Source organism: Phacochoerus africanus, chromosome 3, assembly GCF_016906955.1.
Source record: "Phacochoerus africanus isolate WHEZ1 chromosome 3, ROS_Pafr_v1, whole genome shotgun sequence".
Lineage (NCBI taxonomy): Eukaryota > Metazoa > Chordata > Mammalia > Artiodactyla > Suidae > Phacochoerus > Phacochoerus africanus.
The window spans coordinates 194,420,880-194,565,058 of NC_062546.1; the positions used below are offsets into that span (position 1 = coordinate 194,420,880).

The following is a 144,179-nucleotide window of genomic DNA, read 5'->3' on the forward strand; positions in this document are numbered from 1 at the left end:
GAGAACAGACACACACCCTGCAAACCTCCCCCCAAATTTTGCCTACAGAAACTTTTCCCTGAAAACCATCAAGAGCTTGGGTCTTTTGAGCATAAGCCACCCATTCTCCTTGTTTGGCTCTTATAATACATCTTTCTTTGCTCTGAACTCTTGGGTTTTGGTTTGTTGGACTCACAATGCATCTAGCACACAAACTTGGCTGTGACCCCAGGGCTTTTGGGTCTCCTAGGGTCTCTTTCATTCTACCAGCAATGGGACATCTCCGAAAGGCTGGCGGGAGGAGACAGAGGATACCTGGATCATATTTATACCTGGAAACATCACTCTGGCTGCAGAGCTAACTTCTCTAAAGATAATTTCTGCCTTGCCAACCCAATAAGGTGGATCAGTATTCAGTCACTGGAAGCAGAAGCTGACACCTTGCAGCCAGATCTGGGTTTGAATCCCAGCTTTATTTCTGGGGTGGCCTTGAGCAAGCCAGCATTTCAGAGCCTCAGGTTCCTCATATATTAAATGGGGATAATAAGACCTCTTTCTGAGTTGGCGTGAGGGTTGAGAAAACTAAGGTAGAGGCGAAGTCTTGCCTGACACATGACAAGCTCTTCTTGGGATTTGAAAAAGTGGAAATGAGTTCCTGTTGTGGTTCAGTGGTAATGAATCTGACTAGTATCCATGAGGACGTGGGTTTGATCCCTGGCCCTTCTTAGTGGGTTAAGGATCTGATGTTGCCGTGAGCTCTGGTGTGGGTGGCAGATATGGCTCAGATCTGATGTTGCGGTGGCTGTGGTGTAGGCTGGCAGCTGCAGCTCCGATTTGACTCCTGGCCTGGGAACTTCCAAATGCCATGGGTGCAGCCCTAAAAAGACAAAAAAAAAAAAAAAAAAAAAAAAAGAAAGAAAAGAGAGAGCGAGAAAGTAGACAGAAACGTATTTTGATATTACACGGGTTATAAAAAAGCCAACATTTGGCAGGTCTGAATGGACTTTCAAGCTTTACTTGGAGAGAATATTTTGGACTCCACTTGAACTTCACCTTCTTACAGAACAATAGTCTGGAAATACCGCTTCTTGACTCTTGAAACAGCAACACGATAATACAACAACCACTTATTAAACTGTTTGTACAGGACACTGAAGTCATGCCTTCTGATTTTGGCATTTACCAGATAACAGACCTTGGAGAGATGAACAACCAGAAAACATACAAACGACAAGTGAGCAATACAAATATAGAAACAAATAAGTAAGCCATTGGCTGTGGGTTGAGTGTATTGGATGGTGATGAATAAGAGACCACAGGGTGTATATTTAGCAAGAGTGGGGTTGCTAAGTAAACCTTCTGTTTTAATCAGTCCAGCATTGAACATTTCCATACTCTTTTCTTCTAAACAGCTAGGGACCTGCTGCAATGGCACTCCAGTTGACCTTAACTCAAGGGTCTTGTCAAAAACACTCAGGAGTTGGAATGCCCTGGTGGCCTGTGGTTAAAAGTTTGGCACTGTCACTGCTGTAGCTCTGGCTGTGGCTTGGGTTCAATCCCTGACCTGGGAACTTCTTTCTGCATGCCGTGGATGTGGCCAAAAACAAAAAGATTCAGGAGTTAACCTTAAGAGGCTCCCCCTAGCCAATGATGAGACAATGTGAGTACCACTTATATGAAATATATCAAATATATTTTAAAATTTTGGAGTTTGTGGAGGTCCCACCGTGGCACAAAGCGTTAAGGATCTGGTATTGCTGCAGATGTGGCATAGGTCTCAGCTGCACTTCTGATTGGCTCCCTGGCCTTCTGCATCCTGCAGGTGCGGCCAAAAAGTAAAAATGAAAAAATAAAATTTTGGAGTTTGTGATGACAGTGGAATATAATGAGCACTACCACAAAGCAAATGGGAACCAATACATGGTTTTAAAAATTGGTGAACAAACAAAAAGGCTCAAATATTTCCCCCAATTTTTTGACATGCACTATGCCAAAGAGCAGCTGAGAGCACGTTTTCCTTTATAGGAAAATTTTCCTTTTAACTGATAAATGAGGAAGGGATGACAGAATACCACCATTCTATTACCATTAATGAATTAATGACTCTAGACATTAATCATCAATGACTGCCAATGTCATTAAAAAAAAAGAACCCCCCCACCTGATGATGGGCCTCCTGATGGAAGAAAACAAAATTGCGCCACCCAAAAACCCCAGAATAACTGGATGCCAGTGAAGTAGGTCCAACAACCATTTTTCTTTTTCTTTTTTAGGGCCTCACCTGAGGCATATAGAAATTCCCAGGTTAAGGGTGGAATTGGAGCTGCGGCTGCCAGTCTATGCAATACCAGATCCAAGTGGTGTCTGCCACCTACATAATACACCACAGCTCATGGCAACACTGGGTCCTTAATTCACTGAGCAGGGCCAGGGATCCAACCCATGGCCTCATGGATACTAGTCGGGTTTGTTACCGCTGAGCCATGATGGGAACTCCCCAACAACAAATTTTTAAGACACAAAGAGGATAGAGAAAAGTGTTAAATGACATAGACTATGGGAAGTGGCATGACCAAGGGTCCAGTTCCTAAAAATTAGTTTCAAGGAAAGAAAGAGAAGGATGGATAACCACAGACTAAAAGAGAATTTATGAGACATATTACCCACTTATAAGGTGAGGATTCAAACAAACTGTAAAAATCTTTTAAAAACATGGATAATTGGAAACCTGAACTCTGATGGGATATTTGATGATTTTAAGGAATTACTGTTAAATTTTCAGGTGTGCTGATGGTATTGCGGTTAAGTTAAAAAAAAAATCCGGGAGTTCCCATCGTGGCGCAGTGGTTAACGAATCCGACTAGGAACCATGAGGTTGCGGGTTCAGTCCCTGCCCTTGCTCAGTGGGTTAACGATCCGGCATTGCCATGAGCTGTGGTGTAGGTTGCAGACGCGGCTCGGATCCTGCGTTGCTGTGGCTCTGGCGTAGGCCGGTGGCTACAGCTCCGATTCAACCCCTAGCCTGGGAACCTCCATATGCCGCGGGAGCGGCCCAAGAAATAGCAACAACAACAACAACAACAACAACAACAACAACAACAACAACAAAATCCGTTGGCCGAGAGTCCCCGTCCTGGCTCAGTGGAAACGAATCTGACTAGCATCCATGAGGACGCAGGTTCGATCCCTGGTCTGGCTCAGTGGGTTAAGGATCTGGCATTGCTGGGAGCTGTGGCGTAGGTCGCAGACGCTGGTCCGATCTGGTGCTGCGGCGGTTGTGGCATAGGCCAGTGGCTTCAGTTCCAATTTGACCCCTAGCCTGGAAACCTCCAGATGCCACAGGTGCAGCCCTAAACAAAGCAAAACAATCCATTGGCCAATCCAAAATCTGTCCATCCTTTCAACATTAAAACAATTAATTACTATTAATAGTATTGTATTGATATGAAGTCTCTTTTGGTGGATTCACCCAATTCCTTTCATAGAACATCTGGAGAATGGTCTTGGCAATTAGGAAACCTGGGTGTTTTTTTGTTTTTGTTTTTTTCTTTTTTTGGCCGCCTTTCCGCTTATGGAGTTCCAGGGGCAGTGATCAGATCTGAGCCCCAGCTGCGGTTGAGGCACAGCCGTGGCAACGCGGGATCCTTAACCCACAGTTAGGGCTGGGCGTGGAACCTGTGTCCCAGCCCTGAAGAGATGCCCTGGATCCTGTTGAGCTACAGCAGGAACTCCAGGGAACCTTCACTTTTCCATTCACTGGTGGAGTGACTTTGGGAAATGAGGGGCAGGGATGATTTTTTGAACATCCTGCTGGCTGCAGATTCTTGGAGTGGTTAAGAGATTTGAGTCCTGCAGTCAGACTATCTGGATGCCCTAAGTATGTCCTAGTATAAACCATGTGTATCCTAGGCTAAATGTACTTAATCCCCCAGAGCTTCCGCTTTGTAAAATGCAAAGAACAATAACGCTTACTTCAAAGGGATCTTTTGATGATTGACTGAGATACTTAATGCATTCATTCCAAAAATACTGAGCACCTAGCCTCCAGCTCTGGGAGGGGCAGAGAGTGGAGTGGTGAAGAAAACTCTGGGATCCAGGCTATCTGGAGCCTAAAGGGAGATCCCAGATAAAACACAGTAAACGCTAAATAAGAAGGATTCAAATCGCTGGAAATATGAAGAAAACGCCACACAGCGACTTCATTGAGAGCAGCTTTCCAGGAACATGGGCTACAGTATTAAGTAGGCTGATCGGGCTGCGGAAAGTTGCCTGCCATGGCTGCATGGACAACCTGGCCTTCCACGTGTAGCTGTGGTTCTCAGCCTGGTTGATTTCTTTCCCTCTACCACAGATCTGCATCTAGCAAGATCGGGGCATTTTCGATGGTCACAAGTGGCGGAGGCGTGGGGAGGTTGTTCTGGCATCTAGTGGGAAAAGGCCGAGGTATCCTACACTGCATAGAACAGACCCTCATAACCAAAAAATTATCTAGTCCAAAATGTCAGTAGTGGCATGGTTGAGAAAACCCGCTGTAGAGAGAACAGCAAGAGCAAGGGTCATGAGTCAGGAGGGAGCTTGCTGAATATGGGGTACAAGTGGAAATCCAGTGTGGCTGAGTAAACCAGGATGAAGTGAGAGAGGGGGGCTGGGATAGAGGATGGAGCGCTATTTAGGACACATGTTGAGGAACTTGGAATCATCCCCAAAGCAGCGGGTAGAGAGCTTTAAGCAAGGGAGGAAGGTAACCTACGTAATGCGCTCAACCCTGTAAGCGCAGCCGCAGTAACTCCTCCTGGCCAGAAGGCGGCGCTGGTCAACACTTGGCCTCGGGCCGCTCGGGGAGGGCTTCCTCTTGCCGTCCCCCTTCCTCGCTTTTTCCCCTCAGGAGAAGTCGGGAAGGTGGCGGCGGCGGCGGCGGCGGCTGCGGCGGCGGTTGTCCCGGCCGGGCCGGTTGGTGTGGTCCGTCAGCCTGCGCTCCGCAGCGTCCGCGCGGCGCCGCGCCCAGCTTAGTCGAGTCGAGCCGCGGCGGCCGGGTCCGGCGCGGGCGGCGCGCGCTGACGGAAGGCGGCGGCCGCGGCCAGGGCGGCCGGTGGGACCGCGGGTCCCCGGCGCAGCGCCGCCCGGCTCCCGGCCCTGCCGGCCTCCTCCCTCGGCGCCGCGGCCATGGCGGCCAGCGCGAAGCGGAAGCAGGAGGAGAAGCACCTGAAGATGCTGCGGGACATGACCGGCCTCCCGCACAACCGAAAGTGCTTCGACTGCGACCAGCGCGGCCCCACCTACGTGAACATGACGGTCGGCTCCTTCGTCTGTACCTCCTGCTCCGGCAGCCTGTGAGTGCGGGGCCGCGGGGCGGGCGGGGGGCCTCTCCCTGGGCGAGGGGAGCGGGCGGCGGGCCGGGGGCCCTGCAGGGGTCTGGCCCCGGGCGGCGGTTGGGGCGCGGGGCTCGCGGTGCCGGGGGGTCGAGGCCGGGGGCCGAGATGCGGTGGGCCCAGGCTGCTGGGCTGGGGATGGGCTTTCGATTTCGGTGGGCCGGGGTCCAGGCCCGGGGCAGCCTTTGTGGGTGGGGCGTGGGCGGGGTTGGGGTCAGGAGGGGGCGCCCCGGGTGAAGGTCTCTGGTCCCTTGGAGCCGGCGCCGCCTCCCTTGGGCCTCGGCTCTTGGCTGCTGACCCCACGAAGCTACAGGGAAAAGACGCGAGGAACCTGGGGAGGGCCGTGCGGGTCCTTTGTGTGCCCCGCCTCCCGGCGGCCGGGGCGCGGCGGTCGAGAGCGAGGCACCTGCCGGGCGCCGGTGGAGGGGGGGGGGGAGATGCTGGGGTGGGAGAGAGCAGGGACGCTTAGTCTGGGCTTTTCCTTCTAGGGTCGAGAGTACCTAGATCACTACGAGAAAGCTGACATTTAGGAGTAGCAGCGAAATTAAAATGTCTTGATGGCAGAGATGTGAATCCCAGGGGAAAAGTTAGAGAGGGTTAATTGGGGGGGGGGGGGAGGCAGAGGAAGCAGACGTGAGGTTGTGGGGCTTTATCTTTATGGTCCAAAAAGAGTCAGGAGTTTGGGGAAAGTTTTAATGGAAATAAGGTATTGACTAGAAGCTGTGTCATTGTAAGTATGGTGGTGATATCTGTAAGATTTCTCTGTCAGTACCAAGTGTCTTGGCTGTATTCAGAAATGGGGAGCGATGGAAAGACAGCATTCAGGAAAACGGAGACTACCGTCTTGAAATACTGGGATGGTTTCTATTTGTGCTTCTTTGCTTCATTAAACTTAGTTTTGATAAGCCTCTTGCTGTGATTGAAGATTCTTTTTTGAGAGTTTCCTTATGATTTTAGAACAGAGTAAGTTGCTTTTATGTACTAATTATTTTGTATCCAAAGTCATTTATTGATGAAGTGGTCATTTATTCTATCAAACTTCTTAAGTTCTTTCACTTGTACCGTCCTTTCAAATAAAGTAGTTTGGTGCCCCTCCCCCCAAAGAAAAATCTTTGTAAGATTAATGCTGACAAAGTATATAGCATATGAGAAAACTCATTCTTGGAAAATGCAAGGACTGCCCAGTAGTGTACGACTTTTTTTTTTTAAAGAGAGGCTTTTGGGGGGGGGCGGGGGCAGAGAGGCATTATTAGTCTTCCATAACTATGATTTCTTCAACAAACATTTATTGGGTAGTTTACTAGTTTCTTTGTGAAGCCTTGGGATGTGTTGATGAACGCAGCAAAAGCCTTTTCTTGGTGCTTGCATTCTATTGGAAGAGATGGTAACACATAATTAGTAATTAAATGAGAAAAATGTCAGGGGTAAGTATGCACTAAAATAGTACGATGGGAGAGACCTTGTCTGAGAGGCTGCTTTTAGATTGTAGAGTCAGAAAATCACTCTGAGAAGTTGATAATTAGTGATGTTATTGAATTACAACAGAATCTTTGAGCTGGGGGTATCTAGGAGATAGAATGGTTCATGCTTTTCATTTAGAAAGACCTAGTTGTCAAGCAGCTTTGCTTCTAAAATTAAGTCACTGGTCCAATTCGTTTTAAGTATATTTGACTTTTATTATGTGCATCATAAGTATTCCCTATTTTTTACTAAACACAAGGTCCTTTGATACATTTAAAGTATTTGGTTTGAAAAAGGCAAGTATGTATTTACTGTTCTGGATTTCTGACATTTCTGTTTAGGGCTTTATAAGTGTAAATTTAATTTATTGCAGCAAATGTATAATATCAGGAAATATTTACAAATTTCTTCCTAGATTCCACGTCAGAAACATTATATATAAAAAGATATCTCAGTATAATGACAACTGTTTACTTTAATGGAATTTAATCTGTAATAGATAGGACTCAATATCTCTGTTTAGTGGTGATTCCACAAATATTTATTGCTCACTTGGCCTGTGTCATACACTGTGGGAGGCACTTGTCCTACTTGGATCTCACTGTCCTTAAGGAATTTGCAGTCTAAGTATGAAAACACAGTTATGATACATTGTAATATTTCATTTCTTTGAATGAGCTATCCTTGGAATATGTAAATAAATAAGGAAAGCTTCCCAGAAGATTTGATGCCTGAGCAAAGACCTTTAAAGACAAGATCCATATGGCAAGGGGCTTCATGTAGTTGAGAAGAACACGTGCTTGTGAGCTAGAGAAGCCTAGTTTTGAATCTTGGCTCCACTTAAAAGCTGTGTGGTATTGAGAATGTTATTCAGTCTCTTTGAGTTTGAATTTTCTCATCATATGAGAGGATAAAGTTTACCGCATATGTATTGCATGTAGATTAGTTTTCAATGTTAGAGATTTTGTATGTTTGACATCTCATATGATGCCTGATATATAACATGGATGGAGGGGCATTATTAGTAAGGGAAGAGGACATTCCTTGTGCAGGGAACACAGCATGAAAGGTGTTGAAGTGAGAAGCACCTTTATAAAAATTTGTGGGTTCAGATTCTTTAGAAGTAACTCAAAACCTGACTCAAGTTGGTTTAAAAATATGAGGGAAATTTATTGTTTGTTTTAAACTAAAACTTTATCCATTGATAAAATGATGTTGCCTAGATTTCCCTCATCCAAAGATGGCAGGCAGTCCCCAGCTCCTGGGGTTACATACTGCCTTAATTTATATCGTTGTTGCAACTTTTCCAGAAGTTCTGTGATTCATTCTGGACTAGCGTAGGTCATATGGCTGCCTTGAACCTGTGCCCTCATTGGACATGTTCTATGATGGTGTTACTGGAAAAGCAAGGACCCGAAAATAGATTCCCAAATAAGAAATCTAGGATCCTTGCGAACAAAAGAATGGATCCCAGAGCAAATGTCTTCTGTAGAAATATTGAAGGAACAGTAATTCCTGAGGATTTTTTCCTTTAAAAAGCAATAATACAGGAAAATAATTTAAGAATAATAACATAGCTATTGAGTTTAACAATTATTATGTCTTTGCTATTTAGATGTCATCGTTTAATTGACGGAATATGAATTTTGAGAAGACTTTGACACTGCTACTAGCTTTGTGACTTAGGGCAAAGTTTTAAGCAAGGCTGCTATGTGTAGGTTGGCCTGGATCCATCCCCTTAGCCTCCGTTTTATTTTTTTGTGATAAGATGATATATAACTTAAGGTTGTTCTGAGGATTAAAGGATAAAATTCACTGAATATTTATTGAACATATATTATTTTTGAGGATGGGGCTAAGCAGTGGATGTACATATGCTAAATAAGGCACGCTAGCTGCCCTTCAGAAACCTTGATGTGCCTAAAAAAATGCTAACACACAGTCAGTGGTATCTACTATCATAAATTCTAAATTTTAGGGTAGTCACATGCCTTTTATTATTTATTTAGCAGTATCTTTGTTTAAATTAATTGAGCATGTATCCTATGTTATTATTATCACTAGGCTCAGAGCTAATCTTTTCTTTCCTGTTTTTCTTTTTCCAAAATGACTATACTCTGTGCCTGTATTATGCTCATGTGAAACTTTAGATTTAGATGCATTAAGCTATTTGTCACTGAGGTAGAACAGGAGGGTGTTCTAACAGATTGATTTGTTACTATTTCTGGTTCTATCTACAGAAATATTTAGAATTACGAATGGCACTCCACTGCAGCCAACAATAAAATATTGCCTTCATGTTAAAGAATTTTCAGTTGATTTACAGACTAAGCTTAGATCAAATTATTTATTTCATGAAGATTAACATTAGGGGAACCAGTAGGTAAGAAAAAAAGAAAAAAAAGTTAAAGAATTGTGCTGTCCTGTAAAACTGAGTCGTAAACTTTTCAGGGAGAGTTTGGATAAAAATAAAAAATAATCTTTGAGCAACAAACACCCTGTACCTTTAAATACCAGCTATTTTATGTGGACAGTGCACTTAAACTTGGAATTTCACAGGTGGATAAATGTAGCTGGATATTAATTTATACTCTGTTAATTTTGTGTGCATTCTGAGTCTTGTGGTGAATCTTTCTTAGAAGAAATTTCACGTTAAAGTTGGGCTAATGGAAAGAAGCATTTTATTTGTTTTAATACAGTTATTAGCATTTGAATGGATTGCCATCACATACCTTTTTGGAGCTCTGTTTGTAATATTCACTACCACGTGAGGTCACAGTAAGAAGTGACATATCGTTAATTCCTTTTCCTCTTTTTTTAGTACTCTAACATGGCTACATTCAGTGACATATTTTGACAATGTAGTATAATTTGAAATTTGTGTAAGTGGCAAAACTATATGATAATTTTTTAATTATGAAAAATGTTTTTTTTTTTTTAAAGCAAATATTTTTTAAGTCCAGGCGGTAGCACATATACTGGGGATACAACAAAGAAAGTATTAGAAATAATATTAGTAACTACCTAGTTAGAATTATTGAGCGCTTGTTGTGTATCAGGTATTATTCTAGTAACAATCATATGAGGAAAGCAGTAACCCCCTACAACTTTAAATTGTAAAATTAGCTTACACTCTTACTGCTTATTTGTAAATTATTGTGAATTCTATATATGGGGGATTTAAATGGGGGATTTTACTTTATTGGATTTTAAAAAGACAATCTATGGATGTATCATGCTTTTTTTTTTTTTTGTAGCTATGTCATGCCTTTTTTTTTTTTTTTTGGCTGTGCCTTTGGCATGTGGAAATTCTTGGAGCAGGGATTGAACCATAGCAGCCACCTGAGCCACTGCAGTGACAAGGTGGGCTCCTTAATCCACTGCACCACAAGAGAAGTCCAAGTCATTTTTTTTTTTTTTTTGTCTTTCTGCTTTTTCTATGGCCGCACCTGCAGCACATGGAGGTTCCCAGGCTAGGGGTCGAATAGCCGCTGGCCTGTGCCAGAGCCACAGCAATGTGGGATCCGGGCCGCATCTGCAACCTACACCACAGCTCATGGCAACGCCGGATCCTTAATCCACTGAGCAAGGCCAGGGATTGCACCTGCAACCTCGTGGTTCCTAGTCAGATTCGTCAACCACTGTGCCATGACGGAAACTCCCCTTTTTTTAAAATCAGAGCTTTATTTAGCTTCAAATGTCTGTTCTTAATTTTGAATTTTAGTTGTAAACTACTGTTGTGTATTGTGACTGTAATGGGATTTGGTTGATGTAGACTTTGGTAAATATATAGTTTAACTTATATACTGGTTCTGATACTGTTTTTTTTTTAATTTGGCACATCTGTATAGCCATGAATTAATCATTTTGTTATTTCCTGTAATTGAACTATAATTGAAACTGCTAATCTTAGGCAGTCCATTCAGAATTGATGGTGGCTAGGCTTATCAAAGGCAGTGGAAGCAAGCAAGTCACGAAAAAGGTACACAAGCGCACACACACACACCACTTAGATTTTTAAATCTTAATATAGAATTGTTAATTTGCCAGAGCTAGGACTTTGAATATATCCGCTGGTTAGATTTTAATATAACTTAGACTCACGTTGTTATGTAAGATTTTTAGAATTTTAAGTTGCTTTTAAAGCAGTTTGAGCAGTGAATTGTTCTAGATCTTTTTTCAGTTTATATCTTTTACAATTCTTTTTTTTTTTCAGTTTAAATCTACAGTTCTTGTCCACAGTTAAGTAACAGCTTTTCATAGTGACTCAATTAAGTCTCTAAAATACTTAGTTTTCACTCATTTATCATTGTTTAAACTATATATTTACCAAAGACTATACAAACTAAAATTTTTTATATAATATATTAGTATTATATCAAACAATTCTTGATAACCATAAAACTCATTTGGAAGGAGCAAGAGAGAGAGCCTTCTGGCATGAAACTTCATTGAGCAATAGGCATTTGCTGTAGATTTTTTAGCAGAAAGGATGAATATGGATTCATCCAACAAATTGATTAAGAGAGACTCTTCTGTTGTGCTGTGAGCACCTTCTGTCCTGGGAAGACTCTTGGACATGACAGGAGGTGATGAGGTCATTTGAACTGAACTTGCCACCAAGGGCATTTTTATATCACGTTTGTCTCTGTTCTTCTCGCATTTGTCTATGATAAATTTGGCTCAATGTGGTTGTAAACAGGTTTTTTTTGACTTGCTTTTTAGGGCTGCACCTGCAGCATATGGAAGTTCCCAGGCTAGGGGGCCAAGTGGAGCTACAGCTGTGTGCCTACACCACAGCCACAGCAACGTGGGATCTGAGCCTCGTCTGCCACCTACACCACAGCTCATGGCAATTCTGGATCCTTAACCCACTGAGCGAGGCCAGGGATCGAACCCACATCCTCATGGATCCTAGTCGGGTTCATTAACCACTGAGGCACGATGGGAACTCCAGTGTGATTATAAACACTTTGACTTTTAGTCATTTTCAAAGCAGTAGTTGTACAATTTATCTAGATTAAATTTATATTAAAATTTAAAATATTAGTGAGTTGTATTACAAATGAAGATAATTGAAACATTCCTTTAAGGAGCTTCCTAACCTCTGGGCCTCAATTTGAAAATTATTATTTAAAAACCTCTGGAGGGCAAGTATTTAAGGCATTATTAGCCTGTTGTGGCCCCCTTTGCCTGGCAAAGCAATAAAGCTATCTTTTTCTCCTACAGCTCCCAACTCCCCACTCCCCCCAAAATAATAAAAACCTCTGGCGTTCTTGGCTGTGGTGCAAGAGGATCTATGGCATCTCTGGAGTGCTGGGATGCAGGTTTGATCCCTGGCCCTGCACAGTGGGTTATGAATCCAATATTGCTACAGTTGCGGTGTAAGTCGCAAAACATACACCTGTATCTAATTTCAGTACACTCTTTGGAAAATAAGTAAATCCCCAGACTGGTAGTTTTTAGAGTTTTCTGTGCAACGTGCATAATGCTCACACGCTTGAGAAGCTCCTGTGGAGATATTCAAGGCGAGTGCCATTATTCTTCCTGTTCCCCCCACCCCCCACTCAGTATGGATTATTTCTCAATCCATATAGTCAGATTGATGATCATTTAGGAATATGCACCTCGGTTTCCTCTTATGTATAAAAAGTAAATGATTCATCCTGGTGTACTTTGTTTAATAGCAGGTTCCTTGTGATACTGTTTCAGTGTGCCACATGAGAGCTTTTGCCCGAAGAAACCTGATTAGACATGATTAGAATGACATTCATTAACTTATAGGAGGGGTGGGAACCTTATTTGAATTACTTGAAATATGGGGAATGAGTTTTTAAGTTAAAACATACTTTTCCAAAAACTCCTGAGTAAGACATAGTCCCTTTTGGATTAGTACCATATCTGTTTGATAGAGGGAAGGAAGTTATAATTGCACTTTGTTTTTATTCTAGTTGCTTATTTTAAGAGATGAATTAACAGAGTGAAGCATGATGTAAAGAATTTGATTAGGATGAAAAGGAGATTTGACTAGAGTGAGCGTAGGGAGCAGTACATGCGATCACTATCTTTGGGTAATTTTAAGGCCTTTATGTGGAAGAGGTAATAGGTTTATTCTGTAGGGGGAGATAGAGGACTAGATATGAAAGTAACAGAGAAACATATAGGTAGTGTCAGATTCTAAAAATTCTTGTTCTTCTGGGTTTTTTTTTTTTTTGGTTAAATTTTGCGAGATTTTTGGTGGGGGAGGTATGAAAATTGGCAGAACTAATGATGTGGGAAGATGTGGAAAGTTCCTCATTTCTTTCCTCAAACCTTTATCTCCTAATTACTCAGTGATATTTGGTGCCTTTAACTTGGAACAGTTGTGTTCAGTAGGTGCTTTTATAAAAAGATTGCTAGTGTCTAGTGAAGAATCTTGATATTTTTGAAATTTTAAAAATTCTTGGTGAGTGTTTTCATCAAAGAAAATAGCCTGTGTGTGTGTGTGTGTGTGTGTGTGTATGTTAAATTTGTGAGGAGGAGGAGCCATTTCTTTTTCTTTTTGGCCACACCCTTGGCCTGTGGAATTTCCAGGGCCAAGGATTGAACCCACACTACCCCACCAACTGGAGCCACAGCAGTGACAATACCAGGTCCTTAACCCTCTGAGCCACAAGGGAACTCCTATTTTCCATTTTTAAAAATGTTTATTTTAAAATTCAGTTTTATCTTTTATCAAAAGAACACATGCTCATGGTTTAAAAAGGCAAAGGCTTAAAATGAGCAAATAGCACTTGCCTATTCCTTTCCTCCATTTCTGATTACTGTGGATGGTGAGGTGACAGAACTCATGTCTGTTTGCTTCTTCTCTATTTGCCTTAATATTTCAAACATGCCTACGGCTATTTTTTTTTTAATCTTTCAGTTTTGGCTTTTATCTATTGAATTTTCTACTGTACAAGAGGGAAGATGAGGCTTTGACTCTCTTTTAACACTCCTCTCACTGTCCACCTATACTCTGTGTCTACTCCTTCAATATCCTATCACAGTTTTTGGTTTAATCACTATTTAGCATTCTCTGTATTGCATTATGTGCATATTGTTTCCAGCTAAGTCATAGTTTAATACTACTACGTTTTCTTTCTTGTACAACCCTTTCTCCCTGAAGCTTTTAATCGTCCAGGTTTCTTCATTTGCTTTGTTTTCTATGGTACGTATCATTAATACATCTCCAGATAAATTACCTCTGGCTGAGTTATAAAACTTTTTCCATTATGATCAGATATATCAGGTACCTTAAAAACAAACAAACAAACAAACACTTCTGGGTACTTCGGTCATCCTCTGATCTGGCTGGATACGCTGCTCTCTAGGCCTGCTATGCAGCAGTCATCCTAAGACTTTCTTCTACTTCATTCTGGAAATTCCCTTTATGCCTGACTTATGTTGAACCCTCTCTTTTCAGGACCCCCACATTTCCATTAGCTTCCTGATTAAATGTTAATAGGAGGTCATTTTTGAGAGCTCCATGGCTGAAAAATGTCTTATTCTGCCCTCATTTTAAAAGTATTGATTTGTCTATATTCACAAAGGTGAAAATAGTTTATTTTACCCTTAGAATCTTTAAGACATTGTTTAATTGTCTTTAAACCTTCAGTATTGCTGTTGAGAAATTTAATGCTATTCTTATTACTCATTCTCTGTGCCCCATTTTCCGTTCCCTCTTTGGGAGTATATATGATCTTTTTATTTTTTGTACCTGCTGTTCTGAACCTTATATTGAAGTATTATTTTCATAAAGGTTTTGCTCAGTGCCTTAGGCTTTTTTTTGGGGGGGGTGTGCTGGTTTGGAAACTCCTGCTTTTCTTTTTTTAATTATTATTAGTTTAGAGATAATTTTCTCTAATCTTCTTGGGAAATAAAAAAAAGCCTTGCTGCCATTCTTCTAGGAGCCAGTTGAGGGAGGGGACTAGGGACATAGAATGTATTGTTCAGATAAGCCTCCGGTTTTTATCATAGGACCCAGTGGCAGTCCTCAGCTATGCCTGAACCCAGAGTCTGTTTGCTATAGTCTCTCCAGATTAAATTTTCCTGCAGACATCTGCCTAGGATTTGGTAGGACTAGTCTTGTTGGATGTAGGGAAACTGAGAATCTGACTATTTTTGACCCTATGAAAATCCTCCCAACCTGTGTTTTGGTTCCCTTTGTAAATCTTTCAGTGGCTCTCCGATGGGACTCACCTGCTAGTTGGCTTCTCTCACCTCTGTAGGAGTTTCTGTTTTGGTTTGCTTTGTTCTGCAGTCAGTTCACTGCCGATATATTCTCTGAATTTTGCTATTAGAGAACAGTAGTATGTATGCCTTTGAGTTCGTTCCTTGTTCCCTGACCCCCTCTTTGTGGGTTAATGCCTTTTTATTCCTTTGCTATCATTTCAGTGCGGTTTAGGGAGGTAGTAAAGACATTTTTGGATTTTGTCCTCTTTTAACTGGTGTACCTTAATTAGATTTAAATTGTTACCTAAGTATTATTTTTTTGGTGCTGTCCTAAATGTTACAAGGACCTTACAGTGTAGTATTTCTCGCTTTTAAAAATAGGAACCCAAAATAACAGTTATGGTTTGCACTATGGGGTGGGTGGAGGTGTGTGTGTGTGTGTGTGTGTGTGTGTGTGTGTGTGTGTGTGTGTGTATTTTCAGTATTTTAAAGTTTGGTTCTGGATAGACTAATATTTTGGACTATCTGATACAGATAGTATCTTGATATTAAAAGTCTGTAGATTTTTTTGATAATCTCTTAAAGGTATTTTCCATTCATTGTAGAACTTAAATGTATAATTTTTATAATATGAAACATTCATACATAGTATTTTTACTAAATAGCTAAGATTGGGATAGATCTATGTGTCAAATTAGCTTTATTACTTTATGCTAACATTAACAACCACCTAAATTTCCACAGCCTAATAAAACATTTTAACCATTTTTTCCCCAGCAGGAGAAAAACAATTAATAAATAAGCTAAATAAGCTCTCTTACGTATTCGTCAGCACATATTGCTATTTGAGTTGAACATTTGACTATTTGCAAGATTGTTTGAGGCATAGTTAAGGGTAGCACACTGGGAGTTCCCATTGTGGCTCAGAGGAAACAAATCTGACTAGTAACCCTGAGGTTGCAGGTTTGATCCCTGGCCTCGCTCAGTGGGTTAAGGATCTGGCATTGTTGTGAGCTGTGGTGTAGGTCACAGACGCAGCTCGGATCCCATGTGCTGTGGCTGTGGTGTAGGCCGGCAGTTGTAGCTCTGATTAGATCCTTAGCCTGGGAACCTCCACATGCCGCAAGTGCAGCCCTAAAAAAAAATAGCACACTGGTGGACATATGGAATGAGTCACACCATCTCCATCTGGTTTGCTGTCATACCTGGGTGGTGGTCGTTACAAGTAAAATTCCTGGGGATCTGCATATGACTTAATTACACTGCAGAAACACTGGGCTCCACCGGTAGATGACTTTGGAACTTCTTGAAACCAATTTACTGGCAAACATGCTTTCAAAATATCAGTGCTACTATTATTAAGTGAGTCATTATTTAATTTTTTTTCACTAGAGACTTAAAATGCGTATTTTAGGATCCAGAGTGAGTAGTACTTCAGTATTGGAACTATAAAAATGTTGTTGTTTACTTGCCTAACACTTTGATCCAATAGTTATGACTAATGTCATTACAGTAAAGTGTTTTATAAACACCGACTTCACATACAGCTAGACTAGACTTGGTAAAAAAAGGGGAAGTGGCTCCAGCTTCCAGAATATGTCTTAAAAATAACTAGATGAGTAAATAATTCAGTATTGATTAATTTGGATTTCATTCATCTAACTGATCAGATTTGGTAGATGGAGAAGATGGTCTGCAAATGAAAATTTAATTTGTGTAAAAGTAGTGGCTGCGATAGGTAGTGACATGGACTCTTAAGTTGACATACATTAAAACCAGCTTTTTTGTTGTGTAGTTCTATGAGTCGTGTGTGTGTGTGTGTGTGTGTGTATGTCTTTTGTCTTTTTAGGGCTGCACCCTTGGCATCTGGAGGTTCCCAGGCTAGGGGTCTAATCGGAACTGTTGCTGCCAGCCTACGTCAGAGCCATAGCAACGCCAGATCTGAGCTGCATCTGCGACTTAGACTGCACCTAACGGTAACGCTGGATTCTCAACCCACTGAGCGAAGCCAGGGATTGAACTCGCAACCTCATGGTTCCTAGTTGGATTTGTTTGCGCTGTGCCATGACGGGAACTCCCTAGGAGTCTTAACATGTGTACAGATTCATGTAACTCCGACCACAGTTAGAATATGGAAAAGGGAGTTCCCGTCGTGGCGCAGTGGTTAACGAATCCGACTAGGAACCATGAGGTTACGGGTTCGGTCCCTGGCCTTGCTCAGTGGGTTAACGATCCGACGTTGCCGTGAGCTGTGGTGTAGGTTGCAGACGTGGCTCGGATCCCGCATTACTGTGGCTCTGGCATAGGCCAGTGGCTACAGCTCCGATTCGACCCCTAGCCTGGGAACCTCCATATGCCATGGGAGTGGCCCAAAGAAATAGCAAAGACAAAAAAAAAAAAAAAAAGAACATGGAAAAGAATAGTTCAGTCACTCCTCGAGACTCTGTAACCCTTGTCTTTGCTTAACTTTTAGCCATTACTAATCTATTCTCCAGTAGTTTTTCTTTCTGAGAATGTCATGTAAATGGAATCATACACTATATAATCTTTTTAGGTTTTAGTGCCTTCTTCACTCAGTATAACTTAAGGATAAATTCCATGTTAATTGTTACATATTTTGATAGTCCATTTCTCCTTATTACTGAGAGTATTTCACTGCTTGTGCATTTACTCATATCTCACTTGAGGGACATTTGGGTTGTTGTCCAGTTTTTGATGCATGTGAACCAACCCAATTGTTTCAAACAGATATTTATATACAGATTTTTATTTCACTGGGGTAAATAGCTAAGAGTAGAATTGTTAGGTCATATGGTAAGTGTATGTTTAATTTAATTAAAAAAACGACAGAGTTCTCCATCATGGCTCAGTGGTTAATGAATCTGACTAGGAACCATGAGGTTGTGGGTTCGATCCCTGGCCTTGCTCAGTGGGTTGAGGATCCAGCATTGCCGTGAGCTGTGGTGTAGGTCACAAATTGCTGTGTCTCTGGTGTAGGCTGGCAGCTACGACTCCAATTCGACCCCTAGCCTGGGAACTTCCATATGCCATGGGTTCGGCCCTAGAAAACACACACACAAAAAAATTGTCAGTGTTTTTGTTTTGATTTGACTTCCCCTTTATACTGGTTTTAAGGCTGTAAATTCCATGTTATTTCGTGGTCACCACTGAAACTTTTATTCTCCATCCTAATATTGTAGAGTTAATCAGTATTTTAACCTTCCCCTAATAATACAAAGTCTTTAAAAATACGAAGTGCTGTTGGTGGCAAAATGTTAAATTTGCTCCCTCCCCTCTACTATAAATAGAACATTTTGAAATCAGATGATATTTGTTTACATTTGCCAGTGTGTTTCACAGTTTCTTTGCTCACCCTTTTGCATCTCAGGACCTTCTTGGGGTTATTTTTCTTCTTAAAGTATATGCAATATACAGTCATCCCTTGTTACACATGGGGGATTGGTTCCAGGATGCCTCGTGTTTACCAAAATCTGGAGAAGCTCAAGTCCTTGATGTAAGATGCGTATAACCTGCACCCATCCTCCTGTATACTTTAAACCATCTCTAATTGCTTGTGATACCTAATACAATGTGAATGCCTTGTAAATACAGTGTGAATGCTGTGGGCATATGGCAAATTCAAATTTTGCTTTTTGGAACTTGCTGGAATTTTTCTCCTCCAGTAGTTTTGATCTGTAGTTGGTTGAATCTCTGGATGTGGAACCCACGGACACAGAGGGCCAACTGTATGTTTATTTAGTGAAGCTCTCCTGGGGGTAAACTCTGATCTTTGCTTATCTTGAAAATATTTTGATTTTACACTTCAAAGTTTTTTTTTTTTGCTGGGGTTTACACTGTTGCTTTTTTCTTCCTACTTGAAGATAATATTCTGCTATTTTCTGTTTTCCATTGAGAAGTCTTTCAGTCAGATTTTGTTTCCTCTGTCTTTTCTTTCATATTGCTTTTAAGATGTTCTCTTCATCTTTGAAGTTTCACCCAAATGTTTCTTAGTATGAATTTCATTTTTGCTGATTTTGTTAAGCTATGTTTCCTATATCTGTAGAGACATGACTTTCATTGACTCTTAAAAATCTCAGCCATTGGCTCTTCTAGTGTTGCCTCTCCTTCTTTTAATTGTCTCTCAAAATCAAAAATGTTGATTACACTTGTTAATAGCCCCCTCCTTTCCTTTTCTGAAAGTCTTTTCTGTCTCCTTTTGCACTTGTGCTGCCTTCTGGGTTATTGCTTCTATCTTCTAGGTCACCAAATCCCTCTTTTGTTATGTCTAATCTGCTCCTTTATTTATTGAATTTATTAATAAATTTTTAATTTCCACATTTATACTTTTTTTAATCTGAAAATTCTGACTTCTAAGTTTACATGTTCTGATAATTACATATTTCCTGTTCACTGTTGTTCCATCTTTTGTTAAACATTTCCCATATGCTGTGTTTATCTTACATTTTGTGTTTGATAATACCAATGGCTAAAATCTTGGGGAGAAGTGGTATAAGAGAGATGTTGTTTCTACTGACTCAGGCTCAGGGATTTGTTGTTGTGTGATGATTTTTTTTTTTTGCTTTTTTTTGGGGGGGGGCATTTGTACCTGGCATATGAAGTTTCCAGGCCAGAGTTGGAATTTGGACCTGCCGGCCTATGCCACAGTCACAGCAACACGGGATCCAAGCTGCGTCTGCAACCTACACCACAGCTCACGGCAACACCAGATCTGTAACACACTGAGTGAGGCCAGGAATCAAACTCACATCCTCATGGGTACTTAGTTGGGTTTGTTACTGCTGAGCCATAACAGGATGATTTTTATTGTATTGAACTTAATGGTTCTAAATCCTGATAGCATAAATTATAAGTTAGAAATGCATTTCTCTTGAGAGGATTTGCATATTCTTTTGCTGGGGTCCATGGGGACTACTAACCTGAAGCTACTTAATTCTACATCCAGGGCCTTAGGTTTAACAGGGATATCTCAGGTCTGTGTCTCTCAATCTTGTCTTAGCTGTTGTGGGTATTTGCCTTCTGAGCGACACTGAATTTTTTTGTGTAACATGGACCACTCTTCTGGTTTCAGCTCAGTTTTTTATTTTTTGTCTTTTCTTTAGCAAAGAGGAGTCCTAAGAGATTCCCCTTACTTTCTAGAAATATTAACAATTAAGTGTTTTTTTATCTTTCCTTTTTGAATAATTTACTATGGAGTGTCAGATTTTAGCAGAGGGATCTTTTCAGAATAAATAATTTTTCATACTCTTGTAAATTGGGATGGATTAATGAGATTGGATATGCAAAGTGTCAGTGTAGTTACTTTATAAATACTTCCTTCTGCCTTACTAACTTATATTTTACCTACCAATTTGTGTAAGTGTGCTTGACATCATATAGTTTATTCTTGGTTATTTTTGGGGGTACACTTTGGTTAGTCTTTTCTAATTTAAATTTTAGCATATACAAATTTAAAACTATATAATTTGTAATTTGATAGTATTTCTAGTTTCTGTTATTCTGGAAATGGTAAAGTTATGGGAAAGTAAAAATCTTTTATTGTAGCAAATTACTGTTGTGGCTCAGTGCGTTAAGAACCTGACTAGTTACCCATGAGAATTTGGGTTCAATCCCTGGCCTTGCTCACTGGGTTAAGGATCCAGTGTTGCCATGAGCTGAGGTGTAGGTCATAGACATGGCTTGGATCTGGTGCGGCTGTGACATAGGCCAGCAGTTGCAGTTGGAATTTGAACCCTGGCCCGGGAACTTCCATGTGCTGCAGGCGTGGCCCTAAAAACCACAGCCATGGCCACACCACATTCAAGCAGCATCTGTGACCTACATTGGAGGTTATATGGAGGTGAATGTGTAGAATCTCTTATAAAGATTGAACCTAGGTACAGTTTATATCTCAATAGTGACCTAAAAGAATTCTGCTTCTTTCTTTCACTTGGTAATTAATATATTTGGTATATTTAGAGCAGTGGTTCTCAACTACGACTCTGCTACCCCACCCTACCCCCAGGGGACATTTGGCAATATCTTGAAACATTTTTCATGATCTTTACTGGGTTGGGGAATGCTACTGGCACTTAGTGGGTAGAGGCCAGGGATGCTGCTCTACATTGTACAATGCACAGGACAGTCCCCTCACAATAAAGAATTCTCTGGCCCCAAATGTCATTAGTGTCTGATTTAAAGAAATGAAGTAAAGGTAAATTGTTGATGCTGGTAGGTGAATTTAGGAGGAAAGTTTTCCAGGATTTTGAGAAAAACTGAAAGAAAGCTTTAGAAAGGAAAACTGTTCTCTCTTTCGTTTTTTTTCTGTAATTTTCAGCATAGACTTTGACATCCATAAAGCCAGGACTACAAGTCCACAGATTTTTTGACTACTATTATTTAGTTGAGTTGTCTATATTTCTTGCTATTTTTTTTATTACAGAATAATAGAAATTCGTTGTAGAAAGCTTGAAGAGAATAGAACATTATAAATAGGAAAAAAAAATCATTCAGTGCCATCATATATAGGCACAGACTGTTAACACTTTGGGGTATTTAGTTTATTTTCTTTGCAGACATTTTTTTCTTTTTATGGCTTCACCTGAGGCACATACAAGTTCTTAGGCTAGGGGTCGAGTTGGAGCTGCAGCTGCCGGCTTATGCCACAGCCATGACCACACCAAATCCGAGCCGCATCTGTGACCTGCGTTGTAGCTTGCAGAAATGCCAGATCCTTAACCCACTGAGCAAGGCCAGGGTTCAAACCCACATCCTCACAGAGACAACGATGAGTCCTTAACCTGCTGAGCCACAACAGGAACTGCTTCTTTGCAGATATTTTTAATGGGGTTTTGAGAATACTATATAATTTTCGTCTTAAAAAATTAAAACATAAGCATAAATATATACAGTCACACAGTTTTATTGTCACTTAACCACTTTTTGATAATGAAGTGTTTATGATTTTTTTATTATGAGTAATGTTTGATGAACATCTTGTACATAGTTAAGTTTCAGATTCCTTCTTTAGAATAGATTCCTAAGAGATTATTACTAGGTCAGCTGGCAGGAATGAGGTTCTTGAATCAGGATGGTGAGTTTGGAGTTCACGTCATGGCTCAGGGGTTAACAAACCCGACTAGCATCCATAAGGACGTGGGTTCGATCCCTGGCCTTGCTCAATGGGTTAAGGATCTGGCATTGCACGTCGTAGACGTGGCTTGGATCCTACGTGGCTGTGGCTGTGGCATAGGCAGGCGGCTACAGCTCCATTTTGACCCATAGCCTGGGAACATCCATATGCTGGGGATGCATCCCTAAAAAGACCAAAAAAAAAAAACATTTTTCACTGCAGACTCATCAGTCTGCATTCTTCCTAAGAGATCAGAGTTGGCCTTCGAATTTTTTTTTTCTTTCCACCAAGCTGTCTGTAATATTCATGTACAAAACCCTTGGAAGCTATAACAGGAAAACTTTTTGCACTGAAAATGTAATCTACCAGAATTAATGGAGTATAAAAGAGCAATTAGACAGACCAACATGAACAAATGTAAAATTTCCTTGGAGTTACTTAGTTTACATATGTAATATGCCCTTGCAAAATTGTGTCTACTACATTTATAAATTGAATCCTATTTTAAGTGGGCTCAGGGAGCTCATTTGAAGATAGTCTGTAATAAATGTTCTTGTTAGGTAGGAAAGTGTCCTTTCATATTTTGGTTGAGAGTATGTTCTGGTTGTGTTTGTTTCATAAGTTCAAAATTTTGTCCACTTATTTAAATAATAAGAATATCTTCTTTATGCATATATGGACCCTAGGAATAAAGCAGGGCCTCAAGAAGGTATGAGCGAATAAGCTGTACACTGCAGTGCTTTTATGAGATTTTATCTGTATAATATAACTTCAGAAGAGTCAGGGGGTTCCCTCATTTAATGATTTGCAAAGTGTAGGGGTATGATTCATTGTTCCAAAGTTTCTTATCCAAAACATATATCCTTCTAGCAGTGTTTGTCATTTGAAAGTTATTCCTTTGCCTTTTCTACATTTTAAAAGCATATTGTAAGGGAAGTGGAAGGGTAGAGGCTGGAACAAGGAGGAGGTATTAGAGACTAAGAAGAGACAAAGTTGCTAGTTATGAGGGAGGGAGCAGAGGAGTTTGAGAGAACAATGAAATTAATTCCTCTTTAAGTTGTTTGGAACAAGCTAGGACAAAATAAATATCATAAATTTATAAGCTTTGTGAAAATGATGAGATTAGTTTTATGCTTATGGTATGGATGAATTAGAAAGCAAAATATCCAGCTTTAAAGGACAATAATGACTTTCCTAAATTTGCACGTTTCAAAATTTATAAGACATCTTTAAAGTCTTAATTTGTGATTGCTAGTTGTAAAGGTACTTGAAAGTAATTCATACTGTAGTTTATGTCTTCATAGTTAAGTTTGAAATTTTTACTGGGGTAAAATTGCTGTGTTCAGTTTCTCCTACTGTGCTATCTTTATTTCTGTGTTTTATGACTTATTAAGAGCTGGAAAGAACATAATTTGTTAGTTTAAACCTTAAGGAAAAACAACAGAACCCAATTTAACGTTTCTCCACTTCAAAATGTGAAACAGATAAGTTGCATCTTGTCATAAATCAAGGCATAATCTGAAAAGTATGCCGTTTATTTCTTACAGCAGGGAGAGAAAGAAGCAGCAACATATGAGAATTGAGGCGCTTTTGTTAATTCTGTATTATTGTTTTGACTTAATATATTTTCTATTTCTAGAATTTCCCATACCATATTTAATTATTCAAAAATGTTTCCAGAATATTTTTTGAAAGATTTTTGGTTTATGTGTTATTTTACATACATTGTTAACTCTCATCAAATTAGCATGGATGATTGCAAGTTAACTATGGCAAATTTTACAGAAGTATAAACTATCTGTCCTAGACCTTCAATTTCAAGTGAGGTCTTTACTGGAGGATATGATGCCAAACTGATTTTATGAATCTTTACATAGATTACTCATTACTTTGCATAGATTATTTAACCCCTACTCTTGTGGGTGGAGTAGGCCATTTAGTGACAGTTGGATAAAATGTAAGTAGTTCTTACTCTCTGAGTGCATTTCTGTTTAGTTTTTCCTGTGTGTGATAAAACATCAAGCAACTTAAAATCCTCTTGAGGCCATATATACAGAAAAGGCTTCAAGGTTGTAAAGCACCTTAAAAGTACTTATTCAGGTATGTCTTGAACCTCTTCATGTCCCTACAATTTCCTCTTGAACACTTTGGCCTTGTGAAGTGATTGAAATTATTCTTTATTAGTAACCCTTTTTTGAATTGAAGTTGAAATGGAACTTTTTTCTTATCAGTTAATAACTTCAAGGTTCCTTGGGTTAATTTTCAGTTTTCAAAACCAGCCTCAAAGATAGTAGGTATTTGATTACAGTATTTGTGTAACTCCATACTTGATACATCACTGTCACTTTCTTGGGAAATACGAAAATATTTAAATAATAACTTTGTGAATTCTTTACCATGAGCCCATCATGTATATATATGTGTGTGTGTATATGTATAAAATTCTCCTTCCATCAGAAATACCGCTAAAGCAGTATACCAGTATTTGTATTTTCTAGAAGCCCTTGTGTTATAGTTACTTTGTGCTCCTAACCTAGGTCATTTCTCAAATTTATCTGTATATTAGTTGGTAAGTCTCACCAAATTTACTTCAACATACCTATTGTGGGGATTCATAGTTTAAAATAATTTTAAAATACTCTTAGTTTATGGAATGAAAACACTGTTCCAGGTTTAAGTGTGTTAATTAAAAATGTTTTGCACTGATATGCAGTTTTTAAAATACTATGGTATGTAATACTAAATCTGTAAAATATTTTGTTTTTTTAGGCGAGGGTTAAATCCACCACACAGGGTGAAATCCATCTCTATGACAACATTCACACAACAGGAAATTGAATTCCTTCAAAAACATGGAAATGAAGTAAGTGGCTTTTTTTGTTTGTTTTTTATAATTTTCAACTTTTTTGTTGGCAGTTATTTTAATAAGTTTAGAATGGTGAATTTTCACTGTCTAAAAAGTTATTTTTTTATTCTGTATTTAGATGTTTTAGAATGTACTCACTTAATAATGTATTCAGAATTAATGTCTGCCACGTAAATACTTTACCTTAAGCCTGAGATGAAACCTGGGTTTAAAATTTGTCAGTATTGAATGTAAAAGGCATTTATGGAGGACATATAGTATTGGCGTAGTTGTTAGTCATTGCTTTAAAAGACAGGAGAGGGAGAAAGAACTAAACTTTGTGGTACTGTAGCAAAGTTTTGTTAGGTTGTTTTGAGGTTAGGCTGACATCAGCTTTCGCTTGAGGTCCCCACCTTCCTTTTTATTATGTGTTTAACTCTGGATGTATTTTATTATGTGTTTAACTCTGGATGTCCAGTGTTGAGCAGGTGCTCACTAGCGAGGAAGTTAGTGTTCTGAGGGGGACAGCCTAGTGTCACAAGGAATCCACTAGAGTAAAGATTTGCAGAGGAACCTTTTCTTTTTACTCTGCTGTAGTGCGCTTCCAAGAATTCCATTCTGTTTGTTTGCTTTCTTGTTGTAGTTTTATGTTTTGGTATTAGTAAAAGTGGTTGGCTGTTATTTTAAAAAGTATATAATAAAATTAACACGGAAAGCTGGCATGTTTTTTAATCTTGGGGCAAGGATGAGCCAATCAACCCAATTGACTTGTAGTAGCTGTTATTATTTAACAGGATGGTTTTATCACGTCCTAGAAAGGAAGTATTTCTTTAGTTGTGCCATGGCAGCTTCATGTTTTTGCAGTGACACAGAAAAGAAGTAAAGTGTTAAGATTTTATTAGTTTTGGGGTTCCTGTTGCGACTCAGCGGTTTAAGAACCCGATCATGGTGTCTGTGAGGATGCAGGTTTGATCCCTGGCCTTGTTCAGTGGGATGAGGATCTGGCATTGCTGCAGGCTGCAGTGTAGGTCACAGATGTGGCAGATGTGGCTTGGATCTGATGTTGTGCCTGTGGTGTAGGCCTGCAGCTGCAACTCTGATTCAGCCCCTAGCCCGGGAACTTCCATACACCACAAGTGTGGCCATAAAAAGAAAAAAAAAAGATTAGTTTCAGTCTTCTTTTTCACCCTCAGAGATGTATGCAAGCATTTTATGCTCTGCCTTTTTCTTCCTAACACTTTAGTAGTAATATCTTAAACTTGCTTGCATACTTATGTTGCATGTGTGTATTTGGTTCTAAAGTAGTAAAGAAGTACAAATTTAGGATTATAAAGTATTTTTTAAAACGTGATTTAGAAAATTGAGCACCTACTTGAAGTTTCCAAATTTTGCCAATAAATTATTTTGAGTAATCAAGTTCCAGACTGATGTAGGTACATTGCAGGAAGATCTAAAGCAAGATGAAGGGAAGGAAGATGTGTAATGCCAGTAATTGTAGAAGTGTATTTTTGGATTAAAAGTCAATGTGAAATATTTGTATAAAGTTTGGGATTAGCCTAACAGTGCAAACTTTAAATTACTTTCTTCCAATTTTGGCCTTGTATGCAAAATTTTGGACATCACAATGGAGCCAGAAATGAAAGAATATCATCTGTTCTTAGATTAAAAATCTAATGATGATAGATAAAGTCAGAGTAATAAAACTGGAAAAGCAGACAATCCATTGGAGAAGTAAGTAAAAAACATTCATACCTGTCAGTAGATAAGGTTAGGTGGAGACTGATGCAATATACAATTGAAGGACCTTTTTTCCTTTAATTTGTGGTAAGTACACTTAACATGAGATATACTCTGTTAACAAAATTTTAAGTGTACAGTATATTATTGTTAACTTAGGTAAAGTGTTGTAAACATTTCTAGAACTTACTCATCTTGCATGACTGAAGTTTATACACACTGAGTAGCAACCACCGTTCTACTTTCTCCTTCTGTGAGTTGACTATTGTAGATACTCATCTAAGTGGAATCATATAGTATTTGTCTTCTGTGACTGGCTTATTTCACTTAGCATAATGTTCTTAGGGTTTATCCATGTTGTTGCATATGACAGGATTTTTGAGGAAACAGCTTTTAAGACTCGTGTCAAAATAAATCTAGAATATTTAAAAAATTTTAGACAACCAATTATTTCAAACAGAAACAAAATGCAAATAACTTGGAGGACTGGAATGGATTTAAGGATACTAAATTCTAAAAAGAGTCGTGAAAATTGATAGGCTGTTTAAGTCCTCACCATGACAGTCACCGTGCTGGGTGCTTGGATGCAGTTATAGACGTGTCGCATAGACTTAGCTGACATAGAGCTCATAGTCTCGTGAGGGTGACAGATAGGTAACAGATAATTATAACTCAGTTAGGTCATTAGTGATAAGAATAAGTTTCACTACAAAAATTGAGTAATTAATAAAAAGTAAGTTTCAGAAGTAATATGGAAGAGGGACTTAACCTGTTGGTGAAAGGAGAGGATTGGGAAGATCTCACAGGGAGGCAAAACATTTGTTGGCTTTTGAGGGTGGCTGGGACTTAGGCTGGAAGGAAAAATATTGAAGGCAAACGTAGTGCACAAAGAAAAAGAAATTTGCAGTGGTTCTTACTGCTAGAAAGTATACCAGCTGTTTAATTACTTGTTACCATACTTTCCTGTGTCCCTAAGAACATCTTAGAATTAAAATATTAAACTGGGTGTATTTGATTCCTTACAATATTAGCAGTATCAGTTTTCTTAAAAATTTAAGAGATGTATAGGTGAGGAGTGTATTATGAAATGTAGGACAATTGGTATAACTTGATAAAAAACTGTATAGACTTCCAGTACAAGTGCTTTTTTAGCAATTTAGTTTATTTAAACATTTAAATCTTAACCATAACATGCATAGAGAAAGAAAAGTACACAGATCTTTATTTTTCATTTCAAATAATGTTGCCATATTTGCACTATGGGTTATCTTGCAGTAGTTTGGAAAGGATCGTCAACATGTAAAGTTTGGATTAAAAGGCACTGTCATACATCTTGTGCATGAATGGGTTAAAGTTAAAAGATCAGAAAGTATATTGACAGGCAGAAGTCCTTTATATTCTACCACTGCAATGGAGTTTTAATATTGTGGGGGGCGTGTTTATTTGTTGTGATTAGGCAGTGCTGCTGGCTTAATTGTGATATTGTGAGTAAATCATTGTCCTCTATTTAGAGGAATTCCACTATTGGGTTAACTTCAGATTATCAAACCTAATGGAAGGCAGGCTGGCAAACAGCGCTATGGATAATTCAGTAAAAGGAAAATGTAAAGTAATTCCATTTTGTACCACACAGTTTTTCTTTTCTAGTCGTAAATTAATCTTCCTAATTATGTTTTAGAACTGAGAGTGAAAGGGTTACTGCTGATGCCTGTGGACAGGCATGCAGTCTACACATGTGGAAATAAAATCATGCCTTGACAGTATTTGATCATCTTTATGCTAGTTTAGAGAAATAACTCCAAACTATAGCTTTAAAAAAAAATTCTTTTTTGGAGTTCTGGCTGTGGTGCAGTGGGTTAAGGATCCAGGCTTGTCTTTGTGATGGGGTGGGTGCATTCCAGCTCAGCTCGGTGGGTTAAGAATCTGGCATTGCCACAGTGTGACATAGGTTGCAGCTGCCACTCAGATTTGGTCCCTGGCCCAGGAACTTCCATATGTTTTTCGTACAGCCAGAAGAAATCCTTAAGATAAAGTGTGCTCTTTTCCCCAGTTAACATTCATGATTTATTCATTCTTCATTCTTGAAGCAGGTATTTATTTATCACCTACTGCGTGCCAGGGATTGTCCTGGGTATAAGGGGTACTGCCCATGATTCCTGCTCTCATGTAAAGCTGATGGTTTGGTGGGGGAGAGCCAATACAGATCATCTTTTTTCAATTCTGTTTTGGTATAAGAGTGAGAAAGGGCTTCACTTTAGAGTTGTAGATGCTTGGGATTATGGAGACAGTATTTTTCAAGAAGTTATGCTTGGATTTAAATAGGTTTTATTTTATGAGACAGCTTTTCTGGCCTTTTGGGCATTTAAATTGCATCTTTGGGAAATATTGGATCTATTTTACAGTCAGAAACAAGCATTGCCACAAAGAAAAGTATTTTTATATCTAAAAAAATTTAAAATTCCAAATTCACATGCTGTGACAGTTTTGCTGGAATATTCAGGTATCATTTTATGATATGTTATACTTAATCTATTCTGATGTGAAGCAGGACACTAGTGGTGATTTCCTAAATTGTCTTATCTTATAAACGGTAAGTGATGGTCATTCTCAGTACAGAATAGTGGGCTCTGTAAAGTGGAAGGCCAGTATCAGAAGAGCCAGTAGGCCATTATCAGAGCAAAGACAATGAGCTTTTTTCTTTTTCCTTTTTTTTTTTTTGCTTGTTAGGGCCACACTTAACAACATATGGAAGTTCCTGGGCTAGGAGTCCAATCGGAGCTGCGGCTGCTGGCCTACGCCATAGGCACAGCAACGCCGATCCAAGCTCTGTCTGCTCATGGCTATGCTGGATCCTTAACCCACTGATCAAGGCCAGGTATTGCACCCACATCCTCATGGTTACTGGTCTGGTTCGTTACTAGTTACAGTTCGTTATGTTACAGTTTGAGCCACAATGGGCACTCCCAAAAAACAATGAGCTTTTGAGTCAGTCTTGAATCAGTGCATAGAACTGTCATGTAGTTTCAGTATTGTATTCATTTCTTTCAATTTTTATTAAAATTAAACAGTCTAACTCAAACTGCAACTTCTGTAGGGGAATTGCTAAAATTTGGGCTTGGCTTGTTAAATATTACTTGCAGTGCAGTGGTCTTTTGCAGAAAGCATCAGATTTGGACTTGGAGGATTGAGAATGTTGGACAGGGTGTATCTGAACCTCAATTTTTACAATTGTAAAAGAGCAGTAGTCTCTTAAGCTAGAATGCTTTGAGCTCCAGCAACCTGTGAAAGTTCCCAGCATATCTCTTGTAGAATAATATGGATATTTACATGTTTATTGATTCAAATCTAAGATAGTAGAAGTTATAGAAGAGTTATCAATACATATTTTTTTCCTCTTGCTCAGAGTGATATGATTGGGGGAATTTTTTGTTTGCTTAGGATACAGTAGCATCATTTACGTTAATATTGAGGTTATTATTTAAACTCTTGGAGTATTTTACTATATGCTATGCTTAAATAATATTGGTAAAATCTGGCAGTTCTTTTAGTAACAGCATACTAAATGTCATTATTAAGTGACACAGTTAAAGTTAGTTGCCTGATGGGTTTACAATTACCTTGTTGTCTGTAGCAGAGATTGGCAAACTGTTCATGTAAAGGGCCAACTTGTAAATATTGTAGGTTTTTTTAGGCCACCTGTATACAGTTACTATTACATATTCTTATTTGAAAAAAACTTAAATAACCCTTTAAACATGTGTAAAACTAATGATCGGGGGAGTACAAAAAAATGCCAGTGGTCCCGTTGGATCTGCAAGTGGTTGATTGAAGACTCCTGGTCTGTGGGATTCCAGAGTTTTCAGTTCTCAGTATAAATCCTTTTATAACCTTGCTTCGTCTCCTAGTTAATCCCTTTCTTCATGTGCAGCAGTAATGTTTAAAACTGCAGTGGTCTTGTCTCTGGTTTGTTTTCTGTATATGCGGTATGTATTTCTTGCCCTTTTGCTCAAGCTATTTGTTTATTATGAATTTTTTTTTTTTTTAAAGCCCTATCAAAGTCGTTACTCTTCTGTCAAGTCTTAGAAGTATTTTAGCCCACAGGGACTAAACCTCCCTACTCATACTTCAAACTTTTAAAAAATATATATATGTAGCATTGGCTGTAAGATTTTATACAATTTTTTTTATCACTTTCATTGCTTCTTCTGTATTGGTTTTATTACCCTCAAAATGTTATAGACATTTCCATGGCATAATCTAACATACTTTTTCATTACACCCAGAGCAGTGAGTGTGTGTTTATTTATTTGTTTTCGGTAAAAATTCCTTTACTCAGAGATTGTGACTCTAGATGTGGGGTGACTCTAGATGTCTGCATTTTCAGCCAGAAGCCCCATGTAATTCTGTTGCTGATGGCTATGGAACCCTTTTGAGAAAACCAGTATCGTAACTAGAGGCTCCATCCAGTCTAGACTCAAAACAGTCTGTGGTCTAGTTTCACTACGACTAATTGATGAGCCTTCTTACCTTGGGGAAGCTCCTTTTCCCAGAGCTTCATTTTCCTTTGTCTTCCATGGGAAGTACCTGTCTTGCCTATTGCATGAGGTTGATTTAAAGGTAGTGTATGTGAAAAGCATCTTGAAAACTGATGTATCATGTAGAAGTAAAATATCTTTTAAGTGCAAAGATATTTTTTCATTGATTCCTAGGCTCAGGGAAGGAAAAAAAGTGTCTTGTAAGAGAATGGTGTCCTTTGAACTGAAATTAGTTCTTTTAGTGCACAGAGAAATTTTGCAGAGTTGCACTCAAAATGATGATAAAAATTAATATGAAAATTTAGTTCAGTAATAGTGTTAACATTTCAAAAAATTTTAACTATAATTACGTAATTATTTGAGAGAGTAGCTTCATCGTGAGATATTTAAGGTGTAAAACCATCTGGCTAAAATATTGAAGCACACCCTATTCAGAGGATATTTGTTCAATGTCTTCATATTTATGAAGAAATACATTTTAAAGTCTGGCCTCTTATTTCGAAAGAAAGGTGGGGTGTCAAGGTTCTTTAAAATTCTTTTAAATCAGTAGTAAAAGTAGTCTTTGAAATATTCAGAGTGCATTATTTGATATTAGTTGTTGGCTTTCAGAGAAATATTTAGTAATCCTAATTAACAGAAAGTAGGAAATGTTACCTTTTTTGTACATACTGTAATGTGGATATTTTTGAATGATGACTCAAAACTCAGACTATTGTAGACGATGTTTAGAGTAGTTACAAACTTTTTGTTGAATTGGTATTCCAGGTCATATTATTTATTTATTTTTTCTAACTATTAGCTTTAGCTATTCTGGCTTCCTGTCATCTTTCAACTTTTCTTGTTTCTTTCTTGCTATTAAATGTGTTATCTTTTTTTAAAAAAACCTCATTTGAATCTAATTAAAAATATAAATTATTACACTTTTGGGTTTTTTTTTTACATTTTTTTGGTTGTAGAGATACATATCTACAGAAGAATAATATAGCAAACTCATATCTTTTTATTATGTGAAGCAGATATGAGACATACAATTTCCTCTGTAAATTCATGAACTACATGTTATCTCTAAAAAAGGACTTTAACAAATATAAACTCCTTGGAGTTCCCGTCGTGGCTTAGCATAAACAAATCTGACTAGCATCCATGAGGATGCAGGTTCGATCCCTGGCCTCACTCGATGGGTTAAGGATCTGGCAATGCTGTGAGCTGTGGTGTTGGTCGCAGACGTGGCTTGGATCCCACGTTGCTATATGGCTGTGGTGTAGGCTAGCAGCTATAGCTCCGATTTGAATCGGAGAATCTCCATATACCACATGTGTGGCCCTAAAAAGATAAATAAATTTGTATAAACTCCATACAATTTTCTCATCCATAAAAATTAGTAGTAATCTAATTACCTAGCCAGTGTTCAAATTTCCTGTTATTTCATAAATTTCTCATCAGTGTTTGTTTAAATTGAGATGCAAGTAAGGCTAACATGAGTGGTTAATACAAGTTTTGAAACTCTAACAAAGGATTGGAGGCCAGGTGATAGGTCAGAGTTTGGCCTACACAGGCCAAACTGGGACCAGGCGACTTCATGGGACCTGTAGCGCTTTAGCTGTGGAAAAGAGCCAGGTTTGTGCCAGGACAGTGTGGGCCCCAGATCAGTTGATTACTCTGAGGATGGATACTTGTAAACTGGGGCCCTGCTAGCTCAAGTCCTTGGGAAACATAGCAGGTGAGGTGAATTCCTTGCATTGCAGTCAGACTCAGAGTACAAATTACCCCTCGTACACCTCCGAGTGGGTCTTTCACCTGTTTCTTTTACTGCTCCAGCATAGCATCAGCTGCTACCAGACTCCTGAAAATGGATGTTGGGCTCTTGGTACAGAGCAGGACTGCTGGTTGGTTGCTAGGACAGTGACTGGTACTCATCTTGGCAACAGCATCTGCCATCTGGATATTGTGTTCTTTATGAGCTGGTAAGAAGAAGCTAGAAACAAGGTCTGGGGCCATAGTGTTTTGGGGAATTAGTGATGACATTGAAGGTTTCATTCTGTTTCATGAAATTCAAGCCATCCTGCACAGACAAGGAGAGCCTTGGGTAGGAGTAGCCAAAGACCAGGTCAGGCAGGAACTAATTGAAGATTTCAGTGTTAGCTTTTGTCAGTTTTCTACTGGACCGTGGGCTCTAGTTCCCTAGGGATGATCTCATACTGGCCCGTGGTGCTGGGAGTTTTCCCATGGATGGAGTGGCTGTGAACAATTATTTCTGGCACCAGAACTTGTCCTGTGTTGTGCCATCTAGCTGCAGCATGGTGCTGTAAGTCTTACTGTGGGTGAGCAGGGTCTCCTGCTAGTCTGAGGGCAGCACCTGCTCTGTTTGAGGGGGGGCCCTGGTTGGGCTACCTGCTGCCTCATCTCTCAGAACTCCCTCTTGTGGATGGCCATAGCAAGATCTTGTCCCTGCCAGAGGCTGCTCAAAGCCACAACACAATGGCTGTATTTGCCTCTTTTCTCCCTCCCACCCCTTCCCAACATTTTATTATGAGAAATTCACATATGCATAAAAGTTTTAAAATACGCAAGTACATTAAACGTTGTACTGTATTTGCACTAGCACATGTCTGTGTGTCTCTCTATGTGTCTCTCCATTTGTCCCTCCATCTTATATTTTTCTTTCTTTTTTTTGCTTTTTAGGGCTGAACCTGCAGCATATGGAGGTTCCCAGGCTAGAGGTCAAATGAGTGTTGTAGCTGCCTGCCTACACCACAGCCACAGCAACGCAGGATCTGAGCCACATCTGCAAACTACACCGCAGCTCATGGTAGCACCATATCACTGAGCAAGGCCAGGGATTGAACCTGCATCCTCGTGGATACTTGTCAGATTTGGTTCTGCTGTGCTGCAGTGGGAACTCCCGAATCTTATATTTTTCTTACATTTCAAAGTAAGTTGCAAACTTTAGTTCCTATCATCCCTAAAATCTTTCATTAATTAGAATTCAATATTTTTTGAGAATTTTTGAGGTATAATTTACATTACGTGAATGTAGAAACCTTAGTGTACCTTTGGTAGAGTTTTGATAAATATAACCAGTTTGGTAACCCAAAGTTCTAAAAAGATATAAAACACGACCATCTTCCCCCAAAGTTCCCTGACAGCTCTTCCTGTGTACGCCCTCCCATTTCCAGAGGTAACCACTGTTTTGATATTTTACTCATACTCATAAATAGAATAATTAGGAATGTGCTTTTATGTGTGTAAAACTCATTTATCTTTTTACTGGTGTGTTTTGGACAAGCAGGTTTTGTCTTTTTGATGAAATGTGTCGATTTTTAGTTTTACCGTTATTGCTTTCTTCTCTTTGTGTTAAGATATCTTTGTCTGTCCCCAAATCATGAGAATGATATCATTTTAGAAGTTTTGAAAAGCTTTAATTTTTTAAAATTATAAACTATTTATTTATTTTGAATTTTTTTTAATTGTTATTTCCCCAACACAACTTTTTTTTCCCACTGTAGAGCATGGGGACCCAGTTACATCTACATATATACATACTTTTTTCTCCCATTGTCATGCTCTGTTGTAAGTATCTAGACAAGTTCTCAGTGCTGCACAGCAGGATCTCATTGTCAGTCCACCCCAAAAGAAGCAATTTGCAGCCGCCAACCCCAAGCTCCCAATTCATCCCACTCCCTCCCCCTGGTAACCACTGGCCTACATCAGTCTGGAACTTGATTACTCAAAATAATTTATTGGCAAAATTTGGAAACTTCAAGTAGGTGCTCAATTTTCTAAATCACGTTTTAAAAAATACTTTATAATCCTAAATTTGTACTTCTTTACTACTTTAGAACCAAATACACACATGCAACATAAGTATGCAAGCAAGTTTAAGATATTACTACTAAAGTGTTAGGAAGAAAAAGGCAGAGCATAAAATGCTTGCATACATCTCTGAGGGTGAAAAAGAAGACTGAAACTAATCTTTTTTTTTTTCTTTTTAGCACATAGTCGTATCATGGTAAATATACCATGTATACCTGAAAATACTGTGTTTTCTGAAGTTGTTGAGTATAGTGTTCTATAAATGTCAATTATAGGTTTGTAGGTTTGTGATTTACAGTGTTGTTCAGATCTTGTGGATCTGCTTTACTGATTTTTGTCTGGGTAGTTTATTTGTTGATAGAGCAGTTAAACAGCTGATTGTGGATTTGTATATTTTCCTCTAAATATGTCTTGGTTTGTTTTGTGTATTTGAAAATATTATTAGGAGCCAACATATTATTATTATTATGTTTTCATGATAAAGAGGTCATTATATCATTATTACAACGTCTCTTTCTCTTTGGTAATGCTCTTTTGGTATTTATGTTGTTGTTTGTTCTGTTATGATAGGTCATCTTGAAGCTCTTTATCTTTGTTTTCCACAGAGTGACTGTGATGTTCTTTGTGTGATTTATGTGTTGTGTGTTTATTTTTCTTGGGGTTTGCTGAGCTTTTTGAATCTATAAATTTGTCTTTCATCAAGTGGGAAAATTTTTGACCATTTATTCCCCCCTCTGGTCTTCCCTCACCTCTCTTGAGATTTGACCTGCATGTTCTCTGGCCTTTTTCATTTTGTCCCATAAGTTGCTGCAGCTCTGTTTAATTTTTTTCCCTTGATCTTTTCACTCTTCAGATGTCTGTTAATTTATAGTCAAGCTTACTAACTTTTTTTTTTTGTGCACCTGTGGCATATGGATGTTCCTGGGCCAGGAATAGAATCTGCGCTGCAGCTATACCTATGCCATAGCTGCGGCAACATGGGATCCTTAGCTCACTGTGCTGGGCTGGGGATCGAACCTCTGCTACTGCAGAGACACTGCCAGATTCTTAATATGCTGCACCATGGTGGGAACTCCTTAACTCCTTTTTTCATCTCTAACCTTCAGTCATCAGATTAAACTTTTGTTTATCCCTGACTGTTCTTTTGTCTCCGAACTCTTAATTTTTTATTTGGAGTTAATTTGATACTATCTTTTCTAGCTCTGGAATCACTTTTAGTTCTTTTTTTTATGGTTTCTGTTTTCCTTCTGAGATTTCATACAGTTTTACTCATTGTGTTTTCTTTTATACTCTTGAATATAGGGATACTAGCTGCTTTAAATCATTATTAGCTAATTCCAAAGTCTTTATCATCTCAGGTCTGTCTCCCTGATGGCCTTTACTTTTTTAAATTTTCTCCTGTTTCTTTGTCTATTCAGTGATTTTTTTTGGATTATATCTAGAGCATTAACCAATGGTAGGTTGTAGAGCCTCTGAATTACGTTTTGTTTGTCCAAAAGGCATCATTGTTTTTTTTTTTAATTAAAACATTTTTTTTATTGTAATTGATGTAGTGTTCTGTCAGTTTCTGTTGTACAGCTAAGTAACCCAGTTACACATACATATACACTCTTTTTTTTCACTTTATCCTCCATCATTTCCATTACAAGTGATCAGAAATAGTTCCTTGGGCAGAATCAATTTTGTTTTTTGCTTTTTGGGTTTTTTTTTTTTCCACTTTTTACTTTAGCAAACAGTGCTTCTCCTAGTGGATGCCAATTGAAATCTCTGCTTAGTTTTTTAGTCCTTAACTGAACTGCTTTGATTTAGCCCTGCATATGCCTCAGCCAAGTGTGAGCTAGAGATTTGGACAAAGTTGTTGTGCACGTTTTGCAGCCCTCCCTTCTTGGATAGACCCTTCATTTTCTAGTTGCTGCGGTCGTGAACCCTATCCTTAAGCTTTAAGATTTGTGGATTTCTCTCTGAGCTTTAGTGACTCTGCTTGCCACAGGCTTACTTTCAAATGATGATCCTTAAAAAAAGACTGGATACCTAGTGCTCTATTTCTTAAAGGTATTGACTCCTTTCCAGTTTGTGTTTACTTGCGGATGCTCTCTCATGTCTTCTTCTAGTTTTTATAATGTGTGCTGAGTTTATAGTTGTTATTTGCTGGGAGTTGGGTTTTAATACAACATTACTGGATGTGGAACCTGCTCTGGCTGCCTTTTAAGTCTTTTTTTTTTTTTTTTTGGCACGCAGGTCAGGGATTGAATCTGAGCCACAGCAGTGACATTGTCGGATCCCTAACTGCTAGGCCGCCAGGGAACTGTTGGTCTTTTTATTCTGTAAATTACAATATGAGTTATATACTCATATTCTTTCTCCCCTCCCTTCTTCCTTCTCCCAGACCGGTCATTCGTTCAGTAGTTTCCCACTGAGAACTTTGCTGATTCATCCATGTAGTGTCATCTCCATTCATTCCACTTATCCCAGTTACCTGTACATTGATAGTTGGGTCTAGTAGCTTCCTAAGATGCACATTTATTTTAGGGAAGGCGGAAGACTCAGTGTTTCATAGGTTGGGTGATACGTTCTTTTGTGGAGAAACACATTTTTGTGTTTGTATGTGTTTTGAGGGGAAGGGGGTCTAATACTCTGTGCAGACAGCCATTAGTAGGGATTGTAAAATGGTAATAACTTAGTGATTTTCCAAGTCTGGGGACCTGTGAGGGGTTCCTTAAGACCTTTACAGGGGTTCTGTAACATTAGACATTTTCAAATAGTAATTTTAAGACTTGATTTGCTGTATTTATTCCCAATCACATGAATGCAGGGTGGAGTTTTTCAGAATCAACATAACATAAAAATGCAGAAGCTGATGAGAAATCAACTGTCTTCTTTTTAAACAGATATTACTGAAATTTGCAAAAAAAATGTACAGCAGTACTACTCTCTTCACTAGTTTTTGTTTGTTTTAGAAAATATAGCTATTTTTACAATTAAAAGTTACTTATATTACATGCAATAATTTTATTTTTAAAAGTGCATTAACACTATTCCTCATAAATACAAGTAAATAAAAGCCATTTGTGGTCCTCAGCATTTAACTGTTTTCAAAATGAGTTCCATAGCATCTTCCAACAATGGCCAGTTAGGCTCTGTCTACACACACACACACACACACACACACACACCATTGTGAAATCATTTGCTTGATTTATTTCAGTGAGTTGCAGTTATTCTTGTTGATGTTCAGATGTTCCCTTTGGACAGTGAAATACTCTGTTTTGGAAACCTACTTAAAACATACCTTTTTTGCAAACATCAATCATTTTTACTTAGAAGAGCTTTGCCTAAATATTCCTTTTTCTCTTTTTATATTAACCTGTGAACCATCTGTATATTTGCAAATACTCAAAGAAAAACTAAATGTTTCTTCTTATGATTGATTTATGTAGAGTATGGTACAGATCAAGTTTACTTCAGAGACTTGTTTTGCATTTGGGCCCCTTAGTCTCTCTATTCCTTTGCCAAGGGCTGCATTCCCAACCTTAGTCAGCTGCCTGGCAAATGCATGCCTTCAGTCACCAGGACAACCAGACAATAGAGTGTCAGTCCAAATCAATCACTATCATTGAGCCTTAGATGGAGCCAAACAATGGATGAGTGGTGTTCATGTTAGAGGTGGTAGGTACCCTGTATTGACGATATCCCTAAACCATCGATAATCCACAAACAGTTCTTTGTATCAAGACAAGTAAATAAAACTCCCCCCCCCCCCGCCCCATTTTTACGGCTGCACTTGCAACATATGGAAGTTCCTGGGCTAGGGGTCAAATTGGAGCTGCAGGTGCAGCCTGTGCCACAGCCACTGCAACACCAGATCTGAGCCACATCTGCAACCTAGCCACAGCTTGTGGCAATGCCAGATCCTTAATCCACTGAACAAGACCAGGGATGGAACCAAAACATTGGTGAGAATTTTCTTCCCTTTTTTTAGAGAATGGTTCCTAAGTTCATCCAAAGATCAAAGAAGTAAAGCTAGCTGGGAAGAATTTGTAAAATAAGGAGTTAAATGAGATCAGCTAGTAGATACTAGGTATATCTCTGTGTTTATACAAGGTAAACTTGAAGTGATTAATTAACACAGTCTTAAACTGGTATAAGAATAGGCCCAGATCTGTAGACTAGATTCTGAGATATACCATAATCTTTATGTATATTAAATATGTACATGAAATTATTATAAAGTAAATGAAGTTCAGCAGTACGTTGTGGAAGGGATTGGTCATTTAGTGACATGGTATGCCAAAATAAATTTTGGAAAAAATTTAAAATTTAGAAGCCATAAAAATATAGAAAATAGTTTCAGAGTATTTCCCTACAAGATACTTATTAATCTTAAAGGGAAAAATAGTGACTTTACTATGGCGAAATATGACCTATGTCATTTTAACATGATTAAAGTTAACATCACCAGGAATGGAACAAATTGCCTTCATGTGCCTCTTGATATGATACACTGAGAAGGATACAGTATCACTTTTATGTGGTATTCCTTCTGAAATGCATAACATTTAATTATGAGGGACCCTAAATTAGGGAACATATTATAAAATAACTAGCCTGTACTCTTCAAAGATGTTAAGGTCATTAAAGACAAAACAGACTAAGAAACTGTTCCCAATTAGAAGAGACTAAGGTGGCAAGACAGTTATGGATGCTGTACCGGGAGAACTTTTTCCATTTGCCTTAAAGGGTACTATTAAGATAATTGGTTAGTCTGTGAATCAGATAATAATAGTATAAAGTGTTAATTTCCTGATTTTGATAATTGTGTTATGGTTATAGAAAAGAATGTCCTTATTTTTTAGAGATACACATTGAGGGGTAAAGGTTCATCTCTCTAAATTAAATGGTTCCAAAATTTTTTTTGGAGGTTGGTAAAGCAAATGTTAATTTTAGAGACTGAGTAAACAGTATGTGGGACATCTGTTCACTACAGTTGCAACTTTTTTGTAAAACAGGTTATTTCATAACTAAAAAACAGGTAAAACTAAATGATAGTGTTTAAAGGATATATGCATTTGGGGGTAAATGTTGAAAAAACACAAAGGAGTGATTACTGTAAAAATTAATAGAAAATAGTTGACCACATATTTAGCATTTAAATGCATGAGGACTTTTTAGGCTAAAAACAATGGGAAAAAATTACGAAAGTGAAAATTGATAAATTTAATTAGCTAAAACATGGACATTTGTTAAAGACATAACATACCTGGGGAGTTCCGGACAGGGCTCAGTGGTTAATGAATCTGACTAGGATCCATGAGGTTGCGGGTTCAATCCCTGGCCTTGCTCAGTGGGTTGAGGATCCGGCGTAGCCATGAGCTGTGGTGTAGGTCGCTGTGGCTGTGGTGTAGGCTGGTCTACAGCTCTGATTAGACCCCTAGCCTAGGAACCTCCATATGCCGCGGGTGTGACCCTAGAAAAGACAAAAAAAAAAAAAAGACAACATACCAAATTAAAAGTCAGATCAGTTGTTTTGTTACACATACAGTGTACAGAATTGTCTTAGGGCAATTGATAATCTTTATCCAAACCACTGTCACTTTTGCTAATATAATGAATCTTACATTTATAAGGGTCTTTATAATATACAAAGCATATTAATGATTAAATGTGTTTAGGAGGTGAGGGGTACTTAACAAGCCGATGTTCTTTACTGAAGGAAGAAAGGGGGAAAGCGCCCTTTCCTGGGAAAACCACAAAATGAACACACACACACACACACAGAAAACAGCTAAATTGGACCAGGAGTTGGATGCCTAACCCCCAGGGGCTAGTAGCTAATCAGACCTTCATCTTTTACAAAAGTGTATTAAGGTTCATGGAGGCTGGACTAAAAAGATGAATAACTTAACCAGAAAGGCGGTATGTAGTTGGGCCATGTGCAATCTTAACAAGTAAACAACCAAAAAATTGTATTAAGATAAGCAGGATTGGGGGATTAGACACAGTATTAGAAGCAAAAGTGATGACCTTTTTGCAGGGGGCAGGGCTTAGGAAATAGGTAATCAGACTGCCTAGGGTCCCAGATGGGTTCCTGTTTGCAACCGAAGTTCCCATGAAGTTTTTAAGTGTTAAGCCATAGTACACACATAAACCTGTTTTATATAATCTAGTGTGGCTGGGTTTTGGTTCTTTACAACCTACCTGGAATGCAGTCCTGTCTGACAGTAGAGACATTAAAGGAAATAAAGCATGGGAGTGTGCTGTGAGTTGTGTAAGTCTTCACCATAGGTGTCTGTATTAGAGCTGGTTTCCTTCACCACCCACAGTTAAGTTTTATTGCTATTTCCACTTCATTTAATTTCTCTCTAGTGTCCTAAATATATGCTTCTTTTATTTTTTCTATTTCTTCATAATTATCAGTTATTTTGGAAAACAAGTGTTAAATACCTATTAACTTTTCCTTAAAACTTAAACTCTGTTACTTTTCTCCTTTATGCTCAAGTGAATGGGTCTTTATAAGAAACTGGGAGTTCCCGTCGTGGCGCAGTGGTTAACGAATCCGACTAGGAACCATGAGGTTGCGGGTTCGGTCCCTGACCTTGCTCAGTGGGTTAAGGATCCGGCGTTGCCATGAGCTGTGGTGTAGGTCGCAGACGCGGCTCGGATCCCGAGTTGCTGTGGCTGTGGCGTAGGCCAGTGGCTACGGCTCCGATTAGACCCCTAGTCTGGGAATCTCCATATGCCTCGGGATCGGCCCAAGAAATGGCAAAAAGACAAAAAAAAAAAAAAGAAACTGGCCCTTAGGTAGTCCTCACTTTGAGAAATTTCGTTCTTTCTCCAGGGAAAAGCTTTCATTTGTGTTCATCTCTTTTCTTTCATTTTATGTTCATTCCACATGCACTTATAACATACCTCTAAAACAGGTTTTTAATTATTATCCTGTTTAAGTCGTTACTGTTCTTAGATTCATCCTATCATAGTAACTCCACTTTGTAGATAAGTCAGGAGTTGGCAAACTTATTCTGTAAAGGGACAGATAGTAATTGTTAGGCTTTTGAATCATTCGTTCTTTGTTGCAATCGCCCAGCAAAGCAGCACTAGACAGTAGATAAACAAATGAACATGGCTGTGTTCCAGTGAAACTTCAGCTATAAACATAGGCCATCAGCCAGATTTAATCTAGAAGGTGTAATTTGCCAACCGCTAGCCTAAATATCATATGAGAATTTGGGTCAGTGAATTTACTACTTTTTCATAAGTTGATGAGCTAAATGTTCTAGGTCAGCATGTGTATTTTAAATAGAACAGAAGGGGGAAAAAAGAAAATTTCTACTGTACGTGTATTTCAGGTCTGTTAGGAAGTGGCTTTTACTCATGCACCAGATAGTTTTTTAGTGTCTACTCCATGTTGGGCAGTCACTGAGAATACAGATATTGGCGAATCAGAAGATTCTTGCCATGTGAAATTTACATTTAAAAGTTTTGCCTTAGAGGGCCACTAAAATAAATAGTATGTTGTGTTAATGTGTACCTGAGTTTTGGTTTTGGGAATGTTGCCCTTTTGGATTGGATGGTCAGGAAGGACTTCATGAAGGGGCCTCTGTGGTTGGAGAGAGTGAAAGTAAGATGAATTTGGAGAGCCCATGGGTCCTCAGGAATTTTAGTGGTGATGTAGAATTTGATTCTTATGCTAAGAAAGCCATTATAAGGTAGTTTGTGCCTAAATTAAAGAAAGACAACAGCAAACCAGAATTCAGTAAATTGAATTTGGTACCATAAGTCTGATATTCCCTCATATACCCATTTATGTGTCTGGTTCACAAAACTGTAGCATGTCATCTCTACCCATATCTGTTTGCCTGATGCAACACTGTTTCCTTCCTATTCCTCTTATATGTGAGTAATTGAGAATTGGTGTGAATGTTCCCTATTTTTGGTATTCATAATTGAGTTTGTTAAATTGCTTGCACTGCCTATATTTATTATTCTGATTAGGTGCAGTTCTGGATAGCTTTCTAGCACTAGATAGCCCTTCTAGCTCTAGTTTTTTACCCTGTTCTTTCTCCAGGCACCTGGTTTGTCTGGATATTCAAATGGACTCCTGCTTCCTGGCTTCTGGTGGGGTTCAGCTGATGGAGAACATTGTTAGCAAAATCAAAGGAAGGAAGGAGGGAAAGGTTAGGATATTTACTTTCTAACTTTTTTTTAGCTGCATTAAATAGAAGTTCCTGGCCCAGAACTCTAACCTGAGCCACAGTAGTGACAGTGCCAAATCCTTAACCAGTTGGTCACCAGGGAACTCCTTAACTTCTTTCATGTGGGATTTCTGTAGCCTGGCAGCCTCCTTTCATTGGAAGTCAAAGCTTCCATCTAATAGCCCTCTTTGTTTTAAGGTTGCTGGCCATTCCCTCTTCCTCCCACCTTTATTGCCATTGGGTGGTGGAAGGCCCTGCTGTTTCTAACTCTGGCACCCCATATTCTCCCTTGCGATTTCCTTATAGCCTGCTGTGAGTTAAACAGTCTCTATTAAACTTCCCAAATTACCCAAGTTGAGTGTGCAATCTGTTTCCTAAGGCAACCCTGACTGATAAATATTCTTTAAAATATTTTAGATTCTGTCAGTGGTTATTGTGGTTGCAATTCTAAAGTGAGTTAACACTAACAAAAGGAAAAAGATTATTCTGTCACTTTCATGAATTTATTGTTGGTTGATATGTTTGTTTTTAATTCCTCTGTAAGGTCTGGTTTTGAGTTCATCAGTCTTTTTACCAAACACGTAATATGGCACAACCCATTATTTTAAGCATTGTTTGGAATTCAAAAGTAAGACACATGCTCAGTAATTCTAATATAAGGCAGTTTTTAGTGAGTTTCATGTGAGAGGTATAATGAGCCATAGAAGCTGAGAGAGAGAGGCTGTTCCCTTAAGACCACTTTGATTCTGTCTGCAGCAGGAATGAAGAGAGACCCACAGTTTTTGTTCATTATGTATACCTATTCTGAGTGAGAAGCATATGTTAACTCATTTAACCCTTCCAACTTCCCATTGAAGCAGGGTCTGTTACTAAACAGTTGAAATTCAAACTAAGGCAGTCTGGTTCCCTAGTCCAGGCTCATGACCGCCATACCTTTATTACTATGTAACTGGTTATTCACCTCCCCAAAGAGATCATCAAAACTAATTCTGTTGTGTGTGCAGCCTTTTCAGATGATGGCTTTTAGGTATCCTTCTTGCTCCTCAGTGATGTTTCTAGACCCCAGCCCCATGTTCCTCTTGTCAGTAGAATTTATGACTTGTTCTGTCATCTTGTTGCAGTTGTACCAGTCTTCACCCCCTCATCCATTATAGAGTTTAGCACTTTTCATAATCAGTCTTTTTTTTTTTCCCATTAGTGTTAATCATTTCTGCCAATCCCAATGTCCGTAGGTAATTCAGCCTCCTGAATTCCTTGACTTCTTATTTCCAGTAATCCTTTATCAATAACTATATACTTCTCAGATTTCAAGTTTAAGCATCCTGTTCTCTGACCTGGTTTGTTCCTCTAATTTCTGCTTTTCCTTTTCCTGCTTCTCTCTTCCCAGTTTGTTCCTCTAATTTCTGCTTTTCCTTTTCCTGCTTCTCTCTTCCCAGTTTGTTCCTCTGATTTCTAACTGCAGCAGTTTTGGAACACCCATTAAGACTCCAGTCTTCTGATGCTAAATTTCTTGGTCTTGCATTATCCTTATCATGTTTTCATTTTTCTTAAACTAGCTTTGATTTCATGGTCTGTTGTTGTAACACTCCTTTTTAAGTCCTATTGTATTTTATCAGATTAAAGCCAACACTCTACTAACTTTGTACCTAAAAACCCAGATGAAACAATTGTTTTGATTAATTTCACTTTATGTATGTATGTATGTATGTATGTATGTATGTCTTTTTAGGGCTGCATCCGGGGCATATGGAAGTTCCCAGGCTAGGGGTCAAGCCGGAGCTATAGCTGTCTGCCTACACCACACCTCACGGCAATGCCAAATCCTTAACCCCCTGAGCAAGGTCAGGGGTCAAACCGAGTCCTCACTGATACTAGTCAGGTTCATTACTGCTAAGCCACAACAGGAGCTCCTTTGATTAGTTTCACTTTATTTTTATTTATTTATTTATTTTTGTCTTTTGTTGTTGTTGTTGTTGTTTGTTGTTGTTGCTATTTCTTGGGCCACTCCCTCGGCATATGGAGGTTCACAGGCTAGGGGTTGAATCGGAGCTGTAGCCACCGGCCTACGCCAGAGCCACAGCAACGCAGGATCCGAGCCGCGTCTGCAACCTACACCACAGCTCATGGCAACGCCGGATCGTTAACCCACTGAGCAAGGGCAGGGACTGAACCCGCAACCTCATGGTTCCTAGTCGGATTCGTTAACCACTGCGCCACGACGGGAACTCCAGTTTCACTTTAAATACTCATGATCATAATACCTTAGTGCTGTTGCATTTTTTGTTGATTCCCATTTTCATCTTTCCATTTTCCTTCAATTCTGGAAAACCATTCTTTTTCAGTTGATGGTGTTTATTATTTTACTAAAGAAACAAAACAAACATGGGAAAAAAGAGAACTTTATACTTTGCTGTCATCATATCTGCAAACCTGAAAGAGCAATTTCAGTACATTGGTGGGAGCAAAAGCCAGCTTTTCAGGGACTAAAATGTGAATGGATCACAAAGAGATTAGAGACCGTGGCATTTTCCCAGATGTATCTTTGGAATACTGTCTTTGTTAAATGTATCTTGCCCAGTAACAGGTTTAGTGGCTAAGTATATTTGAGAAATGCTGAAAACTATATATAGTATTTAAATGGAAAGGCAGTTTCCATCTGCTGGCCTAGATTTTACTAAAGCACTGGTTTTTCAGACTTTAGACTATTTCACAATCACCTGAAGGGCTTGCTAAAACAGATTGCTGGGTACCACCTCCAGAGGTTCTGATTTCACAGGTCTTGGGTAACTCCTAAAAAGTTTGCATTTACACAAGATTTTAGGGGACACTGATTTTGCCAGTCCAGCAGGAGATTGGAGGGATCCACTTGAGTAAGAATTTTACTGCCAAGAACGGAAGGTATACTTAGAATTTTTGAGCAATATAGAAAATAGCATTGCGGGGTAGCATAGCCAGAAGTAAGAGCTGACTAACAACAACCTGGAACTTTGGATAGTGAGATAGCATGAATTTGTAGTGGACCCAAGAACTAGTTTTAATGATTTTCCCTAGCAGTTTGGCCTGTCAGGGAGAAGGAACAGAGCAATCTGTAGACAGTACAGAATTTTGAGTGACTCCTATAGGCTGCTAATGTCAGATATCTATAAAATTTACCATCAAGCACTCCGTCTTTGCTTTGTATTACCCTGAGTATTAAGATAGTAACTTTATGATCCATCTTCTACCCATCACTTTTTTGTTAGTATACTTATTATTTACCTTTCATTAGTTGTTTTTAGTTGAAAAACTATAAATTAATAGGGGTTTTGGAATGCAAAGACTAAGTGTTATAAAGTGACATTCTGTTGATTACAGCTAATAATTCTTTGACTTTGAGCAAATGTCTCTTGTTTTGTCCCTTGGGAATTTTTAAAATAAAGGAATTAGAAACTTCCAGTTCTCCCTTTAAGAAATGCAGTTGTGCAGTTGTAAAGCCACACAATCTTTCAGATTTACATTTTGGGAGAATCAGTAATTTCTGCCTGAATTAGTAGTTTCTGTCTTATGTGGGTTTTTTGTTTGTTTTTTTTTTAAGGTAGCTAAACATTTATTGGAGAAGCTGGCCCTCTACAGGGTTTATATAGTATTTCTGGCAGTAAGTTGCATTGTCATTCCTGAGTGTCTCTACTCCTTGGGCTTTGGCAAGGAGTAGAGACATTATTGTTTTTATAATGAGATTGTGCCTTCACCTAGGCCCAGCTTTTGTCAGCTGTACTGCCTTAATGACTTTATAGTATTTGTACTGAGCCTAGAGTAGGAAGGAACAATAAGAAATGTTATTTTGAACCATATTTGGGTTACATGATGGGTGAAGAAAAGAGTGAATCCTTTATTCCTGTCCTTGTGTTTCCTTATTCAGTTCAGTGAGCGGGTAAGGAGGATGCTGCTTTTTCCTTCTCTGATTTCTCAGATCTTTGTCAGCCTTTTGAAGTTAGATACTGTGTTCTTTTCAGTGTTACACTTGGTTATTCTTTAAAGTAACGTAATTTTGGAAACTTGTGGACTTTTTTTTTTTTAATAGCTTTATTGAGGACTAATTATAGTAACTTGTATATATTTATTTATTTGTCTTTCGACTTGTATATATTTAAAGTGTACAATTTGATAAGTTTTGACATATGTGAAACCATCATCACAGTAACAAGATAACATGCATTTTTGTCACCCCCAAGGGTTTTTTGGTGATCTTTTAAAATATGTCCCCTGCTCTGTTTTCCATCACTATAGATAAGTTTACATTTTCTAAAATTTTAAATTAATGGAATCACGCATAGGTGTACTGTGTATGGGGGGGCAGTCTGACATCTCTCAATCAGTGTAATTAGCTTGAGGTAATTCACATAGTTGCTTGTATCAGTACTTTGTTCCTTTTTATTGCTGAATAGCATCCTACTTGGATATTCCAAATAATCCATTCACCTATTAATGGACATTTGGATTGTTTCCAGTTTGTAGTTATTATCAATAAAGGTGCTGTGAACATTTGTGTACAAATCTGAGTATAGACATGTGCTTTTATTTATTTATTTATTCTTTTTTTTTTGAGTAAATACTTCGAAGTGGTTGGCTAGGTCTTATGGTAGGTATATGTTTAACTTTTAAGAAATTGATGGAGTTCCTTGGTGGCTTAGTGGTTAAGGATCTAGTGTTGTCACTGCTGTGGCTTGTGTCTAATGCCTGGCCTAGGAACTTCCACATGCTGTAGGGTGGCAAAAAAAAAAAAAAAGAATAAGCAGGAGAAAAAAAGAAACTTCCAGCTATTTTCCAAACTGGTTGTACCATTTTACATTAAAATGTATGTGTGTGTGTGTATTCATTTATTTGACCACAGCAGTGACAACACTGAATCCCTCAACCTCAAGGCCCCTGAGAACTCTGCGTTCTACATTATTGGGAGTTGTAGTTGTTTCACATTCTTAACCATCATATGATATGTTCAGTCTTTTTATTTTTGACCATTTTAGTGGTATGTATGGCTGTCTATGTAGTGGGGTCTCAGTGTTTTGATTTGCATTTTCTGCATGACTAATGATGTTCAGGTGCTTATTTGTCATCTGTTTATCTTTGGTGAATATCTGTTTACATTTTCTGCCCACTCTTTAAGAATATATATTACTTTTTAGTCTTTTTTTACAATTGAGTTTTAAGAATTCAAGTTCTTATACATTTTGCAATTATTTTTTTGTCATTTGGTGGCTTGCCTTTTCATTTTTTCATTTAAGTTTTTTGAAGAGCAGCAGGTTTTAATTTCGATGAAACCCACTTTATCAGTTTTTTTATAGTTCTCTTTATGCTTCTTGTCCTACTTGAGTTCCACATCATTTTACTTCTTCGATTTTACTAAAAAGTTAAATATCTCAGGTTCTCATTTTTTTAGCCTTTAGGAGGAAAGGCATAGACAACTATAAAGCTAGAGTTGTAGCTGCCATGTATTTTTGTTATTGTTATACTAGAAAATTGTTTATGATTCTGGTGCTTTTTATTTGTTCTTTTGTTTGATTTTTCTCAATCTGTGAAGGATCCTGGAACTTGCTACTGGTCTAATACCTCTGTTTTACGGGGTGAGGAAACTAAGGTTCATGAAGGTTACATGACTTTGCCAGTGGTTTACAGTTTATGATTATTCCAAGACCAAAGAGTCCCAGGTCCCCACAAATCCTATTTCACTGTTTGTTTCCCTATGAAGTGCTATTCTTTGTGATGCTTTTGATAAGATTTTACTGTATACTATAACATACTAAAATAAACTTAGTTCTTCATGTGTTACCTCTTGCTCATTGTGATAAATGACCTCATTGAAAGCTGTATTATTAAAATTAAGTAGGTCAGCTTTTTAAAAGAATCTTAATTTTCCTTTAACATATCATTAAGATGTTGAATTTAACACTTTTGTTCTTTTAATTCTTTCCAAAGGTCTGTAAACAGATTTGGCTAGGATTATTTGATGATAGATCTTCAGCAATTCCAGACTTCAGGGATCCACAAAAAGTGAAAGAATTCCTACAAGAAAAATATGAAAAGAAAAGATGGTGAGTGAGTAGTTTCTGTTTAGAGCAAAGGCACCCCAAATCACATCCATTATGGTCAAGATTAGTATGACTGGAAGGAAGGGAGGGAGGGAGGAAGGAAGGAAGGAAGGAAGGAAGGAGATAGGCAGATACTCATTACACTTGGGCTTTTTATTAGATTTGTTTTCCAAAAACCTTTACTTCTACTTTATCTTCACTTATCTGTGTCTAGCAACACAGGCCTGTTTCTTATCACCAGGCCATCTACCCTTTTTGAGAAGTTAGGGATTCTTCCTTCTAAACCATGTCTATCCCTATTAGCTTCTCTAGACATTTTAGTCTTAAAAAAAAAAAAACCTCCTTTCTCAAAATCTTCCTTTCTTTAGCAAGTGTGTATTTAGTATCTTTTTTTATGGTATCTTTTATGTAGTAGGCATTACGCGAAAGCGCTTGTATAGCAGTCTATTTAATTCATTGCTCATTGTGGTCAGTCTTTGCTCAAGATATCCCTCACTGCCCACCCAAGAAATCATTTTACTACCTGGTCAAGAAGGAGGTTGTGTTTGTACTTTAATCTGTCCGATGTTATTATTATTATTATTATTTTTTGGTCTTTTTTGTCATTTTAGGGCCACACCCTTAGCTTATGAAGGTTCCCAGGCTAGGGGTCCAGATGGAGCTACAGCTGCTGGCCTACACCAGAGCCACAGCAACTCAGTATCCCAGCCGCATCTGCAGCCTACACCACAGCTCACAGCAACGCCAGATCCTTAACCCACTGGGTGAGGCCAGGGATTGAACCCAAAACCTCATGGTTCCTAGTCAGATTCATTTCTGGTGCGCCACGATGGGAACTCCCAATGTTAAATTTTTAAAAAGAAATTAAAACACATTGGACATATGGCTGATAAGCCTTTTAAAGCAGAGCAGGAGATATTTGTCGAACTACTAGTGTTCACCTGCTTTGAGCTCTTCATTTTTAGCTGTATGAGCACAATTTAAGTCAGTTTACTAAGACTCATTGATGATGAATTTTTGGTTGTTTATCAGTATCCAATTGTATATATTTCCCTCTTAGAGGGTAATGAAGATGAAAAAGTGAATCACAAATAGAATAGATAATAAGGAAGTAAATGGCTTATTTTAACGCAGAGAATAATATCTTCAAGAGCCTGTTTTGTTTGAGGGAATCCTTTCTATGACTTATGAGTGAGAGCTCTACTTTCATTAGGTAAGCATATTAGAAGTGGCTCCGATTTGTGTGTTCCATGAACTTTGTATTCTTACTGTTCCCTAGAGGAAACTACTTTTTGCCAGGGCTGGTATATTCAGTGTTACTAGAAACATGAGGTGTGAATATAGAAGAAAACATACCAGTAAGATTTTAGTTCAAAAAAGAAAAAAAACTTAGAAGGTGGGGGCGATAGTTAAAATTACATGGTGCCATAAATGAGACTCTCAAAATGAAATGTATAATTATTGTCATTTTAGTTCCTAATATACTAGACCTCTGTCTTTCTCTTTGATAGCCCTGGCGTAATTTTTTGTTTTTTTTCAACAATTTTACTTTTATTAACTCAGAGTTAATTTGAATAGGACTTAGCTGGGATTTCAAATAGTTTTAGCTTTAACTACCAAGAGAAAAGTGTGTGTAAAAATAATAGTTGATAGAATTAAAAGCAGGAAACACTCCCACAGTAGTTGTAATAATAATGATAGTGATTAAAATTATTCATTCAGACCATAACCAAATAATTTTAAACCTCAAATAATCATAATTGGTGTTATCTTTTCTGTCCCGAGAAACAGGTAGTAATAACAAGAACAGTACAAATACAAACCTCAGTTGGTGGGTGGGGGAAAGGGAGTGACCAGCATTCAGGTGGGCTGGGACCTGTGATTTTAAATTCATGCCCCCACACACCTGTGATGTGTAACCAGAGAGTGGTGCAGTGGGTTTTTAACGTGGCGTAAGCACTATACAAATGCGGTTTCCCTGAATATCCTCACTATAGGCAACTGTGCTGAAAACATTGAGAATGTTGCTGTCATCTGAAGGATTTTGAAATTGTTCTTTTGACTAATTTTCAAACTCATTTCCTATGCTGTACAAGCCTAGCTTTTTTACTTTTAGTTATAAGGAAGCCTTTGAGCCAAAGACTATTATCTGGTTTTATCCTTTAGTAAGACTTGGCTGTACTCAGAAATTGACTTGATCACTGACAGGCCAAATTATGAGAAAGTGCTAAACTTCCTGTTTTCATCTGTCCCATGTCCTGGAAAAAACAAAGCAGTTTCATTGTTTGTGATTATTATATAATTTAATAATAGCCAACACCTGTGCCAGAAAACAATTCTAAGTACTTGGTAACTTGTTTATGCCTCACAGCAACCAAATTTCAGTTTTTTAGATGAAAATTGGAGGCATGGAGAGAAGTAGTTTGCCCTAGCTTCAGAGCTATTGAGTGGTGCAGCTGAGATTTGAACTCTGATTCTGGATCAGAGTTTTTCTACTTCTCCCACCTACATGACATGGAGGCTGGGGAGGAGGGTAGATAAGACAAAACCCAGAAAAACAGAGAGCAGAGGCTCTCGTATAATCCCAGCTCTGAAGATTAGCATTGCCAGTATTTTGCCACTATAGTTCTCTCTTTCCTTCCTTTACTCCCTTCATCTCATGAATCGTTTTACAACTGGAATCAAACCTGAAAGACCTGTAAGGCATCCTACCATGTCAAGACAGAATAGCTGTGTAGCATTGTACAGATGTTAGCATCATCCTTTTAAGTATTTTTCTCCTGGCGGATTTTGGTTTGTTGCCCATTGTCTTGAAATCTTAAAGAGTTCTGTGGTAACATACATGTTCATTTACCTGTGTACACTTGTACAGTTATTTCCTAAGGATAAGTTACTTGCAATGGTACTTCTGGGGCACAGAGTGTACAGATTTCTGTGCTTTTAATAGATAGCAACAAAATTTGTAAAGTTTATCCTCAGGTCAAATGAAATAATTTTTATTTCGTTATAAGTATTTTCATTTCTCTATCTCTCTTGGTGAATTGCTTCTGTGCATTTAAAAATTGGGTTTTTGATATTATTCTTACAGGTGTGTAACAGGCCTTAGTATTTTAGGCCATTAACTGTAGTATAAGTGTTTTTCCTTTCTTTTGCTATTTTCAAATGTTACTTGTGATTTTATGATACTTTAGTTTTTAAAAACTAGAGTTATAAACTATTTATCATCATGATTAAAAGTCTTTCTTTTTAGGGCCACACCTGCGGCATATGGAAGTTAGTTCCCAGGCTAGGGGTTGATTAGGAGCTACAGCTCCCAGCCTACACCACAGCCACAGCAGCACAGGATCCGAGCCGTGTCTGTGATCTACACCACAGCTCATGGCAATGACAGATCCTTAGCCCGCTGAGTGAGGCCAGAGATCAAACCCACATCCTCGCGGATACTAATCGGGTTCGTGACCCATTGAGCCACAACAGGAACTCTCCTCGGTTTTTTGTCTTTTTTTTTTTTTTAAACAGTTGTTTAATATATTGTATTTATTGTCTCAGAAAAACTACAAGTAAATAATTGAAACATTTTGTGGTTGGTCTTTATTACCCTTTTTCTGAATATTTCAATTAAGCTATCAGTGCTAAGAAAGTTTTAAAATAAGATTAATATTGAAAGTCTTGTACAAAATTAGAATTAAGTTTATCATTTTAAGCTTATCATTAAGCTTGCTATCCCCTACATCTTTCTTAGTTAACTGCCTGTTCAACTTTTCATGTGTTTTAGGTATGTCCCACCAGAACAAGCCAAAGTGGTGGCATCAGTTCATGCATCTATTTCAGGGTCCTCTGCCAGTAGCACAAGCAGCACACCTGAGGTCAAACCACTGAAGTCTCTTTTAGGAGATTCAGCACCAGCACTGCACTTAAATAAGGGCACACCTACTCAGGTGAGTAGTCTTTAAGTCTTTGTAGAGGCTTCAGCTTGAGGAAGAATACCAAGAATTTGAAAATGACAATATAGTACATAGCACATACCAGTAGCATTTTGTTCTAATGGTTTATAAGACATTAAAGTATTTTCGATGAAGTGGTTGGATTATGTATGTTTTTGCTCTATTTGCTATTGCAAATACGAGTTTCTTTGTAAAGGTGTACAGGAGCATTGTTATAGCTACCTATTACACAGCATATAATGGTAAACCATGAATCTGGGGTGACCATCCAAGTGTTAACAGTATAGCCTCTGTGACATACATTTACAGGAAAGGATTTCTCAAGCAGTAGAATTTCCCCCATCCTCATTATGAAGCATGGTTATCATTGAAATGCAGGTGTCTGAAAAACTGAATAGACTGAAGTCGTTTTAGAAATCGGTTTCTAGAGTTATGCTTCTGCACTTCATGACAGTCACCTGAGCTGTGCCAAATCTGTGTGGCATTATAACATCTGTCCTGTGCAAGAATGCTTCTGAGGCATCGTACTATTTGAATTAAATTCCACTCTTTTTAATAATGCATATACTAGAGCATCTCAATGAATTGTTCTATTTTCACTGTCTTAGAAGGAAGTCTGTCTTGTGTCATGAGCTGTAACAACTGTTATATCTCATTGCTTTTGACTCTATACTTAAAACTGCAGGATAATTTGAGAGTAGATGTTGAAAATTTGTGCTTTTCAAAAAATATCGAAGTACTCAAAACTACAAATATAATATGTAGTATTTAAACTGTATTTTAAGCTTGGTGAGTTGGAAATAAGTGTTATAAAAATTAAGCAGATCTGACTGGAAGCTCTTTATAGTTAATATGTGATTTATAGTCCCCTGTCGTAGGTCGCTCTCAAGGGCAGCAGCAGGAAAAGAAGCAGTTTGACCTTTTAAGTGATCTTGGCTCAGACATTTTTGCTGCTCCAGCACCTCAGTCAACGGCTACAGCCAATTTTGCTAACTTTGCACATTTCAACAGTCATGCAGGTAAGTGTGTTTCCTCACAGCTTTTGCCAGAGATGTGTATATAGCACCAAGAGACATCATTCATTTTTAAACTTTCAAGTATCAGTAAAAGCAAGTTCTGTTGAGAATGTTTGGTCCCCTATAGCTGTTGATGTGTAATTTGTAATCATTTAACTCTGGTGCTTTTTAATCACAAAATGGATTAATTTAATGTCAGATGTTGACATGACCTCTCTCCAAAGAAAAATGAGAAAAGATTTTTTGATGTACTTTTTATCCTTTTATTATGAAACATTGTAAATATTCAAAAGTGGATAATATAAACTTCATAGCACTCATTGCTCATGGTTAATTTGGTTTCAGGTAGCATTCTACTCCTTTCCTCCTCTCATGTTATTTTGAAGCAAGTTTTATGCATAGTATAGTTTAGCCTTAAATTTTTTATATACATAAAACAGAAGGATTTTTGTCAGACAACCATGGAAGTATTTTATTACTTAGTAATTAATACTAGTAATCAATAGGTTTCAATTTTTTAGTTCAAACATACACATAATTTTTTAAAATCTGATGTGGTTTTTTTCATTTGGGCTTTTTGTTTGGTTTGGTTTTTGTGTTTTTTGTATGGTTTTTTTTTCCCCACACCTATAGCATATGGAAGTTCCTAGGCCAGGGATCAAACCTGCACCATAGCAGTGGCCTGAGCCACTGTGACAATGCCAGATCCTTAAACTGCTATACCACAAGAGAACTCCTAAATTAGATTTTAAATAAGGTTTCACATTGTGATTTTGAGATAGGTCTCAGTGTAAGTCCCTTCTCCATTCCTTTTTCTCCTCTGTAATTCATTTATTGGAGAAACCAGGTTATTTGTCCTGTAGCTTCCAGCAGTCTGAATGTATTGACCGCACCACTGTGGGACCCTTTAACAGATTCCTTTCTTCCCCTCTATTTTCTATAAATTGCTAGGTGAATGTAGAGACTTGATTAGTTACAGATTCCTTTTTGTTTTTTTTTAAATAAGGGGAGATGGTATAGGGGCAAGCCTGCTACTCACAGCTTAAGAGACACATAACATCGATTGCCTTTTTTTTTGTAGTGACAGTTGTTGATACTATGCCTGAATCCATCAGGCAAAGTGGTGATATTCTAAAGTTGTCATTCCTTCATTCATCAGCTGAAATACTTCTTTTAAAAAACTTTGATTAGAAGTTCCCTTGTAGCTCAGCAGGTTAAGGATCCAACATTATCACTGCTGTGGCTCTGGTTATATATGTGACGCAGTTTCAGACCCTGGCCTGGGAACTTTTGCATTTCATGGGTACAGCAAAAACTTTTTTTTTTTTTTTTTGGTTAACCAGTGGTGGTACAGTTAGTATAGGAAAATCAGTATATGATTGATTCTAATCAATCAGATAGTCAAATGAGTTGATACCTTAGCATTTTTTAATGGTGACCTGATTTTTCTTTAGCTTTATTATGAATTCATAGATTTAAACATTTGATGCATCTCAAATATATTGTCGCTATTATCTTTATTAATGCTCAAATTATCCCATCTTTGGAGAAATAATATCTTCAGGTTGGCTCCTGAAGATATAACTCCTTTTTTATTCTCAGGTTTAAAGTGTATGTTTCAAAGCATTTAATGAACTTCACTAGAAATTAGAAATTCCAGAGTTTCCTTTTGTTAATGAACATACAAGCCTTACAGAGTTACGTAGGGTAATATTTAAAAATTGATTAGTGAAGTGGTATAAATGTAGTCATTTGTGCCTCTTCAACTGTAACAGTAACAGTCTTAACAGACAGTGAAACAGCATAATGTAATGAAAAGAAATGGGCTTCAGAGTGAGCTGAGCTCCAGCGGTGATTTTGTTCCTTATTGTCTATTTTAGAAGATACGATGTAAACAGTCTAGAAGCATACACTGTATTTATGTGTGGAATCTATTTTGGATGCGTATGTCATAGAAAGTTTACTCATCTCCATTTGTGAGTTATTGAATATGCATTAAATCAAATGTAGAATACTAATATAAAAATTTTGGTCACTTTGAAGCAGTTTTATTTGATAATTTGAAACTTTGCTTTATATTTTTTGCATGTATATATTTCACTTTTTTATGAGCATAACAGAATCCAGTACTTACAGAATTGATTTCCTGTTTGTATTTTGGGACTTATTTTACCTTCTTTTACTCACTTGTGAAATTATTCCTTTTTTTCTTTATTTTCAATTTGATATCCTGGCTTATAGTTGGATAATAATAGTATAAAGTATATCATGTATATATATACCCAAAAATGTGCTGTTTGAGGTAGTTTGGAAAATTGTAGAAAAGCTGCTTTTCAGCCACATTTCTTTCTGTCCAGCATTAAAGGAACTTTTTGTTGTAAGTACTAATAAAAGCATTTTCTAAGGGTATGCTGCAGAAGGAAGTTATGGTGTAATTTGTGTGTGTGTGTGTATTTGCTTTAAAAAAGGACATTATGTTGAAGATTTTGTTCAGGAAAGCTTATACTGAGAAGGGTAAGAAATCAGGAAGTGTAAGTTGTTGGGGCTCTGGTAGGTCTTCCATCTTCTTTCACCAGATGAGCAGCCCAAGTCCAGAAAGAGACTGACGAGAGTCTTTTGCCTTCATCCTCCAGGTGGGAAGCCAGTTCCCTCACTGAGCAGACAGTAGCCTCAGCTCTCTGTTCCTATACCTCTTAATTTTTTAATGGTGGCCAGGAGTTGGAAGAATAAATGAATAGAGAGTGTGAGCCTTCTGTATTTTATGAATTTTCTGCATTTATCTCAATTTTAGATTTATTGAATATAATTTGAAATGATGGATAAGAAACTGCTGAGCTGTTTTGTAAATTCTCAACCTATTTCATGTTTCCTTTCTATTTGTTTTATTTGATTTGTTTGTTTTGGTCGTTGAAGCAATTTGTGAATATTCACAGGTCAGGGAATTAATGTTACATTTTTTCTTTCTTTCTTTCTTTCTTTTTTTTTTTTTGTCTTTTTAGGGCCACACCTGCGGCATATGGAGGTTCCCAGGCTAGGGATTGAATCGGAGCTGTAGCCACTGGCTTACACCACAGCCACAGCCACAGCAACACCAGATCTGAGCCTCATCTGCGACCTGTACCACAGCTCACGGCAATGCCAGATCCTTAACCCACTAATCGAGGCCAGGGATTGAACCTTTGTCCTCATGGATACTAGTCAGATTCATTTCTGCTGAGCCACGTTGGGAACTCCTGTTACACTTTTCTTTGTGGTCTTATGGGCCAAAAATAGACAAGTCACTGCAACTCCATAGACTAATTTTGTAACATGATTACCCTCATACTTTCAATAACTCCCTTAAAATGCTTTTTGAAAATAATTGTCATTAATTATAGAAAATATTGAAAAAAGAAACAACTATGGAGTTCCCTGGTGTCCTAACGGTTAAGGATTTGGCATCATCACTGCTGTGGCTAAGGTTTGATCCTTGGCCCAGGAACTTCTGTGTGCCATGGGTGTGGCCAAAACAAAACAAAAAAACCTATGATTTTATCAGATCGATAGAAGATAATAGATCTTAATTATTTTGTCTCTTTTCCACAAATGGCGGAATTAGTAGAACAGATGAGTCTGTAAGGCAGTAGTTTAATAACCTTGTAAATTAGGTCAGATTGCTTGAGAGTATAGGCAATCTGTTGTTTTTAGCCTATAGTTCTATAGTTTTTTAGCCTAAAGTTCTTTCATATTTGCAAATGACTATTTAGATCACTCATTTCTTATTACTTCATTTGACCCAAGAGAATAAAGTATGTATGGATATTTCAGGAACAAGCTAATAAAATTGCTTATTTATTTTCCCTTCAAGTGTAGTTGTTGCCATCTTTTACATTTTACTTTAAGTAGTTTTTAAGTATCATGGTTCAATCTGAAATGTCTTCTTCCAGAGCCTTTGCAAGCACTTTGAATTTTTATCTTTCTATATATTTTTCACATATATAGAGTCATTAATAACTGAGTTCTTGTCCTGAAATTGTCATTTAAAAATATATATGGTGAAAATTTTTTCCTGAACAGATTGATGTGACAAATGGAACCTTTAAAAGTAAATGACAGTTATTCAGATATGCCAATCAGGTTCTCATTGTTTATAGAGAAACCTGTTCTTTTGCAGATAGCTTAATAGCTTAAAAGCCAGAAGTCTTTACCCTTCTTCATTTGAACATTCTGACTGGAATGGTGTGTGTGGATGTGTGTGTCATGGTGGGGTCATTATTGTGTTCAGGAAAGTCATCTACAGAAACATGCATGCATTTAGAAACATAATTTACTACAGAATGTAATAATTATTATGTCTGTCAATAAACATATCCAAAAACCTATGAAAGGTAAAGTATAATTAACTTTTGACAAACCTTATACCAGGGACGTCGAACTCAAGTTCCTTGCCAACAAGTTAGCACAGATGAGTAGCGGAATGCGTTGTGGGAGGAACTGTGTTGCCCCAGTCAAAGGGGGATGTTCTATAATCCCATTTACCATATGGAAATAGAGGCTCAGGATTACTAAGTATATTGATTTTCTTTTAAGAGAAGCAAGAAATCTTGTTACGTAATGTAAAGTGCTCCTTTTTTTTTTTCTTTCTTTTTTCTTTTTGGCTACACCCTTGCCATGTGGAAGTTCCCAGGCAAGGGATTGAACCCATGCCACAGCAGCAACCCAAGCTGCCACTGTGACAATGCCAGATCCTTAACCCGCTGTGCCATAGGAGAACTCCTAAAATGTCCTTTTTTAAAAAATGTTAGGATCGATTAAAATAATCTAAAATGTTGTATAGGTGAAACACTGTGTTTGTTAGCTGAATTATGAGGGTTTTAAGTTTCCATCCTCTGGTCTCTCTTTTTTTTTTTAACTTTCTCTTGAGTATCTGTTTTGCACCAAAGAGTAAAGAGAGCTCTCAGCAAGATTCAGGCTCATTAACTTGATGCCTTAAATTCTAAACTGAATTGACTCCTTTATACTTTTTGAAATAAAATTATTTAAAAAGTATCTATTTTGTAACATTCTTTTTAGTTTGGATTTCTTTGTGTAGAGATTGCTTGAGGTTCCAGATAATATTGTTTATTAAAATTTATTAGTGTTTAATTTCCAAAGTTCTATATGTCAGAGTTTCACTTCACAACTTATAAATTTCAAAAGTTACCATAACAGTTTTTGAAAACTGAGTAGTTCAGTGTCTACAAGTAAAAACTGATGGAAATGTTAAAAAACCCTGTCTTGCTATAATAAATAGGTATTTGATTCATATATTTGGTCCCTTGGTTGGAAAATAGACCTGACTTAAAAAGATGGATTGCATTGAACTTATTTTTTCCCCTGATGATGTTTGAAGCATGTTAAATGTAAATTTTTCCCATATGATGTTCTAAATAAAATTTAAATACAGTGTATGCATCATTATTGTTATAGACTACGTAGTCATGTAGGTTTGAGGTTATAAGCCATAAACTAGCTTAGGGACCCAGTTCCTATTTCTGCAAGGGACAGAGGGATGTATTTCATTAAAAGCACAGCTGAAGTGTTCCAAGAAATTGGAAACTTGCCTTTTGGAATATAACCCACTTTAAATTTGAGAACTTCTTATGCCATATTCTCTGTTTGGTTTATAGTTGTATTATCTATTATCTTTTGGGTCTTAAACTTATTTTGTCTTTTGGTAGAGTTTTCTTCTCTGTGGTTTAGTAATTCAAAGCTCTTAAATAATTTATTCCCGTTGTTTTCACACGTTGTAGAATCATTGTGTTGGATTTGCAAGTAGAGACCATCTAGTGTATCTTCTCATTTTGTTAGTGAGGACACTGGTAGAGCCAGAACAATTGAGGGACTCGAAGGGTTTACAGTTACACAGTTAAGATAGAGTTCTCTGATTATTAAATAGATTCCCTTTTCACTAAACTGTACTTACTTACTGGAGTTCTCAGCAATGCTAAATAGTAACTGTGTTTAAAATTTACTTATTATTTAAAGTGGTATAGATATTTCTTTCAAAATGTTTTTCAAGAAATCAGTTTTTAGGGGTTCCCATTGTGACTCAGTGGTTAACAAATCCGACTAGGAACCATGAGGTTTTGGGTTCTATCCCTGGCCTTGCTCAGTGGGTTGAGGATCTGGAGTAGCCGTGAGCTGTGGTGTAGGTCGCAGACATGGTTTGGATCCTGCATTGCTGCATCTCTAGCTTAGGCCGGCAGCTACAGCTCTGATTAGACCCTTAGCCTGGGAACCTCCCGCATGCTGCTGGTGCGGCCCTAGAAAAGGCAAAAAGACCAAAAAAAAAAAAGAAAGAAATTAATTTTTAAATTTATTATTTATCTATTAGTACTTCTTCCATTGTTTATTTTGGGGGAAGTAAAATTTCTGCCTGTAAAGAAAATGAATTTTATTATGTTAAGTAAAAAATAGACAAAATATTGCAGGGAGACTAGAAAATAAAGAATTTATATTGTTAACCAATAAGGAGATTTTTAATTTTTTTGTTAACCGATAAGCAGGTTTTGTATAGTGTTGGAGAGCTAGGATAGTGCGTTTTAAAGAACAAAGTGTGAGCAGTGATGCTTGGGGCAGTACTCACACACCAGAAGTGGTAGGTGTGGAGTTCCCTTCGTGGCGCAGTGGTTAATGAATCTGACTAGGAACCATGAGGTTGCGGGTTTGGTCCCTGCCCTTGCTCAGTGGGTTAACGATCCGGCGTTGCCGTGAGCTGTGGTGTAGGTTGCAGACGCGGCTCGGATCCCGCATTGCTGTAGCTCTGGCGCAGGCTGGTGGCTACAGCTCCGATTGGACCCCTAGCCTGGGAACCTCCATATGCCGCGGGAGCGGCCCGAGAAATAGCAACAACAACAATAACAACAACAACAAAAAGACAAAAAAAAAAAAGAAGTGGTAGGTGTAAAGACTCAAGAGCACAGACATGGTGAAATGGGGTCTCCTCTCCCCCTAATTTCATACCGATTCAGATGTGTATAAAGCAGCAGTTACATGAAACCTGTATGTTTCCCTGATTGTCCTTTTAGAATAATGCTTTACTTTGTAAATGGAAAATTTTTTTGCTTAGTGCCTTGTGGTTTGTTTACAAGTAGAATACATATTCCTTGAAACAGCTTGGCGAACTCAGGCAAACAAAGAAGGAAATGTTACTACCTGAAATCTCACTAATTCATTTTAACTAAAAAGTAGATTTTCTGTGTATATAATACCGTGTTTATTGAAATTAACAGATGAAAATATATCTGGAATTTACTACTCTAGTTATTTATTTTGCTATAAGGATTTTTGAATAGGACTAAGTATTCTTTTACATGATTTTTTTAAATGGCTGTATTATATTCCATCATATGATATTCCATATATATTTAGGTGATCCCTCATTGCTGGCCATCTGAGTTTCTAATTTTTTCATTATTATAAAAAACACATTTGTTTATCTATTAGATTCAGTTATGCTCATTGCAGGATTATCTCTCTACCAAAACTATCTAGAAGTAGAATGGCCTGCAGAGTGGCTGACTCACCTTATTGATGACGTATAACCTTTCTCAGTCTTGGACATGCTCTTGTTACTACTGAGCATTAATTTACCTGCATACAGCCACTTCTTATTCTTATCTGACCTTATAGTTTATAAAAATCTTACTCCAGCATCTGTTTTGGCCTTAAAAAATCTTTTGACTATTTTATTTTACTTACATATTTTAAGTTTATGGAAGCCTAGAATTTTGCTCTTAGGTTGGTGGCCAATTGGGAAATGCCAGTTGGCCTTTTTTGCTGGACATGAGGTACCTTTACACTATTAACTAGGTTTTATTATTTTTTAAGTTTGAAATGGCAGGCTGGAATTCCAGTTGTGGCTCAGTGGTAACAAACCCAACTAATGTCCATGAGGATGCGGGTTCGATCCCTGGCCTTGCTCAGTGGATTAAAGATCTGGTGTTGCTGTGAGCTGGGGTGTAGGTTGCAAACGTGCCGTGGATCCCTCATTGCTGTGGCTGAGGCGTAGGCCAGCAGCTGCAGCTCCAAGTTAGTCTCTAGTCTGAGAACCTCCATCTGCTGCAAGAGCAGCCCTAAAAAAGCAAAATAAATAATAAAATGGCAGGCTTCTAATAAAATTTGAGTATTTTCAGTTTGTTCGGTGACCATGTCCTCCTTGTTATACACCCAAGTTTTCTTTCTTTTGTTAAAATATGCTATGGTGTGACAGTTGTAAACCTTAAAAGCAACCCAAAAAGAACATTCATGTAATTAAGCTGTCTTTGCATCATTATTTTAGATTCACATATCTAATGAATCACTCATCACCATTTCAGATGAATTCCCCAAATGTATCTTACGTCCTGCATCTCTGTCTTCTTTATTATAACTCAAGTATTTAGTGCTTTCAGTTTCCTTTATTTATTTATTTATTTATTCATTTATTAGTCTTTCTTTTAGGGCTGCACCTGCGGCATATGGAGGTTCAAAACCCAGGCTAGGGGTCTAATTGGAGCTGTAGCTGCCGGCCTACACCACAGCCATGGCAACACCAGATTCGAGCCACATCTGCGACCTACACCACAGCTCACGGCAATGCCAGATCCCCAACCCACTGAGCAAGGCCAGGGATCGAACCGGCAACCTCATGGTTCCTGGTTGGATTCGTTTCTGTTGCGCCACCATGGGAACTCCCAATTTTTAATAGAATCACTTGATAATGCTATTCCTGAGGTCACTCAGAGGCTATTGTGTACAAATTTATCATTGCACAGATTATTTTGGAAATTTCTGGATACCCTTTATTAAGCTGCGTGAAATTGGGTGAAATAAACATTGGTAGAATTTACAGTCTGATTTCTAAATAAAGTTGTGAGACATAGAAACTGTCATAAAATTCTTAAATTCATTTATCATATTTTCCATTTGTAATTTCATATTCATTAACATATATTGTTCATTGCCATTTACAGCTCAGAATTCTGCAAATGCAGATTTTGCAAACTTTGATGCATTTGGACAGTCTAGTGGTTCGAGTAATTTTGGAGGTTTCCCCACAGCAAGTCACTCTTCTTTTCAGCCCCAAACTACAGGTAGAGCTTCTCCAGCATTATGTTTAAATGTTTACTTTAAAAAATAAAATAAAACTCTTTAGATGTAGTTTTAGAAAACTTCTCTAAACTTAAATTCTATGATTATCTGGTTTTAAAATAGTTCTATCTTACAAAGCTCTGGGGAAACCTGAAATCTTTATATTTTTCTTTGTTCATTTGTTTTTTTCTGAGTGCTGATATTTGTCTAATTCACATGTGTTCTCCCTTTCCTGCACATGAATCTTCCTTAAATTTCTTATGCACAGAACCATTAAAGTACTAAAAGTTTTATAGGTTCACATAATACATTATGATTTAGGCTCTGAATGAAGGAAGCTCATTGATTGCTTCCTTTAATCTAAAAATGTAAGGAATTTTCAGGGCAATAAGCTTCAGAAAGTAAATATTATTAGTCCAGTAGATTATTTAACAATCACTTTAATAAACTTGAAAATAGTTCTCTGTGCAGGAATTGGTCTTTAAACATTGAGTACTCTCTCATAAACTGTACTGTTTCCGGAAACTCATTGAACCCTTGTTTAAATCTTTGCTAGTTACTTTTCTTTCAACTTTTAACTCTGTGTATTGTCTTAAAGCTTTTTCTTTCAATTTCTTTTTTTTTTCTTTAAATTTCACCATTTACATAATTTCTGGCTGTCCAGCATTTAGAATGCTTTCATCTAGCTGCAGTTTTGGTGAATTTACTTCAGCTTTTCCTCTCCAGGCTACCAACAGTAAGTTCTGTTGTCAAGTAGGCATATTTTATTAATTTATATGTTTTATACTGTATTTCATAGGTTTTTCAGTTATAGAATGTTAATCCTCTTTAAACGATAATCCTTCATAAATTCTCATTTTTACTCTCTCTTTACTATTGCTAAACTCAGATTTAGAGAACGTAATAGCATATAATATTTAATAATTCAGTTTTTTAGTATATGAGTTAATTCAGTTTTTTAATAAATTTCAAATAAAATTTTCATACAACTTCTGAAAATTTAGTATCTATGTTCACCATCTCCTTTTAAGCAGATCACAACCTTTTAAATACAAACGTAACTTAGTTTTAATTGAAAACAACTAATTTAATTCTTGAAAGAAATTTTATCAATATTTGTTTTGAATGTCTAAAAAACTGACTGATGCAAAGTGTTTGTGGTCTTTTTAAAATAATAGCATGTGATCGTTCTGTTTCTAAAATACTGTGTGCTTTGCTCTCTCTTTAGCATATAACTGTGTGTATATATCATCTTGATTGCTGAAACTAATGTTTCAGTATAAAGAACCAACATCAGAAATGAATCATCAAAAGCGTGGAATGAATATAATCTGGTCTTAGTCATTCTGGCTTTATGTTAGTGAAGACTGTCAAATATGGAACAGTCTTTAGAATCTTATCAGGATAAAGTTGACGTAGTATTTAAATAACTCATATAATGTGTGGTGTAATTTTTTCCGTGAACTATAAATCAGGGAATAATTTTACTAAGACTTTGTAGTGTTGTGTGTATATTAAAATTATTATGTGGAATTATAACTCTTCAAATAAAGTAAGTCTAAAGCTCAAAGACCACCTTTAAAGGAATTTTGGATCAAAATGTATATCTTAAACATTTTTAATCTCTACTCTGGGATTTGTTTCAACCAGGGCCTTAAAAATCTAGTTTTGCAAATTATGATAAATCACAAGTAGATTAAAATTGAATACCATTTGCCAAGTTTCCATTTTAAGAGCTTAGGATTGCTTATAGAACACTTAATTTTGGGGAAAAAATGATCATATATAATCTAGAAAGGAATATTGGGAAAAGTCTAGCAATTTCAAGCTTTCTGTTTATTCTGTTACAGGTGGAAGTGCTGGATCAGTAAATGCTAATTTTGCTCATTTTGATAACTTCCCCAAATCCTCCAGTGCTGATTTTGGAACCTTCAATACTTCCCAGAGTCATCAAACAGCATCAGCTGTTAGTAAAGTTTCAGCGAACAAAGCTGGTCTACAGACTACAGACAAATATGCAGCGCTTGCTAACTTAGATAATATCTTCAGTGCTGGGCAAGGTATCAAGCTTTAAACAAATGAATACAAATTTTATACATTAAACAGTTTAATTGTGATTGTATTTGTTAAAATACGATGATATGCTTTTCTTAGTTGTGTAGACATTTTGTCTACACTAAATGCTCATAACTATGGCACATTTTGGATCTGAAATAACTATACACCAGAAGGCCTAGAAACTAATTTGTAAACTTCTAGTATAAAAGAAAATAATTGACAAAAATTTAATTTTGTCCTAGCATGCTTTATTTTTTTAAGGCCAGAAAGGATTAAATCCTGTTAATAAAACTGACTGGAGAATTATATGATGGTTTATATGATACATTCATTTTGAACTATTTTTTATTAATATTTTGTATTTATTAACAAAGCAAAACATCTTTGCAGTGTATTGTTATAGCCAGTTTTGGTCTTGAGGCTAGTATTTTGCCTCTCAGTGTATGTATAGTGTGGCGGGGACAACAGGGGTCTGCTTTCAGGCTGGATTCTCCATCGTGATCTCTGAGCCCATTTTCTCATCTGCCCTCCAAAATGAGGATAGTAGTACTAGCGTTGAAGTTAAAGAGTTGTTTTAGACATGTTATTTATTGCATGTAAGTCATTTAGAACAGCGCCTGACACATAGTGTTCTAGAAATGCTCCTTCTTAATACTATCTCTAATTTTTTTTCATGAACAACCCTGGGAAAATGATATTACTAATAGATTGTTCACATAACTGCAGAACGTTATGCATTTATATATGTTTACTTGAATGAGCTATCCCTCTCTTGCAGATATTAATGTGGCACTTTGAGAATTTTTTTCATTATGCATAATCTAGACATGTTATTGGTACTGGGTCTTAGTTTTTGTTACAGAAACAGTATTTTTGTCTTTATTAGATTCATATGTATAGCACTAGTCTTGTCCAGCTTCTAGATTATTTACTATGTAAGGCACAAAAACCATGTCCATTTGTTAGCTAAGCTCCAAATAAGTTTTAATTTGCAAATTTCATCATAAATGTTGTTGATAAGTTGAAAGCATAAGTTAAAATTTTTGATGTGATTTGTTTTCATTTGTTCAAAGGTGGTGATCAGGGTAGTGGCTTTGGGGCCACAGGTAAAGCTCCTGTTGGTTCTGTGGTTTCACTTCCCAGTCAGTCAAGTGCATCTTCAGACAAGTATGCGGCCCTGGCCGAACTAGACAGCGTTTTCAGCTCTGCAGCCACCTCCAGTAACGCATATACTTCCACAAGTAATGCTAGCAGGTACTTTGTCTTAGTCTGTGTTCCTACTTTGTGTTTTATCTTTTAAGCTTTTTTTCAGCTCTGAATAATAATCTTGTTACGTAAAGACTATTTGGGGCTTAAAGATTCTTGAATACTTTCGTAAGTTTAAGGAAACTGAGTTTAAATTTTCTAATTAAAATATAATCCTTGAGTGTTTGCCATAATTTAATCTTTTTGTAAGTAAAATCAAAAGTTTTGTTACTTTTTTACCTTGGACACTAAAATGTAATTAAGAGTGTGTACACATTTCAAAATGGACAGTTATATACAAATTTAATTGTGCTCATCAGAAAATCCATTTATGAAATTATTTACTTTTAAGGTACAGTTTTCAGTCATGAGGACTAAACACTGAAAGTAACATGTTGTAGCCTCAGTTGTAAATAAAGATTTTTAGAAATGTTTGTACCAGAATTCAAGACCAATTCTGTATCTCTTCTGTCATGTTGGTATTTATAAATCTGTTATATCTGTTAACTGTGTTCAGATAGATCTGGTGTAAGGAATTCTTGGCAGCAGAAAGTCTACCAGATTTTAACAACATTTGATCTTTAACAACTCTTCAGTTTTGACTTCTTCATTTTTGAGTTAAGGAAGCAGGCCCAGAAGCACAGGGGACTTAGCCTTATAGTGTCTTATCCATCTCTTAGTCTTGCATCCCTGCAGATAGTTTCTTCTTTTTTGTTATTTGAGTAGTTTTTTTTTTTCCCTTTAGCATGTTTCCCAGAGAGAAGTGGCTCTCTTCTCTAACACTAGCTGTTTGGGCTCACTTCTCCAGTAATAAATTTTCTGTATGGCAGATGGGAAAAATTGAATCTAAAGAATAAAATTTAGAGGGAGTTCCCCTTGCAGCACAGCAGAAATGAATCCATCTAGGGACCATAAGGTCGCGGGTTCGATCTCTGGCTTCGCTCAGTGGGTTAAGGATCAGGCATTGCCGTGAGCTGTGGTGTAGGTCGCAGACATGGTTCGGATCCCGCATTGCTGTGGCTGTGGCACAGGTCAGCAGCTGTAGCTTGGATTAGACCCCTAGTCTAGGAACCTCCATATGCCTCAAGTGTGGCCCTAAAAAGAAAAGAAAAGAATAAAATTTAAAGTATTTATATATATATATATATATATATTTACTTTATTAGTGCTATCTACGCTAGATATGTGTAATAGCAAGTTGCACATAAAGTCTGGAAGCATAGTGTACATATATGTAACAAAATGATTTATTGGTATTATGTTATAAGTGGTCCACAAAGTGTGATCCGTGGACTCTTTGAAGCACCTAAGACCTATTCAAGGGGTCTGTGAGATTTAAACTAAATCCATAATAATTCTGAGAAGTTTGTGTTTTCAGTAATTGGCATCTGTATTGATGGTGCAAAAGCAATGGCAGGTAAGACTTGTTGGTGCCTTAGCATGGATTATGGCTGTGGTACCAAGCTGTGCAAGTTGTCCTCTAACAGTCATTATGTTTTTATCACTACACATTCAGTTTTACTTAGGAATATTTTTGATGCAGTGTTTATTATGAATGCGCTTGCTGAAGCAATAAAGAAATTTAATGTTTGAAAGTCTTGACCCTTAAATATGTCTTCTTAATTTCCTGTGTGTTGCAGTAAGGTATACAGCAGGTAGTTCTTCTGCATATTGAAGTATTAAGGTTGTGGTTTGAGCCACTTGTTTTATGGGGCAGCATTTTTCCTTGGAAGTATGACAGTAATTATTATTGATAGACAATAATCTGTGGTTATTCAGATGTGGATATTTGGTAGACATTTTCTCAAAATGAAATTCTAAGTCTGTCGCTTTAAGGAAAATAACTGATAGAACACCCTCTCAAGCAAATAGTAGAATTTGGGGAAAATTTTTGGCCACCATGAACTTAAAGCTTCCCATTACTTTTCTTTTTCTTTTTTTTTGCCCTTTTTAGGGCCACACTCACAGCATATGGAAGTTCCCAGGCTAGGGGCTGGCCTACGCCACAGCCACAGTAAGTCGGGATCTGAGAGCCACGTCTGCAGCCTGCACCACGGCTCACATCTGTGCTGGATCCTTAACCCACTCAGTGAGGCCAGGAATCAAACCCTCATCCTCAAGGATGCTAATTGGATTCATTACCACTGAGCCATGACAGGAACTCACCCCACCCGCCCCATGACTTTTCTGATGAAGTGGATGGTGATATTGATGATTCTCATTTTTTTTAATCTTGTGTAAGGAGTTGTGTTGACATTTGGCATCCAGTATTTTCTGAATGTTGTATGTTTGTTTAGTCAAAGATTCATTTCAAGTAAAAGATAGACTAGTGGATGTTACTTTAAGAGAGTACATGAAAGTTCATCGATAGAGGTTTAAATTCCATATTGCAGCTAGTTTCCTTTCAGAAACTATCACTGTTGTTTCTGGGTATGATATCCAGGAAGATAACCCCAGTTATCTGACTAAGATATTAAAATTCTCCTATATTGTTCAACTATGGTACTATGTGAGGCCAGTTTTTCTTCATATACTTCAACGCAAACAATATATAACAGATCGTTCTTATGTTAAGTAACCCATTAAAGAAATTTATAAAAATATCGAACAGTGTTACTCTGATTCTCATTAAGTTTCTTTTGTTTTAGAAAATACAGTTACTTATAAAAATGCCACTTATGTTAGCTTATAATGGCTTTATTATTTAAAAAAAAATAAAAGTTTTTAAAATTTCTTATTTAATTGATGTACTATATATATATATTGGTGTATATATAGCAGCCTAAAGCTTTTTGAGGTTCTCAGTCATTTTTTCAGAATGTAAATGAATCCTGATATTTAAAATTTGAGGACTGATGTGATACATGATATGTTCGATGCTATTTGATTCCACAGTATATGACAGCTGTGTCGATAGCTTACCCTTGCTTTTTTTTTAATTTCACCATCGAAACGTGAACTTTTCAATATTTGTTTTCAGTAATGTTTTTGGAACAGTGCCAGTGGGTGCTTCTGCACAGACACAGCCTGCTTCTTCGAGTGTGCCTGCTCCATTTGGAGGTATGTGTTTCTAGTATATATACTGCTTTTTATATAGAGCCCAAATATTGTGTAGCATTTTCTTAGGGTTACCAGAATACAAAGCAACAGTTTATTATCAGAAAGCTCTAGTTCTCTGTCTTCATAAATATATGAGCAAATGCTTTAAATAATTGAATACAAATATATCGGAATTTTATAGTGTATTTTATATTTTTCAAAGCTACACCTTCCACAAATCCATTTGTTGCTGCTGCTGGTCCTTCTGTGGCATCTTCTACAAATCCATTTCAGACCAATGCCAGAGGAGCAACAGGTAAGAAAGAAATATAAAGTATAGAATGGTAAACTTTGAGAAAGGTTTATGTTGCAAAGATACCTCGTGAAGAACATCAGAAAGTCAAGTTCCTTTCTTACTGAAGTCAGTGTAAAGTAGATGGAGTATTTTGTCCGTGAAGACATCTACTAGCTGAAAGTTTATAAAACCCTTGAATTTAATATTTGTAAAGGGACCCTAGAAGTTATTTAGCACCCACCACTCCCCAGTTAGAGCTTTCATTTTTTAGGTTAGGAAGCCCATGCATGGAGATGAGAGTTAAAAGTCTTGAAGCCGCACAGCCAATTTATGACAGAGATGGCACTTGAACATTATAATTCTTAAGTATTTGTTCGTCTGGTTTCACAATTACTGGTTTACTCAGTCTTAAAAAAATGATACAAGCTTTCTTGTTTTGTTTTTTACCTTTTCATGGAATTGTAAAGAATAGATGACTTTGTTACATCAGATATTAATGAGGTTCTTTTTTTTTTTTTTTTTTCTCCTTGTGTTCTTTTTAGGGCTGCACCCACGGCATATGGAGGTTCCCAGGCTAGGGGGTCAAATCAGCACTATGGCCACTGAACCACGCCACAGCAACGCAAGACCCGAGCCACTTCTGCGTCCTACACCACAGCTCACGGCAACGCCGGATCATTAACCCACTGAGCGAGGCCAGGGATCGAACCCACAACCTCATGGTTCCTAATCAGATTTGTTTCCACTGTGCCATGATGGGAACTCCAATGAGGTCTTTTTCTAGTGCGTATCTCTTTTAGAGTGCGAACATTTTTTTTGTCATGGAAACCTGGTTTAATTTGGAGTATGATATTTGGATGTTTTGATAATTTTTTAAAAAAATTCTCTTTATCCCTCCCTTTTTTCTTTTTGGTTCATACTGTGTGCCAGCTGCATATTTCTTGAGTTGTACCTCTTTGATTTTTGTCTTATTACCCTGAACACCAGAGCTATTTTTCAGTACCTTAAGAGTATCAGCAAGTGCATGTGGTATGGCCCAGTACCTTTTAAACTGAATTTGTCAGTTTTGTTTTTGTGTCTTTGTCCCAATAATTTTAGAACTAAGGCCTTTCGCTCCAATTATAGCATATGTTGGTGTGAGATTTTGAGAGTAAGGTGCTTGTGACATCACAGTAAATTGGCACCATTAAGAATTAGTAATTGGAGGAGTTCCCGTCGTGGCTCAGTGGTTAGCGAATCTGACTAGGAACCATGAGGTTGCGGGTTCGATCCCTGGCCTCGCTCAGTGGGTTAAGGATCCGGCGTTGCTGTGAACTGTGGTGTAAATCGCAGGCACAGCTCAGATCCCATGTTGCTATGGCTCTGGTGTAGGCTGGCAGCTACAGCTCCAATTCGACCCCTAGCCTGGGAACCTCCATATGCCGTAGGAGCGGCCCTAGAAATGGCAAAAAGACAAAAAAAAAAAAAAGAAGAATTAGTAATTGGAGTTCTCTGGTGTCTCAGTGGGTTAAGGATCTGGTGTTGTCACTGCTATGGCAGGGGTTCAGTCCCTGGTGTGGGAACTTCTGCATGCCATGAGTGTAGCTAAAAAATAAAGTCAAAGAATTAGTAATTACTGACAGATCTTTTTGTCATTGGCAAGATTAAGAATCGTGATATTAGGAGTTTGAGCCATAACTTTCCTTTTCATGTAAATTTCTTTAGTCATAAATTATATCTCACATAATGGATGTTTAATAAGTATGTGAATTTCACACATGATTTGATTTTTTAAAAAATGGTTTAATTCAGATTTACCTAATCCGTGATTGTTTCAATGTTTCAAATTTCCATTGTGTTTTGGACAGTATTTATACTATTCATTATTTATGATATATGTAATATATTTATTTCTTAGCATATTATTTTGACTTGGGATGAATTTGTAAAATGTCACAGGGTTTTGTGTATTGTGTCATTCAGTCCTTCTTAACTCTCATCAAATAAATGCTTTAATCACTTTTTGAGAGCTGAAGGAACTGAGGCTCAGAAAAGTTAAGTGCATGTGTTTTGCATTTAGCCAGGTTTGTGTTCAAATCCTGATTTAGTATTTACTTGCTAGGTAATCCTGAAAATGCTTTTTGTATATTATTTTTCTAGTGAATAGAGTAAAGGTGATGGGAAGATACATTATTTGCAAGATAATTTTGAGATGTTTATAGCTAAATGGCCTGAAGGAAGGAAACTGAAATTATACTTGAACCAAGGTTATGTTGATGTAACTTCTCTGAACCTTATTGTTGCAGTTGCACTTTTCTGTAGAATGTGAATATTCTCTGGCAGAGATGTTTTGAGAATTAGATGATGCAAATCACCATGCATGGTCTTTGAATTAATGTATGTACTTGGTAAATCATTCCTGTTATTTTCCTTTCATGACTGTACTTCCAAACTGGTTGTGTTTCTTTTGTTTGTGTTTCTTTTGTTTTTGTTTTTGTTTTTGCTTATTTAGAATGTGAAAGTCTTTTTAAAGTTAAGGTTCTACATGGGATATGAAATAGTATAAAATGTACATTTTACGTTCAGATGATATAGAGTAATTTTAACATTAGCCTAAGCAAAATGTATTGAAAGGTAAATCTACTCTGTCCACAGATTTTTATTTCAAGAAAAAATACTTTTTCCATAATAAACCATTTTTATTTATCACATTGATCATCTTTACCAGGTTGTTATTGAATTGACTAAGCCAAATTAAAACTTAACCACATAACATGTTTCTGTCGAGCTGAAATATAAATAGTACCTTGACAAATACACTATACTTAGGTTTTTCTAATGTTTTTTACCATCAAAATTAATATTCTTTAGGAAATATTTTTTCTTCTCATTTATATTAGTGTTAAGTTCCATTTGAGGTAGTTTTTGAAAGAGGGCGTTGCATAATAATTCTGTGTGAACTATTTTAAGTTTTACTGATATATTTTATTCTTAAAATACACATTTTAAATAATTTTTTTTCTGCATTTGCAAAGCTTTGGGGCTTTCTTTTACCGTGTTATGTAGAAACCTTCAGTAGAGTTGCCAATATGGCCTAAGACTTTTTGTTTTAGGATTCGATAATATTTAGCATTCTATTTTTCCAGAGCCTTCAATCCCTTAAATCTAATTAAGAGTTAATTTAATTTTCAATTTAATTCTTAAATCTCCTTTGCCTCTGAATGAGTAGCCTTTATTTTTTTAACATTCATTTAGTGAGTAAATGAATGACTTTTTAAAGTCATTTCCCCCTCCCCCCAAGGAGATAAACTTGTAGAATGTAGAGCCGAAAGAATCACTGTAGCATCTAGCCAAGCCTTTTTGTTTTTTTACTTAGGTGGTGGATCCGCTTAGGTGATGGATTTGGCTTAGGGGTCCCACATAGCAATGACTAATCTAAGATTGATACCCCTGATGCTTCTAAAGCAGCACTATCACCACTGGTTCTACACATTGGAAAGTAAATGAAAACATATATCCACACAAAAACTTGTACACAAATGTTCACAGCAGCATTATTCCTAATAGTCAAAGAGCAGAAACAACGCAGATGTTCATCTGTTAATGAATGGTTAAACCAAATGTGGTATAGTCATACAGTGGAATTAGTTTGAAATAAAAGTAATAATGTACTAATACATGGTACAACATGGATGAACCTTGGAAACAATTAGGCTAAATAAAGGAAGAATGCCATATATGATTCCATTTACATGATCTATCAAGAAGGGCAAATCCAGGAGTTCCCATCATGGCTCAGTGGTTAATGAACTTGACTAGTAACCAGGAGGGGTACGGGTTTGATCCCGTGGGTTAAGGATCTGGCGTTGCTGTGGTGTGGGTTGCAGACGCAGCTCGGATCCCGCATTGCTGTGGCTGTGGTGCAGGCTGGTGGCTACAGCTGCAATTCGACCCCTAGCCTGGGAACCTCCATATGCCACGGGTATGGCCCTCAAAAGACAAAAAAAAAAAAACAAAAAACGGGCAAATCCGTAGAGGCAAAAAAGTGAGGGGCGCAAGATGGAGAGACATAGCTGATGATGGGTATGAAATTTCCTTTAGTTACAGGGGAATAAAAATGTTCTAAAATTAGATTGATTTTTTTTGTTTGTTTTGGCCACGCCCATGGCGCACGGAAGTTTCTGGGACAGGGGTTGAACCTGTGCCACAGCAGCAACCCAATGGCTGCATCGGCAATGCTGGATCCTTAACCCCCTACACCGCAAGAGAACTCTTAAAATTAGATTTTGTTTTGTTTTGTTTTAGGGCCGTGTGTGCAGCATCTGGAACTTCCTAGGCTAGGGGTTGAATTGGAACTGCCACAGCAACAGCACTGCAGGATCCAAGCGACATCTACGACCTATACCACAGCTTACGGCAGTGCCGGATCAGTAACCCACTGAGTGAGGCCAGGGATCAAACCCATGTCCTCATGGATACTAGTTGGGTTCTTAACCTGCTGAGCCATGATGGGAACTCCTAAAATTAGATTCTGAATGATGGTTGTATACTTGGTAAGTATTTTTAAAAAACACTGAGTTCTACAGTGGACAAAATGTATGATATGTGAATTATATCTCAAAAAGCCTGTTAAAACAAGTCTAAAATACTTTTATAGCAGCTCAGGACTAGGCATCATTGTTGCAGATGTTGGTTAACCATCACTGTTAACTAAAAGTCAGTTTTTGCCAGTGTATTTTGTGAAATACATCTCCTGACATGTTGTTACCAGTACTTCATGGAAAGAGGTTCTGTGTCCAAATACATATGGTAAATGCTGAGTTAGACACAATTTAACCAGTATTAATGCAGGATTTCTCAGAGCCTTTGACGTGCTCTAAGAAAGGAGATAAACAACAAAGTGGCCGAACTTGTCTATCACATATCCCTGCCCCCTCAATCAACCTTTTGTTGAACATAGACACACTAATTCTTTAGGTTAACAAGGAAAAAAATGTTTGTTGGGTTTACTCTGTAGCACTCTTAATCATAGCAGCTTTGTAAAGTGGGTGTTATTATCCCTGCCCTTCCACCCCCTGTTTGCACATGAGGAAACTGAGGCTTATAGAAGTTACATGATACCCTGTAATCAGAAAAATGACAGAACCAAGACTCAGAACCCCTCTAATCCCTCAGCTGCCTTGTTTCCCCAAATTCATTTGGTTAAGGATACTAATTTAAAGTGCATGACCGTGAATTTTAGAAACAGTCCCATTCCAGGTAGGACATAAACAGACATAAAGTGATTCTAGTACTTAACAACCTAAAATTTGTTTTCTGCTAATTATATTTATTTGTATATAACCTTTCTGACCTCAGTAATGCCAGGTAAGATCTGCACGAGATGTATTTTTCCTTTTCTTTCTCTTTTTTAGCCATCATATTTTAACTGAATGTGCTGCTCACCTTTCTAATGAACTGCCTTGAGTAATTGTCCCCTTGTAATATTCATTAGTTCACTTGAATTATCCTTACATATTTCTAGTTAAAGTATGGAATTGTAATAAAACAGTTGAACATTATTCAGATGTTTTCCCTGAGATTTGACTTTTTAGATGCTAGCTCATTATAGATGATCCTATGAATGGCATTTTGGGGTATAACTGATGAGGCCTAGAAAGTCTTTTTATGGATATAGCTGTATCTTCACATAAAAAAGTTAGCAATTTATTTAAAAGATGGATTTCATAAATGTTTCTTCATATGATATTTGTTTATCTGGTATTACTCTAACCTTCCCTTTATTTCAAACAATGTAAAGATTAGTATCATAAATGTAGTTGAAATAAAAAGAGTCTTTGTGGATGTGTTTTTATTATGTATTCTTATGCTACTTACTTTGTAACAGTTTTTCTAATTTCAGAACTTTTTAATGAAACAAATTAACTTTGATTTTGCCAGTAGTTACTCATAAGTTAATTGACATTGGTCTCTTTATGGCTTTCCATAAGGCCTTTCTGGAGCAATGCATTCTCAAGTGTTTCCTCACGCTCATTTTGGTAGGTGGCCACAACTAATACCTAGATTTGTGTGGCAATTTGTCTACCTGCTTGTGGAAGCTTCTGCTAGTGTTCTGGATCCCTGCATGTGGAATTAGTTTTTTTTCCATGTTTTTAAAATGGAGTGGGCATGGATGTGTGGCATTGAGAATACATTACATTTAAAGTTACCTGAAAATCTTTTGTAGTGATCTGTGTTTTAATACTGAAAAGCATATTGCTTACCTCCATGGTCACAGTAGATGTTAACAGCTTTTTCGATTATTTTTCTTAAGTTTGAATTCATAATACTTTGAATGATATACCTTTTCAATGTACCAAACCATTTTACCACATTCTTCCATGGAGTTTGGTTTTGCTTAACTTTTGCTTTTTAGTGCTTTCTTAAAAAGTGATTTGTCAAAGTTATGTCAGTGCATTGATGTCTGTTCTGAAGCCCTCCTGTTTCCCTTGCAGTGTGCTTATTCTTCTTTAATTCTCCTGCTTTCCAGTGGCTTATTTCCCCTTTTTTCTTATCAGTAATAAAATATAATATTTAAAATTTGATAGTCTAATTAGGTTCATTGAGGAAAATTACAGTTATTAAATTTAGCATTATGAGAATTAACTTTGGGCAACATCTATAACATGATTTTTAGGTTTTTTTAAATGAAAGATAATTCTGTATAGCAATTTTAGTGTTAATTTCTGTGACTTTAATCAGCAATCAAGTTGGTATTTTTTTTAAATCAGGGAATTATGGTTTTTTATAGCATCATACTGAAAATATTTCAACATGTAATTACTGGTATTCTGTATTAAAAGCAACATTATTGGCTCTTAGTTCACTGAGAACTTTCCTACACCATATAGTTGAAGGTTCTGTTTTGAAACTTCACTAGCAATAAGTAATATATTCTTCTCCTGTATGTATTTAATGTGAATGTGTAATTCATAAATGAGGAAGTGATGGCAGTAAACCACATATGTAGCTGTAGTTCACACAAGAATTTCCGCAACCTGTGAATGAATGCCTTTATTCTGTGTTCAGGTAATAGTGGCTAGATGTGGCAGTGGAGCAGTACCACCTTGGACAGTGTCATTCCCCTGCATTGTCTCTTTTAAGAGTGCTTATTTCACTTTCTTTTTAATTTTTGTGTGCTTTGCCTTGATGTCCGTTACTCATCAATCCTAACCTTCCTTACACTCCTTATCCAAAGCACTCTTCATTTACTTTCCAGAAAAGGAATGGGAGTCCATATATTTTCATTTTAGTTGTGTTAGTGTTTTTATTAGGACCACTTCCCAATCCCTTTTTTTGACTTTGGTTACAAAGCTGCATAGGGCCTCCCTCCAACCCTATTTCTCCTATTAATTTTCGTGAGCTATTTTGCAGAGATTTTAAATATTTTTTCTAGGAATACATATATTAAATTACATTATAGCAGACAGTTCACTAGATACAATTAAATGTTTGACTGTTTTATTGTGTATAGCAAAACAAAACTTAAAAATGTATGCACTAGTATACACATGAATTGCATGGTGGTTGGCTTTAAAAGTAGACTCCTGTTTAGAGTCAAACTTTATGTAATTACTTTGAGAAACTTTCTTATGATTTCAAACGGTATCTTTATTAGTTTCATTCTGGTTATTGGTTTCAGGAGAACAGAATTTTATAGCTTATTATGTTAAACTCTGTGGCACTAAAACTTAGTACTAAGTTTGTTAGTTTTGGAATTTAAAATTTATTATTTTTAGGGTAAATATCTATTCCTCTAAGTATCCATTCCTATAACGTTGAGTGTGAGCACCAAAACCTACTCTTTCGTGTGTAAGTGATAAGCTGTCCTTCCTCCTCTCAGCAGCGACCTTTGGCACTGCATCAATGAGCATGCCTGCAGGGTTTGGGACTCCTGCTCCCTACAGTCTTCCCACCAGCTTTAGCGGCAGCTTCCAGCAGCCTGCCTTCCCAGCCCAAGCAGCTTTCCCTCAGCAGACGGCTTTTTCTCAACAGCCCAATGGTAAGATCTAACCTTTGGCTAGCCGAAAGCCCACTTTTGGTATCCTTATATATCATAATGTTACGTGTTTGGACCAAAAGACTTACCGAAAGAATGCGATAGCATTATCTACTGAATGTTGACTGCTGAAATATAAAAGCCATTGGTGATTTGGGCCTCAGAAAATTAAGTGATTTTGTAAGTTTTTGTAACCAGATTACAGATTTAGGAGAAACCAGAGACTAAAGAGTACTTCTTCTTTCTCAGAATCTCCAGTGTCTTCCTTATTAATTTGACTTCTGAATTGTAGCATGCCTCTTGATTTTAGAAGGATGCTTTATAGACCTAGAATGTTTTTGCTTGTTTTGCATTGGAGAACTATTATTTCCGCTCCATCTTGTATACATTTTTGTTTTTGTTTTTTTGCGAGTGAAATAGATTAATTTTCCAAATAGGTAACTGTATTGTGTTTAGAGTTTGTTACGTGTTTTCAGAAAGATTCACTTGAGACCAGTTTTTGTTGTTGTTTTTGCTCATTTCGCTGATTTGCCGAAGTCTAAAGTCCCTAGATTTGAAGATTATTCTTGAGTTACAATTACATATTTTCTTTTTTAAAGAGTGGTTAGATAAAAATTTGGAGATATGATCCATGGCAGAGCCATACAGGTGAAATATTTCCTAAGGAATACTGTGATAGTCACATGGAAAACATTGTATTGTCTTCACAGTTCCCCTCAAGTCACAGGCTCATCCATCTCTCAGATCTTTTGTCAGCAGTTTACATAGTTGAGGCAAATTGGAATTTGTCACTGACTCTGGAGAGTCAGTGTAAGCTCATTAAGACATATCATTGGAAACTTGACTGGCAGTTGAAAGAACGTGAGACTCAACAAGGTGATAGTAACATTGATTGATTATTTACTTATTTATTTATTTATGGCCACACCCAAGGCATAGGGAAGTTCCCAGCCAGGGAATGAATCTGAGACTCAGCTGCAACCTTCACTGCAGCTGCAGCAACACCGGATCCTTTAACTCTCTACACAGGGCCCGGGATTGAACCCGCTCCTCTGCAGCGACCCAGGCTGCTACAGTTGGATTCTTAACACACTGTGCCACAGTGGGGACTCCTAACATTGTTTTTTTTTTTTTAATTTTTAATTAATTTATGTTTTTATTGTTGCTCTGGTAGGTATTTTTCTCACACTCTTTATGAAGCTTTATGAGCACCAGATTGTCTCTCAAAGGTATGTTTATAATTGGTGATTCTGTTTTAATAAGGTGCAGGTTTTGCAGCATTTGGACAAACAAAGCCAGTGGTAACTCCTTTTGGTCAAGTTGCAGCTGCTGGAGTATCTAGTAATCCTTTTATGGTAAGTGAGGTGCAATTTTAAGCACTGTAAAAGTTGTTGCATTGTTTTCACTTTGGGAAAATCAGGATGTGATTCCTCCTAGATGCTCTTTGGTCTTATAGCTATGTGATGTCACAACATTGTACAAATTGAGGCAGCCATTGTGCACAAACCCTTTTTTGACTTAAGAAAACACTCATTTGATTGCAAAGCATTGACAGTAAGGTATTTTATATGTGAAACTCACCTGCTTTCTTGTCCAAATAGTATTTTCTGCAAGGCTGTAGATTTAGTAAACAATGTGATCAGTGGGTCTTGGAGTCAGAAATTTGGTTTGAATCGTAAATGTAATTTCTTTTTAGGGCAAGTCCCTTCTTAGAATTGGTTATGAGAATTATATGAAATCATGGATATAAAAGGCACAGCACAGTGCCTGATACCTGTAATTTTATTACAGCATGCTGCTAATAACAATAATGAATAAACATGACTGCCAATAATTGTAAAATAATTCCTAATCTAAGTAATATGTAATTAAATATTATTTAATTAAATAACATGTAATATTTTTGTATTTTGCCGACACACCACTCTTATTTGTCTGTTTACTTGTCTTATGTTTTCCTTTAGACTGGTGCACCGACAGGACAATTTCCAACGGGAAGCTCATCAACCAATCCTTTCTTATAGCCTTATATAGACACTTTACTGGAACGAACTTTTACGTGGTCACAGTACATCTCTCCGCCTCTTGCACTGTTGTCTTGTTTCACTGATCTTAGCTTTAAACACAAGAGAAGTCTTTAAAAAGCCTGCATTGTGTATTAAATACCAGGTAATATGTGCAAAACAGAGGGCTCCAGTAACAACTTTTAACCTGTGAATTGGCAAAAAAAAGTAGCCGTATCATGTATATTAAAAATTGGCTAATATTAAGTTATTGCAGATACCACATTCATTATGCTGCAGTACTGTACATATTTTTCTTAGAAATTAGCTATTTGTGCATATCAGTATTTGTAACTTTAACACATTGTTGTGTGAGAAATGTTACTGGGGAAATAGATCAGCCACTTTTGAGGTGCTGTCATATATCTTGGAATGAATGACCTAAAATCACTTTAACCATTGCTACTGGAAAGTTACAAAGTCAAAATTGGAAGGTTTTATTCATTCTTGAATTTTTCCTTTCTAAAGAGCTCTTCTATTTATACATGCCTAAATCTTTAAAAATGTAGAGGGATACCTGTCTGCATAATAAAGCTGATCATGTTTTGCTACAGTTTGCAGGTGAAAAAAATAAATATTAGAAAATATGCTATTGTTTTTGTGTTCTTGCTGCAATGCCTTTACCAAAGTGGCCTTAAATATGAGTAGTGAATTGAGAACATCTTGAATTCTTAAATTAAAATTTCAGAAGACTTCTAGTGACTAACTTTTATGTCTAAAGAGAAAATTTTATAAAAAGGCCATGTAGAAAATTTTATTTAAAACTATGACTGCTATATTCAGGAGTATGTCAGTGGTAAAGCATTTAAATGTAGCTTGTTAGATTCACCATAATTCTTCTAATTTCTTTGCAACTCCTTAATTTTGTGAAAATTTGTATATATAAAGAATTTGCATGTATGTGTATTTACAAATTTTTTTAAGTATCTTGAATTCTCAGACTGCAAAAGGCTTATTTTAACTATTGATTTTTTTAAAAAAAAATTGTCTTTGAATGTATTGGAAGCAGACATGCATTAACTGTGACATGATTGCACCTCAGTTTTTTTTTTTTTTTCCTTTGTTTGGACAGACTGATATTAATAGGACATTTGTTTATGTTCATTTCTAGCGGGAAAGAAACTGGAACCCAGTGTTACCTTGAAGTTATAGAATACTTTGTTTAAAAAGGCAACGATACTAATGTTTAGTTATATCTTTATGTTAATATTCAAATGAATTTGTTTAAATATTTATATAATGCCTCATTCATCCAGTGATAATATAGCAATCTCAATCAAAACAACGCAACTGAGAAACCTGTAATAGTTTTTTAAAAAATGCCTTTGAGCAGCCCACATAAGTCACAAAATCTATATGTTAGAGCTCATGCATTTGTTCTTATGTGAGATTTTGATTAATATATTTCCCAGCCCATAGCATACTAGCAGTTCAGGAGTGATGGCTTGAAAGGAAGGAGACAGGAAAAACCATTAAGAGCAAACGCTGTTGAAGACCTGTTAGTGTAGCGACAGCCAGCCCCACTGAGAGGGCATTACTACATTGCATCATCTTTTGTTAATTGTCTATTACTGTGACTCTGTGTCACAAGAAAAGGTGAAATTACATATATAAATATGTGATACGTGTTTGAAAAGCTTTCTTATACTGATTAAGATTGTTTTTAAGTTTTGGTATTAAAAGAGGTGAACATCAGCTTCCTCAAATATTATTTATTCATGTTGAATACCTTTTCCAATGGTGACTACAGGAGTTGTTTTCATACTATATTAAAATCCGTGTAGATTTTTAGACTTGTTGAAACATTGCTGTCCATTGTGTATCTAGCTGAATGTGTGGTATCTGAACTATGATAAGCAAGGAGACTGGGAAATCTCTGCCCCTTTTCTGAGCGGAATGCCTCTTTTAGAATTAAATGAATGCTGCAAAGGTCTGGGTGTGTGTTGGTGTATACTTGAAATGTCTCTACATTTTTGGAGTCACCCTCCAGCCCCCTTCTCATGGAGGGAATACACAAAACGTCTTGGAATTCCTATCTTTAGATTGTATTGGGTCCCAATCAACTCATGTACAAAGTCGTGCTATACAATTGTAGGCCTTTACTCAGTTAATCCACCAGGCTTTCCATCTAAGAAATAAGTACATTAAACAGTTATTAAAATAATTTCAAAGACTATTTTTTCTGGGTAAATATGGAGGTTCGTAATGGAGTGGGAACTCTCGTTGACTTTAAATGAGTGTTTGTAAAATGGAGGTGTCTAGTATAGGAAGTGAGCCAGCTTTCATATGAATTTATCTCTTCAGTTAGGCTTTCACATTCATAGCTCCTTCTGGTTTTATGTGACCGTCAGACTCGTGTTGAGTACTGAGGAGAAAGTACTCAGAGGTGGCAAGGATGAAGACACAAGCTTCCCAACTTTCTAGTTGAATCAGATCTCTCCTGCGTTTGCTCGGGAAAGAAAATGTTCTTTTCTTTTTAGGGTGGCAAATTTTATTGATAACTTTAAAGTCATATTTTTATTCTCATTTTTGTGAAAGTAGAGATTAGGTAATCATTTTCTTCCATAGAATGATTCCTTCTGTAAATTTGGAAAAGCCTATCAGTGCTTTCTTTACTCGAGAGTTGCCCCTGCTCCTAGCATACCTCATCTTTGGTGTACGGTTCTTGTAAGTTAGTAAAATGAAGAGAGTAAATAACTGACTGCTTTCAGATGAGATCAGGCGTGTTGAGGGTGGTATGGCCATAGACTCATTGGCTGCTTTCATATCACAGTACCACCAGCAGTTCTGAAACACTTTGGTCTCAGGACTTCTAAATTATTGAAGATCCCCAGAGAGCTTTTGTGTACGTGGCTTGTGTCTGTCAGAATTTGCTATATTAGAAATTAACACTGAGATATTTAAAAAACATGTCATTTAAAGATAACAGTAATAAGCCCCGTTACATGTTGACGTAAATACATTTTGATGACAGAACTGTTTTCCAAAAACAATCAGAAGACCATTGTTTTACCTTTGTGCATCTCTTATAATATCTGGCGTAATAGAAGCAGTGGGATTCTCATACTGTCACGTTGCAATTCTTTTCATATGACATGGCATGTGGGCACTGGAAAATTCCATCATGCACTTGCGAAACCACGAATGGAACAGACATATAACATTCTAGTATTATGCAAATAGCTTTGACCTTGGGTTTGGGGGACCCTCAAGGGTCCTCAGACCACACTGAGAACCGTTGCACTATAGTTTAAATTTGTGTGTTTCTGGAGCAACAGTGTTTAGTTGTAGGGTAAATGTACTACGCCCCAAACTTCTAAGTGTTTTTGTTGGCTTGGTGGGAAAAATCAAAATTTCTGTTGAAATTGCAAACTTCTAAAACAGCGTTTTCTGAGTTTTCTTCTATTTTTATTTGAATATATTTCAGTAATGATAAAAGTGAATATCTCCTTTTTTTTGAAAAGGATATTACAAGTCCTGACTCGTAGTTATTGGTGTTTATTTTGGAGTTATTTACTATTCTGACCACTTTAAAATTGCATAATTGGTTTGGGGGGGCCATCAATAAACTTGCTGAGGAAAAATTCAAAATGAAGAATAGTTTCTTATTTCTTTTATGTTTGTAGGTAATAAGGAATTTCAGTTTTGTTGTGTGTGTGTGTCTGAGTGTGTGTGTAATTTTTTTTAATGAAAACTGAATTTTATTAACAAACACTGCTACCCTCCAAGTAGTCAGCTACAACTAAAGGAATGTGTTTACTTAAGGAAGATGATGTTTGCTGCTCCCCCCCACCCCCAGGCTTTTTATACCTTGTCCATTTTTAGAGAGAGCACTTGTTGCTTATTTAACAAAATGTTTTTAAATTCTTTTGAAGACATAGTGACTTTATAAAAGGTAGTTTACAATACGTAATCACCACAAGCGCTGGCTTTGTTGCTATTGTTGGCAATACTGCAAAACACTTTGCCGTCCCCAGGCACGCCTGTGCTCTGCTTCTTGGGCCTCTTTGTCCCTGTGTTTGTCCTCCTGTCCTGAACTCCGTGTTTAGAGTGGCTTGCCTCATTTTTGGCCTCCACTTGCAGTCTCAGACTTACATCAGAAAACTAATCTCTAGGGGACCTTATGAAGATACATTTTTTAAAAAAGTCATGACTTCAAAGTAAAATGAATGGCGGCTTTATGGGGTGTGATCTAACAAGCTCTTTCAGTGTATCAGAAACTTGCTAAATGCTTTTCTTTTGTTCTCTCATATAGTCCCTAAAGTGGACTCATACTTAAGGGTGAAAGAAGCAAAGCATAGGCTAACAACAGAGCTTTTGCCCTAGGGAGCAAAGATTTTATTGTCAGATTAAAATGCTGTAACATTTACGTGTAAGTAGATATTTTTTTTTAAATCTTAGGAAATTCTAAGAGTTACTTTCTATATTCTATATATACCCAATAAAACCTAATCATTTTAAATTTGGGTTCTATGTATAATTTGATGAAATCAATAGTTTATTTTCACTCTACAAATAAATTAATGGGGTGATAAGCAGATCAGGTTTTAAACCGGAGACATCTGAAGTATCACAATGACTCCTATTTTGTGAAACATTCCAACTTTGATAAAGTTTGTGCCCTTGACAGTAGTAAAATTTACTTTTATAGGGATGTTGTTACTAAAGTTTTTACTGACCTAGTGTATTAAATTTGTCTTCATTAGTTAAATTTTTCTTTGTATATTTTAAAACATGTCTTTCACTAAAGTTTTTACGTGGTATATTTGAACAGGTGAATATATGACCATGATGTAATCCAGTGCTGTGCTGGTGGGTGTTTTTCTCTCATGAGGAACTGCTGTCCTTTAGTATTTACTGACATTTGTGGTATAAATACTCTCACCATGGCTGAGTTCACCTACCCATCTGATGTCATTAAACGTGCAATTAGAGAGAGAGCTGACTGGAGTGCCAGCTCCAACACAGCCCTGATGTGTAATTCCACAATTCACTTCCTTAAATTTATTGTTTGGTGATTATATCCAATCTTTGAAGAGCCTTCTGTTTTATGTTAATTTAGCAAGCATATGGACACTAGTTTATTTCTAGAAGCGTACCTGGGCACTAGGGTTTTTAATCTGGAAAGACCCAAGCAAGTATCGTGAAATCTGGTTTTAAAAAGTTGAGTTACTGTGCGAATGTAAAGGTTGCACATTCATAGCAAATACTCTGAATTCTCTCTGTAGTCGTGTTTTGTTTGACCCTTGCAGTGTTTTAAAAACTTGGATTTTGTATAGCTTGAAGAGTATTCACATTCAAGGTGGCCACTAGCCTACCACTCCCAGTTTTTTGAAGCCTCGGGCATTCAGATGCATTTTAAGGCCTCTGAATTGACATAGCCTTTGTAGACAGAAAAGGGCGTTTCTTATGTCACCTCTTAACTCTTCTGGTTTTGGGGTCTTAGAGGATTTGAATTTATATTGTCATTTTCTGGTGAAGACTTACACCAAAAATGTATTTCCTTTCAGACCTGCTTGCTTCTATGTATTCTGCTTATTTTATGCCAGGGGATAAGAATTCAGCGTATACATCAGTATATTTTTGAAATCTGTGCTTGTCCAACTCACAGGTCTATGGAATTTAATGAAAACAGAGTGCAGTGATTCAGGCTTTTGGGACAAGGAAAAGTGATCCTGGGTATAAGTGGTGATTTAAATGCCCATTGAGTAATGTTTTAATTTGTTCTCTGAAATCTTGAGAAGATGTTATCCAAGTTACAGTGCAAACAGTGAGCGTTGCAACTTCAACTAAATTCTCAACATTTTCCCTCAGTCTCAAGTGGAGGGACAGAGGAAGCAAATACGCCAGGAAGCCTTCTAATTTTGACTAAACGACCATTAAATAAAAGGCATCAAAGGATTGTGACTTGATGTTAGTGTTTCATAGAATGCTATGGATACAATCAGGTTTTTTAAAGACTTTAAAGGTTTTTTAATATGTTACCATAAATAGTACATGTTTATGATGTTTAAGAATTATGCATTGTACAAAGGGTGTAAAGTGAAGAAGCTTGTCACCTTCCTGTGACTTGATTCCCACATTCCAGGGAAATACCGTTTCTTATGTTCTTGTATAGGCTGTCAGAAATGTTAACGTTTATTTTATATACCTGTGTGTGTGTGTGTGTGTGTGTGTGTGTGTGTGTGTGTGTGTATGCCTCTCACTGTCCTCCCTTATTTTAAATGTATGGTTTTATAAAACTTGGTTCTCTTTGTTTTAACTTGATTATCTTTCCATATTACCACATCCAGCTCTAACTCATTATCTCCTAATGAAGCCAAGATACCAATATATGGATGCCCCTTTTTGAAGAATATTTGTTTATATAGTTTTTCTGCTAAAAACAGTGATACAATGAGAATATCCTTAGGCATATATGAAGGTTAGTCTTGATTCTTCCTGACCCTTAAGTCAATAAAGTAGACGTCATTCAATTTTAAGTCTCACCTGCTGATTGATTATGAGCTTATGCTTCCATTAGGAAATTCTTCCATTTAAGGAAGGAAAAATATCCCTGAAATTGACTCTCTCAAAATAGGATATTTGGAAAAGCCTGTGCGTTTTAATTGAACTGTGAAGGCGTTCTATTAGTTCATTGAAAGAGTGTGGAAGTTCACATCCAGTTGGTACCTTAATTTTCCGTGACCCTTAGAGTTTCTGAAAGTGCAGTTTGAGACTTACTACTCATTGAGATTGTGCCTTTCCTTATCCATATTAACTTAGAATGTACCTTATTTTCGAGAATGAGAACGTAAAATTTAATTTGGCAAAATCTATTTTGGCACAAGTACATGGTTCATTATTTCTTCAAAAGTAGTTACTTTTGCCTTAGAAAATATCTAGGTAATAACTGAAAGTTATCACAAGATCAGGGTCCAGAGAATTTAACATGTATTTACCATTAGTCAAGGACAGGACTTGCTTTCAGGAATAGTTTATGAGAAATTAATCTCAGCCCTAATAGCTGATAAAGTACCTTAGCACTTAGGGCTGGAAATAGTGAGCAAGAGAACTTGAAATCTGAAGGAAAAAAAGAAAAAGCAAGCCCCTTTTAGTCAGCGGGTATGTCTTGGAAGATGTGTTAATATGCCAAGATTTATGAAGACCAAGATGGATTTAGGTATTGGACAAAAACAGGTTGATTTCAATTTTCATCTTAAATTTATGCTAAATAAATTTTTGGTTAAGTTCTTGTTCATTGTGAAATACCGTTGGAAGAATTGTTTCAAAATAAAGACTCCTGACTTTGTGTACCATTTGAAAATAGTAGCCTCTTTAATTGTCGCATAGTGTGGAGCATTTGGAGAGTAACTTTTTTTCCCCCTTTTGTCACGCACATTACTCTTGTGGAACAGCTTGTGCATTTCCTTCCAGCCTGACTTTCTGTTCCATTAGTTATACATACAACGAAACAGCAACTTAACACTTTTTTGTTTGCTTTTTATTTATTTCATTTTATTTTATTTTATTTATTTATTTTTTGTCTTTTTGCTATTTCTTGGGCCACTCCCATGGCATATGGAGGTTCCCAGGCTAGGGGTTGAATCGGAGCTGCAGCCATCGGCCTACACCAGAGCCACGTCTGCAACCTACACCACAGCTCACGGCAACGCGGGATCCTTAACCCCCTGAGCAAGGCCAGGGATCAAACCTGCAACCTCATGGTTCCTAGTCGGATTTGTTAACCACTGCGCCTGGATGGGAACTCCTGTTTGCTTTTTAAATTACCAAAAAAAGCACATGTTTATTACTGAACTTCTAATATTGGCTCCCCCTTCCCCCAGAGTATGACATTTTTTCTTGAAATACATATTGGTCTAGCTTGGTTTTAAGACAGTATTTTTTATAACTGGATTTTTGTTACTTTACTACCTATTGAAATTTGAAAGACAAATAGCAAACTACTTCTATCTAGTTCTTTACACCCTAATCTTATTTCCTTGTAGTAGTCACTATTATTTTTTGTGTATCCTTCCCAATTAGTCTATATATTTTTGTTGTCTAAATTATTTTCATTAATAATCAGATCCCAGAAGAAAATTTACTTTCCTTAGAAGCTGTATTTCCACCACTGCCACCAGCACTGGCCACTCCTCCCCCTGGAGGAAAACTATTATTTATTTTAGTCTCACTTATTTAATGAGGAAAGTTATTTTCTTCTTAAGTTGTATGTTAGTTTTTTTAAAAAAAAACTGAACTTGAAAATTGGAGCTCTGAAAAGTACTGACCCAGAGTCAGGTTTTTTATGTTTCATCTCAGGTCCTGCCATTAGCTGGCATTCAGGGAGGTAATTTAGCTTCTGGTTCCCCAGCTTTAAAGTGAGATCTTTTCTGAGTGGTACATCATGATTCTCATCAGCCATTTGGAATACATATTTAGGGAATAACTAGCTTTGGAAATTAGAATCAGACATTTCAGAATAATAGCTGTTAGGTTGAACATAATTCACAATACTAAGGCTGAATAACTTCATCTGCAATGGACTTTCATATCTAGAAATTTCCTTTTAGTGTTCCATACTTTTTTTGCCCCTAAATTCAGAGAAGGATTATGTATTCACATCCACTAGTTGAACCCGGTCATTGTTCAGGCTCACAAGCTCCCTACCTTGTTTCGCTACACAGGAATGGCTGGCTATGGGGGCGAGTATTAGTTTCACTACAAAGTATCTGGGTGTAGGTGTGTATTTTTATTTTGTCCTTGGAATATGATGGGCTTCTTGAGTCTGAATTGCTCTTTTTACCAGTTCTTCAAGTTTCTTGACTGTTTGATCTTCAGATGTTAGCTCTCTGCAGTGTGCTCTTCCACAGCAGCCTTCAAGGTTTTTAAGAGAAAAGTTTGGATGAGGGAACTGAATAAAATTTTGCGGAATCTGAATTTTGAACATTTAAAAGTTTATGGTTATAAATAGCATTTCAGACTAAATTTTCATAAAGTTATCACATAATATTGTAGTATTTATAGAATACATTAGTTATAATTTAGGACAGTACAGTTCCTTTCAAGCCTTATTGCTCTTTTCAGTTACTAAATATATTTGGGTAACTTCCTCAGAGAGAGAAGGAGGGGATTACCAGGCTTTCTAGGTAAGATGTCTAACATCCTAAATGGGATTTTTTTTTTTTTTTGGAAATTGCAGCACTGGAGTACCTGTTGTGGTGCAGTGGAAACAAACCCGACTAGCATTCATGAGGATGCGGTTTCCATCCTTACTCAGTGGGTTAAGGATCCAGCGTTGCCATGAGCTATGGTGTAGGTCACAGATGCGGCTTGGATTTGGCATTGCTGTGTCCATTTTGTTTGCGAATTCCCGTCGTGGCCCAGTGGAAGCGAATCCGACTAGCAATCATGAGGTTGTGGGTTCTATCCCTAGCCTCTCTCAGTGGTGTGGCTCAGATCCTGTGTTGCTGTGCCTGTGACATAGGCCAGTGGCTACAGCTCCAATTGGTCTCCTAGCCTCGGAACCTCTATGCTGCAGGTGCGGCCCTGAAAAGACAAAGACAAAAAAAAAAATCAAATTATGTGAAAGCACATTTGAACTAAGTTCCCTTCTAAGGATGTCCTGTTTTAAATGTTTTTAAGAATGAGGAGTCAGTGTGAAGCTATATATTCAAAAGGATTAGTAAAGAAATAGGCCAGAATTGACCACATCGTAGCTAAAGGCATTGGGCGATGCTGTCAGATGAAGATTTGTGTGAAGTGTCGTGTCAAGGAGCACAGGTTTCACCATCACCACGAAGCCCGTCGCTGGAAAAAGGGTGGGGCTCTGCGGACGGAACAGAAGCCCCCCTAGAACTCCCGAGAGAGCTCTTGGTGACAGTTGAACCACACCAGTCCACCATGGAGTGGTTGGCTCAAGAATGGTGGCTTTAAGGATGAGGGTACATGAATCTTGACCAAGGTATGGCCCAGGGAACTGAAGGAGGCCAGTGGTTCCTCTGGTGATTTTAAAGAAATGGTGTTTAAAGTTGTTTTTCTCATACCATACCCATTTTATTTTTTTTTTAATTTTTTTTATTTGTTTGATTTTTAGGGCCGCACCCACGGCATATGGAGGGAGGTTCCCAGGCCAGAGGCTGAATCGGAGTTGTAGCCGTTGGCCTACACCACAGCCACAGCAACACTGGATCCGAGCCTGGTTTGTGACCTACGCCACAGCTCATGGCAACTGCTGGATCCTTATCCTTAACCCACTGAGCGAGGCTAGGGATCGAACCTGAAACTTCATGGTTACTAGTTGGATTTGTTTCCACTGCACCACAATGGGCACTCCTACCCTAACCATTTTAAAAGCAGTTCCTTCAGTTCATTGTCTTGCATTTTTGCAGAAAATGTAATCCTGAAGAAAACTTCATTTTCCCCCAACTGAAGGAAACTTAAAAGAGAAAATTACCTGAAAAAAATGATCTCAGATCACCAATATCAAAATTTTGGTGTAGAATTCTTCCAAACTATAACTGGTTTGTTGTATACAATTTATGCAAGTATTATATCATCTGATTTCTTTTCTTTCTTTTTTTGGCCGCACCTGCAACCTACGCCACAGCTGTGGCAACGCCAGATCCATAGCCCACTGTGCCTGGCCAGAGATCAAACCCATGCCTCAGCAGCCTTCTGAGCCACCACAGAAACATCTCTGGATCCTTAACTTACCATGCCACATCAGGAACTCCATCAGCATTTAAATTTTAACATGACAAGTACCTTGTAAATGGTGTATAAAGTCTTTTTTTTTTTTTTTGTCTTTTTGCCTTTTTCAGGGCTGCATCTGTGGCACATGGAGGTTCCCAGGCTAGGGGAATAATCAGAGCTGTAGCTGCTGGCCTACACCACAGCAACCCAGGATCCGAGCCACATCTGCAACCTACACCACAGCTCATGGCAACGCCGGATCCTTAATCCACTGAGCAAGGCCAGGGATCGAACCTACAACCTACAACCTCTTGGTTCCTAGTCAGATTCATTAACCCCTGAGCCATGATGGGAACTCCTGAAGTCATTTTTAATGGCTGTAATTTATATGTCTTTTTGGTCAGACCATATATTTCTTCACTAGTCCTATAGAATAGGCATTTGTAGGCTTTTTCTTTAAATGTCAGATAGTTATTTAAGACTTTGCAAGCCACATGGCCTCTGTCCTGAGTAGAGCCAGAGTGGCCCTAAGCAATGTGTAATAAGTTGACTCCACCCTGTTCCAGTGAATCTACAAAACCAGGTCTGCAGGCTAGAGTTTGCCCATCTAGTTGAAACTTTAGGTTGTTTGCATTCTCTGTAATCAGGAACCATGCTTTCAGCATCTTTGCATAATCACAGTTCCATCACTTAATCCCTGGAATGGATAGATCTGAGCCAAAAAGTGTGCAAAATTTTAACTGATTGTGTTTTTAGTCATTTATGTGAAAAATGATAGTGACTTGAACCACCATAATGGGGAGATGGTGTAAATTTTAAGAGGAAGAGGAAGAGAATAATCACATGACTCCCAGACATCTGGCTCAGGCCATTGGATAAATGGGAGTGACATTTGCTGATTTAGAGATCTCTCTGTTCACCTCAATGGGCAGCCCCTACCTTATAGCTTGTCTGGACTTACTTGGGAACCAAGACTTAGGTAGTAGTTATAATGCAGAAAAACTCAACCATTTTGGGTAATTAAGAATTTTTTAGGAGTTCCCGTCGTGGCGCAGTGGTTAACGAATCCGACTAGGAACCATGAGGTTGCGGGTTCAGTCCCTGCCCTTGCTCAGTGGGTTAACGATCCGGTGTTGCCGTGAGCTGTGGTGTAGGTTGCAGACGCGGCTCAGATCCTGCGTTGCTGTGGCTCTGGCGTAGGCCGGTGGCTACAGCTCCGATTGGACCCCTAGCCTGGGAACCTCCATATGCCGCAGGAGCGGCCCAAGAAATAGCAAAAAAGACAAAAAAAAAAAAGAATTTTTTAGGGAGTTCCCTAGTGGCTCAGCAGGTTAAGAACCTGGCATTGTCAATGCTGTGGCTCAGGTTACTACTGTGATGTGGATTCTATCCCTGGCCTGGGAATTTCCACATGCTCTGATGCAGGGGGAAAAAAAAATCTATAGACTAAAACATATTTTAAAAAAAAGACCCATTTGAGGTGATTGGAAAAAAAAAAACACCATTTTAAAACTTTGAAATTATTTTGGCTAAGATTTCAAAATAGGGCAATATCATAAGTATTAGAAGATTGAAAATTATATGAGAAAAAGATGGTTCCATCTTCTTAGAAATGGAATTGTCACATCCCTGAAGAGACAATAAATACACATGACATTTGTCTTGGCATCTTTAGAAAAGAAAGTGTTACTGAGTTTGAACAATAGTTTGTGGTTCAGGTTATATGAAGACTCATCAATTATTGATGGATATCTAGCAACCATTGGTAATTTTCCTTATCATTGGAAAAAGTCGTGTGGCCAGTATACAAATGAGAAGCATAACAGGTGACAAAAAGCACCTATTTAGTATATGCAGTAGATAAATTATTTTTTTCCTGTAATAAAATCTGAACTTATTTGGCACTGTTTTTTACTGTCTGTGTAAGACTTGGTAGAGCTCTTAACACTTCTTACGTATGTTTTCCTTTTTAATGACTGTATCTAACTTAATTTTTTGAAATATCCATTCATAAAATATTGAAATTGTAAGACAAAATATTATGCTTATATATGAGTTTTAAACATATTTCAAACTGATATAAGTGTAATACATTACTTTTTGTAGTTTTAACTGTTTGGAGCACTTTTTAAACTAAACAATAAAAAGGCAAATGACCTAACTAAAAAATGTGCAAAGGATCTGGATTGACATTTTTCCAAAGAAGATATACAAATGGCCAGTAAGAACATTAAAAACAATGTTCAATATCATTAGTCATTAAGGATATACAAACTACAGTGAGATATCACTTTACACCTACTGTGATGGCTATAATAAAAAAGACTAACAAGTGTTAGCAAGAATGCAGAGAAATGGGAGTTCCCATGTGGCACACTGCAAACAGATCCAACTAAGCACCATGAGGTTTCAGGGTTCGATCCCTGGCCTCACTCAGTGGGTTAAGGATCTGGCGTTGCCATGAGCTGTGGTGTGGGTCGCACACGGCTTGGATCCTCTGTTGCTGTGGCTGTGGTGTAGGCCAGCAGCTGTAGCTCTGATTCAACCCCTAGGCTAGGAACCTCCATGTGCCGCGGGTTCGGCCCTAAAAAGCAAAAGCAAAAAAAAAAAAAAAAAAAAAAAGAAGAATGCAGAGAAATGGGAACCCTCATACATTGCTGGTGTGAATTTAATTTTAAATATCATTTGATACAGTTACTTTGGAAAACAGTTTGGCAGTTCTTCGAAAAGTTCAACGTAAAGTTACTGTATGTCTCAGCAATTCCACTTTGATGTATATACCCCAGGGAAATAAAAACATATGTCCACAGAAAAACTTGTACATTGAACGTTCATTGCAACATTATTTATAATAGACAAAAAATGGAAACAACCCAAATGCCCATCAACTGGTAAATGGACTAATAAAATGTAGCACAACCATACAATGGAATAATTTAAGTACTGATTCATTCTGTGACATGGATGAGCCTTGAAAACCTGCTAAGTGAAATAAACCAGCTACAAAAAGCCGCATACTTGTGATTCCACTTACATGGAATGTTCAAAATAGGCAAATCCATTGAGACAAAAAGTAGAATGGTGATTTTTCCAGGGCTTGTGGGAATGGAGGAATAATAAATGACTGCTAATGGGTAAAGCGCTTCTTGAGACGGTGATAAAAAAATGATCCTAAATTAAATAGTGAATTTTGTGAATATACTCAAAACCGTTGAGTTATACACTTTAAAAAGCAGAAATTTATAGTGCATGAATGATACCTCAATTAAAGATGCCTAAGTAAAATAAAAACTGTATGCATGGGTAAGTCATTCAGCTATTTAACTTCCCCTAACCAGACTGTGGGGACTTCATCTGAATCTCTAGCACCAAACCAATGCTAGCAAGTGGGAGGCTCGCTCTCTCTCTCACTTCTCTTTTTTTTTTTTTTTTTTTGAGCAGTTAAACAAGTGAACTAAATACATACATCATCCTAAATTGAATTCCTTTGACTCATTTCCCAGGGGCGATGAAATGGGTCCCTGTGACTCATTTCCTGATGACGATGTGTCTGGTGGTTCCACTGCTTCCCTTCCTGGAATGGCTTTTGCCATCAGCCACTTACCAAATATTATCCATTTGCTCAAGTGATGTTGTGATGAGCAGTCTAGTCATAATCGATTAGGTTTTAGCACTTTATGGATGAGTATTCTAAAATTTCATCTGAGATGCTACTACCTTAGATTCTGGGATAAGGAAACCAGACAGGCTGTGTCTGGGATGAGAAAATGTGATGACTTACTGCATCGTGTGTGGGTTGAGGCGACATGGAAGGTGGAAGAGAAGATACAGCTGGCAGTGGACTAGCCAAGGTCCAAATGGAAAATCATCCTGTCCCCCAGCTTAGAAAACACCTGCTCTCTATGTTTCTCTACTGCTTTGAAAGGGATACAGCGCAAATCAGGAAATAATTTATTTGTCATCAAATATTTCCCAATAAATTGATTGTCCTTATCCAGAGAGAATGAACAGTGCTTGTAGTTACTGCTAAAACATACCGAGGCATCTGGTCATCCCCACCCCACCTGTTGCCCTAGTTTATCCAGCAACCCACAGTTTCTGCGGCCCCGCTGGCGTTGGCAGCGCAGTAATTAAGAACTTGGGCTGTAGAATCTTTCAAATCTGGGTTCAAATTCCAGCTCCTCACCTCAGAAAGCATTGCACCTTTGGCAGCTCGTTTAATTTCCCTCAACAGTAGTTTTTCCCTTTGTAAAATGTCATGATACTGATCTTTCTGGATTACCATCAGAATTAAATTAGATCGATGTACGTATGCCTTCTGTAAGTGGTGACTGTTATTGTATCTTAATTATTATCATGGTGGATTTTACTCTCAAGTTTTACTTTGAAATTTTTAATTTTAATATTTCGGGGGGTGGGGATGGGTTGGTTGTTTTTTGGCTATGCTGGTGGCATATGGAAGTTCCTGGGCCACGGGTTGAACCTGTGCCAGAGCAGTGACCCGAGTCACAGCAGTGACAATGCCAGATTCTTAACCCTCAAGGGGTCTCCTCAAGATTTTACTTCTTCAGAGTCTACATTTCTTTTAGAAGTGGCCTAATTTTTAAGAAGAAAATTGGGATCTATATGCTTATATTAATTTATAATTCTAGCATTATCTGCTTAACCCTTCATCCATGAAAATAAATTTGAGAAGTAAATTTCACCCATTAGTTGTATACATCGAGTTAATAAAAATGAAATCTTCCATCGAGATCAAATAAAAATAACTCCTGCCCTCTGTGGATAAACCAGTAATTCCTTTAATAAGCCTATGTCTAAGGAATACTTTTTAGTTAACGTGGGTCATTATATGAGTTATCACTGAATTCACTGAAGACTTTAACACCTAGAGGGACCCTTGGGAGCGTTTGAGCCCCAGGGTTTACAAAGGAGGAAAGGGCTTTTTAGAGAGGTTTAGTGCCTTATCAACAGGAGGACAGCTATACTGTGACATGGACAAAATGATGCCACTTCCCCCCTTCCTAATCAATGTTTGTTCCAAGGCACCAATCCCTGAACTAAGAAAAAGACAAATAGTAATACTGGTCTCTTGCTCTTAAGGTCTTACTTCATGTTCTCCCTCCCATTAGCTGTTCGAACACCCCAGTCAGTGTACGTCTTCCATCTGCCACATCCTCCCGACCCATCCTAGCCGATCAACCTTAAAACACTCAGGCTCTTTTCTGACCTCAAGTTTAATAGGCTTCGTAGAGCTGCCAGTGGTAATTATAGCCTCTCCCGCTGGATTCTCAGAGTCTTAGGAGCAATTACAGAGCTGGTTATTTCTGGGCAAAAACACTCAGCTCTCGTTGAAAAGGGCTTAAGGAAGATTCTGGTCCTACTTGCCGGCTCCTGGTGGGGGAGCAGAGTGTCCCAGACACCTTTTTTATGTTGCCTTTAGTGGTTCTTGGTTTCTAATTCATTGCTCCATCCTGTGACATATAGCTCAAAGAGAAAAGAATATCCATGAACACCCTCCTTGAAAAATAGTCAAAAGCTGTTTTGCAGACATTGAGTCCCAGAGAATTGGGCGTATCTCTTTGTTCTTGCCTTGGTGCTGCTGGCAGATCTTTCTACCCCAGGACAAAGAGGCTGGTGATTGAGCTGAGGAAAGGCCTTGCCCTCGGGGCAGGTGGGGCTGGTACAGCAAGTTTTGCAAGTGGGGGGGTTGGTGGGAGGTAGCTGGGGTCAGTCCTCTCTCTGGAAGCCGAGTTTCTGGACTGTTGAAAACCTGTTGGGACCCTTATATGGAGAGTGTTAACAAGTATCCACACAGATTAGACATTTGAAGTTTCTCATTTCAAAGGTTTTCTTTTTCTTGTCCAACTATTGGGCCCATATTTTTTTTTTTTTTGGCAGCTCAATTTTGCTTGTATTCAATTACTACATTTTTTTGTAACAAGCAACGAAAACCACCACCACAAAAACTCTAGATTAAATTGGGAGATCAGGAGTTCCTGTCGTGACTCAGTGGTTAATAAATCTGACTAGGAACCATGAGGTTGCGGGTTCGATCCCTGTCCTCACTCAGTGGGTTAAGGATCTGGCATTGCTGTGAGCTGTGGTGTAGGTGCAGATGTGGCTCGGATCCTGCCTTGCTGTGGCCCTGGCATAGGGTGGTGGCTACAGCTCTGATTAGACCCCTAGCCTGGGAATCTCCATATGCTGCAGGCGTGGCCCTGGATAAAGACCAAAAAAAAAAAAAAAAAAATTTAGGAGATCACCACAGCTTGCAGAAGTTCCCAGGCCAGGACTTGAACCCTAGCCACAGCAGTAACCTGAGCCATAGCAGTGACTATGTCAAATCTTCAACAGCTAGGCCACCAGGGGACTCCCTTAATGTCTTCTTTTAAAATGGCATCAGCATGATCTTACATTAGTATGGATTTTTTTAAAAAAAGGAATATTGGGAGTTCCTGCTGTGACACAATGGGATCAATGGCGTCTCTGAAGTGCTGGGATGCAAGTTCTATCGACAGCCGGCACAGTAGGTTAAAAGGATCCTGTGTTGCCACAACTGTGGCCAGGTCAAAAACTGTGGCTTGGATCTGATACCTGACCTGGGAACACCATATGCTATAGGTCAGCCAAGAAAAAAACAAACAACAACAAAACAAAAACAAACAAACAAAAAAAGGGTGGGAAGAATATTTGCTTTCAGGATAACTTGATTCTCTGAGTTTCCATCACCTGCTCTGGTGACCTCCAGGAAGAAATGTCACTTGGGCATCCCTTATGAAAACCACTGATTTGATTTTGAATGGATTTTTTTGTTGTGGTTATCATCGGGCTTTCCTTTCCCTGCTGTTTTAGATGATGTGCCTTTTTAAAAAGCAGTCCAATTTAATTCCTTCCAGCAGACATAATTGTGCTTTTGGTTTTCAGCTTTGCTCCTTTATTTTGCGAGTTTTCTGTGAAGAATGTCTTTGGCCAGACACTTAAGGACACGGCTGCGGAACTGCCTACTTCGGTGAGCAGGGAAGGGTCTGCTCTTCTGTGTCTGACCCTCGTATGCCTCACGTGTGACACTGCTCTGTACCCCTCGTCACTGGCCTTGTAAATGGCTTTAAGTGGATTCCTGGTGATGTGGCCACCTGCTATCCTCTGGAAAGAGAGAGAAGTCATCCATTCATCAAATATTAATTGATGCCTTTACTGTGAAAGGACCTGGGAATTCAAAACCAAAACACGTCGCTCCAGCCCCCTAGAAGCTCAAGGTCTTGTAAACAAGCGCAGGCGTGATTGTGTTGATGAACCAGTAAGATCATGTAAAAGGCAGCTGTTCACACAGGTTAGGGAGTAACTGAGTCTGTGAATGATGGGGGAGGGAGGACAGCTGGAGAGAAAGCCTCGCAGAGCTTGTTTTTTTTTAAAGTGGGTGTTTCCCATGTGTGTGGCCTGGCACTGTTGCAGGCACCAGCACACAGCACTGAGTAGACAGGCAGACAGGACTCCACTGTCACGGAGAGATCGAAAGAAACAATCAATACACAAGGGCCAACGGAGAAGCAGAAATCCAGTGTTTAGAACACGGCAATTTAGGGGCTACTTCAGGTCGAGTGATCAGAAAGGAACACTCTAAGGAGATGAGATTTAATTTTAGACCCGAAAAATTAAGCAGGCATCATCTGTGCAAAGATTTGGAAAGCGTTGTTCCAGGCATAGAAAACAGCTAGGGCAAAAGTGTGCAAGTTGGCACACGCTTTATGTGTTTGAGAAATGGTTGGAAGGCAGGTGTGGCTGGTGAGTGAGGCTGATGCATGGGGGTGGCGGGCAGGGGTCAGACCTTGTAGAGCCTTGCAGGCTGGGTAATGGGTTAAAACAAACCCAGACTGTGAAGGGAAGCATTGGCGTATTGTCAGCTCGAGTGTGGTGTGGTCCAAACCCTAGCTGCCATGGGGAAAATGGAATTTAGTTGGGATAAGGGTGAAGCATGGAGTATGGTGGGGAGGTTGCATTGGGATTTCAGTAAAGAGGCAGTGGCTCGTACTGGGGTTGATGGTACTGGAGAAAGAATTGGAGGTTTTGAAGGAAGGAAGAAATCCACCAAGTATACATAGTGAAGATAGGACAATCCAGGCTGAGAGCTTGCAAAGGGAGCTGCCAGAGAGGGGCTGGAAAGGAGGGTTTTGTGCTCTCGGTCAGCCCAGGTGCCATATTGATCTAGACAAGTTCTTTGCAGCTTAATTTTTATTTAGTTTTAAAACCTTTTATTTGGAGATGGTTGTATATTTACAGGCACTTATAAGAAATAATGCACATATATCCGGAGAAAACAATAATTTGGAAAGATACACGCACCCCAGCGTTCATGGCATCACTAGTTACAATAGCCAAGACAAGGAAGCAACCTAAATGTCCATCAGCAGATGAATGGATAAAGAAGATGCGGTACCTACATACAATGGGATACCACTCAGCCATTAAAAAAAAAAAAAATGAAATAATGCCATTTGCAGTAACATGGATACACCTAGAGATTATTATACTAAGTGAAATAAGTCCAACAGAGAAATACAAATCTAAAAAATCTAAAAAATTATACAAATGAATTTATATACAAAACAGAAATAGACCAACAGACAAAGAAAAACCCACAGTTACCAAAGAGGAAAAGAAGGAGGTAAATTAGGAGTTTGAGATTAACACATACACACTATTAAATGTAAAATAGATAACATGGGAGTCCTGTCGTGGCTCAGAGGTTAACAAACCCGACTAGTATCCATGAGGACACAGGTTCGATTCCTGGTTTTTCCCAGTGGGCTAAGGATCTGGAGTTGCTGTGAGCTGCAGTGTAAGTCTCAGACCTGGTTCAGCTCCCTCATTGCTGTGGCTGTGGTGTATGCCAGCAGCTGTAGCTCTGATTGGATCCCTGGCCTGGGAACCTCCAGCCCTAAAACAGACAAATGACAAAAAAAAAAAAAAAAAGAAAAGAGAAAAAAGAAAAAAGATAACCAATAAGGACTTACTGTATAGCACAGGGAACTTTTTTTTTTTTTTTTGGCTTTTTTAGGGCCCCACCTGTGGCATGTGGAAGTTCCCAGGCTAGGGGTTGAATCAGAGCTGTAGCTGTCAGCCTACACCACAGGCACAGCAACACCAGATCCAAGCCGCATCTTTGACCTACACCACAGCTCACGGCAACATTGGATCCTTAATCCACTGAGCAAGGCCAGGGATCAAATCCTCACGGATAATAGTCAGATTTGTTTCCTCTGAGCCACAAGGGGCACTCCTGGGAACTATTTTCAATATTTTATAATAACCTATAAGGGAAAAGAATCTAAAAAAAAGATACATATGTGTGTTATCACTGAATCGCTTTGCTGTACATCTGAAACTGACAACATTATAGATGGACTGTACTTCATTAAAAAAGAAATAATGCAAAGATGACCTACACACACCGTTTCCCCAGTTCCCCCCAATAGTAACATCTTGCACAACCACAGTGCAAAATCACAGCCGAGAAACTGATGTTACTTTGACAGTGTGAGGTTTCACCAGTTTTACAGGGCACTCAGTTTTGTGTCCTTACTTCTATGTGTGTACTTACGTCTATGCAATTTTATTGCATGTGTGGATGTGTGTGACCACCGCAGTGAAGACACAGCAGTCCCATCACCAGGACCCCTCATGTCACCCTGTTATTGTCACATTCACTCTCTCCCCTCCCTTCCTCTCTAACCACTAGTAAGCACTCCTCTGTTCTCCATCTCTGCACTTTTGTTATCTCAAGGATGTTATATACACAGAATTATACAGTATGTATCCTTTTGATCTGGCCTTTTTCCCTCAGATCCTTTCAACTGAAATCATCCAAGTTTTGCATGTGTCAGTCTGTGATATTCCAGGGATGGTGCAGTCAAAGCTTGTTTGACTCTGCACCTGTTGTAGGACTTCAGAGCTGTTTCTAGTTTGGGGTTATTATGAATCAAGCTGCTATAAGCATTTATGTATAGGTTTTTGGGTGAACATTAAGTTTTCATTTTACCAGGATAGATGTCTGAGTGTACGACTGCTGAATCGTACGGTATAAACATGTATGTGGTTTTGTAAGACACTGCCATCTACTTTCCCAGAAGGGCTGTACCATTTTCCCTTCTTGCTAAGAGTGTTTGAGTGACTCCATTTCTTTACATCCTTGCCAGCTTTGGGTTGTCACTATTTTTTATTTTGGCCATTCTGTTGGGTATGTAGTGATATCTCACTACGGTTTTATTTTTTATTTTTTATTTTTTAAATTTTTTAAAGAGTTTTTTGTTGTTGTTTCGTTTGTTTGTTTTATTTTTTTGCCTTTTGTCTTTTTTTAGGGCCACACCCACTGCATATGGAGGTTCCCAGGCTAGGGGTCTAATCAGAGCTGTTGCTGCCAGCCTACGCCAGAGCCACAGCAACACTGGATCCCAGCCACATCTGTGATCCACACCACAGCTCACGGTAATGCTGGATCCTTAACCCACTGAGCGAGGCAAGGGATCGAACCTGTAACCTCATGGTTCCTAGTTGGATTCATTTCCGCTTTGCCACGACGGGAACTCCTCACTATGGTTTTAATTTGCACTTTTCTAATGGCTAATGACGTGGAACACCTTTCCATGTGTGTATTGTCATCTGTATATCCTCTTCAGTGAATTGTCTATTCATGGCTTTTGACCATTTTCTAACTTGTTGCTTTTTTTCTTACTATGGAGTTTTGAGAGTTCTTTATTATAGTCTAGATACATGTCCTTTGCTGGATATGTGGTTTATAAATATTTTCTCCAAGTCTATAGCTTGTCTGTTCCTCCTCTCAACAAGGTCTGTAACAGAGCAAACATTTTTAAATTCGATGAGGTCCAATTTGTGAATTTTTTTCTTCTTTCATTTGTGTTTTTGGTGTCAAGTCTAAGAACTCTTCATCTGGAGTTCCCATTGTGGCTCAGTGGAAATGAATCTGACTGGTAGTATCCATGAGGACGCAGGTTCGATCCCTGACCTCGCTCAGTAGGTTAAGGATCTGGTGCTGCTCTGAACTGTGGTGTAGGTCGCAGATGTGGCTTGGATCTGGCATTGTTGTGGCTGTGGTGTAGGCCAGTGGCTACAGCTCCGATTCGACTCCTAGCCTGGGAGCCTCCATGTGCCATGGGTGTAGCTATAAAGATTATCTATTAAAAAGATCTTCACAGGAAAAAGATAGAAATAGTTAACTAGGAACTTATTATGAGACGGTATTCCAAATTTATATGGAAAAAAAACCTTCCTTGATATTGATAGATTCCAAAGATCTCAAACTTGAGCACATTTCAGAATCACCTGGAGGACTTGTTAGAACCCAGGTTACTGGCCACACCCCAGACTCCTTGAGAATGTGAATTTGTTATGAGTTCCTAAATGGTACCAATTGCTGCTGGCTCTGGAGGTTACACTTTGAGGTTGTCTGTTCTGTTTTTAACTCTACTGAGGCTAAGAAAGTTAAGGCTGTGGGATATTTAAAAAGGAGAGAGAGAGAGAGAGACCAAAACTGTCCTTAGGTCTATAAAGACTTCTGATGAGCAGACTCCTAGGTGTTACCTCTAAGTGTGCAGTGGATGAGGGGAATCATGAAGGCAGGAAGCCTCGAGTTGTACATCTGGACGATGGTAAGTTCTGGGGTAGAGGTTCGGGGGACCACGGAGAGCATGGATTTCTATACCGAGAGTCCTTCTAAAAACACAGGTCATCCTTTGTGCTGAATTGTTTAGAATGTCTCCTGTCTCATGGTAAATGTTTAAGTTTCTAAAAATGTAGGATATGGCACAAAGTCAGTATAGATTCATTTTTCCTAATGTCTAAACCTACTACGTGTAGTCATTGAATTCTTCAGTTTTATACATGTCTTTTCCTCTGTGTTAGATTTGCATTCACAAGGATTTTTCCTCTGTCGTGACAGTCAGGTACTCATGGTGTGTTCTCACTGCGGCTTGGCTAGGAGTCCTTGTCATCCTTATCCCCATGTCACGCAGAGATTTCACAAGTCCTCGTAAGTCTTCATCATCCTGCCCATTTATGTGCATAAATAGTGTGTGTGTGTGGGGGGTCCTTGATCAACATCCACTTTGCCTCCTTATTTGTTCTTTTCATAAGAATGAGGTAGAGAATTACTCTCAGAAAGTGGCAAATACAAAATTAAAACCTTTTCAGCATTTCCAAGAAGAGTAAGAACAAAGAGGTTGGGACCTAAATCTTTAGGTGGAGGCTTAAACTGGGGTCAGTGAATTTTGATGGCTCCTGGGTACCCCCGGCTCCCAGTCCATCTCAGCACAGCCTGGCACAGAGCCGTCGATACCTAAGAGCCAGATGCCTGCTTGCCTGACCTGGTCACGACCTTGTCCAAACATCCCTCTCTGTGATAAGCATTTTGGGTGGAAGATTTGAAATGTATTATGTTCATCCTAAGAATATCCTTTCCAGGGATGGGGATAGGCTAAATTTGGGGTAAAACACCTGCTATTCCTCCGGAGTGGCAACAACCCAAACTGGCTTCAAAGCAAGGTGAGAGGTAGGCATTTTCGGAACGAGTGGTAACATTTCCATTGACTGCAAAGAAATGAGCGTCACAAACAGTGAGACGAGGAAATGGAACTTGGGTTCATAAGGCTGCTCTGAGACCGGCTTGTGATCGTCCCCTCATGCATCTGTGATTGTAAAAGAAAGGAATCTGACAACTGGGGAGATTCTTCCCAACAAGGGTTTCTTTATTTATCTTGCCGGAATTTAGAGACCACAGAAGTTCCTTTCATAGCAAGACAAGAAATAGAGTTAAAAGGAGAGATCTTTGGCCATCAATGTATGCATTCTTCTCTTTATGATTTAATTTTCAGCAGTACAGAACTGCTGGGCAGAAAGAAACAGACGAAATGCCATGTAATGGCACCATGAAAAGAAGAGCAGGCACTGACCTTGTGGGAAAGAATTTACGAAAAGCAAAGAAGTTAGTGACTGTGATTCGGTTTTCAGTTTGTTCAATAAGTGAATCCATCTCCAGCAGCCGGGCTGTCTTGTTTTCATAGTTCTTGTTCACCTCAGTAGCAGGGTCTTTTGAAAGGATCAGTTTGTGATATGACAGAGAAGAAAATAGCCAATGATTGCTCTTGAGTGTGCCTGAGTGACTTCCAGGTCACGGAGAGAGATGGGGAGCGTTGGAGCAAAGCCTTCCCAACAGATGAGCTTGCTCCCAGCAAACTTAACTGGAGGCCGCAGCCACCTAGCAGCAGCACTGCTTCTTGCAGCAGCTCTTCTGCTGGCAACAGCACTTCTGCTGGCAACAGCCCTTCCCACAGCCACAGCCACACGCGTTGCAGCTGCAGGTGTGGCGGTAGCAGCAGACCACGGGGGTGCTGCAGCAGCCCCCACAGCAGCCACAGCAGCAGGGGCAGCAGCCGGAGCAGCAGCCCACCCGGTAGCATCTGCAGCTGGTGCAGCTGTTGCAGCCACCACAGCCACCACTGCAGCCACCGCACCCATCGCTGTAGCCACCACAGCCACTGCTGCAGCCGCCACAGCCACCACAACTTCCACAGCCACAGCAACCCATGGTGTCGTTAGAGAGGACTCAGGAGAGGTGAGGAGACTCAGGAGGTGAGAAGATCTGATGCTTGCCTCTCCCAAGGGGCCCTTATATACTCCATCTGGGGGCCTGACACATGACGTGCAATTTGTTTCCTCGTTGCTGTTTGGACCAGTTTCTGTGGCAGCCGCTTATTTCCTGTTTGTTAATACCTCATGGATGCACACACCTTGATTTTTTAAAATTTTTGTAAAATTCACTTGTCTTAAACAGGGAATCAGAACTACTGAAATATTTAATGAAACACTGTATTTTTCCGATTTGTCTGCCTGTGTGAGCGCAGTTCTCTGGATTCTTCTGCATGGTCTAAGCTGAGGACAGCCAGCTTTCCCTCTGCTCTTGCTGATCAGCAACAGCCTGCAGAAGAAAGAGGTCGGAGGCTAACTGTCTCCATCCTTTAGTCTACTTAGATGCCTTTTATTCGACATCTTATCTAATCACCCTTACCAAGCAATAGATTAGATGTATAGAGTCTTTACTATTAAAAATGGATTTCAGGGAGTTCCCACTATGGCGCAGTGGCAAACGAATCTGACTAGGAACCATGACGTTTCAGGTTCGATCCCTGGCTTCCCTCAGTGGGTTAAGGACCTGGTGTTGCATTGAGCTGTGGTGTAGGTCGAAGATGCGGCTTGGGTCTGGCATTACTGTGGCTGTGATGCAGGCCGGCAGCTGTAGCTCTGATTAGACCCCTTGCCTGGGAACTGCCATATGTGGCCCTAAAGAGACCAAAAAAAAAAAAAAAATGGATTTCATAGTCAAAGAAGCCTAGGAAATGCCTCATACTATGTCTCCATTTGGGAAACTGACACTAACATTCTAGATGTGATAAGAAGTCCCAAAGGAGAGAAAAAAAAAATCCTCAAAAACATCAGTATTCAGCAACAAAGAAATTTCTTACCCATCAAATAGAAAATGTAATTTAAAAAAGAACACTTTCAAAAGAGCAGGAAAAATTCTCATAAAGCAGTGAATAAATCTAATGACATGCAGTTCTTTAAGGAGAAAATTATTGTTTTGTTGAAGGACATTAAAAAAAGAGAACAAGTGAACCCTATTAGTTTCTGAATAGGAATTCTCAATATCTAAAAGATGTAGGCATCTTGAGTGGCTAAGGCACATATCCAGATATCTGGTAAAACATTATTTCTGGGTGTGTCTGTGAGGGTATTTCCAGAGGGGATGAGCAGTCGACCGAGGAAAGAAGATCCAGTCCAACATATATACAGGGTGCGGGGGGGCAGGGGTGGGAGAGATGGATAGATAGATAGATAGATAGATAGGTAGATGGATAGATAGAAGTAGGATATAAATTGAGGAGTCCCAGAGAGTAAAACTTGACACGTGATAACTGTAATTAGAAACATGCAAATTCAAACCACAATGTGGTACCCAAGCTGGGGGTATAAAATGTATACCCACCCGATTATCAAAATGTTCAAGACTGATGATACCAGATATTGGTAAGAGTGTTGAATGACTGGACTTTTCATGCCCTGTTGGGTGGGAGTGTAAATTGCTACGACCACTTTGCAGAGCAATTCAACCACATCTGGTCAAGTGGAGGATGCATAGTCTCCCATTTATTCTTTTATATCAGTGCATGTTAATGGAGAGAATGATCCCAATCTATTTGATGAGTTACAATCTGTTGCTATCATTATTTTGATACTCAAGCAGGACAAGATTTTGTCTGGGGCCACACCTGCAAGTTGGCTTCCGTAGTTTTTAAAAAATATCTCCAGGAGTTCCCGTAGTTGCTCAACGGTAGCAAACCTGACTGGTATTTATGGGGATGCGGGTTTAAGCCCTGGCCTCGATCAGTGAGTTAAGTATCGGGAATTGCCATGAGCTGTGGTGTAGGTCACAGACACTGCTCAGATCTTGTATTTCTGTGGCTGTGGCATAGGCCAGAAGCTGCAGCTCTGATTCGACCCCTAGCCTGGAAACCTCTGTGTGCTGCAGGTACAGCCCTAAAAAGAAAAAAAACAAAAAGTCTCCATCATTTGTTGAGGACTCACTTATCGTCTTGGCACAAGGTGTTCAAAGCTTTTATCATCTTTGCCCAGCCCCAGATCTGGAATCAGCCTTTTTTCTAAGGAGTCTGGTTCTTTTACTGGTGAAAGGCAAGTATTTAGAATCCAAGATCTAGATGCCAGATGCTCTTAGGGCTGAGATTATTTTCTATACCAACAGTCAGTGCAGCTATAACACAACACAGGAGTTTTTAAACATTGTGGCACTCTACAGACTTGGGCAATAAAACCACAGGGTTGGAGTTCCCGTCGTGGCTCAGCGGAAACAATCTGACTAGTGTCAGACACAGGTTCGATCCCTGGCCTCACTCATTGGGTTAAGGACCCAGTGTTTCTGTGAGCTGTGGTGGAGGCTGCAGACGTGGCTTGGATCTGGAGTTGCTGCAGCCATGGCATAGGCCAGCAGCTATAGCTCTTATCCTAGCCTGGGAACCTCCATATCCTGCGGGTGTGGCCCTAAAAAATAAACAAAAACAGACAGCATTAGGGAGTTGGGAAAGAGCACTCAAAACTTCGCCAATGACTTGGTAAAAAATAGAAATGTAGTAAAAATTATGCACAATTTCACACATTATATGTTTTAAAATATGTAAATCCTATGATAAATATGATACTTTACCTTGAAAGAGACCCGGAGTTTGCTTGTGGAAGTGGGCCTGAGAAAGGTTGCAGTTGTGCTATTGTCAAGTTGTGAAAGGGGCATGTGTGAAATGGGAGGAAATTTGTACTTACGGGTGTAATGAGTGAAGCTCATCACACAGGTAGCTGGCAGTTGTTTGAAGTGTGTGTGTGTGTGTGCGCGTGCGTGCGTGTGTGTGTGTGTGTGTGTGTGTGTGTGTGTTAGCTGGGTGCAGCTATCTGCATTTACTTGGTGTGTCTCATGCACAGAATCCCACACCAGCAAACACAAAATTTGCTTTATGCTCAAATCGTTCCCTAACATATCAGCCTTCTCGGAACCCATTTTTTTTCCAGCTTTACTGAGGTACCATTAAAAAAGGAAAATTGTATCTGTTTAAGGTGTGCAATGTGATGCCTTGAGATACGTCTCTGTTGTGAAATGATTTACCATAATGACGTTAAGTGACACATCCATCACCTCACATAGTTAGTGTGTGCGTGTGTGCACAGTGAGGAGCCACTCTCTGGAGCAGAGTTCAAGTATATGATGCATTGTTGTAAGCGGGAGTCACCACGGTGTAGTTAGATCCCTAGAACTTATTCCTGTTATAACAGCTACTTTGTGCCCTTTGACCATCATCGCCCCGTTCCTCCCAATCCTCCAGCCCCAGGGCAGCCAACATTCTACTCTGGTTCTAAGAGTTTGACTTTTTAAGATTCTACCTATAAGTGAGAACATGCAAAATTGGCGTTCTGGGTCTGGCTTACTGACTTAGCATAATGTCCTCTTTGGAACAAATTTGAGTTTTTGAAACAAGTGTTAGAGAAGAGCGGACTGTATTGTACATCAGAAAACATGTGAGATGCTAGGAATTTAATTAACTGATCTGACTTTCTGCATGGTTTCCACTTGTCCCTTCTGTTGTAGGAGTGTTCATGTTACATTATTGTCCTTGCTTCCGTGTCCTTTTTGCTGCGCTTTTTATGCCTCTTTAAGGCCAGTTTCACCTCTCATTCATCTTTTTTTTCCAAGTGCTGCACAGTGTTGGGAATGTGGTAGACGATTATTAAATTTTGATGAATTCACAAAGAAGGATGAGCCGTGCTGCCTCCTTTTAAGGTGCTGTGAGTCTGGAGCTGTGCTGTCCTACATGGAAGCCACTCACCATACACGGCTATTTAAAAGTAAATTAATCAAAATTATATAAGTAAAAAACTTGGTCCTTCAGCCTCATTAGTTACATTTTCAGTACTCCATAGCCACATGTGGTAGGTGGCAGCCACAGTGGCCAGCTCAGAATAGTACCGAGTTCTGGTGGTAGTACCGGTCTAGACTCCAGCGGGTAAAAAGTTATAGCTCCCTCATTATCCATATCAGTCTCAGAAGACCTTCCTCTCACCTCCCCACAAAAGAGAAAAAAAAAATCCCACGCTGGGAAAAGATCATTGAAAACATTTGAGACTGATGAAAGTCTTCTTCAGAAAAATAATATTTTCAAAGGCGGTTAATCCATGTAATAAAGTCTACAGTATTCAACAAAGGAATCAAAGCCAAGCGGTAGGAATGTGTCAAGAAAGAGATGTGTCAACTGCGTAGGTCTTGGAAATCAAAGTTGTCCAAAGAGCGTGTGCTGGATTTAGCCTCCTGGGGGCCATTAAGGACTTGAATTCGAGTGGTTTAGGTAAAGTGGTTGTTTGGGGGTTTGAGTGAAATAGTTTGGGGGGGTTTGGGGTGAAGATTTTTAGAAATTACAGTAAGTGAATAAAACAATGACACCCAGGATATTCACTATAATGTCTAATTTTGTTTTTAAAACAATGCATCGGTGTCTACACAAAATTCTGGAAGATAATTACAAAGGGAACAGAAGTTATTTCAGGAAAGTGTGATGGGGGGTGGAATATGTATTTTCTTTGTTTTCTATGTACTTGTCAACTTGTCTACCATGCATGTGTGTGGCTTTCATTGTCAGAAAAAGCAAAAGCTATATTAAATACGGATAACGTGCTCTCCAGTTATCAGTAATTCAATAGTGAAATTTGCGGTAGTATTTTGTTTTCTCCTATTTGTTCTGGATATTAAAAGACTTGCCCGTATATCCTCTTGCGCCTTCTTTGCTGACTGCTCTTTCCCTCATTCGTGATCCTCCCACTCAACCCCTACTTTATGGTATGTTTCCCCAGCTTTACCAAGGGATGATTGACAGTTTAAACTGTAAGATATTGCAGGATACCTCATGATGATCCGCTACCCGTGCATTGTGAAGCATCATTCTCATGCCTGTCATCTAGAGGGAGCTTGTTTTGGGACCACACTTTTTCCAAGTGTCTCTGTCCAGGGGAGGAGAAATAGAAGGCAGCAGCAAGATGGGGAGGCAGCCTGGATCCAGCGGAAGGTGGGAGAAATGCCATCTTCAAGGTTTGGGATGCTGATGAGAAGGTTCCAGGAAGCTGCAGGAATCCATTGCTATGTCTGCCGTGCCTATGACAAGCAAGCACTCAGTAGGTGCTCACTAAATACCTGGGGCATGGGGTACTGAGAGGAAGAAGATTCTTGAGAAAGGAGATTTAAGAAGCCAGAGGGGGTGGTTTTGAGAAAATAGCTGGAGGCTCTGGTCTTTGATGGGGGGAGGGGAGGGGGCATCTCCTAGTTTGTAACCGGGAGGCAAAAAGGAGAGAGAGGTTGAGTACAGATTCTAGCAGGTTTATAGACTTGAGTGAAGGGGTTGCAGGGAATAAGATTGGGAGTGGTCATTGCAGGGAGAAGGAGAGCCAGCAGGGGAGAGGAAACAGGTGAACCAGGGTCCAGCTACTTCCATGAATGTCACTGGTAGTGATGGTGGCGGTGGTGGTGGAGGGGTGACCTTACCTCATCTCTCCTTTATCTCCGTGGCAACACCATTTCCTCCCGGTTTCCCTGCCCCATTCATCCCTTTCTTTATTACAACGCGATGGAGATACAACCAAACAGAAGGGAAGAAAAAGGAAAGATTAATTTTGGTTGGAGTGACGGGAAATGGCTAACACTTGAACTGCATTTTTATTTATTTTATTTTATTTATTTTTATTTTTTGCTTTTTTAGGGCCATACCTGCGGCATATGGAAGTTCCCAGGCTAGGGGTCAAATCAGAGCTACAGCTGCCAGCCTACACCACAGCCACAGCAAAGTGAAATCTGAGACTCATCTGTGACCTACACCACTGCCCACTGAACGAGTTCAGGGACTGAACCTACAACCTCATGGATACTAGTCGGATTTGTTTCTGCTGCACCACAACAGGAACTCCCTCGAACTGAATTTTTAAAAATGGGTAGAATTTGGGACTTCCCTGGTGGCTCAGTGGGTTAAGGATCTGGCACTGTCACTGCTGTGGCTCTGGCCATTGCTGTAGCATGGGTTTGATTCCTAGCCTGGGAACTTCTGCATGCTGTGGGTGTGGCCAAAACAAAAACGAATAGAATTGTGAAGATGGAAGAGGGTGTTTTCAGCTAAGGCCATAGACGCCGGGGGAGGTACCTGAGCATAGAAGTTAAGGGTGTGGCTGCCTGGCTGGAGTGCTTCCTTCATGAAAACACAAAGGTCTGAGTTACAGGCAAGATCTGCTGCTGCCCTGCATTCACCGCCTGCATCTGTTCTGTTGACAGTTTCTTCTTGTGTGTTTCTTTCTTTTTTTTCCCTTCAACATATCTATTTATTTCTATTTTTTAACTTTATTAAAGTGTAGTTGATTTACAATGTTGTGTTAATGTCTGCTCTACAGCAAAGTGATGCATTTATGTATATACACACATCCATTCTTTTTCAGATTCCTTTCCCATATAGGGTAGCACAGAATATTGAGTAGAGTTGCCTGTGCCATATAGCAGGTCCCCAATGACCATCCATTCCATATCCAATAGGGTGCATATGCCACTCCCAAATCCCTGATCCATCCCCTTTCCCTTTTGGTAACCGTAAGTTTGTTTTCAAAGTCTGTGAGTCTGTTTCTGGTCTGCAAATAAGTTCATTTTCATCCTTTTTGGAGATTCCACGTATAAGTGATATCATATGTTGTTTGTCTTTCACTGTCTGGCTTACTTTAGTTAGTATAGTAATCTTGAGGTTTGTCCATGTTGCCTCAAATAGCATTATTTCATTTTATGGCTAATATTCCATTGTATATATGTATCACTTCTTCTTTATCCGTTGCTCTGTCAGTGGACATTTGGTTGCTTCCATGTCTTGGTTACTGTAAATAGTGCTGTAATGAACACTGGGGTGCATGTATCTTTTCGGATTACGGTTTTCTCTGGATCGATGCCTAGGAATGGGATTGCTGTATCATATGGTAATTTTTTTTTAAGTTTTTTGAAGAACCTCCATACAGTTTCCATAGTGGTCGTACCAATTTACATTCCCCATGTGTTTTATTTTTCTGAGTCGTGCCTCTTTCACTGCTTTTGTCTCCGTCTTTATTTCTAAGTGCTTAATACAACATTCAGCACTGGCACCTGTACCATGAAGATTACCTACTCCTGCAGCAGGGGTGGTATGAATTACTAAGCTCCGCCTTCTCCTGTGGCCTTGGGCGCCCCTAGAGCTCTGGACAGAGGATTAGGCTGAAAGGGTTAAAGGAATCCAGATTGTTGAGGGTATTTAATGTCTACTGGTGAGTCTGGACTTTCTTTTAAAGACAAAGGCAGTTACTGAGGATTGCTGAGTAGGAAAAAATGTGCACCATTAGAAAATTATAGCAGCATGGGTTAGCTCTTCTAACACAGCAGTAAAATTCTGCAAATTGGCACAGAGATTTATACTTGAGGAGCTGAAACTCAATAGCTGGAAACACTTTTAAGTTGTTTGTTTCCTCAGGAACCACCTAGGATCCCTGGATTACCCTGAGGGTTGGATAATCTGCCTTTTCAACTGCCTGTCTGTTTGAGGCTGATTTTCTTTATTTACTTCAATCTAAGCATCATAATACAATGATTCAACACAGAGGTGAATGTGAACATCCAACTGTCTCTAAGCCACCTTTTTTTCTTCCCCCTTAATGGCCACACCCACAGCACATGGAAGTTCCTGAGCCAGGGCTTGAATCCAAGCAGCTGCTGTGACCTACACTGAGCTGTAGCAACACTGGATCCTTTAACCCACTGCAGGCAGGGGTGGAACCCACACCTCTGCAGTGACTTGAGCTGCTGCAGTTGGATTCTTAACCCACTGCTCCATATGGGAACTCCTCTAAGCCATCTTTAAACCAGACATTAAATCAGACACATAGAGATGTGCAAAAATGTAAAATAATGTCACTGGGCTCACTGAATTTTTCTTTTTTTCTTTTTCGGAAAATGTATTTGTCCCCCAAATGTGTTATTTATGTGAACACTTTGGTTTTTTTGTTGTTGTTGTTTTTCATTTTAGGGCCACACCCAAGGTATATGGAAATATTCAGGCTAGGGGTCAAATCAGAGCTGCAGTTGCTGGTCTACGCCACAGCCACAGCAATGCCAGATCTGAGCTGCGTCTGCGACCCTAAACCACAGCTCACGGCAATGCCAGATCCTTAACCCACTGTGCACGGTCAGGGATCCAACCCGCATCCTCATGGACGCTAGTCAGGTTCATTACCACTGAGCCACAGCAGGAGCTCTTTGCTATTTTTAAATGAATTCATAAATACATATTTTAAAAGATGTCTTAGTGTTAGTTTCTAACACAAATAGCAATAAATATAAGACACACAACAATGCTTTGGGGTCCTTAATGCGTTTTTAACTGCAGAAGGGCTCCTGAGACCGAACAGTGTGAGAACCGCTGCCGTACCCTTTCTCTTCTCTACCATGAGGATGCTTTTCTAAATCCACCATCAGGATCTGAACCTGGGTTAGTATTGGGAGCTCTCACCTTTGGAGTAAAGGAAAGTGGTGTTGTCTTGAGTGAAAGTTGGCACAACGGTCTAGTAGGTTTGCACCTTTGCGAGTCACATGACCAGTTGAAGCTCTAAGAAGATCTACAGTCAAAAAGCCTGTTTCGCTTTGCTTACATGTATTACTTTTCAAACGTGTTTGAATATCTTTTGTATTGTAGGCTTTACCATCCTATGGAATTAGTGTTCCACCAAACACACCTGCAGAAGCCAACATAGCCCTTTTGCAGCCAAGGATGTAATGTGAGTCCTGAGCTGATGCTGCGGAAGTCAGCCAGATGTCTGAGGAGGGGGGCTTTTGGGGGAACAGAGGGTCTTCCTAGAAGACCCTTACTTCTCTGCTGCCTTGTCACCTGCTCTATGACTAAGACTGGACGTACAAACATGACTCATACAAGAAGAATTAATTACAAGGCAGAAATTTGAGGATGCGGAGGTCCTGAAGATGGACCTGGAGACTCTGGGATCCCCCAGTGAGGGTGATTTTTTTTATCATTTGCTTAGTGAGTTCACTGCTTGCACTCAGGGCACCTATCTCTGGCAAGAGAAGCAGACCTATCTGATAGTTTTTGTATATGTGGCCTCTTTGATCTGTGATATTCAGACCAATGAGGGCAACAGTGATGTTGAAAGTTACGTTCTTTTTTTAATGTTCTTTATTCTCTTTCTCCCACTAAAAGGACCCCTAGGAATTTTTGCTGGAGAGCTATCAAGGCAAATACATGATTCCCCTGGGAAAATATGAGTGAGCAAAGGCAAACATCAACAGGCAGGTGGGTACCCCCAGCTCGTCTATTCCAAGACTGGTCGTATTTGAAAATAGGGATAGGTCTTTTGCTAAATATTCCAAAGGTAAATTTAGCTTGACTGAAAAGACACGACTTGGTGAGACTAAAAATGTCTAGTAGGGAAATGAGCAGCAGGAGGAGGCTGAGGTTTTCCAACAGAAAACTGAAATAAACAATTACAGGGAAGTGGTCATGTGTCTTCCCTCTCCTGTCCCCAGTGTTGGTACATAAGGGCCTGCCCAGCAGAAGGTGGCATCACACCTCCCTCACCTCCCGAGTCTCCTCCTCACCTCTCCTGAGTCCTCTCTAACTACACCATGGGCTGCTGTGGCTGTGGAAGTTGTGGTGGCTGTGGCGGCTGCAGTGGTGGCTGTGGTGGCTGCAGTGGTGGCTGTGGTGGCTGCAACAGCTGCACCAGCTGCAGATGCTACCGGGTGGGCTGCTGCTCTGGCTGCTGCCCCTGCTGCTGTGGCTGCTGTGGGGGCTGCTGCAGCACCCCCGTGGTCTGCTGCTACCGCCGCACCTGCAGGTGCAACTCATGTGGCTGTGGCTGTGGGAAGGGCTGTTGCCAGCAGAAAAGCTGCTGCCAGAAGCAGTGCTGCTGCTAGGTGGTGAGTCTGGTTCCTACCCTGCCCTGGAGCTGTGGGAGGCTACCCATTCTCCTGCTGGTAAGACTGCTTCACTGCTTTGGTCCACTTCTTCCTCCTAAGCCTCTGTCACCAGCTCTTCTTCTTGTGCTTCCTGTGCCTCATGCTTTGTCCTTCTGAGATCTTTCTTTGCTCACACTTGGCCAAATTGACTGCAACTGCACAGTACTGCATGAAACAACATGAAACAAATATGCGACAGAGAACCGATGATAAGATTGCTGGGCAAAGCCAAAAACATAATATTGCTGAAAACCCTAATTTATGAACAAACCCTAGTTTGTTCATCTGTGTTGTTTAACATTTTATAAATATTCAGGCATGAATTTGGGTCATTTTGGAGCTTTCTGCCTCTGTGCAGTCTTCTCTGTATTTGCTCTTTTAAATTGCCTAATAAAATGGCTTAACGCACAAGGAAATCGCTTTACTTGCCACATGTTTTGTCAGTTCTTTGTTAGTGCCCGCATCTCCTGTGCCATAAGTGCGATGCTGGCTCCCATGCTTCTGCATCCCCACCCCCTATCCCGGGGTAGCCCCGGGATGGGACCCTGCTCCTGGAGCCTTTTATCAGAGACATGCATAGCCCCCCATTTCTGCTAACCTCTAATGATGTCATCTGAGGGGTGTCTGTACTCAGACTCACCCAAGGATCTTCCAGGGTGGGGATAGGTGGTGAGTAGTGGATGGGGGTCTTTGTAACTTTTGCAAAATCTAAGCAATGAAAAATGGGCCCTAAAGGAAGGCAGGACATGCGCGGTCGCTACGCTCTGGTGCCCAGTGGTTTCTGAAGAGCCTGGGAGGCACTGGCCAGAGCGGCGAGCTTGAATGCCATGGTTGGTCCTGCAAGGCTCTTGTTCTTGCTGGTGTCCTTGGCCTTGCCTCCCATGGCTGTGTATTTTCTCTTGATTTTGTGCGGTAAACTCCCCAGCTGCTGACTGAGTGGGTTCCCTCGCCTCAGTAGGCAGGAGTGGTTGCACCACAGCGACCAAGCCCTAGTTTCCAGCCCAGTCCCCCAGCAGTGCAACAGGGGGCTCCTCTCCTGTCATTTGCACGCTGCTCCGCTTCCAGGTCCATTCAGAAAAGAAGGGATGGAGTGAGCTCACCTGGACCCTTCTCTATACACTTGGCTACTTCTGTTCCAACATTTCCGTGGGGGTTGTATTTGACCCATTTTACAGGTAAAGAGACTGAGGCAGCTGGGTGGTGTAGGGGGAGAACAGTTAAGAAACTCACCCAGGGAGTTCCTGTTTTGGCTCAGCTGGTTATGAACCTGACTAGCATCCATGAGGATGCAGGTTTGATCCTTGGCCTCGCTTAGTGGATTAAGCACCTGTCGTTGCTGTGAGCTGTGGTGTAGGTCACAGACGTGGCTTGGATCCTGTGGTGCTGTGGCTGTGGTATACGCTGGCAGCTACAACTCCAATTTGACCCCTAGCCTGGGAACTTCCATATGCTGCAGGTGTAGCCCTAAAAAAAAAAAAAGAAAGAAAAACAAAAGAAACTCATCCAAAGAGATCCAACTAATTAAATCCTGATTTAATACTAGGTTTCTCTGACACCAAACCTGACAATCCTTTTTCTATACCATCTTGATTCTAGAAGTTTGGACCTGTTTCCTTATTCATTTCTTCTTTTCCCTTTTTTATCTCCCTAAGTTCATGCATGCACATGCTGCTGTCTGACTCTTTGTCACAATGCCAAGCTGTCCTTGAATCCCACTTCCAGGGTGAGAGCCTTTCCAGCTAGTTTCTTTTCAGCCATCCTTTGGGATGCTTCTGGGCTGTGCAAGGGTGTGCTCTGTGCTTACCCTGTGGATGGCTACTGCACCAACTCATTTCAACTGTTTTTTTTTTTTTTCCTTTTAGGGCCCCACCCATGGCCTATGAAGGTTCCCAGGCTAGGGGTCCAATCAGAGCTGTAGCTGCTGGTCTATGCCACAGCCACAGCAACATCAGATCTAAGCCATGTCTGCAGCTTACACCACAGCTGATGGCAATGCCAGATCCTCAACCCACTGAGGGAGGCCAAGGATCGAACCTGCAACCTCATGGTTCCTAGTCGGATTCATTTACGCTGTGTCATGACGGGAAATCCCATACCAACTCATGACCCATGGGATGTGAATGTCTACTCATGCTTCTCATCAGAAGGAAGATGAATTTCTTACCAGTTTCCCGAAGGGGTCTTAGAGTTGCTAAATTCATTCTGGGTTCCATGACAAATGGTGTAGGAGGTGTACCTCTACCGTCCATACCTGGGAGAGAGGGGCCCTGGGTGGGGTGGGGGGGACTTTGGCTATTTTTTTGTTTTTCAGGCCCCTTGATCCATAAGCTTAAAGCCCATCATTAAGTGCCTCCCACCTCTACCCCAGGAAAGTTATCTCTTGCTGAGCTTCCATTTGCTTCTTTAGGGTCAGGTAATACATTTTCCATTTTACTATTATTATTTATGAACAGCGGATTATAGATAGAGACACTCTTCTTCATAAAAATATGTGTGCATTTATATATATAATATTTATATAAAAATATATTCATACATATGAATTTTTATACATTACACTTGAGATATAAAATATTTACATATGCTATATAATCACATATATGATACATGTGAAATATAGTGATTCACATATATGATGTATATTATATATTATATATATCCTCATATACAATATATGATGTATCTTTATATATATCTTTTTATATAAGATTACATATCTTTATATATTATATATATCTTTTATATAGGTATATATATCTCTTTATAGATATATATTTTATATATAATATATAAATACATTTTATCATATTTATTATATATATAAATTTATATATGTATATATATTTTTTCATGATCCAAGGTCTGTTCAGTCTCTAGAATGAATCTCATTTCACTGTGCTCTACACTGTGCTGGACACGGGGTGAGAGATGAGAAATATTGGCTCCTGGCCCTGTGGTGCTCACGGTGTATTGATAGGGACACACAAGAGAGTGATAAATTCTACGTAATGCGATCCGTGCTATGGCTTCCAGCAGTGCGGGTGTAGGTACACATAGCAAGGTACCTAAACCGGGCTTTGGGTGGGGAGAGAGGGTCATGGAAGGCTCATGGAAGTGGCGACACTTGGATTGCGCCAGGAAGGATGAAGATATGCTGGGGCGGGGGTGTGTCAGGGGCCGTGGCTGGGGGATCAATTTCAGGCAGAGGCAGCTATGTGTGCAAAGGGCAGAGGTGAGAGGCAGCATGACCAGTGGGGGGATAGCCGGTTTCACAGTGGCTGGAGAGTGGAGTGTGAGCAGGTAGCGTGGTGAGAGATGAAACTGGAGAGGAGAGCAAACTCCAGGTCAGGAAAGAGCCCCCTCCAGCTCCGGTGTTTGGACATTGAACTCCACACGGTGAGAACTCTTGGACATACTTTGTAGAAAGTATGAGTCCAGAGGCAGAAAAACAGCCAAGAATCTGCCAGGGCAGATCTGGGCTCTGATGACAGGGGCTTGAACAGCAGTGCAGTGAAGAGATGCAAGAAATGTTTAAAAATAGAGTGGGAACTTATTACTAAGCAAATGGACTTGAGCAGAACTCAGGAATGACACTTCCAGTTTGGACATGTGGGTGAATGACAGATGGCGGGTGATCTGACTTGGACAGGTGGTAGGGACAGGACAAATGGATCACTTGGTCACCCACCCAGATGGTGATGAGAACAGCGGCTGACCGTGCCATCATTTGGTCCTTAACTATTTAAAGGTCGTACTACTATTTTCTTACTGTTGACTTTAGGAGATCAAGCTTTTGAGAAGATGTCTCTTGGACATAGCATGGTGGCCTCAGGATTCAAATCCAGTCTTCTGGACACCAAAGCCCACTTTCTTCACACCCAGTCCTGTGTCTTCAGGGGAGGTGTGGGGTTGGCAGTGAACCTTGTCTTTGTGGCCTTTTAGAACCTGGTGCGTATTCATGGTGGAGGCCTTCCCCAAATATTTTTGGTGTGATTGCAGTTATAATTGAAAATCTGCTCCATGGGAAATGGGACCTAGAATGCTTTGGATTCTGGCAAACCACCTGTATCTTCCCTCCTGCCGGAGTCTTTAATAGATGGGATGTTTATCTCTGTAGAACGATGGTTTTACTTACTCGTTAACTTTTAAAATTAGTTTTTATTGAGGTATAGTTCTGTACAATATTATATATGTTACGGGTATACAATACAGTGATCACATTTTTAAAAAGTTATTCCTTCATTTACATCTTATTGAAAAATATTGGCTATGTTCCCTGTGTTGCATATATATTTTTGTAGCTTATTTTTATGCAGTAGTTTGTACCTCCTAATCCCCTCCCCCTATTTTGCCCCTCCCCCTTCCTATCCCCATTAGTAACCACTGGGTTATTCTATCTGTGAGTATGCTTCAGTTTCGTTATTTTCTCCAGTTCGTTATAACTTTTAGATTCCATATATAAGTGATATCGTATAGTGTTCGTCTTTCTCTGTCTGACTTATTTTGGAAGCGACCTAAGTGTCCATTGACAGATGAATGGATGAAGATGTGGTATATAGACAACATTTAAATGTATGAGTGGCTTTATGCCACTAAATCCTTATTTACAAAAACAGGTGGCAGGTCAAATGTGGGCTTTAGTTTGTTGATCCCTGATCTAGACCTTGAACTTTGAAGACATGAAGTGCTGTGAAGTGCAAGGTTGCCTAGGGGTTAAAAGGGTCAGCTCTGAGATCCACCTGCTGGGCTTGTTTCCTGATTCTAAAATTTCTTTGGGACCCTAGACAACTAAATATTCCAGTATATTACTTTTTCTTTATCTGTGCAATGGGCGTGTTAACAGTATATAATTTGGAAGGTTATTGCAAAAGTTGAATCAAATGATACATGTAAAATACTTAGAACTGTACCCGGAACATTTAAGAGCTCAAACATGCTGGTACAGAGAACCAAAAAAAAAAAGGGTTAAGCATTATGGAATAAGTGCTTGTAATAGGGATTTGACTTTTTCTGCAGTTGGGAAAAGCACATTCTTTGTGCTGGAATGTGCTGGCGGGGCGTGGTCTTGGCAGGACCAAGCAGGAAATCTGTGCTCCTTCAGGGGGTGGGCTCTGTCTTCATTCCTCAGGGTTTAACTCAGGTCTCCTCTCCCTCCAGACACTGGGTCCTGTCACCGCTCTCCTCTGAGATCCAAGGCCTCTCACATAGAGTGTTTGTCTCTAACAAAACGCTTTGACCTTGGACTAAGAGCACTGGTCAAGTTCCCCTGAACTTGTGAGGCAATCGAGGCACAAGTTTTCATCTTTAATTTATCCAATGAAATGCTGGCAGCTCCATCTTCCTGAAAGACCATTTTTACCAAGTTAGACACTTGACACGCCAGAGGAAAAAAAAAAACATCAAAGTCTTCACGCTCCAAAATTCGTAACTAGTCTCAACTTTTATTTCCAGCTTAAATGTCTACTAATTCCCTTGAATAAACTTTCTACACTATGCAAAGATGCTTTCCTTCCGGTATGTTCCCTGACAATCTGTAGCCTGCCTTGAAATACTAATGATGGCTTACATTTATTGAACACCTGTTATGTCCCAAGCTCTATTCTAAGTGTTTTATATGTGTTATCATATTTACATTTCACCATAACCCTATGATTTAGGGTTTCTGGGTGTTAGGGTATTATTACTGTCAACAGGAAACTGAGGTAGAGAAGGAGCAGGTCACACGCCCAGAGATGGGGGGGAAATATCTCGTGCAGGATGATCCCAGACAGCGTCTTCCACTCCTTCCTCCTCTTCACCGATTCACATCCAGTTTCCTCAAGATCCAGCACAAGCTCTGCCTTCTGCACAAAGCCGTAGCGGAAGTCGGGTGGCACTCTGGGAACTCAGTATTCACTTGGAACATAATTAGCCAATACTTTGAGTCAACTCTTCTTTTACTGGACTATCAGTTAAATATTCTTTCTTCCTAATTTATCCAATTGTTATTTTTTTTACTCATCTCTCTTATTAGTTTGGAATTATTTAGAAGTACATTTCTGTGTTATCACCCAGGTTGATTGGCACATAACATGGGTTCAACATATATTTGTTGCTTTGGTTTGCTTTTGCTCAAGTGTTTTATCTTTTGAAATAGGACTGTAAGCAGGAGTTAATTGATGGATGTGATACTCAGTCTCCTATATTTAGGTCAGCAACACCCAGTTATTTTTAACTGGCATGCTTACCCATGGGAGCCATGCTTGATGTAGGAATTTATGCTGCTGGCTAATGGTTGGCACATGTGAATGCCCTATGGTTTTCAATGACCTCCATTGTACAGGCTTGCTGATTGGGGTTTAAGATCCCCACGGAGTGGAGCTGAACCGATGGAGGACTTCAAGAATAATAGTTGTTGGGGCAGGAGGACTTTACACGTAATGGTGGCTTCATTTAATCAGTCAACCAATTGACTGACACATTCAGCAAGTATTTATCAATCACTTACTAAGTGACTAAATAGCAGATCTAGTAAAACACTGCTACTCTTAATGGGATGCTTTCTTTCTTGTGGTGATGCTCTCTTGGGGGGAACGTTCTATGCCCAACTTAACACTTTTTCTCCCACTCACTTCCCTGGCTTTTGCCTATTGAGAGCCATACTCTCTGGGGCCAAGACGGTGGCCAACACCTTTTAACTCATCCCCATTTTCAGTTTCATCTTCCCAAGTCTAGGTTCTTTTGTCAGTCACCTTCTTGAAACATGCATTCCAGTTCCTGTTACCAAATTGGTTGCTTGGACCCGAGCTGAGGTCCTAACCCAGGCTGAAACCTCTTCTCTCAGCTCGGGTGTTCTTTTGCTGCTTGGATTTGCACAGCCCATAATAAAAACCAATGCTGAGACTGGAACTGCATACGTTTTATTTAATGACCAAAGAATGGAGAAGTGGGAACTTAGTTTGCAAATCAACTTCTCAGACCGATTCTGGCTGAGACTCTGTATGCATAGGAGGGCGGAGGTAAAAGGGAGGAAATCCAGTAGAGAGGGAGGAACATTCACAACTTCTCTGAGAACACAGGTATGGTTTGGACCCAGAACTGGGGCAGCACTCCTTTTCAGTTCTTGCATAGGCTCTTCTGGTTGTTGTCATGGCAGCTGTCAATGGTCATGGCACTGGTGGCTGTGCCACTTAGTGAGCTAATACATTATAGTCGGCATATAATGAACCTCAAGGTCCATGGGAAATCAAGCCTTCTGCCATCTTGGGCTTAGTTGGTTCTAACCAGTTCTTGTTTTTCTCTTGGCAGCTTCCTTCTTTTATAAGTGAGCCTGAAACCCAGATAAGAGCAATTCGTTTCCATTCAAGGGAAGGACAGCTGTATGATTCTGGGGCAACAGCCTTGGCAACATTCCCACTGATTTCCAATTCATCTTCAGTGTGGTACCCAAGGATTTCTACCTTTGGACTCTACCTGTGTTCTCAGGCTCTGCTCTCACTGTTCTTACCTCCTATGCCTCCCCCAGTCCCACCCTGTAAGTCCCACCTATTGGCCTATAGCAGGTGCTGCCTGACCACCCCTCACATTTTTCTAGCTCCAGTCTTTCCTGAACCTCTTATGGGGTGGCCTTTCATGTGATAGAGTCCTTGTCCTTGTGTTCCCAGTTCTCCTCCTCTCACATACACTCAGAATCAACTTTTTCCCCATACCTCTAAAAAGTCAATGTATAGGGTTATTCTGGTTCTTGTCTCATTGTGTTTGAATTTCCTTACATGCATTTCTAACCCGATTATGTGCTTATGGATTCATCTTATGTTTTCAGTACATAGAAGTCATTTTTAAGACTTCTTTAGCAGTAATTAAAAACTAACTTGAAGAGAGCCTGGTGTTAAAGACTCAGATCATAACATTATTCCAGGGGAACTGCAAGTTTCCCCAGCTCTGAGTCCTGCAGAAGGCTGAGGGTCTCCTGGTCTTGCCTTAGCTGTGTGCTGCTTGGACAGGCTCAGGGTGACCCATAAGGGCTGAGAAAAGCCAACAGATCCTGATCTGCAGGTGCCGCCAGTTGCCTCCACTGTTTACCTCTAACAGGAAAGGATGGTCTGTGCAAGGAACTGTTTCAAGTTCGCCTTCCACAGGGACTGGGGTCTGACCACCCCAGCACTACACACAACTGTTAGACATATGCCTTTGATTCTGTCTTATTTTTTTTTTTATAGTCACACCCTTGTCATATAGAAGTTCCTAGGCCAGGGCTCGAAATGGAGCTGTAGCTTCCTGCTGGCCTACACCACAGCTCTTGGCAACACCAGATCCCTAACCCACTGAGCAAGGCCAGAGAGCAAACCTGCATCCAAATGGATCTTAGTTGGGATCCTTACCGCTGAGCCACCATGGGAACTCCTGTCCCTTTTTTTTTTTTTTTTTTAAACAGGCTGTTGATAGCAGAAGTCTCCTTGCATTTGGCAGGTGACTTGGGAATGTTCTGTTCAGGATGTGCTTCTATCATCTGGCACAACGCAATGGATGCCCTGGAGCAACCCCAGTTAACACAGGCTCATCTCTCCTCTGAATCAGAGTCCTGATCTGTTACAGGATGAGGAAAGACCTGAGGATGAAATAGTGTGACCCGGCATTGTACATTCCCTTTCAGTTTTCAACATTTTCTCCTCCCTTTCCAGCCAAGTTTTACCACTTAGCAAATAGTTATACAGAGTGTAGGAACGAACCATCTTTGTTCCTGGCTGACATCACTGAGAGATATAAAAGTCACCAAGGGAAATTTTGACCAGCTCAGACCTGCACAAGCACAGAAAAAGAAAAGGGGGTTAATAGTTGTTTCCTGTTCTATTTTAAAGACGGCTTTAAAAAAGACAACGGAAAGCTAAATTTAGCAAAGTTTTAAGTGAGCAAGCTCCGTTAAGGAAGTGCACAAAACCATGTGAGATTCTGCTGTGGATATTTGCATCAGCAACAGGGAAGTGGCCTTGAGTCCTGGGTCAATACCCTCCCCCAGATGGAGTATATAAGGGCCCCTTGGCAGAGACAAGCATCAGACCTCCTCACCTCCTGAGTCTCCTCCTCACCTCTCCTGAGTCCTCTCTAACGACACCATGGGCTGCTGTGGCTGTGGAAGTTGTGGTGGCTGCGGCGGCTGCAGCAGTGGCTGTGGCGGCTGCAGCAGTGGATGTGGTGGCTACAGTGGTGGCTGTGGTGGCTGCAACAGCTGCACCAGCTGCAGATGCTACCGGGTGGGCTGCTGCTCCGGCTGCTGCCCCTGCTGCTGTGGCTGCTGTGGGGGCTGCTGCAGCACCCCCGTGGTCTGCTGCTACCGCCGCACCTGCAGGTGCAACTCGTGTGGCTGTGGCTGTGGGAAGGGCTGTTGCCAGCAGAAGAGCTGCTGCCAGCAGAATAGCTGCTGCAAGAAGCAGTGCTGCTGCTAGACGGCCAGCCTGGTCTCTGTCCCCAGACCTTTCTCCCCTCCGTTCACCTGCCCTACCTGACGTCATCTACTGTTCTGCGACTTAACTTCTGGGTGAGGCTGTTACTTTGATCCTGGATTTGGGTTTCTGTCTTTTCTTCTGTGGGTGTTTTCAGTTTTCCTCTCTGAAAAGTTACCATTCATTTAGCCAACCTCCAAAACAGAGATAGGAATACAGCTTGGCTCTTAAAGAAGTACGGACATCCCTGAGCCCCCACAAGATACGATCATGATTCCCCAAATCCTTTTGATATAATTTCTTCCTTTCCACTTATGTGCTGTTACCTTTGCCTCTTTTTTGTCCCATATTCCTATTTGTCAACAGCCATTTTCTAAAGTTCCTAATAAAATAAATTAATCATGTAAAAGTTTCTCTTTGCCTTTATTATGGTTTGACCATATTCCACCTCTTGGAAGATCCCAATATTTTAAAAGGCACTTGATGGAAGGGCAGTGACAGTGGAGCTAGGAAAGACCATAAGGTCAGCTTTCCTGACTCTTCTGTCCATGAACTCCAGTTACCAATGCAAACAGACCAAACATAATTGAAAGCTTGGCTCTATTTGCAATTTGAATTCTGTTTTGAGCTGAGAGCTTCATTTATAGATAGACAACTTCCTCTAACTCATTAATAATCCTATTGTACTCACAAAGAACCAGTTCAAACACATTTTCAGAAACACATCTACTAAGAAAATATGGGTGACTGGATTTGCTTTATTAAAAAATTTTTTGGGCCACCCCCATGGTATGCGGAAGTTCCTGGGCTGGGATGAACCCAAGCCATAGCAGCAACTTGAGCTGCTGCAGTGATCATGGTGGATCCTTAACCCACCATGCCACAAGGGAACTCCCAAACAACATTTTATTTTATATTTGTTATCTTTAAATTTTTTTGGCCACACCCATAGCATGTAGACGTTTTCAGACTAGGGATTGAAATTGTGCCACAGCCGTGACAATGCTGGATCCTTAGCTCACTGCATCACTCCTATTTTTTAGTTTTTAAATGTTTTAAAGAGTACAGAACACTTCACTAATTTGCTTGTCATCCTTGTGCAGGGACCACGTTAAACTCCGCATCATACCCGTTTTAGTACATGTGCTGCTGCAGGGAGCGCTGATGTGCTTTAGATTTCTACCTGGGGGGCCATTTTACTCTTTGTTTGAAGGGCAGAGTTCCACCCCTGCCATGCGGGCCCTCTCATTTTGCCCCCTATAAGTTCAGCCAGCAGTGCACATTTAGAAATTTGCCATGATCATTTTAACTTTTCCTTCTCCCCGATTACAAAAATCAATGCCATCAGGTTCTGCTAAATGACTCGGCATTTGGAGGACATGGGACTTCTTTTGCACCTGCCTCAGGCCTCAGTGGTTCTGTTCAAGATTTCTGTTTGCTTTTCTCTGTCTATTACTTTGACGTCGATGGGGGTATATTGTTAAGACTTAGGGTTTCTTTCTTTCTTTTTTTTCTTTTTTCGCCATTTCTTGGGCCGCTCCTGCGGCGTATGGAGGTCCCCAGGCTAGGGGTGGAATCGGAGCCATAGCCGCCGGCCACAGCCAGAGCCACAGCAACACGGGATCCGAGCCACCTCTGCAAACTACACCACAGCTCATGGCAACACCAGATAACCAACCCACTGAGTGAGGCCAGGGATCGAACCCACAACCTCATGGTTCCCAGTTAGATTCATTAACCACTGAGCCGCGATGGGAACTCCATGACTTAGGGTTTCTTTGGAATTCAGATCTGAATAACTCAAACCATGACTTATGTTTTTGTTTATTTATTTCCGTTTTTTAGACGCATGAGCCTAGAGGGGCTTTGAGAAATCACCTAATCTGTGTCCCTTTGCCAGGCTGTGGAAGTCCTTCTAAGGGAAAACCATTATATGAGTAGGATCTATGTTTTTCCTACTTAGAAGAGACTAGACCTTAGTTGATGGTCAATCACCCTCATTTGGTTTGAAGATACAAATTGAAAGACAAATGATATTTTATGACTTCAGACCATGATTAGTATTTAGAAGGATTTAAATATTTTAGAAGCATTTGCTTTCTGTTGACAAATGTTCATCGAGAACCTGCTGGATGCAAAGACACGACTAGGGCCAGACCGAGCAGATCCCGCCTTGGAGTGTTTGGCTGGGATGAACCATACACACAAAATTATAATCCAAGGCCAAGGGTAATATTTGCTGTGAGTGTTTCCATCATAGATGGGAAGAGAGTTCTTGAAAACATGCAGAATAACTTCACAGCACGGCATCTTGTGGCTCCTTGGTCCTTGTGGACTTTCCAGTGTGCTTTCTCTCCATCACGTGTGGTCTATTTTGGACCAGAGCCAGAGACTGGCAGAGGCTGTTGTTGCTGTGATGGGAAGGTCAGCATCCTTGTTTTTGCAGTAAGTTTCCTTATCCCTTTGCCACAGGTGTGAGTTTCTCAGATGGACTAAGTACTGAAAAGAAAAAGTGGGGTGTAAAGAAAATATTTCTATCATTCTGTTGAGCTCCGCAAATCTTTCCTTCTTTCAGTCTGACAGTATTCTCACTCAGTTTTCAAATTCTTGTAGGCCTTGTCTGTATACTTCCCACAGGAAGGCACACAGACCACGTTTATGCCAATTATTCAGAAAATCGAACGAAGACCCAAATTTGCAGTAGGATCACAGAGGAACCGATAACCATTCACCAACACAGGCGTGATGCAGGATGTGTGCACACCCCATACTCTCCAGCCCCCATCACATGTTCAGAGCCTGTCTGATTTCCTTGTGAATTTTGCGGTAGCTTCATGGGGTGGGAATTAGTGTGGACCAAGCTCAGGGGAAGGAGAGAGCCAAGGGTGTCCAGGAAAGCCAGGAGCCACGCTGCCTACATGGGCCACACTCTGGATACAACAGCAGCCTGTTTTTCTTTCATTTAAACATCAAGAGTCCCCTGGTGGCCCAGAGGTTAAAGATCTGCCATTGTCACTGCTATGGCTTGCATCACCGCTGTGCGGTGGGTTTCACCCCTGGCCCCAGGACTTCCTTGTGCTCTGGGTGCAGCCAAAACAACAACAGCAACAAAACCCCAAAAACATCAGGAGTGATTCATCACACAGACTCGCTGAAGTCCCAGCATCTCTTTAGGTGCCCAGCTCAGAACTCACAAGAACACTCGTACGGCTGACATTCATCACATGTGACCGAAAGAGTGTATTTGTTTGCAAGGGCTCCCATAACAAAGTGGCACAGACTCGGTGGCTGAAACAACAGGAATGTATTTCCTCACAATTAGGGAGGCTGCAAGTCCAAGAGCAAGTCCAGGTTCCTTGGCCGGAAACCCAAGAGCCAGATGCCAGCCAGTTAGGTTTCTTCTGCCGCCTTTCTCCTTGGCGTGCAGATGGCAGTCTTCTGGCTGTGTCCTCACATGATCTTCCCTCTGTGCACATCTGTGTCCTACTCTCCTCTTTTTAAAAGGACACCAGTCATATTTGTTCAGGACCCACCTTAATGACCTTCTTTTAACTTGATTACCTCTTTAAGCTCTATCTCCACATATAGTCACATTCCAAGGTACTGGGACCTAGGAGTTTTAGAGGGACACAGTCAACTCATAACAAAAGAATAGCAGGACATAGAACTGTCATATCCTTTGTCCTTCATGTATGGGATATTTTTGGTGATCTATATTGAATGCAATGTGCCCTTTGCTTTCTTTTTTTTTTCCTTTTCAGTAGCCACTATGGATTTACTCTCATCTTCTTTTCTATATCAAATCGTCATTCACCAAACTGAAGGAATGATGTCCCGACGTCCCCCTATGACACCATCAGGATGCCTGGCAAATAACATTCAGTAACCTTCAGTGGTTTACCTGCTACCCAGGTCCTTTTCTAACAAATCAACGTCACCTGTGAACACTGGGTGTTCGACATGTTTAAGCATCTATCTTGTTTAGGCTCTGTGTAGAGTGACCAGAAACCGCCCCAAGTGGTCCTTGCGGGGATGGTGTAAGAATGTCCTTCTCTTGAAAGACAGTCACAAGGGCTCAGCTTTCCTCAGGCTCAGTCCTGCTGGGAGTTCCCCATGTCCTTTTCTGCTGCGAAAGCAAGTGGGATGGGTCCAGAAGCTAGAATCCACAGCAAAGGGCCTGGAAGAGCCATGGGAGATGAGCAGAAGGGGTGTTTGGGGACACATTTTCACATCTGTGGACTCCTTCAGAGAACACTAAGGGGGTGATATGAAACTTTCCCATGTTGATTATCTGGATTCTGATGCTAAGTCTTGTGTCACAACTGAAGGCTGATCTTGCCGTCTGGGGTGGTCATGGCTAGAGATGAACTTTGTTGTCTGGCTCTGGAAGATCTGAGCTGGAGGATAGAGATGCTTAGGGTGATGGCTGGAGGGACAGCTCGTGTGAACTACAGAGTCTGTGGGCAAAGGAAGCCATGGGACCCAAGGCCGCCATTTATGTTGCCTTTTGGAGTAATTCTCAGCAAAGAGGCCCCAGTGATCACGATCAACGTGCAGTAGAAGGACACTCTATAGGAGACGGAAAGTGACCCTCAGAAACAATGAGCCTAAAGTGACCACATGACGGTACAGCTCATGTCCAAATATTCTCGCAATCAGAATTCTGCTCCTGAGACTCTACCAAGGGAGAGATTTCGGAAGAGTGTAGTTTATTACATCGAAGGGCTAAGACTGAGGATGTGTCTTTAGGTCCCTCATTTCTGGATAAGCCCACATGGATTAATCATCATTCACGTCTATCCACATCTCTGGCAAACAATTTATTTTGGTTTTGATTCGTTACTGCCTTTACATGTACAACATCTGCCTTATCTGTTGGGATCAAAACACATTTTTCCTGATAGAAAGACTGTTTAGAGGCTGGAAAGAGAAAAGCAGTGGCTCTTGGAGGTTGATGTAATGTGATTTATTGTGGAGTTATCTTGTGGCTCAATGGGTTAAGGATCCAGCATTGCCACTGCCGCAGCTTGGGTCACGGTGGTGACTTGGTTTCAATCCCTGGCCCAGGAACTTCCAAATGCCATGGGAGAGCATCCTCCTGCCCCCCACCCCCCCCAAAGAAATAACAGTTGCTTTGTGTCTACAGAGACGCCAATGCAATGGTATAAATAGGACACAAGCACAAAGGTAGAAGCATTTTAAGAATGTAGAACATCAACTTTCTTGACTCAATTTTGTAGACAACTTGATCTGAACAGGAAAGAACAGAGAGATTGCACATTTATTATTTTGGTTGGTGTTTATTAAATGCAGGCAGGATCACAGGAATATGAGATCCCAATGGTCTGGTGATAGGGATCTGGTCACGCTTGTGACTTACAAGTCAAAGAGGAGCAGACAGAAAGGGAAGGGCAAAGTCTTACCTACAGCACAGTTACCTGCAGCACTGCCCAGAGTCTGGGCTGGCCCATCTAGCAGCAGCACTGCTTCTTGCAGCAGCTCTTCTGCTGGCAGCAGCTCTTCTGCTGGCAACAGCCCTTCCCACAGCCACAGCCACACGCGTTGCAGCTGCAGGTGCGGCGGTAGCAGCAGACCACGGGGGTGCTGCAGCAGCCCCCACAGCAGCCACAGCAGCAGGGGCAGCAGCCAGAGCAGCAGCCCACCCGGTAGCATCTGCAGCTGGTACAGCTGTTGCAGCCGCCACAGCCACCACTGCAGCCACCGCAGCCACTGCTGCAGCCACCGCAACCACCGCAGCCTCCGCAGCCACCACAACTTCCACAGCCACAGCAGCCCATGGTGTCGTTAGAGAGGACTCAGGAGAGGTGAGGAGGAGACTCAGGAGGTGAGAAAGGTGTGATGCTGCCCTCTGCTGGCCAGGCCCTTATATACTACCTCTCGGGACAGGAGAGGGAAGACACATGACCATTTTCCTATTGCTATTTGGCTTGTTTTACATGGAAGAAGCCATCCTATTTTAGTTACTTCCTCTTTTGATAGTTTGTCTTCACTACATTTTCAGTTTTATTTATCCTTTTATAAAATTATATTCCAATGCCGTTTGAAAAGGCCTAAGAGTTCTAGGAAAGTATTCTGGGAACCAGGCTGCCAACAGGAATGGGTGGACTTCATCACCTGGTGATGCTCAGGGAACATTACTGTGTGTGGGGGGTGGTAGGGGGTGTCGCAGACCCTACCCATCTTTAAAGCCCCTATGCCAGGTGATCTGCGAGCTTCCAAGGGGGTCAGAACAATGACGTTTAAGGTACCATCCCTGACTTCAAAGAGTACAGTAAAGTGTCATTGGGTGCTAGGAAAATGAAAATGGCAACAGATTCAAAGTCCACTGCCAAGGCCAGGGGCTGTGACTGTGCTTTGTACCAAGGGGAACTAGAGGCTGAAAACTCTTACTCCCCAGGTCTTCATTTGAAGCATACATTGTCGTTTGTCTTCTCACACCCGAGCTGTAACGACTGTTTTAATACCAGAAATAAATCCTCTGCAGAGTCTGCATTTTGATGATGTAGTTCTTGGTATGTTTAGCTGTGGATGAGGAGCTAATTTTTGTATTTGATTATATGACATTGGTTGATGTCTGAGAGCAACACCCCATGCTAAGTAGTCTGAATTAGATGATTCCAGTGCAGGGTGGGTACCCTGAGGAGAGCAGGTACCAAGGCCAGAGAAACAAGGGAAGTGGGGGGAAAGGAGTCTGTGGCTATGAGGTGAAGTGTGTAGCTGTGGATCCTGGTGGGATTGGTGACCAACATGAAAGCCGTAAAAATATAAGGCAGGAAAAATGAGAGTGCAGGCGGGCTGTTCATCTCTGGCCATCACTGAGAGTTCAGAGATTTGGGTGAAGGTGTTTGCTGGCTGACTTTTCCTGCAGGTTTCATGTGGACCAGACTTGCTGTTCAGAGCCCATTTTCCTCATCTGGTAAGATTGTTCTTCAGGAATTTGAGTGAGAGGAAGTGCTGTGATAGCCCTAAGGTGGTATCATCCATGATTCCAAAACATTCCTTGGTATGTGGACTAAAGAGCATTTCAGCTGTTCAGGGGGTGCTTAACCGGGGAAGGGGTGCAGTGGAGCAGAGGTGGGTGAATTGGTGTAAGAGGTTTTTAAAGAGGCAGAATACAGAGATTTTTTTTTTTTTTTAAATGACCACACATGCAGCAAATGGATGTTCTTGGGCCAGGGATTGAATCAGACCTACACCAAAACTGTGGCAATACCAGATCCTTTAACCCACTGCACTGGGTGGGGGATCAAACCCTCACCTCTGCAACAACCTGAGCTGCTGCAGTTGGGTTCTTAACCCACTGCACCACAACAGGAACTCCCAGAACCAACAGAATTTGGTGAAAGACTGGATATGGGATAAGAGAAAGGCAGGATTCAAAGATGACTTTTTTTTCTTTTTATGGCTGCACCCACGGCATATGGAAGTTCACAGGCTAGGTGCTAAATAGAGCTGCAGCTGCTGGCCACAGCCACAGCCTCAGCAATGAGGGATCCGAGCTGTGTCTGCAACCTACACCACAGCTCATGGCAATGCAGGTTCCCCAACTCACTGAGTAAGGCCAGGGATTGAACTCGCATCCTTATGGATACTAGTTTGATTTGTTTCTCCAACAATGACTTTAAAAAAAAGTGGATTTCCAACTTGATGGGGAGGAACAGTGGGGAAATTTACTTTTCTTTTTTTTTTGCTGGGGTTATTGAATGGACAGGGAAGATTAGGACTGAGTCTGGGGCAAGTGACACTGGAGGTGCCTCTGAGATCTCTGCAAGAAGATGAAGTATGAGTTGGCTGCATATGAATTTGGAGTCTGGAGAAAATTCTAAGCTGGACATGCATATTTGAGGAGGAATCCAGACATGTCCATGTGGAAATTGAAACCAGGGGTGTGGATGTGAGCATAGATTGAAAGAGGAGGGCATTAGATGGAGACTTTTAATAAACAGCTTTTGAGGTTTAAAAAAAAAAAAAGAAGGCCATTTCATTTGAAAACAGTTTTTGAGACTATAGCTGTGAACATGTAACTTCACAAGAATTAAAATGGCCAACTTAATGAGATGGAAGATACATACTAGTAACAAGTGGGAAAATTTTGAAAGAGAATGGCTTGCTGTTCCATTAGTACATTTATATTTACTGGTCTGCATCTTGAAGTGTCTGTGAAAGCAGGGTGATTTCAACGGACTATTTGGAAAACAAACAAACAAACAAATAGAGGAGAAATGGAATAGGAGCTGCCAGCAATCCAGGGCCTTCTTAATCCAAAACGTCAAAGCTTCAACTGTGTTTCTATGAAAATGAAGATTCCCCTCCAACATGTTAGGATCTCCTGGTTTGTTTCTAAAATAACATTCAGGAGAAAAGATAAAACTAGCAAATGTATGGGATCAAATATAGTCTTTAAGAATGTAAACGAGGAATAACCCTATGCAACCCTATTTGAACACTGCAGTGAACACTGCCGGGGCAACGATGAGGAAGTAGCTGCTGTCATGTGTCCTGAGTCACTCCATCACTATCCTTTTCAAGATGGTATATAAGGGCCTGCCCGGCAGGAGGCGACATCAGACACCCTCACCTCCTGAGTCTCCCCCTCACCTCTCCTGAGTCCTCTCTAACGACACCATGGGCTGCTGTGGCTGTGGAAGTTGTGGTGGTTGCGGTGGCTGCAGTGGTGGCTGTGGCAGCTGCAACAGCTGTACCAGCTGCAGATGCTACCGGGTGGGCTGCTGCTCTGGCTGCTGCCCCTGCTGCTGTGGCTGCTGTGGGGGCTGCTGCAGCACCCCCGTGGTCTGCTGCTACCGCCGCACCTGCAGCTGCAACTCGTGTGGGAAGGGTTGTTGTCAACAGAAGAGCTGCTGCCAGCAGAAGAGCTGCTGCAAGAAGCAGTGCTGTTGCTAGGCAGCTGGTCTGCAGGCGCTGCTGGTACCCATTCTGTTGGTAAGACTTCCCTTCTTTCTGTTCTTCCTGTTCTCTCTGCCCCAATCCCTGTTCCAACTCTATGGTCCTGGACTGTCTTCCTGGCTTTCTTGGATACCTCAAGTCTTTCCATCTGAAAAATTTCCAAACTAATATGAAACATCTACTGGGAAAAAATGTGTATGCAGCCCAGCACCAGAGTCATTATGCAAATCCGTAAACTCAGCTGAACGAAATCATAATTCCTAATGTTTGGTTTGATGGTTATCAATACATCCAATTCACTGCCCTTCAGCTTCATCTTCCATTTTCCTCCATCCACATGCATGGTTTTCTTTTCTCTTTTTTCCTTTTGTGTTCTTAAAATGTCACATAATGTTGTCCAAATTTCCTAATCAAATAAAAACTAAATGCCCATAAAAATTATTCTTTTCGTGTTTGTTTTGTTTGAGTGTGTTGAATCCTGGTGTGTCTGTTCTGAAATTCGAGAGAATTTATCTTTGAACAAAGCCTTGAAGACCCTCACAATGGAGTTCCTGTTGTGGTTCAGCAGGTTAAAGACTCGCTGTTGTCTATGTGAGGATACAGGTTCGATCTGCTCCCGCTTAGTAGGTTGAAGATCCAGCGTTGCTGCAAGCTGCGGAATAGCTCAGAGATATGGCTCGGATCTGGTGTTGCTGTAGCTGGGGTGTCGGCCGCAGCTGTTTAATCTTCTTTATAAGAAGTTAAATTTATATCGAAAACATTTAGGTATTTCATAGTGTAAGGATTTTTGATATCTAGTCTGCCATTGCTTTGATGGAAGTAAACCTTTCTTATTTTAATATTCTTAAAAACAACTTATGGAAATGTGTTTAAATTTCAAACATCACTCTTCTCCTTTTTCAAGTTCAATCCCTTAGTCTTATTCCCCTGAAGGTAACTGTGTTGAGGCCATCTCCCTGAAAATTAAAAAGTAAGAAAAAAAATTGTCTGAAGGATCAGGACCCAAACTCAATGAAAATCCATATAAGTAGTAGTTCTTTTGTTTGATATTGAAAATCTGGCTTCCAACTTCATCTGCTATTTGTGTTAAGACTCCAAAACAGCTAATGAAATAGTGAAGCCCAAGGCTGACCAACCACACCCATCACAGGTTTGAATGAATGGACATGAGGTAAAAACACGCATCTGAGCTCTCTGGGCTGGCAGATATTACCTGATTTAAATACGTCTGGAAATTTTCAGTTTTGATATATGTGAGGCTGTCCCAAACTTGCATGCATCCCCGTTTCTTGCACTTTAAAGTAACAGCATCACTGTTCTACTTGTTGTGAGGTAATCTTTCTGTTTAGAGTGCCCTTCCCTTACTAAGCCCTTGGGGGTTACAAGTAAGAACCAATTTCTTGATTCTAATTTTTTATTTAATTTAGGGCCGAAGAAAGCACCAGTTATCCTAGCTAGATAACCTAATGGAGTGTGTAATCAGGGCCCATCTGGCTGGTCCTAGAGGGGCTGAGTGCATTGGCATCTTGCCAGAGAGCTAGAGAGGATCCCTCTGTGTGCCCAGTGAGGACGAGAAAGAGGGCGGCACAGCAGCTGTGATTTTCACGACATCAAAGGGGCCCTCTGCACCACTGAGTCACTCCCTTTCCTTTTTCATGTGTACTTCCCAAACTTGGTGGTGATGGGGTTCAGGACATGCCACCTGCATCTTTGTATACTAAATTTTTTTCATTTTTTAAGGTTTTATCAACGTGTAGTTGATTTATAATGTTCTGATCATTTCTGCTGTACAAAAATGGTTCAATTTTATATGGACATACTCCATATTTTTTCATATTCTTTTCCCAAATAGTTTATCACAGAATATGGGATAGAGTTTGCTGTGCTATATAGCAGCTCCCCGTGGGCCAGTCATCCCATGTACCACAGTGTGCAGATGCCAGTCCCAAAACCCTAGTCCACTCCCTACCACCTGTCCCCTTGGGTAACCATAAGTTTGTTTTCAAAGTCTGTGAGTCTGCTTCTATTCTGCGAATAAGTTCATTTGTCTCCTTTTTTTAAGATTCCATATACACATGATATCATATGATATTTGTCTTTCACTAACTTCCCTTAGTATATTAATCTCCAGGTCCATCCAGGTTGCTGAAAATGACACTATTTCATTTTTTATGGCTGAGTAATATTCCATTGTACATATGCACCACATCTTCTTTATGTATTCCTCTGTCAATGGACATTTAAGTTGCTTCCATGTCTTGGCTATTGTAAATAGCACTGCTATGAACATTGGGTTGCATGTATCTTTTTGAGTTATGTTTTTTTCCAGATAGATGGCATACAAAATATTTTTAACTGAAGGAATCTGAGACACTGCAGGTGCAGGAAGGACTTCCTGACCTTCCCCTGAAGCAGGTCATAAGATCCTCATGTGAGAGATGCCCTCCTTGTATCCAGAGGACAGGAACATCCTTAGCTCCAAAGACAAAGGGACACAGGGAGGGACCCGAATGAACGAGCCGTGCTTAGGATCCCTCAGTTTACTATTTTTAGTTCATACCCTTTTTGTCCTCTCATATTTTTTCATGACTATCCACTCTTCATAATTCTAGGATAAAAACACACAGGTGTTAACTATTTCTCTGGGTCTTCATTTCCTTATGAAGGCTTCTGTGCCACATGAAATGTAAATAAACTTGTATACTTCTCTCCTGTTAATCTGTCTTTTGTTACCAGCTGAGAACCAAACAGGTAGGTGAGAAAAATATTTTTCTAAAGCTGCAGAGTTGCTTTTCATGTCTTAAATCTCCAGAACGTCCACGGAAGAGAAGGGGGAAGGCATTGAGATTCAGGAATGGGAGGGGTTCCTACAGTCAACTCCCTTAATCAAGAAGAAATGAATGTTCACCCAAATGTTCCCCACTCAAAAGAGCATCTTTGCAAGTAGGATGATGGAAGGGTGTGTGTGTGTGTGTGTGTGTGTGTGTGTGTGTGTGTTTTGTGTGTGAAAGAGAGAGAGAGATGGAGAGATATAGTAACACAATAAATTTGTCAATGGTTGGCTCTTTGGTGTGAAACTAGTAGGGCATTATTAGTTCATTTACCTAACTAAAGGAGTATTATTATTACTATTGCTCTTTTTAGGGCCTTGCCCATGGCATATGGAAGTTTCCAGGCTAGGTGTTGAATTGGAGCTGTAGCCGCTGGCCTACACCACAGCCACAGCAACGTGGGATCTGAGCCATGTCTGTGACCTACGCCATAGCTCACGGCAACGCCAGATCCTTAACCCACTGAGTGAGGCCAGGAATTGAACCCGCATCCTCATGAATACTAGTCGGGTTTGTTACTGCTGAGCTACGACAGGAACTCCCTAAATGATTTTTTTAAAGAAATTAACGTCTCTTGAGAGGCTGTGTGGTTGTTCTCCCACCCCCTCCAACCACTGCCCCCACCTCTATTTTAGACTTAGGAATATCATCACTTTTTAACAATAAAATTCCCCTGGGAAATTATTCTGTATTATCTATATGCCATAATATATTTATTTATGCTTCCAGTAATGATAGAGACTTTCTAGTTACCACTCCTTGCCTAACTAGCTGTATATTTAAAGATTATTACTAAATTACTCATTAGCTTTTTCTAGATGAGGTAAAAAGATTCTTCTGGCTTTTCTCATGGGCCTTCCCTGGCTTCCCTGCCCCATCCCCGAAACTCCCTGCCCAAGACTTTCAGTACTCTTGGAAGATGGACTTGAAACCTCTCTTTAAGCTCTTTAAGGCATTTTGAAAAAAGTTTTATTGAAGCAGAGTTGATTTATAAGGTTGTAATCAGTTCTGCTGTCCAGAGAAAGCGATTCATCCTGCATACACATATCCATTCTCTTTCAGGTTCTTCCCCCACACAGATTGTCACAGAATATCGGGTAGAGCTATTATGACATTTTTTTTTTGTCTTTTTGCCATTTCTTGGGCCGCTCCCGCGGCATATGGAGGTTCCCAGGCTAGGGGTCTAATCGGAGCTGTAGCCACCGGCCTGCGCCAGAGCCACAGCAACGCGGGATCCGAGCCACGTCTGCAGCCTACACCACCGCTCACGGCAACGCCGGATCGTTAACCCACTGAGCAAGGGCAGGGACCGAACCCGCAACCTCATGGTTCCTAGTCGGATTCATTAACCACTGCGCCACGACGGGAACTCCCTATTATGACATTTTTAAGTTGGGAAGTTAATAAACAGCCTATGTTGGGATAACAGTTTGAGAAATGCTGAGAAAACAGAATTACTTAGGATTTTCAATACAATCCTCTCTCTGGCGAATGTCTTCATTGTGTGAAAATGCTGACTTAGGTTGTAGTTTCTCTTTTTTTAGATTTGTCTTTTTTTTTCTTTTTCTTTTTTTTTTTTGTCTTTTTGCTATTTCTTGGGCCGCTCCTGCGGCACATGGAGGTTCCCAGGCTAGGGGTCGAATCGGAGCTGCAGCCACCGACCTACGCCAGAGCCACAGCAACGCGGGATCCGAGCCGCATCTGCAACCTACACCGCAGCCCACGGCAACGCCGGATCCCCAACCCACTGAGCAAGGGCAGGGACCAAACCCGCAACCCCATGGTTCCTAGTCGGATTCTCCAACCACTGCGCCACGCCGGGAACTCCCTCAGTCTTTTAAAACGACATTGCATTAAAGAGCTCCTGGGATATCATAAGTGCATAGTCAATGATGAATGAGCATTTACGATGGAGATTTGGGTTATTAATCAATATGTCTCCATAGCCTTGGCACTTAGAAGTTTAATTGGAGCATATTTAATTAGACCGCTACCAAAAATCAATTTTGAAGAAGTTTGCATTTTAAAACCAGGGATTGGCAGTAATATATTTTTGTCCAGGGAAATATTTTATTGAAATAGTCTTTGTCTTCTTTTATGCCTTTGGATTGTGTGTTTTTTGCTTAGTCTGTTTTGGTACCTGGGTAAACTAGTCCTTTCTGTGGAAGCTGAGTTTGAAAATAATTTTCCATGGAAAAACCTCTGCGAAAGTTGTTCTAACACTGAGGATATTGGCAGACACTAGAAAAGAAGATTTACAAAGAAAGATTTTAGAAAAGTTCCTTAAGTCTAGATTTCCCTTGGTTGAAAAGATAGAAAGATTAAAAGTCAGGGGACACAAGGTGAAGCTTGATTATTTTTTTCTGCCAAATTTAATTTTTTTTCTAGTAGTCAATATTTTTGTGAACTCCCTAGAAGGATCAAAAGTATTTACTAACAAAGGAGTTCCCATCGTGGCACAGGGGAAACAAATCCATTAGGAACCACGAGGTTGGGGGTTCGATCCCTGGCCTCGCCCAGCAGGTTAAGGATCTGGCATTGCCATGAGCTGCAGTGTAGGGCACAGACACCACTCAGATCCTGCGTGGCTGTGGTGTAGGCCAGCAGCTGTAACTTTGCTTTGACTCCTAGCCTGGGAACCTCCATATGCCGAAGTGCAGCCCTAAAAAAGCAACAAATACATAAATAAATAAATTTTAAACATTGCCAGCAAAACAGACATTTAAATCAGGTTATATGAAATAGTGACAGAAAGAGGATAGACAGATTGATGGGTAATTTTCATCTCATGTTCTATTTTGCCTACTTCAGTTATAGGAATGCATTAATTTAATATTGACACATGAGTTTGTGGAAAAATAAAGGAATTATCTCAAGATGATTAACATAAATGTTCTTAGAAAAGATAAGTGCATCCTAACAATGTGACTAATGGGAATATTTATTCAATTAGGAAAAGAGAGAAACACAGCCATGTATGGAATACAGTAATGGGCCAGGAGTCATGGATTTAACAGGCTGGAATTTACTTTGTGTAAAATTTCATGAAGTAAGTATTATAGCCTCCCTTTTACTGATGAGAAAACTGAGACTCTAAAAAAGATAAGGGAATGACCATAGTGGCTCAGCGGTAATGAGCCCAACTAGTAACCATGAGGACTCGGGTTCGATCCCTGGCCCTGCTCAGTGGGTAAAGGACCAGGCATTGCTGTGGCTATGGTGTAGGCCGGCAGCTGCAGCTCTGATTCAGCCCCTAGCCTGCCTGGGAACTTCCATATGCCGCGGGTGTGGCCCTAAAAAGACAAAAAAAAAAAAAAAAAAAGAGAAAAAGAAAAAGAAAAAAAAGAAAGGTAAGGAATTGTGTGGGGAAAATAGATGAAACAAGATTGGTCACAAAATGGTCATTGTTCAAGTTGGGTGAGGTTTCACTACACTATTTTATTTTTTAAAGTGCATTTAAAAATTTCAAGAAGTTTTTTAAAAAGTTACCAATAAACTTGAAGACTCAAGTGTTTATTTTTCTAATCTCGAGCTTGCACCCTCTCCATCACACACTTAAAAGAGGGAAGCAAATGGCAAGCCACATAGGATGTCAGGAATTCAAATTTTATTTTAGAAAGTAACAGCTGCTTGCTTTATGATCTCAAAGAGTATGGAATCTATGGAAATTTTAGTTTTAACAATTACTAAATGAAAGTGTCTTTCCTTCTATTGAACAAGGGGGAGATTAAAACAGGTGTTTAAAGTACCCTGGTAGTATTTTTATTTGATTGCATTTTGTGAAATGATTTATTTTTTAAAAAAAGAAGATGTCTTAATATACTAAATGTTTTATATTGAGTATTTATAGAGATATGTGAGGTTGACCATTTTGTTCATGAGACTGAGCAGCTTATGAAATTTGTGAACTAAGCTTTAATAAGAATGAACTTTATCCCACTCCTGGACATCTACCCAGAGAAAACCATGACTCGAAAAGACACATGTACTCCAATGTTCACTGCAGCACTATTTTCAATAGCCAAGACATAGAAACAACCTAAAGGTCCATCGACAGAGGAGTGGATCAAGGAGACATGCTACATATGCACAATGGAATATTACTCGGCCATTAAAAGGAACGAAATATAGCATTTTTAGCAACATGGATGGACCTAGAAATTATCATGCTAAGTGAAGTCAGTCATACAATGAAACACCAGCATCAAATGCTTTCACTGACATTGGAATCTGAAAAAAGGACAGAATGAACTTCTTTGCAGAACAGATACTGACTCATAGACTTTGAAAAATTTATGGTTTCCAAAGGAGACAGTTCGGGGAGTGGGGGGATGCACTGGGGTTGTGGGATGGAAATCCTATAAAACTGGATTGTGATGATCATTGTACAACTATTAATGTAATAAATTCATTGAGTAATTTAAAAAAATGAACTTTAGCCAATGCAAGGAAAAACTTTTAGCTGTAGGTAGTGAGAACTACTTAAACTGGAATGACTTTTTGGCTCTGTTTTAGGTAGTTCTTTCATTCTGTCATCTGTATGATAAAAAGGTCACCTGCTTAGTGAAAACGTTTCTTAAGAAATAGAATGTGTCCTAATTATATTATACTTCTATTTCTCTATACAGAATTATTCCTTCCAAGAACACTAGGAGAAATGAAAGAAGCCAGAAATAAAAGGCTGTACACATGATAATATACATATGATTCCATTTCTATGACTCTCTAAAAAGACAAAGCTATATGGATAGAAAATTGATCAGTAGTTGCTGGGGAGTGGGGGTGGAAAGAGAGGCGCTATGAAACAGAGGCTTGGGGCACTTTGAGGGGTGAAGGTATTGTTCTTGATTTTCATTGTGATGGTGGCTGCACAGCTGTACCTCGGCTCAAATGAATAGAACTGTACATAAATTTCTGTGTAATGGATTGTGTGTAAAGGATGTCTTATAAATCTAATTACATACCTTTATATGTAAAGATATGCATCCATGTCAATGCAGGCACAGAAGCAATGCACTTACCTGAGTGAGGACTGGAAGCCCAGGTCCCTTGCTGCCTGTCAGCCACAGCCAAAGTCAGGATGGTCTGGATCAGCAAGGAAGGTGCTGACTCCCAACACCAGGGTGCAGCATTCCCTGCTGAGATTAACAGCAATCTGAAGTCTAACGTTGTGCAAATGGAAAGTTTTGAAAGAGCACATATGTGGGCTTTTAAATACAGAGCAGTAAATTACATTGCTCAGGAAGCCCAGGCTATTGTTGACAGTGTTGTGTTTTGTTTTGTTTGCTTTTGATTTTTCTACTGCGTTATTTTTTAAATGATTTTTATTTTTTCCATTATAGTTGGTTTACAGTGTTCTTTCAATTTTCTACTGTACAGCAAAGTGACCCAGTCACACGTACATATATACACTTGTTCTCACATTATCCTCCATCATGTTCCATCGTAAGTGACCAGATATAGTTCCCGGTGCTATACAGCAGGGTCTCATTGCTTATGCATTCCAAAGGCAATAGTTTGCATCTGTTAACCCCAGATTCCCAATCCATCCGTCTCCCTCCCGCTTCCCCTTGGAAACCACAAGTCTGTTCTCCAAGTCCATGAGTTTCTTTTCTGTGGAAAGGTTCATTTGTGTTGTATGTTAGATTCCAGATATGAGTGATATCATATGGTATTTGTCTTTCTCTTTCTGACTTACTTCACTTAGTGTGAGTCTCTAGTTCCATCCAGTTTCTGGCTAAAAGCTCTTCTAGAAGAGAAGAAGGAAAGAAGGATAAATGGAATAGAAATGTATTTTAACATTCCATGGGATGTGATAAATTAGGACAAGAATTTATTATTTTTTCTTCCAGTTTTATTGAGATATAATTGATATATAGCACTGTATAACTTACGACGAGAATTTAAAACAAGTTAACCTTTTCTAAAATTAAGCCAAATATTCCAACTACTTTGCAACCAGAGAACAGTGAATATTATGTGATGAAGATGCAGTTCAACAGTCGCTTTTTAAATAAGTTATTATAAACAGCCATGTTTTTTTAATCTTTTTAGGGCCACACCCTAGGGATAAGGAGGTTCCCAGGCTAGGGGTCAAATTGGGGCTACAGCTGCCAGCCTACACCACAGCCACAGCAACGCTAGATCCGAGCGTGTCCTCGACCTACACCACAGCTCACGGCAACTCCAGATCCTCAACCCACTGAGCAATGCCAGGGATCGAACTTGCAATCTCATTGTTCCTAGTCGGATGCATTTCTGCTGTACCACGACAGTAATTCCCAACTGTCATTTTTTAAATAAGTCATTATTGGGTCAATTTGATAAACTTTTACCTATTTGGATATTGTTCACTGGATCCCTGAGTGTCTAAATTAACAGATTCAGAGTCTAGCGGGTGAATTTTTTCTCTGGAAAACTCACAAATTATTTCCTTTCATGGTTGAAATAATCTGGCAATTAATTAATTTTAAATAATTGTACTGGGTGTTTTAATTTACTCAGGCAAAACCAACATATATGCATTAGAATTCTTCCACGTAATTTAGCTCACACATTTGTAACTTGAATCTATTTAAAAATACAAAACTAAGTGAAAAGTTTTAATTATTTTTATATTCCCTCCAAAAATCTTCACACTAAAAAAAAAAAAAAAAACACCAGCAGTTAAAATTATGTGATTCAATGAAAATGCATTACCTCAGTGCAAAGAATTACCAACTAAGCCTAACAAAACCCATAAATAATCATAGATCCCCCAAACTGAACAGAGCAGGTAGTCTAGAAGGGCCTTAAAATTTTAGGTATTTTGGAGCTCTTGTCATGGCTCAATGGTTAACAAATCTGACTAGGAACCATGAGGTTGTGGGTTCAATCCCTGGCCTTGCTCAGTGCATTGAGCCTTGAGCTGTGCTGTGGGTTGCAGACGTGGCTCAGATACTGCTGTGGTTCTGGTGTAGGCCGGCAGCAACAGCTTTGATTTAAACCCTAGTCTGGGAACCTCCATATGCCGTGGTTGCAACCCTAAAAAGACAAAAAGATAACAACAAAAAAAAAAGATTTTAGTGTTTCTTTTTAAGCCAAAAATTTTTCCTTGAACAAATGTTATACTAGATTGATACTTTTGAAATCTAGACTAAATCAAACGGCAGATTCCCTTTTAGTATGAAAATTATTCCAGGCTGGAATCTTGATTTAATTTGTACAGATGCTTAAACAGCTTGTCGGTTTTGGATAAGACCTATGCACATGATGGATTCAGATGAAAACGATTCTGATGGGCAGGCTGGGAATGGCACTGAATCCTAAGATTTCTCAGTCTAAATCTAGAAATTGCTTTCCCAGATACCTGAAGTAACATGTAATCATACTACATAAAACCTTATTTCAAAATTCCTGCTGGGTCATTTCTCCATGGCACCTGCTTGTTCACTCTGGAGCCATGAATCTGCCATGAGGAGTACATGGCCCAGGCCAGTAAGTTCTTGGAAAAGAACTATATTCGCATTCTTGTTAGGCATTTAGCATTAAATAAATACAGGTGAGCCTTGGGATAGTCTATAATTGAAAATATAGATGTATTATTATGGGATTGGTATTTATCAGTTTACCCTGTAACTTTTTTTTTTTTTTGTCTTTTTTTGGCCATTTCTTGGGCTGCTCCTGTGGCATATGGAGGTTCCCAGGCTAGGGGTCAAATTGGAGACACAGCTGCCGGCCTATGCCAGAGCCACAGCAACGCGGGATCCGAGCTGCGTCTGTGACCTACACCACAGCTCACGGCAACGCTGGATCCTTAACCCACTGAGCAAGGCCAGGGATTGAACCCGCAATCTCGTGGTTGCTAGTCGGATTCGTTAACCACTGAGCCACGACAGGAACTCCTACCCTTAGAAGTAACTTAGAAGAAAGAAACAGGAACACTTTCTGAGTTTCTATAAAAACAGAGGTTAAATTAAAAAATTCAAAAGCCTGAAGTTTTTTATGTTTTACTTGTTCCTTTTTTTTTTTTTTTTTTTTTCCTGTAGTAATGCTGAAGCCCAGTGTTCACCATGGAGGAGAACCAGGGTAAGAAGCAGGCGTGAAATTATGAACAAGCTTGAGCCTACCCTCACAGAGCTCAAATATTCTTTCTTCCCCCTTTTCTATCTCCTTTTCTTCTGGGACTTCATGTTGGTACACAGGTCTTTGAGAAAACTTCAAGGCCAAAGAGCATGTCAAAAATTATGCAGCTAATGATGTTAGGTCAAGGAAAATATTTTCCAGTGATTGCTTTATTCTGGTCAATTTCCTAATTAAAATTAAACAAACTGCCACAGAGGAAATGAGAAGCAACACCTACCTAATCCCTTCAAGTGTTCTCCAAGCAACTTCCACCACTTCCTTAGCTCATTCTCTTTCCTTTTCAATTAATCCAGATCAAACATTTCATATGTTTAAGCTACTGCATAATTTAGCATTCACTATCATTATATGTACTTTTATAGAACTGCTTCACTTCTGTAACTGCTCTGAGAATATTTGATAAGGTGTTGCAAAAAGAAATAGATGTGCTATGATTATTCAAGCCGGTAGAGAAAATTGAGAGTGAAAACTAAACCATCAAAG

At 39.5% G+C, this 144,179-nt stretch overlaps 4 protein-coding genes and 1 non-coding gene across 14 annotated transcripts; 3 read left to right on the forward strand and 2 right to left on the reverse strand.

Annotated features, from left to right (window-relative positions):
• Nucleotides 1-4,856: 4,856 nt before the first annotated feature.
• On the forward strand, nucleotides 4,857-82,249 carry AGFG1 (ArfGAP with FG repeats 1). 10 transcript variants are annotated; one of them, XM_047773676.1, is made up of 15 exons: nucleotides 4,995-5,309; nucleotides 24,901-24,994; nucleotides 49,203-49,318; nucleotides 53,091-53,253; nucleotides 54,125-54,278; nucleotides 63,251-63,370; nucleotides 64,033-64,104; nucleotides 65,219-65,428; nucleotides 66,500-66,680; nucleotides 69,652-69,731; nucleotides 69,934-70,026; nucleotides 75,975-76,022; nucleotides 77,867-78,025; nucleotides 79,292-79,377; nucleotides 79,987-82,249. In XM_047773676.1, the coding sequence occupies exons 1-15, from the start codon at nucleotides 5,143-5,145 to the stop codon at nucleotides 80,044-80,046; spliced, it is 1,803 nt and encodes a 600-aa protein (XP_047629632.1). In that variant the 5' UTR covers nucleotides 4,995-5,142; the 3' UTR covers nucleotides 80,047-82,249. The 10 variants fall into 10 exon arrangements, with proteins under 10 accessions (XP_047629635.1, XP_047629637.1, XP_047629639.1 ...); XM_047773675.1 differs by having other exon boundaries at nucleotides 77,870-78,025; nucleotides 79,286-79,377; XM_047773674.1 differs by having other exon boundaries at nucleotides 4,996-5,309; nucleotides 79,286-79,377.
• Nucleotides 82,250-114,064: 31,815 nt separating this feature from the next.
• On the forward strand, nucleotides 114,065-114,355 carry LOC125122290 (small cysteine and glycine repeat-containing protein 9-like). The gene has a single exon (XM_047770498.1). The coding sequence runs from the start codon at nucleotides 114,065-114,067 to the stop codon at nucleotides 114,353-114,355; it is 291 nt and encodes a 96-aa protein (XP_047626454.1).
• Nucleotides 114,356-123,450: 9,095 nt separating this feature from the next.
• Nucleotides 123,451-124,175, forward strand: LOC125122291 (small cysteine and glycine repeat-containing protein 7-like). The gene has a single exon (XM_047770499.1). The coding sequence runs from the start codon at nucleotides 123,490-123,492 to the stop codon at nucleotides 123,817-123,819; it is 330 nt and encodes a 109-aa protein (XP_047626455.1). The 5' UTR covers nucleotides 123,451-123,489; the 3' UTR covers nucleotides 123,820-124,175.
• Nucleotides 124,176-124,874: 699 nt separating this feature from the next.
• LOC125123780 (U6 spliceosomal RNA) lies at nucleotides 124,875-124,978 on the reverse strand. Its single transcript, XR_007134158.1, has one exon. It is a non-coding gene; the product is annotated as a U6 spliceosomal RNA (small nuclear RNA).
• A 4,309-nt stretch (nucleotides 124,979-129,287) lies between these two features.
• On the reverse strand, nucleotides 129,288-129,614 carry LOC125122354 (small cysteine and glycine repeat-containing protein 6-like). The gene has a single exon (XM_047770538.1). The coding sequence runs from the start codon at nucleotides 129,612-129,614 to the stop codon at nucleotides 129,288-129,290; it is 327 nt and encodes a 108-aa protein (XP_047626494.1).
• Between the last annotated feature and the right edge of the window lie 14,565 nt (nucleotides 129,615-144,179).

Bases quoted from the DNA above. Each gene is read 5' to 3' on its own strand.
- LOC125122291 (XM_047770499.1), top strand. From the start codon at position 123,490: ATGGGCTGCTGTGGCTGTGGAAGTTGTGGTGGCTGCGGCGGCTGCAGC.
- LOC125122354 (XM_047770538.1), bottom strand. From the start codon at position 129,614: ATGGGCTGCTGTGGCTGTGGAAGTTGTGGTGGCTGCGGAGGCTGCGGT.
- AGFG1 (XM_047773674.1), top strand. From the start codon at position 5,143: ATGGCGGCCAGCGCGAAGCGGAAGCAGGAGGAGAAGCACCTGAAGATG. The intron at 24,995-49,202 runs GTAAGTGGCTTT...TTCTTTCCAAAG, and splicing joins TTCAAAAACATGGAAATGAA to GTCTGTAAACAGATTTGGCT. The intron at 53,254-54,124 runs GTGAGTAGTCTT...TGTGATTTATAG, and splicing joins ATAAGGGCACACCTACTCAG to TCCCCTGTCGTAGGTCGCTC.
- LOC125122290 (XM_047770498.1), top strand. From the start codon at position 114,065: ATGGGCTGCTGTGGCTGTGGAAGTTGTGGTGGCTGTGGCGGCTGCAGT.